Genomic DNA, 144,179 nt, shown 5'->3' on the forward strand with positions numbered 1-144,179 from the left:
GGGGTTCGTTCACGTTTTCCCGGCATTGTTTTGTTCACTAGAACGGAGTGTTTCCGCTCTATGGTACGGCCATATAGTGCTATAATAAACTGTAGATGTAGTTAGACCACGCTAGGAGTGTGTGCGCTCTGTATAGCGGTCGGTGTCTGTGCTACAAGAAGTACAATACTCTGCTGGGAGCTTGTTGAAGTAACACAGTAGTGGAGGGAATTAAAATTGTGGTTATATATATATATATATATATATATGTATACACTGAAATACTAAGTGTTTGTATATATATATATATATAAATATTATATATATTATTCTCTAGATATTCTGGTAACAAGGACGGCTGAGTCCAGCAACGGTCAGAGTGATTCCGCTCGTCCTACAAAAATAAATTGTTGTCAGAATGGAAACAATATCTCATACTTGTGCATTGTGCATGACCATGCTGCAAATGGATGATGGGCATGACTGCTGCCCTTCCTGTTTAGGCTTGGACCACTTGAGACAAGGCCTCACAGAGGATGCCTGCATGAACTGTAGTGTCATGTCTTGGGAGTGGAGAACTTCGAGGATAGCTTTGGTGGAAGGACTTTTGGGTGAGTCGCTACCACCACCTCCGCCGAGTAAGGCAACGCATAAGTGCAGAAATGTTGAATCAACCAGTGCTTCCGCTGGAAAGAGATGCAAGGAAGACCCCTTAGTCAAGAAAGTGGATGTGTTGACTGCTGAGTTTGCTCAGATTAAGTCTTTGCTTATGAAATTACAACCGGGTGAGAAACTAGTGTCTGTAGTCGAAGCCCCCACCACGGAGTCGCCCATTATGGAGGAAGATATTCTGTCAATGGCGGCTTCTCACAACCAATTTTATGATGTGGAAGAAGTGGAGGTTGTCTCTGATCACCAATCCCATCTCTCCCATGATGGCTCCCAGGGCACTGGTCATGGATCTGTAGGAAGTCCACAGTCGGAGCTAGAACTTGTGAAGCAAACTCTTCAGGCTGCGTTGGCTCGCCTAGGTCTTGACACAGCCCCGGTGGTGGCAACCACTTCCAGCGCTTTTTTCAGAGGTTCAGCGCAACCCTCTCCTCTTACTATTCCACCATCGAAAGATTATATTGAGGAGTTGCAAAGATGCTGGGCTAACCCTAGATCTCTTACGCACCCCACTAGTGCAAGCAGAGCATTGGCTGCGATGCAGGATGCAGACACTTATGGCTTGGGTCAAATGCCGAAAGTTGATCCAATTATTGCCTCTTTTGTTCTCTCCCCAGAGGAGGTCTTAAGGCCTAATGTTCGTTGCCCCCAGCCTCAATGCCGGATTACAGATGATCTTCTTATCCAGGCATATAACACAGCAGCACGAATGGGTCGCATTGGCAATTCTCTCTCACATCTCATGCTGGCCCTGTCTCAATCTCTTCAAACATCAGGAAGTGATCCTTTAAACTCAAACTTAAGTGATGCCTCGCTTCAGGCAATGGCATTCATGACAAGAGAGCTGGGCAGGCTGATGTCGACGCTCACACAGACACGCCGCCAAGTCTGGCTGGCACAATCACCTCTGTCTGAGGCATGTAGAAAGACACTAAGGGACCTTCCAGTAGTTCCAGGACAGCTCTTTGGACCAGCTGCACAGCAGACGCTGGAGCGCAGTGTCCAGGTGAATCAGACCAGGCAGCAATTTGCTGACCTGAGGAGAGTTCCTCAGTCTCAATTACATTATAGGCAGCCCTCTAGGGGGCATGATCTACCACGCCCTCAGTTTTCAACACGCCCAGGTGATACTCACAGAGACCAGCCTCAGCCACAGCGATCTCAGCGAGTGGAACATTCTACTCAGCGGCCCCGGGCTCGGGGACAGCAAGTATTTCAGGCCCCAAGGGGGAGAGCACCTGGCCAACGGCACTCCAGGGATTTTAGAGGCCAGGGACGCAGGACCTGAAGGTCTGCGGCCAGCCGTCGGACGTTTTACTCCTCAGCAGCTCAGTTATTGGGAGACAACAACCTCCGACCCATGGGTTATAGCAACACTAACTCAGGGGTACAAGCTGCAGTTCCGACGGCGGCCGCCCGCTTTCAACGGCGTCAGAATGACCATAGTCTCAGACCCCAACAGTTCATTTTCACTAAACAAGAAATAGCGCAACTTCTACAGAAGGGTGCCATCGAACCAGTAGAAGGGTCAGAACGGCTCGATGGGTTCTTTTCAATATACTTCTTAATTCCAAAGAAAGACAGGGGAGTAAGGCTCATACTCGACCTTCGCGGCCTAAACAAGTTCCTGAAGGTCTTACCATTTCACATGTTACGAATAACCGATGTTCTCCAGGCGGTCAGGCAGCAGCACTGGTTCACCACAGTAGACTTAAAGGATGCGTACTTCCATATTCCAACTGCTCCACAACACAGGCCATTCCTACGCTTTGCATTTCAGGAACAGGTCTATCAGTTCCGTGTCCTCCCATTCGGCCTCTCCCTATCTCCACGAGTCTTCACCAGGTGCATGGCTGCGGCACTGGCTCCAATCCAAGCTACAGGACTACAAGTGCTTCCGTACTTGGACGACTGGCTCCTTTGCTCTCACTCACAGGAGCAGGCAGTGCTGGAAATCACACAGCTACTGTCACACATTACCCGTCTGGGTCTTTCTGTGAATTTCAGCAAGAGCCAGCTAACTCCAAGTCAGTCTTTGGGGTTCATAGGTGTCATGCTAGATTCACGAGTAATGAAAGCCTCGCCATCAGCACAGCGGGTGGACAATATACAGCTCCTCCTACAACAGTTTCGAAGGCAGGCCAGACTTCCGTTCAGGTGCATCCTCAGGCTCATGGGTATGTTGGCGGCAGCAGCTGCTGTCATACCGCTAGGCCTCCTGTCACTCCCCAGATATTTCAGATATGGGTGAACAGTCTCCACTTGAATCCCATTTGGCACAGGAACAGGTGGATCAAGATTACAGAACGATGCCTTCTGGCCTTGAAGCCATGGAGGAGGAGGTCGTATCTGACCAAAGGGGTTGCTCTGGGCGTGATTCCCTCTTGGAGGGAGGTAGTCCAGACCGACGCGTCTCTTGCAGGCTGGGGGGCAGTCTGGCAACACAGAGCAGTCAGAGGACATTGGAACCCCCATGAGAAGAGCGAGAGTATAAATACCCTGAAACTTCGTGCAGTACAGTTGGCTCTAAAGCACTTTGCACCATTTTTGAAGGGCAGGCACATTCTTGTCAGGTCCGACAACACTTCAGTGGTTTATCACATCAACCATCAAGGGGGGACGAGGTCCAGCCAGTCCCTTCGGGTATCTCAGGAACTGTTGACTTGGGCCTTCCCACAGTTTGCAAGCATCAGAGCGACGCACATTCCGGGGGTGTCAAATGTGGTGGCAGATTATTTGTCGCGCCACAGACCTCCATCGGGGGAGTGGAGACTCAACCCAGAAGTGGTAGAGATGATATGGCAGCGGTTTGGCAGGGCGGAGGTGGACCTCTTCGCCTCTGCGACATCGACCCATTGCCGTCTCTGGTTCTCACTAGTGGAGGAATCCAGTCCTCTGGGGCAGGATGCTCTAGCAAAAGCTTGGCCAGATCAGTTACTTTATGCCTTTCCCCCGATACCATTGATCTTGGCAACTGTTCACAGGGTCCTTCAAGGACACCACAGACTGCTGTTGGTAGCGCCGAACTGGCCGGGGAGACCTTGGTTTCCAATGATGTACAATCTCCTAGAGCAGGATCCCTGGAGCCTTCCCAGGAGAAGGGATCTTCTCCACCAGTTGGAGAGTCAGATTTGGCACCCGAATCCAGACCGCCTGCAGCTCTGTGTATGGCTTCTGAAGGCCCGGAACCACTTTTCAGAGTCTGCGATCGTGAGGTGCAAAACACCATATTGAACTCCAGAGCACCTTCTACCAGGAGTGCTTATGCCTGGCGATGGAAGCTCTTCACTGATTGGTGCAGAAAGCATGCGATGGCCCCAGAGCAATGCCCTGTTCCCATGGTTTTACGTTTTCTGCAGTCTCTGTTAGAAAATAATAGGACAGTGTCTACCTTGAGAGTATATGTGGCTGCAATTTCAGCATATCATGTGCGAATAGATGGTCAGCCATTGGGGACTCATGCCTTGGTTACTCAGTTTCTTAGAGGTGCTCAACGGCTGCACCCTCCTCAGCCCACTCGGGTGCCCTCATGGGACCTGAGTCTAGTCTTAAAATCTCTTACATTGCACCCGTTTGAACCTCTGGAGCAGAGTGACCTGAAGTGGGTCTCACTGAAGACAGCGTTTCTCTTGGCCATTACTTCGGCTAAGCGTGTGAGTGAGCTCCACGCGTTATCAGTCAGCACATCCTGTATGCGCTGGAATGCAGATGGTTCAGTAGTGACATTATGGCCGAACACAGCATTTCTCCCCAAAAGGCTCTCTGACAATTTTAGAAACCAGGCTATTGAGTTGACAGTGTTTAATCCTACAGTATTGGGTACACAGGAGGATGGAAGCAGACTTTTGTGCCCAGTAAGAGCCCTCCAGGCCTATCTGAGGGCCACAGAAGCTTTCCGGCAATCAGACCAACTTTTTCTCTGTCACGGGGGGCCAAAAAGAGGTCAGCCCCTCTCAAAGCAGAGATTGTCGCACTGGGTAGTGGAGGTGATCACCCATGCGTACAAATCTAATAATTATTCAGTGCCATTGGGGGTGAGATATCATTCAACAAGGGGCATCTCAGCGTCTTGGGCTGCACTAAAAGGTGTTCCTCTTAGTGATATTTGTGCAGCAGCTACATGGTCATCAACAAGTACCTTTTCCAGATACTACAGGGTTAATGTGGCGGCTTCTGATACCATTGGGGCAGCGGTCCTTTCTGGGCCCTCAACTTCCTCTTAAGGGTAAGCAGGACCTCCTCGTGACCTTGTTGTTATAAGTCATCCAGTGTGAAGCACTGCCTCTGGCGGTCAGGAAGAACAAAATAGAATGAGAGTTACGTATGTAACTGCGGTTCTATGAGTTCTGGATGACCGCCAGAGCTTTCTGTCACTCGGAGTCGGTGCGAGAAGATTCCGTAGGGACAGTCTGCAGGAAGTCACGGGGTTAAATAGGGGAGCACCCCGAGTCATCCTGGTCACGAGGGACTTTGTTGGTATTAAACTCGACCTATGCAATTGCAACGAGAGATAATATCCAGTGTGAAGCACTGCCTCTGGCGGTCATCCAGAACTCATAGAACCGCAGTTACATACGTAACTTTCCCATCTATGTCAGATCTGGTTCTGTGTTTTGTGCTCTGTGGGACTTTTATGTTGATATTTTTCTTAGTTCCTATTGTTTCTCTCTTAATTCCTGTGTCCTGTTCCTGTGGCCATGGTTGTAGTTTGTAGTTTTCCCGGTTGATTAGTCTTCTCCTGGTGTGTCCCCTTGTTAAGATTGTTTACCCCTGTGTATAAATAGCTCTTGTGTTTCTCTGGTTCTCTGTCAGTTAAATGCGTATGCAGGTGTTTGCTATTCCTTGCGGTCCTTGTTTTCCTTGTTTTTGTTCCTGCTTTATGTTCATTTTTGTTTGTTTCATTACAACTCCTCTGCATTTGGATCCTCACCTCTGCCTGCCAACTTGGATTCCTCCGTTCCTGACAATGTGAATCACTGCATAGTATAATCATTAAGAGTGCAACAATGTAACATTATAACATCTTTATAACATGTAATATTGTGTCTTTTTCCACAGGTATTGAGTGTCAGGCATTCACTCAGTCACAGTCCTTTTGTGTTGGTAGAATAATGGTTTTGCTGTGATACACTATGTTCTGGTCTAGGCAATTATTTGACCTGCAGAGGCTCATAACTGCATTTTACTGAATCAAAATCACAGTGACATATAGGCTACTGTAAGCTTCCCTCTGTCATCAAAAAACAAACAAACAAAAAAAAAAAACACACTCATATAAATACTAACTAAACATATTACACAAGCAAGAGGGCTGTTGTTATCAGAACAGCTGTGATTAGTATTCACAGATGTGCTTTTTATTCAATAGATTGATAAACATTAAGTTAAATTGAGTAACTTATATTTTAGATACAAAATTGCCAGTTACTTTGCCTATTTTCGCTGTCTCAACAAAGATATTTCCAAACGAAGCCACAACAGAATTAACCACCGCACCTCAGAGCAACACACAATAGAGGTGTTTACTTCCTGAATGAATCAGTGTTTTTGAGCGAATAGGTTGAATGAATGACTGAATGATTCACTCATAAACACAGTCACTTGTCGCCACCTACTGGTGTAACGATTTACCCTGCAGAAAGAGTCACCGCTCTCCCCCACCACTAATGAAACTAGTCCATATGGATCGAGGAAATACATGACAAAACGGAAATCAAACAGTATATTTTCGTATAATTTGAATTAACATATAGTTCATTATTATCTCTATTTCTCTTCCAAAAACACGAAATAATTTCCACTGCTTTTAACAGATACAGAGGTCATTAGCTCTGATGACAGTTGAATCCATTTGTTCACTGTAATTGACAATTCACAGATGTGAAAAAATAACTTTTTGAATGAGTAAAATATAGAAAATCTGAACATAGTGACATCTGCAGAACTGTATGCAAATAATCTTTCTCCTCCTCTTTATTTGATGATTAAGAGGAAAAGAAACAGCTTGCTCTCACACTTCTCAAACCATGGTCTCCTCATCTCTCTGGTTGTTTCTACTGCTTGCAGCTGTCTCTCGTAAGTCTTCATAGTTTCTACAGAAACCCTTAAAATAAAAATATATTTCCATGTATCTAACATGTCAGTCCATATTTGTTTCTGCAGGTGTCCACTGTGTTGAACTGACCCAGACTGATTCTGTGGTCTTAAGGCCTGGTCAGGTTTTGACTCTGTCCTGTAAGATCTCTGGATATTCATTGACTGACAGCAACTACTGCACTCACTGGATACGACAGGCTGCAGGAAAAGCTCTGGAATGGATTGGAAGAATATGTGGTAGCGGTAACACATATTACAGTGATAAACTGAAAAGTAGATATCAAGTTAGCAGAGACACTTCCAGCAGCACAGTGACTCTACAAGGACAGAATATGCAGACTGAGGACACAGCTGTGTATTACTGCGCCAGAGAGTCACAGTGACACAAACCATAAGCAGCTTTGTTCGAAAACATCTTGAATTAAAGACCTTAATGACCTTGCGCAACGTTCCCTAAAAGTTCTCTAAAGGTGACGAAAATTCCGAACCTTTACAGAAGATTTGGGATGTTCCTAAAACGTCCTCTCTTGGTAATGAAAGTGCTGCAGTTTAAGGTTCCTTATATGACTTTAGGAGGATGTTCCATTTTGGTTATTTTATGGTCAAAAAAAGAACGTTACAAAGAGGACATTCGGGACATTAACAGAATGTTCCCACAGGGTCCTCTGTTGGTCATTTAATAACATTCCTGATATGAGTTTAGGGGGACATTCTAATTTGGTTATTTTATGGTTGCACAAGAACGTTACAAAGAGGACATTTGGGAAGTTATCAGAATGTCCTATAGTAATAGTCCCCTAAAAATACCCAGAACGACCTGAATGTTCCCTGAAGGTCCACCAAATAACGTTCCACAAACCTTAAAAAGAATTTCTAGCGGGGCAGGCATTTAAAGGTGCTAAAGAGGATCTTTTCGTCGACTGAGAAACCAAAGACTGTTACTGAGTTTTTGAAATGAGCGCATGCGTAAGAACAACCCCCCTCCTTCGAAGGAACGCCTCCCAAAACTCGTGCACGAGTATTGGAACACGAGTGTTTACCACCGGAATTCGCTGTGTCGTGTTAGTGGATTCATTATGTCGGACTCACCGCAGGTAACTCATAATCTGCAGTTGTTACTCCTGTCTCCTGACAAAAACATTGCATGCAGTGACTGTGGAGTGTGGAAAGTTACTGGAGCGCACAGCCGCGCTCGTCTCTCACAAGGAACGTCATGGCAGTGATTGACAAGCCAGTGAGCCAATCGTTTACGCGATGATCGGGTTTGGCTGATGTTTTTAAGGCCCTACCTCGTGCACAGATGATGTATATTAATATTATTCCTTTCAGTGCACCTAATAAATAGTCTTTTATTAGTTAGTAAAGACAGTTTCAAGTAATATTGCAAAAATATATAAAACAAAACATCCTCTTTAGCACCTTTAAGAGTGTAAATACAGGAGAATTATGGTAAAGTCATTTTGATGTGCCACACTTCCTGCTGCCAACAGGTGGCGCTTTGACTATTACTAAATATGTAGATGTCTTCAGGCCAGAACTACAGTGTGAAGTTTGGAGCAGATTGGACATTGTATGCCTGAGTTACAACAACTTCCTGTTTCGAGGCGTTAATCGCATATTTTAGCACTTAGCCAAGTGTTGCATGATTTAACGTGTTTCTAGCATGTTTGGTACTTCATGGCATTTTTAAATGTGTTCCTGGGGGTGAATTATAGTGTAAAGCATGACATTTCCTGTTGCCCGCAGGTGGCGTTTTGACTGTAATTGAATATTGGCATGTTGATGTGTTCAGGCCATGACTTTAATAAAACATGAAGTTTGGGGCAGATCGAACACTGCATCCCGAGTTACAACAACTTCCTGTTTCATGGCGAAACATCGAATTTTGTCAAGCCTCCACGGACACACCCTTCAGTGAAATTTAATTTTGTAAAGGCCTTTAGATTAGACTGAACAAATATGATGTTGATCTGATTAAATCTCTAGGAGGATTCTGGAAATGGCAAAAACTGTAAAATTTGCAGAGAAAATTCAAAATATCTCACTTACTGTTGGGTTTTCAGATTTCACACCCAGACTTTTTTGTAGGTATTGGGCTGTTACATGTGTCTACTGAATTTCATACTTTGCTGAGGACACTCAGCAATGTGTATTTTTATAATGTCAGGTATGTATCTTACTCTGTTAGTATTGTCAATTACCTCTGTCTAGTGACCAAGACTGGCGAGTTTGTGATCGTGGGCCCGCATAATTAATGAATGGCCAGTGCGAGGACCCTGTGCGACACTGAGAACCGAATGAACGAGTACAGAAAGAGTAAAGGGTTAAATAGAATATTCAAATGTAGATCTAAATTATTATACAAACGACCAATAATCAATTGACATTCTAAACTAAATTCGAGGTCATAATAACATGGAGTCAGATAAAACATTGTTTGGAATTAAACTACTTTGCCACGCTGAAAAGACCGAACACGCAAGAAACCTTCCCCGTCCTGTGGGAAACCACTGTTGGGCCAATTGGGCGGGCCTTACAACTGCTTAAGGTAATTATTACTATAAGGTTGAACCACTGTAGTCACATGAACTGTTTTAAATATGTCTTTAGTAGCTTTCTGGGCATCTGAAAGTGTAAACTGTCTTGCTGGCAATGGAGGCCTCACTGAGCCATCGGATTTCATCAAAAATATCTTAATTTGTGTTCTGAAGATGAACAAAGGTCTTATGGTTGTGGAACGACATGAGGTTGAGTAATTAATGACATAATTTTCATTTTTGGGAGAACTTGTCTAGTTCAAGTCTTTTTGCTCTAGTTCTGTCTACTCTTAAGTTTGATTTTGTCTTTTGATTTAGATTTTATTGCTTATTTCTTTTCTCTCTAGTACTCTACAAGGTAGCAGTCTTGTTTCTTTTGTTTCTTTTTATTTTTTACTTTGCTAGTTGCAGTATTAGTGTAGTTCTTTATTTGATCTATCTGGCCTAGTTACGTCCTCAGTAGTTCTTCGACCTGTTGACTTCCAGAGCTGGTTCCAGCAGTCAACATTAGCTGTCCTGTCATTGTTTATTGTTGGCTCTTCTGTTTGGACTGTTCCTGCCTCACCCTTTCTTGTGCCGTGCTTTAATAAACATCACCCCCACTCATTCTTCATCTGGGTCCTCCCTTTCAGAACCCTTAACAGAATACACATTATAGTACACCCATCATTACCTCCAACATTGTCTTCTGAATGAAATGTGAAAAAAGAGCCCATAATACAAACTGAAAATATGTAGATACTCTGGGTTACATATGCAGAGCTGTATGCAAATATTCATCTTCCTCCTTTTTCTTTGAGTATTAAGATGAAAAGAAACAGCTTGCTCTCACACTTCTCAAACCATGGTCTCCTCATCTCTCTGGTTGTTTCTGCTGCTAGCAGCTGTCTCTTGTAAGTCTCCATAGTTTTTACAGAAATAATTCATAATAAAAATGAATTTATGGTTATAGTAATTTTTTCCATGTATCTAACATGTCACATCATCGTTTTTTCCCTTAGGTGTCCACTGTGTTGAACTGACCCAGACTGATTCTGTGGTCTTAAGGCCTGGTCAGGTTTTGACTCTGTCCTGTAAGATCTCTGGATATTCATTGACTGACAGCAGCTACTGCACTGACTTCATACGACAGGCTGCAGGAAAAGCTCTGGAATGGGTTGTAGAGATATGTAGTAGCGGTAGCACATATTACAGTGAAAAACTGAAAAGTAGATATCAAGTTAGCAGAGACACTTCCAGCAGCACAGTGACTCTACAAGGACAGAATATGCAGACTGAGGACACAGCTGTGTATTACTGCGCCAGAGAGTCACAGTGACACAGAGCAGTTACTGCCTTGTTCAAAAACAACATTGTCACTCACAACACAAATAGTTTCAGTTCCAGATTACATTCAATCATCAAAAAATTACAGTACAACCTTTGAAATTTTTTAGTAAAAGTTTAAATAGAGATTATTATTTTTAAATGTGCAAATATTTCATTCATATTTCTGTCTTCTCTACTTGTCACTCAAAGCTCAGTTCACTGACATAATCCTGTCTTCTGATAATTGTGTTATGAGTGAATTCTTGACACATTTTACAAGAGGGCGCACTGTTCTCACATGTCCTTAAGTCATGGTAAATACAATATGAGTCTCAGTAGAAGGATTCTCTAGATAACACATTATTTCATGATAGTGAAGTCTCTTTTTATGAATTATAAATAGAACTCAATCTTCAGACATTCTAAAATAGATATAATTGCTGATACTGTCATCACTGAATTATTTATTTATTGATCCATTCTCATGATGTTTCTGAGAGCAGCTTTTCTACTTACTGAACACAGCACTGTTACAGATCCCTTGTTCCCCCTGGACTCCATTTCCCATGATCCTCCTGTTTCATCACCTGCACTCACTTCCCTCGTCAGCTCCCCATCATCACGGATCACCTGCACCTGGACTCTATTGTCAGCACTCCTATATATTGCACTCACTCCCTGCACTCCTTGTCTGTTCTCTGTTTGGTTTAGTGTATGTTTGGTGTTACCTTCCTTGATATATTAAAGTACAGTCTATTATTGTGGAAATCCGTATCTGCCTCATCTCTGCACCAGCAACACGTAACAGAAGAACGGACCAATACCGACCGGATTTTCCACAAAAAGGATGGAGACTTTGATCAGCTCCCTGGCTCCTGCTCCTCCAACACCTCTAACAGCTGGTGATCGGCTCATCGGGCTCCTACAGGTGGGTCGTTCGCTGGAGAGGTATGTGGAGGAGTTCGTAGAGCTCGCTTATTTGACAGATTGGTCAGATGCTCATTTGATCGCCCTGTTTTTGGATGGACTGGACGAGGACACCATCCGCTTTTCTGAACCTGACGATTATGTTTCCTTAGCTGATGCTATAAATTTAGTTTTGTATTTAAATTGCTCCAAATTCTTTATCCAAGAGGTTCAGGATGTTAAGTGTTCCTCTCGTCCAGTCCTTCCAAAAACACGGGCAGCCTGGCCAGTCTGCCAAGCTCCGTCCTCCTCCTCATACCTCTCCAGCAAACTCCCTGCCTGCCCCACACGGAACCCACACTCCTCAACTGGGTCCCGAAAGCGGAGGAGGAGGAAACAAGCCGCTCCAGTCTCTCCAGAGCCCGCTCCAGTCTCTCCAGAGCCCGCTCCAGTCTCTCCAGAGCCCGCTCCAGTCTCTCCAGAGCCCGCTCCAGTCTCTCCAGAGCCCGCTCCAGTCTCTCCAGAGCCCGCTCCAGTCTCTCCAGAGCCCGCTCCAGTCTCTCCAGAGCCCGCTCCAGTCTCTCCAGAGCCCGCTCCAGTCTCCCCAAAGCCCGCTCCAGTCTCTCCAGAGCCCGCTCCAGTCTCTCCAGAGCCCGCTCCAGTCTCTCCAGAGCCCGCTCCAGTCCCCACAGAGCCAGCTCCAGTGCCTGTGGGGATTTTAATTGTATTTGAGGGATGAACGAGCCCTCAGCTCCAGCCGCCGCCTACGAGCCCTCAGCTCCAGCCGCCGCCTACGAGCCCTCTGCTCCAGCCGCCGCCTACGAGCCCTCTGCTCCAGCCGCCGCCTACGAGCCCTCTGCTCCAGCCGCCGCCTACGAGCCCTCAGCTCCAGCCGCCGCCTACGAGCCCTCTGCTCCAGCCGCCGCCGCCGAGCCAGCCGCTCCAGCCGCCGCCGCCGAGCCAGCCGCTCCAGCCGCCGCCGCCGAGCCAGCCGCTCCAGCCGCCGCCGAGCCAGCCGCTCCAGCCGCCGCCGAGCCAGCCGCTCCAGCCGCCGCCGAGCCAGCCGCTCCAGCCGCCGCCGAGCCAGCCGCTCCAGCCGCCGCCGAGCCAGCCGCTCCAGCCGCCGCCGAGCCAGCCGCTCCAGCCGCCGCCGAGCCAGCCGCTCCAGCCGCCGCCGAGCCAGCCGCTCCAGCCGCCGCCGAGCCAACTGCTTCTATTATGAACTTTGCTAAGACTGTTTTCCCTCCCTGCCTCCCTCTCCCACCTCCTTCCACTATTGTCCACACTGCACCTCCACCTCAAGCCACCTCACCCAGGATTCCACCTCGGCCCGTTGGTCCAGATACTCCCCCTTGGCTCCAACCTCCCTCATCTCCACCATGGCCCATCAGTCCACCAGTTCCGCCAGGCTCCATCCTTCCCCCGGTTCCGCATCGGTCGCTCGTCGGCCTGCCCTCACATCAGGACTGCACTCCTCAGTTTTCACCTCGTCCCTCCGTCCCTCACGCTCCGTTGGCTTCCTCACTCCCTCCTGCGTCCCTTTGGTCGGCTGTCGCTCTGGCTTCTCTGCGGTCCTCTGGAGCCCCGCCTGCGCCTCGGTCGGCCGAGCCTGCGGCATCGCCCTGTCCCGCCGGATCCTCACCGCCACCTGAGCTCGTCGGCAATTCGGCTTCGGCCCCGGACCAAGCACGGCAGCCTGCTGCACCTGACCCACCATGGCCGGCTTCAGCTCCTGACCCTCCATGGCGGCCCGCTGCACCTGACCCTCCACGGCAGCCCGCTGCACCTGACCCTGCACGGCAGCCCGCTGCACCTGATCCTGCATTGCAGCCCGCTGCACCTGACCCACCATGGCCGGCTTCAGCTCCTGACCCACCATGGCCGGCTTCAGCTCCTGACCCTCCATGGCGGCCCGCTGCACCTGACCCGCCATGTCTGCCCGCTGCACCTGACTCGCCATGTCTGCCCGCTGCATGTCTGCCCGCTGCACCTGACCCGCCATGGCTGCTCGCTGCACCTGACTCGCCATGGCTGCCCACGGCTCCTGACCCGCCATGGCTGCCCACGGCTCCTGACCCGCCATGGCTGCCCACGGCTCCTGACCCGCCATGGCTGCCCACGGCTCCTGACCCGCCATGGCTGCCCACGGCTCCTGACCCGCCATGGCTGCCCACGGCTCCTGACCCGCCATGGCTGCCCACGGCTCCTGACCCGCCATGGCTGCCCACGGCTCCTGACCCGCCATGGCCGCCCTCGGCTCCTGACCCGCCATGGCTTTTGAGCCTGCCCTGGAGACCTCCACTCCAGTCTACTCCTCCCCCTGCACCGGCATGAGGTCTCCAGGGCGCCCGCACCCCTCCCGGTTGTTACATCTACGGCGCGAGGACGCGCCTACCGGGAGGGGGAGGTACTGTTACAGATCCCTTGTTCCCCTGGACTCCATTTCCCATGATCCTCCTGTTTCATCACCTGCACTCACTTCCCTCGTCAGCTCCCCATCATCACGGATCACCTGCACCTGGACTCTATTGTCAGCACTCCTATATATTGCACTCACTCCCTGCACTCCTTGTCCGTTCTCTGTTTGGTTTAGTGTATGTTTGGTGTTACCTTCCTTGATATATTAAAGTACAGTCTATTATTGTGGAAATCCGTATCTGCCTCATCTCTGCACCAGCAACACGTAACAAGCACGACTTAAGAAAATATTTATTGCCTGTACAGTGACTAAATTTAAGGCATTCAGTGTTTATTCCAGGATACCCCTAGAAGTAAACTGAATCTGAAAGGCCTTAGATATCAGAATAGAAAAAAGGCTACATTTACTAAATAAAAAAAAGGAAAATAAATGTGTGGTCATATCTATCTCTTAGCAAGGTAAGTTTGAGCAACATGTATCACTTTAAATAATGTTAATAATTACTAATATCGAAACAACAGAGACATGGAAAAAAAAAAAATCACATTTACTGATGTGTTGCCCCTCAGGAAACACCTGTGTTTGGTTATTCCCTCTAAGAAAATAAGTGAATTTGCATGTATAGTTTCATAAGACTAGTTTAACTATAAAGCATGTGAGAAACTACTAAAATACATTTTGTTAAAGTAGCTATCTATTAACATACTCAAACATAAATGGAAAACAGTACAATCAAGAAATGGTAATTTGAAGTCTTCTCAGCAAATGATATCAGAATCAAATTAAGTGACCCTGACGACTATAAAATAATTTTTGAAAAGATCCTACATTTTTAATTGAAATACCACTAATCAAACTAAAATGATTGTGATGTTTTAATAAAACTGAAGATGATTAATTGCACCTCATTTGTATTTCTGGCTTCAGTCTTTCCATCTCCCTCCACTGTAAGAGTTTCTCTGAGTTCTATTTATGTTGCCTTTAGGTTGATAAGAGTCGTATTCACTGCTTTCTGAGCCAGCCCGTTATATAGCCAGTAAAAATCTGAGAGAGCTGAATGAATAATTTACAGGTGTTTTAAACTTACACAGTACCAGTAGGCTACTTTAGATGAGGGAAATATCACGTTGTACACCCTCAATGTTGTGATTGTCAGTTTTCTTAGCCATTTGTTATATGTATACTGTATTTTTTGCAGCGCTGAGAAATGATTGCCTAGGTATATAATACACTGCTATAGTACTGTACTGTAATGAAATTTAGCTAAATGTGCAGAGGATGCTGAATTTACTTTTACTGCAATTGACAGTCTACTGTATTGTGGTGCATACCAAGTTCATACTTATTTTTCTCATGCTTTTCATCTACTGCAAGATCAATTTATAATAGTAAAATGAAAAAGAGGTATTTTTGTTACCGTGTTATATGAATTTATCTCACTAATGTTCACTGGGCAGTGCAGTAGTCTGTGTATTTGTTATGTTTTGTGTGTCATCTGATGCCAAAGTTTGATTTTGTCAGACAATAATAAGTTTTTGACTAGAACATTTTATTTTGACCTGGATGTTTGAGGTTTGTGCAAGTTGGTGTATAGTTTTGATATTGTGTTTAGCTGTGAGAAAATGTTGAATTGTTTCATGAATTGTGCATTAGCAATCACGAAAAACAATAGAGACTGAAAAGTTTGAAGGACAAATTTATGTTGGCTTGTCATAAACCCAACTTCAAGTCTTGTTTAAAAAATGTAAAAACTTTGGTCAGTTAGTCCAGAATATAGATGTTCTGGGTGATTGCTAAAGTGTTGCTAGGTGGTTGCTAGGAGATTCTGGGTGGTTGCTAGGCTCTTGCTATGCAGTTGCTGATGTGTTCCTAGAGCATGTGGTTGATAGGGTGTTCTGGGCAAACACACACATACATTCCCACCTCTGTTAATAACAGAAACTCAAAAACTGTTTAACTTGCTCTTTAACTTGCACTAAAATGTGGTTTATACCATTGAAGTAGCCTGTGTAATATTAATAAAACTGCTCATCTCCTTTAGTGATACAAGCTCAGACTCATTTAGAAGTTTTCATATAGTGTTTACTTGGTGCCATGATGGATTTTGAAATTTTGTTATTTATTAATTTCATACAGTATATAGATACTTTCTGGTAATGCAATGTTTGTGAACACAGTTGTGTATGTAAGGCTATAAATCTCCAAAAACTATACATGAGCGCTTGCTTTGGTGTTGCCACCCCTTTGCCACCCTATAAATAATTTTGTAGATTCACCCCTTTGGATAAATCACAATATAAGGGGGCACCAAAAAAAATCTTGCCTAGGGTGCCAAAGAGGCTAGGGTCGGCACTGCGTGTTCAAAATTAACGCTAGAGATTTCTTTGTTAGCCACCATTTCAGTCCGCGTGAAATACAGCTCACAGTCACCGAACGTGTGGGTTTATTGAAGTAAAAATCCGGACAAGTTTTCATGCGCGCTTCCGTTTTTTAACGCGTCTTGACTGTCGTACAGTCTGACATAAATGACGGCTGCGATCCCAGTGTGACATGAGGATCATGTTCGTACAGTCTGACCAAGCAACAATCATAAAGGTCTATTATAAATCGCACAGTGTGTACTCTGTATGGGCAGTATGGCCTCCATGATGCACCAACTAGGCATGGAATGATCAAATTGGCAACATTTTGCAACATCTGTCTTTTTCCATTCTTCAAGAATGACCTCTTTTAGAGACTGGATGCTGGATGGAGAGTGATGCTCGATATATATATTTACAAATTTCTGTTTTCAATACACAAAGGTAACAATCATTGACAGACTGGAGGAGGAGTTAATGCAAAACTGTGCTGTATATTTCTGTGTGTCTGTGTTCACTGACTGTATGTGGATCCTGTAGAATCAATCAGCAATGACAACAATGATCAGTTCACTCCTGCTATTACTATTACTACATGGTCTGTAACTCATTCCTAAATAATCATTTATGAACGAATGTGTAATTTTAGCAAGTTTACATCTTTCTGACTTTTTTTCTGACTTGAGTTTTTTACCTCTGTCTTCCACAGATATTCATTGTCAGACCTTCACTCAGTCTCAAGCTGTGGTAAAAAGACCTGGTGAATCTTTTCGGCTGGTCTGTACTGCCTCTGGATTTACTTTCAGCAGCTACTGGGCAGCTGTGGTGAGACAGGGTCACGGTAAAGGACTGGAATGGGTTGCATACATCAGCACATCCAGTTCTCCTATAAGCTATTCCCAGTCAGTCCAGGGAAGGTTCACAGTGTCCAGAGATGACTCCAGCAGTCAACTGTACCTGCAGATGAACAGCCTCAACAACATTACACACTAACTAAAGACTGAAGACACTGCTGTAGGTGGTGAATGAGTATCTATTACTTCATTCATTCATTCAGTGCTAGAGAGTCACTGTGAATGAGTTTGTGTTCTGCTGTGGCTTTCGTTTGAGGGTCAAAGCAATACAAAAACCTCTTCCTTTCCTGTTGACTTCACTTATGCTCCAGATGTACTTTTGTATTTACAAGCGACTTATTCTTACCATTAAAGTTACCATTAAATTTTCTTTGTCTTTTGTTCTTTAAATAACTGCAGACAGCAGCAGGAATATTGGACTGCTGTCAAGCAGTCTTAGTTGCCTGTTTTGAGCATCATAATTTTGTATGTTTTGTTTTTAAGCTTTTTTGTTTGCTTTACCAAGAGCGTGGCTTTTTCGCTCCAGAAGACTGCGGGAACCGGAGCAAATACAATTTTGAAAAGTATGTGTGTTTTTTATGTTTTATATGTGGATTTGTTTTGTTTTTTGTTTGGTAAAACTGTTATAAAAAGGGAGGCGCAGCAAAGCTATGGTATGTTAGCAGATTTCTATTGTTTTGTGGTGTGTATTTTGATCTTAACACCTTTAACCTAATTATTTATTATTCTCAGGTTAGGTAAAGTAAGTCGAGTCTGGCCTAAATTATAAGCATTTTAAATTACTTACAATTTGGTCAGAAGACTACTCTGTGGTACGTTCTTGTTCGAAGTCTTAAAACACTATAAATCAAGCCACAGTTGGCAGCTTTTGTAATCAATTAAATTTCTTTTAATTGGTTACTTTTCTTTTTATAGTAAACAAAAATTTAAAGGCAAATAAAACTTCATCATTAAGGTATAAAATACAATAATCACTCTTTTGAGTCAAAGGTGTAGTCAGCTCTGGGCTTCCCATCTTCAGTTTGGGGTTTCTTGTCTTCAGCTCTGGGCTTCTAGGCATCAGGGGTACTGATGTATCAGTATCCGAAGAGGCACTCAACTCATCAGTCTTTTATACTCGTGTTGTTTATCACAGACGTTAGGTTATCTTCTTGATTGTCATACGTTATAACTTTCCCAAAGTTTCCCAGATCTTTCTCAAGGCCTCACAAGTACAAGCTGTCTGGCTTTTGTGTCCTTGAACTCCAGTAAACTCAGCCAAGATGTCTGATGTCCTTATAAGGTTCTACAGTTCTCTGTGTCCTTGAGTTTTACTCCTCCATCTCATGGACAGGCACACACACACACACACACACACACACACACACACACACACACACACACACACACACACACACACACACACACACACACACACACTACACACACACACACACACACATATATCAATAACTGTACATCTCTGGCCATACAGTATAATACATTTCTTAGAAAGAAACAAAAATGCCTAATATTTAATACATTGGCCAAATGTGTAGCAACAGACATCCAAAACCTAAACAAGGAGGCAGGGTAATTGCATTTTCTTGATATAATACAACACTATGCAAAAGAAACCTCTTGAGGGTGATATAAGACCCCACTGTCAAATTACCCTGCTTATTATGCTTATACTTGTCACATAAGAACATAATGAAACAATATATTAATATTTTATTTTATTACCTCAAGATGATTCGCAGTACCCACTTGGGTTGTCTGTTATCAGTTGAATCAGTTGTTGTCTTGGAATAATAGGGTGCTAGATGGCATGAATTGAGTGTTGCAGGGAGCCCTGTAAAAATATAAATGAATGTCAGCGCCATGTAAATGTAAAGCAGACAATCTACTTCAAATGCCACCACTACCTTGAAAATATTTTTCTCTACAAAAGGGGGCCCAGCAGAAAAAAGTTTAAGAGCCACTGCTATAAATTATCGTCCTAGTGTGTTTTCTTCATTTGTTTATGTGGTCACAGATGTTGTCCTCTTTTTTGGAAAGCAATTATACCAAATAAATGAACAACTGCAACATCTTAGACTCGAAGGAAAGTTTAAAAGATTTTTATGGCTTTGTTTTGACCCTGTGTTTGAGTTTTTAGCCACTATTTCAACAGCACAGATCTGTGTCTGTCAATGAACTGAAGCACTTTAATCTGTGAGTCTTACAACAGTAACATCAATAGATGGCAGTAATGCATCACTAGAATTGATATTTTCTTATATTTTATTTTTCTACATTGTTTTTTTTTTTTTTTGTGGTTTTAAACTTTTTTTACATTCATTTAAAAAATGTAGACATACTTTTCTTGCTATTTCATTTTTTTTTTTTCATCTGAACTCTAGGAACAAAATCTGTCTTTCTGGTTTAAACCTTAAATACACCATGTTTAAAAAGTTTCTTATTTGTAATTCTGGCAGTTTTCCCATCTATGTCAGATCTGGTTCTGTGTTTTGTGCTCTGTGGGACTTTTATGTTGATGTTTTTCTTAGTTCCTATTGTTTCTCTCTTCATTCCTGTGTCCTGTTCCTGTGGCCATGGTTGTAGTTTGTAGTTTTCCCGGTTGATTAGTCTTCTCCTGGTGTGTCCCCTTGTTAAGATTGTTTACGCCTGTGTATAAATAGCTCTTGTGTTTCTCTGGTTCTCTGTCAGTTGTTGTAAATGCGTATGCAGGTGTTTGCTATTCCTTGTGGTCCTTGTTTTCCTGCTGTTATTTTGTTCCTGCTTTATGTTCATTTTTGTTTGTTTCATTACAACTCCTCTGCATTTGGATCCTCACCTCTGCCTGCCAACAATTTGTTTTGTTTTTGTTTGGTAAAACTGTTATAAAAAGGGAGGCGCAGCAAAGCTATGGTATGTTAGCAGATTTCTATTGTTTTGTGGTGTGTATTTTGATCTTAACACCTTTAACCTAATTATTTATTATTCTCAGGTTAGGTAAAGTAAGTCGAGTCTGGCCTAAATTATAAGCATTTTAAATTACTTACAATTTGGTCAGAAGACTACTCTGTGGTACGTTCTTGTTCAAAGTCTTAAAACACTATAAATCAAGCCACAGTTGGCAGCTTTTGTAATCAATTAAGTTTCTTTTAATTGGTTACTTTTCTTTTTATAGTAAACAAAAATTTAAAGGCAAATAAAACTTCATCATTAAGGTATAAAATACAATAATCACTCTTTTGAGTCAAAGGTGTAGTCAGCTCTGGGCTTCCCATCTTCAGTTTGGGGTTTCTTGTCTTCAGCTCTGGGCTTCTAGGCATCAGGGGTACTGATGTATCAGGCACTCAACTCATCAGTCTTTTATACTCGTGTTGTTTATCACAGACGTTAGGTTATCTTCTTGATTGTCATACGTTATAACTTTCCAAAGTTTCCCAGATCTTTCTCAAGGCCTCACAAGTACAAGCTGTCTGGCTTTTGTGTCCTTGAACTCCAGTAAACTCAGCCAAGATGTCTGATGTCCTTATAAGGTTCTACAGTTCTCTGTGTCCTTGAGTTTTACTCCTCCTTCTCATGGACAGGCACACACACACACACACACACACCTACACACACACACACACACACACACACACACACACACACACACACACACACACACACACACACACACACACACACACACACACACACACATATATCAATAACTGTACATCTCTGGCCATACAGTATAATACATTTCTTAGAAAGAAACAAAAATGCCTAATATTTAATACATTGGCCAAATGTGTAGCAACAGACATCCAAAACCTAAACAAGGAGGCAGGGTAATTGCATTTTCTTGATATAATACAACACTATGCAAAAGAAACCTCTTGAGGGTGATATAAGACCCCACTGTCAAATTATCCTGCTTATTATGCTTATACTTGTCACATAAGAACATAATGAAACAATATATTAATATTTTTTTTATTACCTCAAGATGATTCGCAGTACCCACTTGGGTTGTCTGTTATCAGTTGAATCAGTTGTTGTCTTGGAATAATAGGGTGCTAGATGGCATGAATTGAGTGTTGCAGGGAGCCCTGTAAAAATATAAATGAATGTCAGCGCCATGTAAATGTAAAGCAGACAATCTACTTCAAATGCCACCACTACCTTGAAAATATTTTTCTCTACAAAAGGGGGCCCAGCAGAAAAAGTTTAAGAGCCACTGCTATAAATTATCGTCCTAGTGTGTTTTCTTCATTTGTTTATGTGGTCACAGATGTTGTCCTCTTTTTTGGAAAGCAATTATACCAAATAAATGAACAACTGCAACATCTTAGACTCGAAGGAAAGTTTAAAAGATTTTTATGGCTTTGTTTTGACCCTGTGTTTGAGTTTTTAGCCACTATTTCAACAGCACAGATCTGTGTCTGTCAATGAACTGAAGCACTTTAATCTGTGAGTCTTACAACAGTAACATCAATAGATGGCAGTAATGCATCACTAGAATTGATATTTTCTTATATTTTATTTTTCTACATTGTTTTTTTTTTTTTTTTGTGGTTTTAAACTTTTTTTACATTCATTTAAAAAATGTAGACATACTTTTCTTGCTATTTCATTTTTTTTTTTCATCTGAACTCTAGGAACAAAATCTGTCTTTCTGGTTTAAACTTAAATACACCATGTTTAAAAAGTTTCTTATTTGTAATTCTGGCAGTTTTCCCATCTATGGCAGATCTGGTTCTGTGTTTTGTGCTCTGTGGGACTTTTATGTTGATGTTTTTCTTAGTTCCTATTGTTTCTCTCTTCATTCCTGTGTCCTGTTCCTGTGGCCATGGTTGTAGTTTGTAGTTTTCCCGGTTGATTAGTCTTCTCCAGGTGTGTCCCCTTGTTAAGATTGTTTACGCCTGTGTATAAATAGCTCTTGTGTTTCTCTGGTTCTCTGTCAGTTGTTGTAAATGCGTATGCAGGTGTTTGCTATTCCTTGTGGTCCTTGTTTTCCTTGTTTTTGTTCCTGCTTTATGTTCATTTTTGTTTGTTTCATTACAACTCCTCTGCATTTGGATCCTCACCTCTGCCTGCCAACTTGGATTCCTCCGTTCCTGACAATGTGAATCACTGCATAGTATAATCATTAAGAGTGCAACAATGTAACATTATAACATCTTTATAACATGTAATATTGTGTCTTTTTCCACAGGTATTGAGTGTCAGGCATTCACTCAGTCACAGTCCTTTTGTGTTGGTAGAAAAATGCTTATGCTGTGATACACTATGTTCTGGTCTAGGCCATTATTGGACCTGCAGAGGCTCATGACTGCATTTTACTGAATCAAAATCACAGTGACATATAGGCTACTGTAAGCTTCCCTCTGTCATCAAAAAACAAACAAACAAAAAAAAAAACACACTCATATAAATACTAACTAAACATATTACACAAGCAAGAGGGCTGTTGTTATCAGAACAGCTGTGATTAGTATTCACAGATGTGCTTTTTATTCAATAGTTTGATAAACATTAAGTTAAATTGAGTAACTTACATTTTAGATACAAAATTGCCAGTTACTTTGCCTATTTTCGCTGTATCAACAAAGATATTTCAAACGAAGCCACAACAGGATTAACCACCGCACCTCAGAGCAACACACAATAGAGGTGTTTACTTCCTGAATGAATCAGTGTTTTTGAACGAATAGGTTGAATGAACGACTCAATGATTCACTCATAAACACAGTCACTTGTCGCCACCTACTGGTGTAACGATTTACCCTGCAGAAAGAGTCACCGCTCTCCCCCACCACTAATGAAAACTAGTCCATCTGGATCGAGGAAATACATGACAAAACGGAAATCAAACAGCATATTTTCGCATAATTTGAATTAACATATAGTTCATTATTATCTCTATTTCTCTTCCAAAAACACGAAATAATTTCCACTGCTTTTAACAGATACAGAGGTCATTAGCTCTGATGACAGTTGAATCAGTTTGTTCACTGTAATTGACAATTCACAGACTTGAAAAAAAAACTTTTTGAATGAGTAAAATATAGAAAATTTGAACATACTGACATCTGCAGAACTGTATGCAAATATTCTTTCTCCTCCTCTTTATTTGATGATTAAGAGGAAAAGAAACAGCTTGCTCTCTCATTTCTCAAACCATGGTCTCCTCATCTTTCTGGTTGTTTCTGCTGCTTGCAGCTGTCTCTCGTAAGTCTCTATTGTTTCTAAACCCTTAAAATAGATATATGGTTACACAAAATATTTCCATGTATCTAACATGTCAGTCCATATTTGTTTCTGCAGGTGTCCACTGTGTTGAACTGACCCAGACTGATTCTGTGGTCTTAAGGCCTGGTCAGGGTTTGACTCTGTCCTGTAAGATCTCTGGATATTCATTGACTGACAGCAGCTATTGCACTCACTGGATACGACAGGCTGCAGGAAAAGCTCTGGAATGGGTTGGAATGATATGTAGTGATGGTAGCACATATTACAGTGATAAACTGAAAAGTAGATATCAAGTTAGCAGAGACACTTCCAGCAGCACAGTGACTCTACAAGGACAGAATATGCAGACTGAGGACACAGCTGTGTATTACTGCGCCAGAGAGTCACAGTGACACAGAGCAGTTACTGCCTTGTTCAAAAACAACATTGTCACTCACAACACAAATAGTTTCAGTTCCAGATTACATTTAATCATCAAAAAATTACAGTACATCCTTTGAAATTTGTTAGTAAATGTTTAATTAGAGATTTTTATTTTTAAATGCGCAAATATTTCATTCATATTTCTGTCTTCTCTACTTGCTACTCAAAGCTCAGTTCACTGACATAATCCTGTCTTCTGATAATTGTGTTATGAGTGAATTCTTGACATTTTACAAGAGGGCGCACTGTTCTCACATGTACTTAAGTCATGGTAAATACAATATGAGTCTCAGTAGAAGGATTCTCTAGATAACACATTATTTCATGATAGTGAAGTCTCTTTTTATGAATTATAAATAGAACTCAATCTTCAGACAGTCTAAAATAGATATAATTGCTGATACTGTCATCACTGAATTGTTATTTATTGATCCATTCTCATGATGTTTCTGAGAGCAGCTTTTCTACTTACTGAACACAGCACGACTTAAGAAAATATTTATTGCCTGTACAGTGACTAAATTTAAGGCATTCAGTGTTTATTCCAGGATACCCCTAGAAGTAAACTGAATCTGAAAGGCCTTAGATATCAGAATAGAAAAAAGGCTACATTTACTAAATAAAAAAAAGGAAAATAAATGTGTGGTCATATCTATCTCTTAGCAAAGTAATTTTGAGCAACATGTATCACTTTAAATAATGTTAATAATTACTAATATCGAAACAACAGTGTTTGGTTATTGCCTCTAAGAAAATAAGTGAATTTGCATGTATAGTTTCATAAGACTAGTTTAACTATAAAGCATATGAGAAACTACTATATGTTTCTCCTATAAAACACTACTATAGTAGTATAAACTACTATAAAAACACATTTTGTTAAATTAACTATCTATTAACATACTCAAACATAAATGAAAGGCAGTATAATCAAGAAATGGTCATTTGAAGTCTTCTCAGCAAATGATATCAGAATCAAATTAAGTGACCCTGATGACTATAAAATAATTTTAGAAAAGATCCTACATTTTTAATTGAAATACCACTAATCAAACTAAAATGATTGTGATGTTTCAATAAAACTGAAGATGATTAATTGCACCTCATTTGTATTTCTGCCTTCAGTCTTTCCATCTCCCTCCACTGTATGAGTTTCTCTGAGTTCTATTTATGTTGCCTTTAGGTTGATAAGAGTCGTATTCACTGCTTTCTGACCTACGATCATAAGAATTTTGTGGTTTTGATCTTTGCCATTCAATGTTGTCAAATGATATTTCAGAGGATAAAGAAGTGCCAAAATTATGAGAAACTGCTGAGGGATGCCCAGATAATTTATGGAAGACTCCAAGAACCCATGAAGACTAAAAAGATGGTTAGAGCAACGATCACGGCCGCTGTGTTGGTCCTACATGCACGCTGGCTGTACTTCTGAGCTTCCACACTGTCTCCCTCATTCATCTTGCTTCTCGCCTTAAAAATAGAGGAAAACTTAATCGAGTAAATCTGAGAATAGACTAACATGTTGTTCAAAACACGTGCTTGCACTTATCTTTAACGAACATATCAAAGCAGCGAGACTCAGACACAAGCAGTTACAAAACATGATGTTGAACACAGAGCAGCACATGTGGTCTTTTCCTTTTCCTAAATCTCACCCTCACAAAGACGACTTTAGGTGAAACGCCCCCATTATATGATTCTGAGAAGTTATTCATTTCAACTGGCTGGGATGTCTAGTGGTGGTAGCAGTAAAATTAAAGACTCAGTTTCACCCAGGACAAGTCCAAAAACACAGTTTCTACAGGGAAATAATTTTTTTAGACTGAAGACACAGCTCATCCATCCATCCATCCATCCATCCATTCAATAATGCTTTAAAGTGTAATATATATATATATTTACAAATGTCTGTTTTTCATACACATAGGTACAAACAAGCATTGTCAGACTGGAGGAGGAGTTTATGCAAAACTGTGCTGTATATTTCTGTGTGTCTGTGTTCACTGACTGTATGTGGATCCTGTAGAGGAGAATCAATCAGCAATGACAACAATGATCAGTTCACTCCTGCTATTACTATTTTTACATGGTCTGTAACTCATTCCTAAATAATAATTTATGCATATTATATAATGCGTATTTAATTTTAGCAAGTTTACATCTTTCTGACTTCTGAGTTTTTTTCCTCTCTCTTCCACAGATATTCATTGTCAGACCTTCACTCAGTCTCAAGCTGTGGTAAAAAGACCTGGTGAATCTTTTCGACTGGTCTGTACTGCCTCTGGATTCACATTCAGCAGCAGCTATGTTGCGGTGGTGAGACAGGCTCCCAGTAAAGGACTGGAATGGATTGCATATATTGGTACATCCAGTTCTCCTATAAGCTATTCCCAGTCAGTCCAGGGAAGGTTCACAGTGTCCAGAGATGACTCCAGCAGTCAACTGTACCTGCAGATGAACAGCCTCAAGACTGAAGACACTGCTGTCTATTACTGTGCTAGAGAGTCACTGTGAATGAATTCAGGGTCAAAGCAATACAAAAACCTCTTCCTTTCCTGTTGACTTCACTTATGCTCCAGATGTATTTTTGTATTTCCAAGCGGTGGTGCTCTTGTCAAGCAGTCTTAGTTGCCTGTTTTGAGCATCACTTTTGTTTCCTTTACCAAGTAGAAGATTGTACAATTTTGAAAAGTATGTGTGTTTTTTTATGTTTTATGTGTGGATTTGTTTGTTTGTTTTTGTTTGTTTTGTTTTTTGTTTGGTAAAACTGTTATAAAAAAGGGAGGCGCAGCAAAGCTATGGTATGTTAGCAGATTTCTATTGTTTTGTGGTGTGTATTTTGATCTTAACACCTTTAACCTAATTATTTATTATTCTCAGGTTAGGTAAAGTAAGTCGAGTCTGGCCTAAATTATAAGCATTTTAAATTACTTACAATTTGGTCAGAAGACTACTCTGTGGTACGTTCTTGTTCAAAGTCTTAAAACACTATAAATCAAGCCACAGTTGGCAGCTTTTGTAATCAATTAAGTTTCTTTTAATTGGTTACTTTTCTTTTTATAGTAAACAAAAATTTAAAGGCAAATAAAACTTCATCATTAAGGTATAAAATACAATAATCACTCTTTTGAGTAAAAGGTGTAGTCAGCTCTGGGCTTCCCATCTTCAGTTTGGGGTTTCTTGTCTTCAGCTCTGGGCTTCTAGGCATCAGGGGTACTGATGTATCAGGCACTCAACTCATCAGTCTTTTATACTCGTGTTGTTTATCACAGACGTTAGGTTATCTTCTTGATTGTCATACGTTGTAACTTTCCCAAAGTTTCCCAGTTTTCTCAAGGCCTCGCAAGTACAAGCTAACTGTAACTGTACATCTCTGGCCATACAGTATAATACATTTCTTAGAAAGAAACAAAAATAAATAACAATAATATTGTAAGCAATGCGTAATATTTAATACATTGGCCAAATGTGTAACAACAGACATCCAAAACTTAAACTAAGAGGCAGGGTAATTGCAATTTCTTGATATAATACAACACTATGCAAAAGAAACCTCTTGAGGGTGATATAAGACCCCACTGTCAAATTACCCTGCTTATTATGCTTATACTTGTCACAAGAACATAATGAAACAATATATTAATTTGGCATATTTTATTACCTCAAGATGATTCGCAGTACCCACTTGGGTTGTCTGTTATCAGTTGAATCAGTTGTTGTCTTGGAATAATAGGGTGCTAGATGGCATGAATTGAGTGTTGCAGGGAGCCCTGTAAAAATATAAATGAATGTCAGTGCCAGGTAAATATAAAGCAGACAATCTACTTCAAATGCCACCACTACCTTGAAAATATTTTTCTCTACAAAAGGGGGGCCCAGCAGAAAAAAGTTTAAGAGCCACTGCTATAAAGTATCGTCCTAGTGTGTTTTCTTCATTTGTTTATGTGGTCACAGATGTTGTACTCTTTTTTGGAAAGCAATTATACCAAATAAATGAACAATTGCAACATCTTAGACTCGAAGGAAAGTTTAAAAGATTTTTATGTCTTTGTTTTGACCCTGTGTTTGAGTTTTTAGTCACTGTTTCAACAGCACAGATCTGTGTCTGTCAATGAACTGAAGCACTTTAATCTGTGAGTCTTACAACAGTAACATCAATAGATGGCAGTAATGCATCGATATTTTCTTATATTTTATTTTTCTACATTGTTTTTTTTTTTTTTTTTTTTTTAGTGGTTTTAAACTTTTTTTACATTCATTTAAAAAAATGTAGACATACTTTTCTTGTTATTTCATTTTTTTTTTTTTTTAATCTGAATTTCATATTAGAATGTGTCAATCTTTATGACCTAAACAGACATCTGAACTCTAGGAACAAAGTCTGTCTTTCTGGTTTAACCTTAAATACACCATGTTTAAAAAGTTTCTTATTTGTAATTCTGGCAGTTTTACCATCTATGTCAGATCTGGTTCTGTGTTTTGTGCTCTGTGGGACTTTTATGTTGATGTTTTTCTTAGTTCCTATTGTTTCTCTCTTCATTCCTGTGTCCTGTTCCTGTGGCCATGGTTGTAGTTTGTAGTTTTCCCGGTTGATTAGTCTTCTCCAGGTGTGTCCCCTTGTTAAGATTGTTTACGCCTGTGTATAAATAGCTCTTGTGTTTCTCTGGTTCTCTGTCAGTTGTTGTAAATGCGTATGCAGGTGTTTGCTATTCCTTGTGGTCCTTGTTTTCCTTGTTTTTGTTCCTGCTTTATGTTCATTTTTGTTTGTTTCATTACAACTCCTCTGCATTTGGATCCTCACCTCTGCCTGCCAAGTTGGATTCCTCCGTTCCTGACAATGTGAATCACTGCATAGTATAATCATTAAGAGTGCAACAATGTAACATTATAACATCTTTATAACATGTAATATTGTGTCTTTTTCCACAGGTATTGAGTGTCAGGCATTCACTCAGTCACAGTCCTTTTGTGTTGGTAGAAAAATGCTTATGCTGTGATACACTATGTTCTGGTCGAGGCCATTATTTGACCTGCAGAGGCTCATGACTGCATTTTACTGAATCAAAATCACAGTGACATACAGGCTACTGTAAGCTTCCCTCTGTCATCAAAAAACAAACATGTTCATATAAATACTAACTAAACAATATTACACAAGCAGGAGGGCTGTTGCTATCAGCACAGCTGTGATTAGTATTCACAGATGTGCTTTTTATTCAATAGTTTGATAAAGATTATGTTAAATTGAGTAACTTACATTTTAGATACAAAATTGCCAGTTACTTTGCCTATTTTCGCTGTATCAACAAAGATATTTCAAACGAAGCCACAAGAGAATTAACCACCGCACCTCAGAGCAACACACAATAGTGGTGTTTATTTCCTGAATGAATCAGTGTTTTTGAACGAATAGGTTGAATGAATGACTCAATGATTCACTCATAAACACAGTCACTTGTCGCCACCTACTGGTGTAACGATTTACCCTGCAGAAAGAGTCACCGCTCTCCCCCACCACTAATGAAAACTAGTCCATCTGGATCGAGGAAATACACGATAAAACGGAAATCAAACAGCATATTTTCGTATAATTTGAATTAACATATAGTTCATTATTAACTCTATTTCTCTTCCAAAAACATGAAATAATTTCCACTGCTTTTAACAGATACAGAGGTCATTAGCTCTGATGACAGCTGAATCCATTTGTTCACTGTAATTGACAATTCACAGACTTGAAAAAAAAACTTTTTGAATGAGTAAAATATAGAACATCTGAACATACTGACATCTGCAGAACTGTATGCAAATATTCTTTCTCCTCCTCTTTATTTGATGATTAAGAGGAAAAGAAACAGCTTGCTCTCACACTTCTCAAACCATGGTCTCCTCATCTCTCTGGTTGTTTCTGCTGCTAGCAGCTGTCTCTCGTAAGTCTTTATTGTTTCTATAGAAACCATTAAAATAAATTTTTTTTTTTCCATGTATCTAACATGTCAGGCCATATTTGTTTCTCCAGGTGTCCACTGTGTTGAACTGACCCAGACTGATTCTGTGGTCTTAAGGCCTGGTCAGGTTTTGACTCTGTCCTGTAAGATCTCTGGATATTCATTGACTGACAGCAACTACTGCACTAACTGGATACGACAGGCTGCAGGAAAAGCTCTGGAATGGGTCGGAGTGATATGTGGTGATGGTAACACATATTACAGTGATAAACTGAAAAGTAGATATCAAGTTAGCAGAGACACTTCCAGCAGCACAGTGACTCTACAAGGACAGAATATGCAGACTGAGGACACAGCTGTGTATTACTGCGCCAGAGAGTCACAGTGACACAAACCATAAGCAGCTTTGTTCAAAAACATCTTGAATTAAAGCTGCAAGCAGCGATGAAAGGGCCCTCACACCTGAGGCCACTGCCACCCGGGTGCCTTAAAAAAACTGTGAACAGTGGGCAACACCCACGTTGAAGGTGACATTCTCGTGTCCTTGCGCAACGTTCCCTAAAAGTTCTCTAAAGGTGACGAAAATTCCGAACCTTTACAGAAGATTCGGGATGTTCCTAAAACGTCCTCTCTTGGTAATGAAAGTGCTGCAGTTTAAGGTTCCTTATATGACTTTAGGAGGATGTTCCATTTTGGTTATTTTATGGTCAAAAAAAGAACGTTACAAAGAGGACATTTGGGACATTAACAGAATGTCCCCCAAACCTTAAAAGAACTCCACATTGTGACCGTCTCTGAACCTTCTGGGAACATTACTAGACAACGTCCTTAACACCAGTGGACGTTCTGAGAATGTTCTGGGATCGTAAAATTTCTAGAGGGGCAGGCATTTAAGCGTATAAATACAGGAGAATTATGGTAAAGTCATTTTGACGTGCCACACTTCCTGCTGGCAACAGGTGGCGCTTTGACTATTACTAAATATGTAGATGTCTTCAGGCCAGAACTACAGTGTGAAGTTTGGAGCAGATTGGACATTGTATGCCTGAGTTACAACAACTTCCTGTTTCGTGGCGTTAATCGCATATTTTAGCACTTAGCCAAGTGTTGCATGACGAAACATTGAATTTTGTCAAGCCGCCACGGACACACCCTTCAGTGAAAACTTGAGATCTTCACAATTTAATTTCGTAAAGGCCTTTAGATTAGACTGAACAAATATGATGTTGATCTGATTAAAACTCTAGGAGGAGTCTGGAAATGGCAAAAACTGCTACATTTGCAGAGAAAATTCAAAATATCTCACTTACTGTTGGGTTTTCAGATTTCACACCCAGACTTTTTTTGTAGGTATTGGGCTGTTACATGTGTCTACTGAATTTCATACTTTGCTGAGGACACTCAGCAATGTGTATTTTTTATAATGTCAGGTATGTATCTTACTCTGTTTCTGAGCATTTGATGTTTTGTATTGATCATCTTTCAATTGATTATGTAACTGGCATGATACATTTACCTGACTAATAAATTGTCACAGTTGATTTTATTCTGACTTACTCTGAAATTATTGACTTCAGTAGATTACGATGTATCCATTGTTACTGCAAATCTGTGTCAGGTTAGTCCAGTTTTGAGTGGAGCATAGGGCACACCAACTGTGATTTTAGAGCTCCGACTAACGCTTGGCATTAGTTCAAGTGTACTTAGACTGTAAAGGCTAAAAAGGGAATTTCCATTTAGGACAACAAAATGTTGATCGACCAACCTAAATAGGGTGAGCCTTACCTCTGTTTAATGTAATGTTACTCTAGCTAAGTGTACATGGGAAACCATGGCATAACCAAACCAAAGCTACTATAAGAGAAGTAATATTGGTCGGCTTGCCTGTAGTAGTGGTTATGACCTCTGACTAGAGTTAGTGTTACTCTAATTCAAGTGTATACAGTTCTATGGGGGACTAAACAAATACTTTTAGACAGAGCAAGCATGAAAGCGGCCTTCTAAACAGTATAGTCAATTACCTCTGTCTAGTGACCAAGACTGGCGAGTTTGTGATCGTGGGCCCGCATAATTAATGAATGGCCAGTGCGAGGACCCTGTGCGACACTGAGAACCGAATGAACGAGTACAATAAGAGTAAAGAGTTAAATAGAATATTCAAATGTAGATCTAAATTATTATACAAATGACCAATAATCAATTGACATTCTAAACTAAATTCGAGGTCATAATAACATGGAGTCAGATAAAACATTGTTTGGAATTAAACTACTTTGCCACGCTGAAAAGACCGAACGCGCAAGAAACCTTCCCCATCCTGTGGGAAACCACTGTTGGGCCGATTGGGCGGGCCTTACAACTGCTTAAGGTAATGGACTACTTGCACAGCTACTTCCGCTTTCTACTTATTACGGCTCGAGCGTTTCCGGTCAGCGTTCAGCGCACTTATATACAGAGAGCTTCTTGTGAAAATGCAGATTATTACTACATTTTAGGGCTGCGAAATGTTTTTCAAACAATTAATCATATTCTCTGCATTAACATTAATTATCTTCAACCTGCTGAAATGTTTATTAATATATTTCCCTTCCAAATGCCCATTCTGAATAATAAATAAATATATTTCCCCACTAACCTTCCGCCGTCAAGTGCTCGTCTTCTCATTAGCAGTGTTTTTCTCTTAATCATCATATTTCATACCTGTTAAATTTACATTTAAATGAATTTGACTGATAAACACAGGAAGTGCATTGTTTTACTATGGTAAGTGTAGTAACGATGGGTGACAACGCATTATCACGATGGCAAGACAAACAAAAAAAAAAAAAGCTTTTATTCCAGTGTTTGAAATAGTTGAATGAATGTGATAACTGCTTTAACGGTGTTATTAATTAATCTTAAAGAATAACGCAATGACAGCGCAACTACCTTGACTATTAGGATTTTTGGCATAAATATTACATAAATAGTTGTCAGAAAAAATGGCACAGAATAGAGACTAAAATATTATGTTCATTCTGATCTTATTTATCACGTCTCACACTGCAGCGTCACAATCACTAGTAGAGCGCTGACACACCGTGGTGAAAGAATCACAGCTTATGTTGGATTAAAATTTAAAGTTCCGTTGAGTTTGGAAAGGTCTGTACACGGTAATCATCAGAATCTCTTCTCTTGTCTCTGAATATGTCTGGAATTTAAAATCATCCCGAGGACTCTCGTTTTAAGAGGGGTTTAGTTATCTATGTGATAACGGCGCATTGGAAATATATATAACCGGAAACAACTGAGCCGTAATATTTCAAACCGGATGTGCATCACGAGGCTCAGTGCAAGTAGTCCATTATTACTATAAGGTTGAACCACTGTAGTCACATGAACTGTTTAAATATGTCTTTAGTAGCTTTCTGGGCATCTGAAAGTGTCAATTGTCTTGCTGGCAATGGAGGCCTCACTGAGCCATCGGATTTCATCAAAAATATCTTAATTTGTGTTCTGAAGATGAACGAAGGTCTTATGGTTGTGGAACAACATGAGGTTGAGTAATTAATGACAGAATTTTCATTTTGGGGTGAACTTGTCTAGTTCAAGTCTTTTTGCTCTAGTTCTCTTAATTTTGATTTTGTCTTTTGATTTAGATTTTATTGCTTATTTCTTTTCTCTCTAGTTCTCTGCAAGGTAGCAGTCTTGTTTCTTTTGTTTCTTTTTATTTTTTACTTTGCTAGTTCCAGTATTAGTGTAGTTCTTTATTTGATCTATCTGGCCCAGTTACTTCCTCAGTAGTTCTTCGACCTGTTGACTTCCAGAGCTGGTTCCAGCAGTCAACATTAGCTGTCCTGTCATTGTTTATTGTTGGCTCTTCTGTTTGGACTGTTCCTGCCTCACCCTTTCTTGTGCCGTGCTTTAATAAACATCACCCCCACTCATTCTTCATCTGGGTCCTCCCTTTCAGAACCCTTAACAGAATACACATTATAGTACATCCATCATTACTGCCAACATTGTCTTCTGAATGAAATGTGAAAAAAAGAGCCCATAATACAAATTGAAAATATGTAGATACTCTGGGTTACATATGCAGAGCTGTATGCAAATATTCCTCTTCCTCCTTTTTCTTTGAGTATTAAGAGGAAAAGAAACAGCTTGCTCTCTCACTCCTCAAACCATGGTCTCCTCATCTCTCTGGTTGTTTCTGCTGCTTGCAGCTGTCTCTCGTAAGTCTCCATAGTTTTTACAGAAATAATTCATAATAAAAATGAATTTATGGTTATAGTAATTTTTTCCATGTATCTAACATGTCAGGCCATATTTGTTTCTCCAGGTGTCCACTGTGTTGAACTGACCCAGACTGATTCTGTGGTCTTAAGGCCTGGTCAGGTTTTGACTCTGTCCTGTAAGATCTCTGGATATTCATTGACTGACAGCTACTGCACTGGCTTCATACGACAGGCTGCAGGAAAAGCTCTGGAATGGGTTGGATACATATGTGGTAGCGGTAGCACATATTACAGTGATAAACTGAAAAGTAGATATCAAGTTAGCAGAGACACTTCCAGCAATACAGTGAGTCTACAAGGACAGAATATGCAGACTGAGGACACAGCTGTGTATTACTGCGCCAGAGAGTCACAGTGACACAGAGCAGTTACTGCCTTGTTCAAAAACAACATTGTCACTCACAACACAAATAGTTTCAGTTCCAGATTACATTCAATCATCAAAAAATGACAGTACAACCTTTGAAATTTGTTAGTAAAAGTTTAAATAGAGATTATTATTTTTAAATGCGCAAATATTTCATTCATATTTCTGTCTTCTCTACTTTCCACTCAAAGCTCAGTTCACTGACATAATCCTGTCTTCTGATAATTGTGTTATGAGTGAATTCTTGACACATTTTACAAGAGGGCGCACTGTTCTCACATGTACTTAAGTCATGGTAAATACAATATGAGTCTCAGTAGAAGGATTCTCTAGATAACACATTATTTCATGATAGTGAAGTCTCTTTTTATGAATTATAAATAGAACTCAATCTTCAGACAGTCTAAAATAGATATAATTGCTGATACTGTCATCACTGAATTATTTATTTATTGATCCATTCTCATGATGTTTCTGAGAGCAGCTTTTCTACTTACTGAGCACAGCACGACTTAAGAAAATATTTATTGTCTGTACAGTGACTAAATTTAAGGCATTCAGTGTTTATTCCAGGATACCTCTAGAAGTAAACTGAATCTGAAAGGCCTTAGATATCAGAATAGAAAAAAGGCTACATTTACTAAATAAAAAAAAGGAAAATAAATGTGTGGTCATATCTATCTCTTAGCAAGGTAAATTTGAGCAACATGTATCACTTTAAATAATGTTAATACTAATATTGAAACAACAGTGTTTGGTTATTGCCTCTAAGAAAATAAGTGAATTTGCATGTATAGTTTCATAAGACTAGTTTAACTATAAAGCATGTGCGAAACTACTCAAACACATTTTGTTAAAGTAGCTATCTATTAACATACTCAAACATAAATGAAAGACAGTATAATCAAGAAATGGTTATTTTAGGTCTTCTCAGCAAATGATATCAGAATCAAATTAAGTGACCCTGATTGCAAAATAATTTTTGAAAAGATCCTACATTTTTAATTGAAATACCACTAATCAAACTAAAATGATTGTGATGTTTTAATAAAACTGAAGATGATTAATTGCACCTCATTTGTATTTCTTCCTTCAGTCTTTCCATCTCCCTCCACTGTATGAGTTTCTCTGAGTTCTGTTTATGTTGCCTTTAGGTTGATAAAAGTCGTATTCACTGCTTTCTGACCTACGATCATAAGAATTTTGTGGTTTTGATTTTTGCCATTCAATGTTGTTAAAAGATATTTCAGAGGATAAAGAAGTGCCAAAATTATGAGAAACTGCTGAGGGATGCCCAGATAATTTATGGAAGACTCCAAGAACCCATGAAGACTAAAAAGATGGTTAGAGCAACGATCACGGCCGCTGTGTTGGTCCTACATGCACGCTGGCTGTACTTCTGAGCTTCCACACTGTCTCCCTCATTCATCTTGCTTCTCGCCTTAAAAATAGAGGAAAACTTAATTGAGTAAATCTGAGAATAGACTAACATGTTGTTCCAAACACGTGCTTGCACTTATCTTTAACGAACATATCAAAGCAGTGAGACTCAGACACAAGCAGTTACAAAACATGATGTTGAACACAGAGCAGCACATGTGGTCTTTTCCTTTAAATCTCACCCTCACAAAGACGACTTTAGGTGAAACGCCCCCATTATCTGACTCTGAGAAGTTATTAATTTCAACTGCCACAGTTTCTCTGTCAGAATCTTGTAAGGGAATCTGGTATATGTTTTGATGCTCCATCCTGTTCACAAAAATGAATCAAAGAGTCGTTCATAAACTTCTGCGTCCTTCTAATGCTTGCTTCTATTGATTGTGTGGTGGAATTAAAAAGAAAAAAAAGTAACTTGCAGAAAGTGTCTTTGAAAATCTTCATTACTAATGCACAGATAAGAGGAGTGATTCAAACAATGAAAAGTCCCAGTGCTGATGGGCTGTACAGCATCTGAGGACTGGAACTAACTGTTGTATAAATATATACAGTATATGATAATTAATACTTCAGTGACTTTAAAATGAGAACATTCTGTATACAGACTCAAACTGTCAGACTAAGTTCATTTGTAGTCTTAGTAAACATCCACAGCTTTCAAATATAGATTAAAACCAAAGTACAATGAATTGCCTATTAGAGGCCAGTTGTAAGTGCATGTACAATATCAGATCTAATCTAATCAAAATTTTCTGAGTAAGCAGGAAAAAAAGAAAAGAAAATATGTTCAGTGAATAGAAATGTCATCCAAATCTAATGACAAATATGATTAAATTAAATCAGTTTAATGATAAAAGCATTGTTGTTTAGCATTCTTCATCACCAAATCATGATCCTCTCATCAGCTCTTCTACGGCTGGCATCAGCTGCATCCTGTGAGCTTCACTGATGGATTACTTAAAGCACTAAATTAAAAATTAAAAAAAAACATGAAAAAATGTTTTGAAGCATAACTAATAATATCATATTCTTCCATTGTTGTTTTCAAGTAGCGTTTACTGTGTTGAGCTCACTCAACCTCCATCTATGGTTGTGAAACCTCAAGAATCATTTTCCATCTCCTGCAGGATTTCAGAATCAAGCTATTGCATTAACTGGATACGTCAACCCACTGGAAAAGCTCTGGAATGGCTGGGATGTCTAGTGGTGGTAGCAGTAAAATTAAAGACTCAGTTTCACCCAGGACAAGTCCAAAAACACAGTGTTTCTACAGGGAAAGAATTTTTTTAGACTGAAGACACAGCTCATCCATCCATCCATCCATCCATCCATTCAATAATGCTTTAAAGTATAATATATATATTTACAAATGTCTGTTTTTCATACACATAGGTACAAACAAGCATTGACAGACTGGAGGAGGAGTTTATGCAAAACCGTGCTGTATATTTCTGTGTGTCTGTGTTCACTGACTGTATGTGGATCCTGTAGAGGAGAATCAATCAGCAATGACAACAATGATCAGTTCACTCCTGCTATTACTATTTTTACAAGGTTTGTTAATTTCAACATTATAACAATAATATATGTAGAAATAATTTTAGAAAGCAAATTAGAACAGGTAATTTATATATATATATATATATATATATATATATATATATATACACATATATATATACATATATATATATATATATATATATATATATAAATTACCTGTTCTAATTTGCTTTCTAATATATATATATATATATATATATATATATATATATATATATTTTTTTACATCATTACATTTAGACTTTTATGTCTTTTTTCCCTCTGTCTTCTACAGATATTCATTGTCAGACCTTCACTCAGTCTCAAGCTGTGGTAAAAAGGCCTGGTGAATCTTTTCGGCTGGTCTGTACTGCCTCTGGATTTACTTTCAGCAGCTACGCAGCTGCTGTGGTGAGACAGGGTCACGGTAAAGGACTGGAATGGGTTGCATCTCTTGGTACATCCAGTACTCCGATCTACTATTCCCAGTCAGTCCAGGGAAGGTTCACAGTGTCCAGAGATGACTCCAGCAGTCAACTGTATCTGCAGATGAACAGCCTCAAGACTGAAGACACTGCTGTCTATTACTGTGCTAAAGAGTCACTGTGAATGAATTCAAGGGCAAAGCAATACAAAAACCCAACCCAGCCAGCCCTGTTTTGAGCATCACTCACTAAACTTTTGTTTTCCTTTGTTCATTGTAAATGTTTTTGATTTACGTGGATCATCATCATGAGACCCATAGAAAAAAAAAAAAAGTTTTGTAAATTTCAGTAATGCTTTGTAAATTATAAGAAACAAATGGTGAAAAAAAAAAAAAATCTATTTTTTATTATTATTTTATGATATGCCATATGTAAACATGTTTTTTAAAATTTTTATACCAGTCAATTTTTAGGTTCCAGGCTATTTTTTCTATAACTTGTCCTCTGTAAAACGGATATGAGAATAATGCTGGGAAAAGATGTTAAGTAAATTTTTAAGTTTTAACAACTATATTTTTAAGATGTTAAGTATTTTTTATGCATACTAGTGCCTGCATTCTGTTTAACTCAAATCAGGGTTTTCAGGACTTTAACAGCAAACTTCCACCTGAACCAAACTATGCACAAAGATTTGTACAAAGAATCTTGACTATGAAAGATATTAGAAATGTCACAGTGTCACTCAGTTTGGACTTTGTTTTCCTGTCTGCACTATTTCCCACCATTAGTTTGTTATCATAGACACTCAGTTTCAGCTGTGCACTAATCAATCATCTCGTTATCCCTCCCTATTTAAGTTCAGTTCTGTTTGTGTCTCATGGTTGGGTATTGTCTATGTTACGTGTGTGTTAAGATCTTGTTTGGATTTATTAAAGACTGCATTCTCTCTTCATCATCTTGTTTGTGTCTGATCATCTGCACAGTGTGTGACTAGAATAATTTGATATACTATTTTACTTTACACAATATCTGTGTAAACATAGCCAAAAATGGGTTTTCCCATATACAATGTATATTGCCTCTAATTTGCATATTAATGTGTTGAATTTTTGGGCAACATGAAAAAAGAAGTAGGTATAAATAATGAGAGTAACTTGGCAACAATTATCATCATAACATCATAATATCTAAAATTTTATAGAAATATTGACATATAATTTCTTCCCTATTCACTTATTATGTCTCCCTAAAATGCCTGATAAGAGTGCTGAATTTAGTAATTAAATGTCAGTCATTTAATGACAAAGGAGAGGGAGTTGTCATGGTGAAACCTCCAAACATTTGATATCACTGAAAAGCCCTGAATGTGCTCTTAATATCCAGATTTAAAACACAGTGGCTAATGGACTCAAAGAAATTTGCTAAAATATGTCCTCTACAGAGAAAAAAACTCCATTGATGGGTTTCAGGAGGATATTGTAGCTCCTGTGTTTTCCTATGTGTTTCTTTTGGATTTATTAAATTACCGCTCGGTTTCTCTTGTATTGTGCACTCATTACAGCCACTGATCCATTACAGTTTGTTTGTATATGTAATTATTTATTTGTAAAATATCAGTTAATTAACAGTTTTGTGTCTAAAAGTACATATATCTATAAAGTATCATATTTCTGTATTGCTGTGTTGAGATCTGTAAATTGTTCATGTGCTGAATAATGAAAGATGAGTCATGACATTTCTATAATTAGTCATCTTTATTATCATTTGAATAAAATGGGTGTAAAAACAAAAACAAACAGATGACATTTAATCTTTTAATGGCTTATTTATAATAAGCAAAATATATTGAAATGTTGTCATTTTTAATGAGGGGCATTTTAATTTGTCATTTTAATTTAATTTGTTCACTAAAAAGCATTGATGCAAATCTCCTTCCGTATGTAAACAGGAGGCATACAGACACAATAAAGAGGTGGAGAGAGTCACAGGTCAAATCTGAGAGACTACAGACAGAATCATGTACTTTATATTATTGGTGATGATTTTATCTACTGTGCTCAGTGAGTATCAGCATCAACACTACATAACACTGTTTATTAATGTGTTTTGTAACTGCTAGTCCTTTAAAATACAATCAGTCTATAATTTTGAGAGGTTTGGTGACAATGTGCGTAACTCATTTCAGTCAATGACAGTGTTTTTAAATGGATGTTCCCAGATGGTAATTGCATTGAGTTGAATCAGCCTGCTCTAATGGTGGTAAAACCTGGGGAATCATTTTCCATCGGCTGCAAGATTACGGGATATTCAGCATCAGGAGGTGGCTGTACCAACTGGATACGACAGGCAACTGGAAAAGCGCTGGAATGGATTGGCTGGTTCTGTAGTTCTGGTGATACAGGCACCAGCGACACAATGAAGAATAAGATCAGCTTCACAGCTGAAACTTCCAGCAACACAGTTTTCTTACAAGGTCAAAACTTTCAGACTGAGGACACAGCTGTATATTATTGTGCACGAAAGCACAGTGACACAAACTGTCTGGGGACCTGTACAATAATTCTTGTATTCTCTCCATGCAGACTGTTCGTAAATACACAAACTTAATGTAAGAAAAGTTTCTTGAATATCTCATTCATCCGTTATTTTCATTTTATAACATGACTTTCTTCAGGTGCTATGCGACTCCATGACTTTTATTTGCTTATTTGCTGTTGAATCTTGGTATATTAATTGTTTTTGTATAAGACATTTTGCACAATGTAATCAATCAAGCAATAAATTGGTATTTAGTAGCTGTCAATCGATTAAAAAATTAAATCGATTAATCACACTTTTTTTTTTCTGCGATTAATCGCAATTAAAAAAAAACACTTTTATGTTTTTAATATATTTTATAATGTAATAATTTCACAGTTAATCTCCAAATTAAAACAAAATAAAGACAGTATATTTTAAATACTTGTTTAATTGCATCTTTTTATGAACGAAGGCCAGTATCACTGATACTAATACAGCTACTGATGTCTCTGTGAAAATGATCCACCCCCCCAATTTTAAACATTAATTATAGCCATTCAACATTAGTGTAATTGAAAGCTTTTTTCCCCTGAAATGTTAAAAGACATAATATATATTATATAACAAATGCCTGCAGAGGGCGCCAAAAGCCTTGTGATTGTTGTTGTTACACAGCATGATCAAATCCTTGTTTTTGTGTTTTTGGCCAACCAGCAAAATAAAAAATATAATATTATATAAATAATAATAATAATAATAATAATAATCTGCCACTTCTTTATGATAGCAATGCTACAGCCACTGCAATTTCTTCAACAAGAATTTGTGGACATCAAAGCATGCACACTCAGAGCGAGGGTTTAAACTTTTATTGATGTATTCTCCCGTGTAAGTGTAGATTTAAGAATGACTGCATTATGCAATGATGTATATGATTTTTAAATGGTTTTAATAAATTGTGCATCTTCCAAAACTGTCTAATAATGGATTCATGGATTGTCCGTGGAATGCGCCTCTTCCGGTATCCCTACAGATATCTTTACCATAGTTAAAAACGCAAGGCATAGCACATTAAAATAATTGAAATTATAATATGACATAAATTGCATTAGTATCAAATCAGGCAGATGCGTTGCTGGTGGTCAAATTATTAACGCAGCGTTAAACGTATAAATAATCTCAAACTTAGTCAAAAATTTCACGTTTGTGAACATACATACCTGAAAGAGATGCACGGGATTCATCTATAGGGATTTTTTTCTTTTTCGCTTCTCATCGCCAGACAGATGTTGTCTTTTCCCGGGAATAGTTGTCACAAATTGTCAGCCAGCAGCAAACACGAGGTGGGTGCGCGCGTGCGTGCGGGAATGAATGGCATGCTGAACTATATATATATATTTCCCATTCAGTCGGTCACGTTCGACGTACGTCGGACAAACCGACGAATAGGAATCTGGCTAGAGAGGCCAATCTACTTGTGTAACTAAAAACGAGTGTAACTAAAATGAGCCAATGCACATTGGCATGCAATCATATGCATCAGCTGCTCGCCTCGCAGCGCGGGTATATAATGAGCAGCAGGTGCGTTGCATCTTCAGCTTTTCGCTTCGGAGCTGAACCTTTCATGGTGTCTACGAGCGAGTGTGTGACAACAACGAGTCAGCCCTTTTCAGAAGACTGCTCTTTGTTTGGTGCAGGTGGACAGCACTGCAGCGAGGTCGATCTCTCTCTTTTTGTTTTGGTTTCGTTTTGTTTGCCTTTTATTGAGGAACGTGTAAGTTTCCAGCTGAAAAGCCATTCTCACGTCTGGTATGGTTATAAGTGCATACCCCCTGTGGAACGGGCCGTTGCTATGCAACTGTGCCCTAACTCCACCGGGCAGGGGGTCTCTCCCTTCCCGGGCCTATAAGTACTCATCGGATCCTACCGGTAAGGCTTATCAGGCCTGTGGGGAAGCCGCCTCTGCCCTACACGCTATGGCGTTGTTGCAGGTCCATCAGGCCAAGGCACTGAAGGACCAACACGAGGGTGGTCATGACCCGCAAGTTCTCCAAGAACTTCGTGCTGCGACGGACCTCGCGCTTCGTGCGACAAAGGTCATGGTGCGGTCAGTGGGTCGTGCGATGTCCACGCTTGTGGTCCAGGAACGCCATCTCTGGCTGTGTCTCATGGACATGAGGGATACCGACAAAGTCAGGTTTCTTAATTCCCCCGTGTCCCAGACCGGCCTCTTCGGCAACGCGGTCGAGAACTTTACCCAGCAGTTCTTGGCTGTACAGAAGCAGTCTGAGGCCATCAGCCACATCCTGCCGAGGTGGTCAGCTGCTGCACTTCCACCGCCCGCAGCACCTCAGCCTGCTCGTCGCCGAGGGCACCCCCCTGCGGCTGCCCCCACTCCCATGGCCCAGCAGCAGCAGCCTCCATCGATGCGGCGCCAAGTCCAATAGGCCCTAGAACGGGCGACCCGGAGATGGATGGGACTGCTCTTCGGGAGTTGGTGACCGCACCACTTCTTCCCCCGGAGGAGGGCCGGTTGGAGAATCTTTTGTTTTCTTTTGTTTCTGTTCCGCCAAATTTTCCCCAAATTTTCGATAAAAGAGCAGTTTCCTTCATCTCCGGGTCCGAAGACAGCAGTGGGAGGGCAAGAACCTCACCACTCTCATCCCCCTCTTCTGTCGCCAGCGGACAGCAGTGAGCAGCGGGCACCCAAAGCCTCGACTGCTCCCTCTGTCCACCTGTGGAACCAGGCAAGTGAACCAGGCACAGCACACTGTGATGCCATTTCGGGCCGCCTCGCAAAGAGAAGCTGCCTCCCTGTGTTCCACCTCGCTGCCCCACTGCAGGTACGCCGGTGGTCCTACTGGCGAAGGACGCGATAGAGCCAGTCCCTCCAGCTGATATGAGGTCAGGGTTCTACAGTCCCTACTTCATTGTACCCAAGAAGAGCAGTGGGTTACGACCTATCCTGGATCTGTGAGTTTTGAATCAGCGCCTTCACAAGCTACTGTTCAAAATGCTCATGCAGAAACGCATTTTCGAGTGCATCCGTCCCCAGGATTGGTTTGCAGCGATCGACCTGAAGGACACGTACTTTCATGTCTCGATTCTTCCGCGACACAGGCCATTCCTGCGTTTCGCGTTCGAAGGATGAGCATATCAGTACAGAGTCCTACCCTTCGGGCTGGCCCTGTCTCCTTGTGTCTTCACGAAAGTCGTGGAGGGAGCCCTTGTTCCCATGAGAGAACAGGGCATTCGCATTCTCAACTGTCTCAACGACTGGCTCATTCTAGCACACTCTCGGGAGCAGTTGTGCGAACACAGGGATTTGGTGCTCAGACACCTCATCCAGTTGGGTCTTCCGGTCAACTGGGAAAAGAGCAAACTCTCCCCTGTGCAGAGGATCTCTTTTCTCGGTATGGAGTTGGATTCGGTCGAACAGATAGCACGCCTCACAGAGGAACGTGCTCAGTCAGTGTTGAACTGCCTGAATACGTTCAAACGGCAGGACAGTGGTCCCACTGAAATTCTTTCAGAGGCTCCTGGGGCATATGGCGGCCGCAGCGGCAGTAACCACGCTCGGTCTGCTTCATATGAGACCACTTCAACACTGGCTTCACAGCCGAGTCCCAAGATGGGCATGGCAACGCGGCACGTTCCGGGTGACAATCACTCAGGAGTGCCGCCAAGCCTTCAGTCCATGGTCAGACCCTTTGTTTCTCCGGGTAGGAGTGCCCTTAGAACAAGTGTCCCGGCATGCTTTGGTATTCACAGATGCTTCTGCCACCGGCTGGGGTGCCACGTACAACGGGCATGCAGTGTCAGGGGTTTGGATGGGACCCTAGATCTGCATTGGCACATCAACTGCCTCGAGTTGCTAGCAGTACACCTTGCTCTGAGCCGCCTCAAATGGCCGCTACGGGCAGAGCCGGATTAACGCAAAGGCAAACTAGGCACGTGCCTAGGGCCCGATTGGCGGGATGGGGCCCAGACAGAGGGACAAAAAAAAAAAAAAAAAAATGATAATAATAAAAAAAAAAATAAAAAAAAAATGTACAAATGACCTATCTACAATTTATTTCAATATTTATTAATTAACTAAAAATAGTGACGATGTTTATCTTAACCATAGTCAGAGTGGGTCCGATGGACTCGCCAAAACGAACACATCCTGTGGGTGTTGCGAAGCAAAATGCTAAATAAAGCTTGCCATAAAAAGCCTGCAAAAGTAATGATTATGAAAGTGACAAAAACAGCAAGGAGACATTTTAATTGTTTATTAATAAACTAATGTTTTCTGAATCAGTGTCGGCTGCGAAGATGAAGTTGACATTACTGACTCTCATCATCTCCGTGGACGCGCTTAGAGAGGGAATGCACATTTCATTCGGATGATCATCAGAGAGCCTATTTCTTTTCGTTTTGAATTATTTCGTTTAAAAGTAGACATTTCAAGCTTTCTATATATTTCTCATGTCTGTGAGGCAAGCAGCCGCTGAGTTTCGGTTCATTTATAAGACGCGCCAGTGATCGCGCCGGCACCTCCATGTCATTATTAATATTGCCTGCTATATTTGCTTCTTATTTATTAAATCCAGGCAATTGGTTGATGAAACATTGATTAAAATTAAGATACAATTTTTACAAAACGAAATTCACTTTAAATAAAGGGTTTCTACAAAACAAAACTTAATGAAGTGTTTAAAATCATGTCTGACCCATTCCATGTGTCCCGATATATTGCGCATGATGCTTCTTTCTCATGCTGTTCACTTTTCATAATCAAATAGATTAAATTTAAAAATAACATTATAATAGGCCTATTTAAACATAAATATTAAACTAAATACGTATTTAATGGCTACCAACACGTATACAGTACAGAGAAATTGCATGTCCATTTCATTTATTTTAAATATTCAATATTGGGGGCATTTTTTTTAAAGTAAAAAACAATAGTTACTTTCCCTGGTAATTAGTTCCTTTTATAACAATGTAACTCGGTTATTAACTCATTTACTATTTGTGAGAAGTAACTAATAACTATAACTAATTACTTTTTTAATAACGTGCACTGCATTTGACACACAAGATTCACAGAAAAGAAAAGACAGAAATGCGCAGCAATATCAAGTTCCCTTTCACTCTTGAACAAACAATAACACACAGAATTATGCCTGTTTTGTCAAGTATCCTCATTAGAGCAGTCTTAAAAGAGTTAAATAACGTCTTAAATGAACTTAAAGAGTTGTGAGAAAATGAGATGCGTGTCACATCAGCGGGAGCTCTTAAAGTGACAGCAGCCTAATAAACCAGTTACTGTGATGTCTGTCATTAATGTTCATCAAAGAACAAAGCCAACAGAGACAATTGCTTTAATAAGGCTTATGTTTAATTTATAATTTATGCAGAGAAGACTGCATAAAGTGTTTGATAAATTTATTCAATTACTATATATTTCCTACCTGTCTAAAAGGTAGGAAATATATGGATACATTTATTTGGGCCAGGCCACAGATACATTTTTTTTAAGCTGTTGCTTTAAGTTGTTTCTACATTAATTTGGAGAGTAACGGTAAAATTATTACAATATTAAAGAGGGAAGAAGAGTCAGGGGCCTCCAACATAAATTATGCCTAGGGCCTCCAAATGTCTAGAACCGGCCCTGGCTACGGGGCAAGCATGTACTGGTCCGTACAGACAACACTGCAACCGTTGCGTACATCAACCGTCAAGGTGGTCTACACTCCTGTTGCATGTCACAACTCACCCGCCATCTCCTCCTCTGGAGTCAGAAGCATCTGAGGTCGCTTCGTGCCATTCACGTCCCCGGTGTGCTCAACTGTGTGGCCGACGAGCTATCACGAGCTGCGATGCCAGGAGAGCGGTGACTCCACCCCCAGGTGGTCCAGTTGATCTGGAGAGAGTTCGGAGAGGCTCAGGTAGACCTGTTTGCCTCAACAGAAACCTCCCACTGCCAGCTGTTTTACTCCCTGTCCAAGGGAACACTCGGGACAGATGCACAGGCACACAGCTGGCCCGGGGCCTTCACAAATATGCGTTTCCCCAGCCAGAGCCCTGACTTAAACCCAATTGAGCATCTCTGGAGAGACCTAAAAATGGCTGTCCACCAACGTTTACCATCCAACCTGACAGAACTGGAGAGGATCTGCAAGGAGGAATGGCAGAGGATCCCCAAATCCAGGTGTGAAAAACTTGTTGCATCTTTCCCAAAAAGACTCATGGCTGTATTAGATCAAAAGGGTGCTTCTACTAAATACTGAGCAAAGGGTCTGAATACTTAGGACCATGTGATATTTCAGTTTTTCTTTTTTAATAAATCTGCAAAAATGTCAACAATTCTGTGTTTTTCTGTCAATATGGGGTGCTGTGTGTACATTAATTAGGAAAAAATGAACTTAAATGATTTTAGCAAATGGCTGCAATATAACAAGGGGGTCTGAATACTTTCCGTACCCACTGTATATATATATATATATATAATTCAGTAAATATATTATATATATATATAATTCAGTAAATATATTTGTTTGACAGGGAAGCTGTGCGGAAAAAAATAATATATAACAACATTAAAAATGAATTCAAACAAAAGTAATTTTAATTAAATTTTATGAACCACATAACATACTTTATCAGTAGAAAAAAAAATTATAATCTCCTTATATAGAACCTTTTTGGTTTAAATGGTTCTTTAAATTTGAGTCAAGACATTCTTTAAAGAACCGCACATTTTTCCTTTGAATGCAGCACATGGTTAACAGCCATGTATCACAGAGTCCTGAAGTTCAACTGTGCATTGAAAGGTATTGGAGGCAACTATATGGCAAGTAGTTCAATGTTTTGAATGAAGATAAAACACAGTTCTCACTATACAAAATACTAAATTTAGGACATGCAACTTCGTGTGATACGTTAAATTATTAAGGAACTTGAGGATTTTGCAGTTCTCCCTAAAATGTTTGATGAATCTTTCTAACTACGCTTATTTTACCAATACTTTCATTAGACACTGGAATCAGATGAACTCAACAGACAAGTTAAATTATATGTTTATTAAACATTCTTATATGTTAACAAAAAATGCCTTATAGTGCTTATAATGTGCCTATCCAGTGTGTTTTCTTCATCTATTTGATCACATATGTTGTCCTTTTATGTGCACGCTTAAAGAAATCCATAGAAATAGGGCAGAATGTTGTGTTAATTTCATGGATTTTTTTGTATTTATTTATTTGTTTTTACAGGTGTTTTACCTGTATTTTGAATTTTTGTATTAGCGAATTTTCAAAACAAAACACATGAAATATAGAAAGGCTTTATAAGACTTACAGGAAGCCCAGACTAAAAAAAATATGTTTTTAATTTAGATTTAAAACTATTAATGTTTTCAGCATGTTCTCTGGAAGGCTGATCCAGAGGCAAACGGCTAAAAGCAGCATCAGCAATTTTTTTTTTAGTTCTACTATGAGTACAGTTAGAAGAAAAGAATCAGAAGATGTAAGAGTCCTTCTAGGCTCATATACTGTAAGCGTGTTTGAAAGATCTGGAGTAAATCCATGCAATGCCTTATAAACTAATACAATTTTTAAAATCGATACGAAAACTAACAGGTAACCAGTGTAATGACTTTAATACTGGTGTAATGTAGTCTCTCTTTTTAGCTTTTGTCAATAGCAATTCGAGCAGCAGTATTTTGGATTAATTGTAGTTGGTTAATTGTATTTTTTGGTAGACCAGTAAGAAGGGCATAACAAGAGTCAAGCTGGCTAGTTATAAATGGATGCATTAATTTTTCTGTGTTGCTCAGAGAGAGAAATGGTCTGCACATATGTGGAAGGAGGAGTTCATGCAAAACTGATTGTTTTTTTTGGGGGGGGGGGTTTTGTTTTCTCTTCTTAAGCTGCAATTGTAAGATGTCTGTATTCGCTGACAGCACAGATCCAATTACTGAGGAGGAAAATTAATTGACAATGACAATATTAATTCACTCACTCTTGCTAATATTATTTTCAAATGGTCAGTAAATAATGCCATACATGGGATTACGTTTCATTTACTGTTGTCTGCTTTAGATTCTGGAAATGTTTTAGTGTCTTCATTTTGTTTCTGCTCCACAGATATTCATTGTCAGACCTTCACTCAGTCTCAGGCTGTGGTAAAAAGACGTGGTGAATCTTTTCGGTTGGTCTGTACCGCCTCTGATTTTTTTATTCATCTGCTGTGCTGCAGCTGTTGTGAGAGAAATCCCTGGAAAAGGACCGGAGTGGATTGCATTTATCCATGTATCCAGTTCTCAAATCTTCTATTCCCAGTCAGTCCAGGGAAGGTTCACAGTGTCCAGAGATGACTCCAGAGGTCAGCTGTACCTACAGATGGACAGCCTTAATAATGAAGACACTGCTGTGTATTATTGTGCTATAGCACAGTGACTGAGTTCAGGGTCAAAGCAATACAAAAACCACTTCCTCACTCCCGTATATTGCTGATGCTGGAAAACTCAAATCTAGTGTTTATGAAACAACCAGTTCTGGTTCTCGAAACTGATTGGTCAAGCAGACTGAAAGTGCTGATATACAGACCATGATCACTGAGGCTTTTCACCATTTGTATCACCCTGCTTGTTTGCGTGTGAGTCTGTGCATTAGTGCTGCAGATTTTTCTGACTCTTTCTGCAGTTTATATTATTACACCAGTAGGTGGCGACAAGTGACTGTCTTCATGAGTGAGTGACTAGTGATTCCCTCAGCATCAAAACAGCTGGTTTGAGATGTGCACACAATGGTTCTGCTATGGTGTTGACAGAGCAAAAACAAAGTAACTGGCAATATCTTGTCTAAACTGTAAGTTACTCAGTATTAACTTATTTATTGAACTGCTGTATACAAGTAAAAACAAACAAACAAACAAACAAAATTAAAGTAAAATATGTTTTTCCTATATATCAGCATGCCTATCTTTGGCCTTTTTAGAAATATACAGTTCTGCTTAAATATAATGTTGTACCTAATATTTTATTGTTCTATGTAATTCAGTTGAAAAACAGAGAAGACAATTTTCATGGAAAATTGTGCATTTTATTGCAAATGTGCATTTTATTCATTAAATACCAAGGATTACACTTAATTTGTTTGTTGAATCTATAAACAGGCCTTTACACCAAACGATTCAAAGGCTTATCTGTATTTTAAGAATACATTAATCACATCTAGCATCTAAATTATTAAATGGTAAAAGCATTGATGTTTTACATCCAAGACAACTGGATGTCTTTATGCAAATTCTCCATCTGCTCAATGTACTAAAGTGAAGCGTGCCTGGGGGTCAGAAGGAAAAATTCACATCATCTTAAATCATGATCCTCTCATCAGCTCTACTCCTGCTGGCAGCAGCTTCATCCTGTGAGCTTCAATGATGGCTTATTTAAACTTGAAAGCAATGAAATAAGACATATTTAATAACACATTATTTAATTTTTTTTTTTTTTTTTTTTTTTTTTTCTTTTCAGGTGGTGTTTACTGTGTTGAGCTCACTCAACCTCCATCTATGGTTGTGAAACCTCAAGAATCATTTTCCATCTCCTGCAGGATTTCAGAATCAAGCTATTGCATTAACTGGATACGTCAACCCACTGGAAAAGCTCTGGAATGGCTGGGATATCTTTGTGATGGTGGTGGCACTGGCACTACAGACTCAGTAAAAAACAAGATCAGTTTCACCCAGGACACGTCCAAAAACACAGTGTTTCTACAGGGAAATAATTTTCAGACTGAAGACACAGCTGTGTATTACTGTGCCAGATACACACTGTGACTAAACAAGACACATCTCTGTACAAAAACAAAATACACAGCAGTTTAACTGGTTAATTAAGTCAAAATATTATTTAACATGACTGAATACATGACTATACCAACAGAACTCATTTTTTATGGTTAAGATCATATACAAATAATTCTTTAACAAGTAACAACTGTATATATATATATATATATATATATATATATATATATATACATACATATATAAAGTGTACTATATACACTTTATATATATACGTATATAAAGTGTACTATATACACTGATCTTGCAAATTATGCAATAGATGTATGCAATACATAAATATGTTTACAGCTTACTGTCCTGCTGATACCTATCCTCATGACTCTTACAAAAGAGCCTTTGTTATACATGACTCACAAAACATCTCCTTAAATGTTCATGTTTCTCCATAACTTACTTCCTCTGGTCCTACAAACAATTCACATTAAAAAGTCAATATGTACATTAGATGTTTTCTTTGGATAAAATGTGTCAGTAGTAGCAAGATATTTACACTATAAATATGAATAAACGTGTATCTTGCTTCTCTTTGAGACATTATTTTATAAATCAAGAATATAATGTCAGACAACTAAATTTGCATCATTGTTAATAATTATCATACAAACTATTGACGGATACATTTTACGTCAATGCAAATCTTCACCCTTCTCTCATGTAAACAGGAGCACACAGACATAATAAAGGCTCTTAGTGTTTTACAGAGCCACAGTGCAGTGAAAATACAACCAGAATCATGGACTGCATTTCCATACTGCTGGTTTTGGCAACTGCACCCTGTGAGTATCTTCAGCTCAACACAAAAAACTAATAAACACAAAAAACTAATAAATCAAAGTTCAATTTGTATTACTAAAAATGCTTTAATGATTGTAGGTCTTTTCTGTATTGAGCTGAATCAGCCTCCTGTCATGGTAGTAAAACCAGGAGAAACATTTACCATCGCCTGTAAGATCACTGGATATTCAGCTTCAGGCGGTGGCTACAATACAAACTGGATCAGACATTCAAGTGGAAAACCAATGGAATGGATTGGCTGGTTCTACACTTCCAGTAGCAATGGTGTCAAAGATTCACTGAAAAATAAGATCAGTTTCTCATCTGAATCCTCCAGCAACGCAGTCATTTTAACAGGACAAAACTTTAACACTGAAGACACAGCTGTGTATTATTGTGCTCGCCATACACTGTGCCACAAACTGCCACAGGACCTGCACAAAAACCTCTCTCTTAATGAAGACATTTTCAATAAAAAGCTTTATTTGGTGACATAATATTAGACCCTTCAGACTTTTAGTATAGCTTATGAAAAAAACCAAAGTTTGTACACTCAAAAAAATTATACGTTGGATTTACTTAGTTACATAGTTATGTTGCATTTAATTAACATTATTTATTTCAGTTAACTTAAAGGGTTAGTTCTCCCAAAAATGAAAATTCAGTCATTAATTACTCACCCTCATGTCCTTCCACACCTGTAAGACCTTCGTTAATCTTCAGAACACAAATTATTTTTGATAAAATCCAATGGCTCAGTGTGGCCTGCATTGCCAGCAATAACACTCCCCTTTTCAATGCCCAGAAAGCTACTAAAGACATATTTAAAACAGTTCATGTGGCTCAACCTTAATATTATAAAGCGACAAGAATACTTTTTGTGCGCCAAAAATAACAAAATAGTAACTTTATTCCACATTATCTAGTGATGGCGATTTCAAACACTGCTTCATGAAGCTTTGAAGCTTTACGAATCTTTTGTTTCGAATCAGTGGTTCAGAGCACCAAATTCATGTGATTTCAGTAAACGAGGCTTTGTTACGTCACGTGACTTTGGCAGTTTGATACGCGCTCCGAACCAATGCATCGAAACAAAAGAATAGAAAAGCTTTGAAGCTTCATGAAGCAGTGTTTTGAAGTCACCCATCACTAGATATTGTTGAATAAAGTTGCTTTTTTTTTTTTTTTTTTTTTTCGAGAGAGAGTCGCTTTATAATAATAAGGTTGAACCACTGTTGTCACATGAACTGTTTTAAAAATGTCTTTACCTTTCTGGGCATCTCAAAGTGTTAATTATCTTGCTGGCAATGGAGACCTCACTGAGCCATCAGATTTTATTAAAAATAATTTGTGTTCTGAAGATGAATGAAGGTCTTACAGGTGTGGAATGACATGAGGGTGAGTAATAAATGACAGTAATGACAATTTTCACTTTTGGTGAACTAACCCTTTAAATTTCTTAATTGAACTAAGGCCTAATTCTGGCTTAGTCTAAGCCCTGTCTGTGAAACCAGGCATTAGTATTCCCTGTTCAGCACAAGCTTTTGTTTTCTTTTGATATATTTCTATTTTTCCCCTTTGTTCATGTTTTTTATTCTAGTTCAAGTGTTTTTGCTCTAGTTCTGTCTACTCTTAATTTTGGTTTTGTCTTTTGATTTAGATTTTATTGCTTATTTATTTTCTCTCTAGTTCTCTGCAAGGTAGCAGTCTTGTTATATATATATATATATATTGTTATATTGTTATATTGTTTATTTCTATTTTTTACTTTGCTAGATCCAGTATTAGTGTAGTTCTTTATTTTGTTTCTCATTTGCCTGATTTTTTTTGTTGTCTCTTGTTTTGCTTGTTTTGTCATGCCGTGTACGTCTCGTATTGGTTCCTGACTGCTCCTTCTGCCTGGCAGCTAGACCGGTTTATAGTCTGTGTGCAGCAAGTATCAGATCTCTGCATCATTGTGCCTTGCCCTGTCTTAACCACCATCTGGCCCAGTTACGTCCTCAGTAGTTCTTCGACCTGTTGACTTCCAGAGCTGGTTCCAGCAGTCAACATTAGCTGTCCTGTCATTGTTTATTGTTGGCTCTTCTGTTTGGACTGTTCCTGCCTCACCCTTTCTTGTGCCGTGCTTTAATAAACATCACCCCCACTCATTCTTCATCTGGGTCCTCCCTTTCAGAACCCTTAACAGAATACACATTATAGTACACCCATCATTACTGCCAACATTGTCTTCTGAATGAAATGTGAAAAAAAAGAGCCCATAATACAAATTGAAAATATGTAGATACTCTGGGTTGCATATGCAGAGCTGTATGCAAATATTCCTCTTCCTCCTTTTTCTTTGAGTATTAAGATGAAAAGAAACAGCTTGCTCTCTCACTCCTCAAACCATGGTCTCCTCATCTCTCTGGTTGTTTCTGCTGCTAGCAGCTGTCTCTCGTAAGTCTCCATAGTTTTTACAGAAATAATTCATAATAAAAATTACATATGATATTACATAAAAATTACATAATTCATAATAAAAAATTATATGGTTATAGTAATTTTTTCCATGTATCTAACATGTCAGATCATCGTTTTTTCCCTTAGGTGTCCACTGTGTTGAACTGACCCAGACTGATTTTGTGGGTCTTGAGGCCTGGTCAGGGTTTGACACTGTCCTGTAAGATCTCTGGATATTCAGTGACTGACAGCTACTGCACTGGCTTCATACGACAGGCTGCAGGAAAAGCTCTGGAATGGGTTGGAATGATATGTGGTGATGGTAGCACATATTACAGTGATAAACTGAAAAGTAGATATCAAGTTAGCAGAGACACTTCCAGCAGCACAGTGACTCTACAAGGACAGAATATGCAGACTGAGGACACAGCTGTGTATTACTGCGCCAGAGAGTCACAGTGACACAGAGCAGTTACTGCCTTGTTCAAAAACAACATTGTCACTCACAACACAAATAGTTTCAGTTCCAGATTACATTCAATCATCAAAAAATGACAGTACAACCTTTGAAATTTGTTAGTAAAAGTTTAAATAGAGATTTTTTATTTTTAAATGCGCAAATATTTCATTCATATTTCTGTCTTCTCTACTTGTCACTCAAAGCTCAGTTCACGGACATAATCCTGTCTTCTGATAATTGTGTTATGAGTGAATTCTTGACATTTTACAAGAGGGCGCACTGTTCTCACATGTACTTAAATCATGGTAAATACAATATGAGTCTCAGTAGAAGGATTCTCATTATTTCATGATAGTGAAGTCTCTTTTTATGAATTATAAATAGAACTCAATCTTCAGACAGTCTAAAATAGATATAATTGCTGATACTGTCATCACTGAATTATTTATTTATTGATCCATTCTCATGAAGCTCATGACTATGAAAGCTTGATTAACCATTAACTTCTTTTTCCAGAGTAATGCTAATAGTGCACGTTTGATGTTTGTATCTGTAACTAAAGTGTGTGTTGTATTTCTGTTTCTGAGAGCAGATTTTCTACTTACTGAACACAGCACAACTTAAGAAAATATTTATTGCCTGTACAGTGACTAAATTTAAGGCATTCAGTGTTTATTCCAGGATACTAGAAGTAAACTGAATCTGAAAGGCCTTAGATATCACTTGACATTTGACTTGACATTTGATATTCAACAGTGCTTTGATCTGCCTGCATTGACACTATTCTTTAAGAGCTGCTGTGCAGCCAAAATTATGTACCAGTTATCAATGTAAAGCTGCTTTGATACAATCTGCATTGTAAAAAGCGCTATATAAATAAAGGTGACTTGACTTGACTTGACTTAGATATCAGAATAGAATAAAGACCAGAAAAAGGGCTATATTTACTAAAAATAAATAAATAAATAAATAAAGGAAAAGAAATGTGTGGTCATATCTATCTCTTAGCAAGGTAATTTTAGCAACATGTTTCACTTTAAATAATATTAATAATTACTAATATCGAAACAGAGACATGGGGGGGGGGGGTTGCCCCTCAGGAAACACCTGTGTTTGGTTATTGCCTCTAAGAAAATAAGTGAATTTGCATGTATAGTTTCATAAGTCTTGTTTAAAAACTATAACTATAAAGCATATGGGAAACTACTAAAATACATTTTGTTATCTATTTAGCTATCTATTACCATACTCAAACATAAATGGAAATCAGTACAATCAAGAAATGGTAATTTGAAGTCTTCTCAGCAAATGATATCAGAATCAAATTAAGTGACCCTGATGACTATAAAATAATTTTAGAAAAGATCATACATTTTTAATTGAAATACCACTAATCAAACTAAAATGATTGTGATGTTTTAATAAAACTGAAGATGATTAATTGCACCTCATTTGTATTTCTGCCTTCAGTCTTTCCATCTCCCTCCACTGTATGAGTTTCTCTGAGTTCTATTTATGTTGACTTTAGGTTGATAAAAGTCGTATTCACTGCTTTCTGACCTACGATCATAAGAATTTTGGGGTTTTGATTTTTGCCATTCAATGTTGTCAAATGATATTTCAGAGGATAAAGAAGTGCCAAAATTATAAGAAACTGCTCAGGGATGCCCAGATAAATTATGGAAGACTCCAAGAACCCATGAAGACTAATAAGATGGTTAGAGCAATGAATGTTATGATCACGGCCGCTGTGTTGGTCCTACTGCACGTTGGCTGTACTTCTGAGCTTCCACACTGTCTCCCTCATTCATCTTGCTTCTCGCCTAAAAAAAATTGAGGAAAACCATATTGAGTAAATCTGAGAATAGACTAACATGTTGTTCCAAACACATGTCTGCACAAAAATATCAAAGTAGTGAGACCCAGAAACACGCAGTTACAAAACATGATGATGAACACAGCAGCATGTGGTCTTTTCCTTTAAATCTCACCCTCACAAAGAGGACTTTATGTGTTTGTGTGTTATAAAAACTTACATTAATGCTCAAATAATGTGATTTAGACCACAAATCATGAAGGACACAGAGTGAGATGTTGCAAGAAATTGTTCAATCCAAGTTGTCCTAAACATGAAACATGAGACATGCTTCAAAATAATTCATAAGGCTACAGCGTAAAGTGTCTTTCCCTCCTGTCAGATGCATGTTATTTAATGCATTTGAGACTGGTTTTCCTCAGTGCAACTACTGTACATCTTATGTTTGTGTCAAATTCACTGAGTAAATGATTTGAGTAATACAAGTAAATTTCGTACTCATTCTTGAGTAAATGACACTCATTAATATAGTCACTTATATGTCACCACCTACTGGTGTAAAAATGTAACTTGGAGAAAGTTCTTCAAACATATGTAGGTACAAACAAGCAGTGAGTCAGTGACAAGCTGGAGTTCATGCAAAACTGTTATGCACATTTCCTATAAGCTGCATTGTATGTTTTAAATGTTCTAAATGTTTGATGCTAGCTTCCAGAAACTCACCCATTTGTGGACTTTATGACCTATTTTCATTCTGTATGGTAAAACTTTGTCATTTTTTAAGCTACAGCCACAAAGCTATACACAAGTAGGGCTGGTAACACAATGACATGATTTTATATGTGCAAAAGTGTGCATTATAGCATAACAGGTTCATTCCACAAAGATACCTACACTATACTGCCAAAAGTATTGGGACACCCCTCCAAATCATTGAATTCAGGTGTTCCAATCACTTCCATGGCCACAGGTGTATAAAATCAAGCACCTAGGCATGCAGACTGCTTCTGTAAACATTTGTGAAAGAATGGGTCGCTCTCAGGAGCTCAGTGAATTCAAGTGTGGTGATAGGTTGCCACCTGTGCAATAAGTCCTTTCGTGAAATTTCCTCACTACTAAATATTCCATAGTCAACTGTGAGTGGTATCATAACAAAGTGGAAGCAATTGGGAACAACAGCAACTCAGCCACGTAAAATCACAGAGTGGGGTCAGTTGCCGACTTTCTGCAGAGTCAATAGTTACAGACCTCCAAACTTCGTGTGGCCTTCAGATTAGCTCAAGAACAGTGCGTAGAGAGCTTCATGGAATGGGTTTCCATGGCCGAGCAGCTGCATCCAAGCCTTACATCACCAAGTGCAATGCAAAGCATAGGATGCAGTGGTGTAAAGCACGCCGTCACTGGACTCTAGAGCAGTGGAGACGTATTTTCTGGAGTGATGAATCATGCTTCTCTGTCTGGCAATCCGATGGACGAGTCTGGGTTTGGTAGTTGCCAGGAGAATGGTACTTGCCTGACTGCATTGTGCCAAGTGTAAAGTTTGGTGGAGGGGGATTATGGTGTGGGGTTGTTTTTCAGGGGTTGGGCTTGGCCCCTTAGTTCCAGTGAAAGGAACTCTTAATACTTCAGCATACCAAGACATTTTGGACAATTCCATGCTCCCAACTTTGTGATGACACTTTGGGGATGGCCCCTTCCTGTTCTAATATAACTGCGCACCAGTGCACAAATCAAGGTCCATAAAGACATGGATGAGTGAGTTTGGTGTGGAGGAACTTGACTGGCCTGCACAGAGTCATGACCTCAACCCGATAGAACACCTTTGGGATGAATTAGAGTGGAGACTGTGAGCCAGGCCCTCTCGCCAACATCACTGCCTGACCTCAAAAATGCGCTTCTAGAAGAATGGTCAAAAATTCCCATAAACACACTCCTAAACCTTGTGGAAAACCTTCCCAGAAGAGTTGAAGCTGTTATAGCTGCAAAGAGTGGGCCAACTCCATATTAAACCCTACGGATTAAGAATGGGATGTCATTAAAGTTCATGTGCATTTAAAGGCAGGCATCCCAAAACTTCTGGCAATATAGTGTATGTCTTTGGTGGAATTTAAAAAAAAAAAAAAATAATTTGCAGAAAGTGTCTCTAAAAAATCTTATATTAATGCACAGACAAGAGGAGTGATTTGATCAATGAAAAGTCCCAGTGCTGCTGGGCTGTATGACATTCCTAGAAATGATCTGAGGACTGGAACTTACTGTTGTATAAATATAGACAGTATATGATAATTAATTCTTCAAAGACTTTAAAATGAGAACATTCTGTATACAGACTCAAATGGTCAGACTAAGTTCATTTTGAATCTTAATAAACATCCACAGCTTTCAAATATAGATTAAAACCAAATTACAATGAATTCCTGAAGAGGCCAGTAACCAGTTGTAAGTGCATGTACAATATCAGAAAACGTATCTATTCAAATTATCTGAGTAAGCAGAAAAAAAAGAAAACGTTCAGTGAATAGAAATGTTTCATCCAAATCTAATGACAAATATGATTGAATCAAGTCAGTTTAATGAGAAAAGCATTGTTGTTTACATCTTGCACAACTGAATGGCTGTATGCAAATCTTCCATCTGCTTTTTGTACAAAAGTGAAGTGTGTGTGTGTGTCTGTTGGTCTTTAGGAGGTCAAATTACATTCACTTCATCACCAAATCATGATCCTCTCATCAGCTCTTCTACTTCTGGCAGCAGCTGCATCCTGTGAGCTTCACTGATAAAGCACTAAAATGTTTTGAAGCATAACTAATAATATCATATTCGTCCATTGTTGTTTTCAAGTAGCGTTTACTGTGTTGATCTCACTCAACCTCCATCTATGGTTGTGAAACCTCAAGAATCATTTTCCATCTCCAGCAGGATTCAGAATCAAGCTATTGCATTCACTGGATACGTCAACCCACTGGAAAAGCTCTGGAATGGCTGAGATATCTTTGTAATGGTGGTAGCAATAATATAAAAAAACTCAGTCACAAAACACAAGATCAGTTTCACCCAGGACACGTCCAAAAACGTCTCGGTTACGTATGTAACCCTCGTTCCCTGAAGGAGGGAACGGAGACGTACGTCAGTAGTGACCGACGAATTGGGATATCGCTTAGAGAGCCCTATCATCTTCGTGTAAACTAAAACAAGCCAATGGAATTGGCGTGCGATATTTGCATAATGCGCACCGCCCCCGACAGGTGTATATAAATAGGAAGCGGATGCAATCGCACTCTGTTTTTCGCTGAGGAGACAACTGGTGTCCGCACTACAGCGAGGGTTACAGAAACTGTGGCGACGGGACGTACGTCTCCGTTCCCTCCTTCAGGGAACGAGGGTTACATACGTAACCGAGACGTTCCCTTTCAGTCGGTCACGTTCGACGTACGTCAGTAGTGACCGACGAATTGGGATCCCAACTAAAGCGCCACAGTTACGAAACCCCTTCCAGTGCCCAGCGCAAGCTCAGCCGCCCATAGCACCGGCTGACGGTGAAGGGGGCGCGCTTACACCGAGAGAGTCTACTGCTGTCTAACCAATACCCACTAAGTAAACTAGACTACACTGGGGAAGCGAACCCGTAAGGGACGCTGCGGAGACCACTACCTACCCAATGGGGGAGGAGTTTACGTGGGGATACACACATGGACTGGCCCGGGGGCAGTACGCATATGGAGTCCCTGGGATGGCTCCACCTGGTAGGGGGAGACTCATCTGACAGGTGACAGCAGAGCTGGCTCTGCTAAGGGAAAGACACGGACTCGGCCCGTAGGGAGTTTTAAACCGTGGAAAATACACATATGGGACCGCTCACGTAGAGGGGTCACGACATATGGGCCCCAGCCAACAGACAGCGTCAGCGACGGATGTAGGCCTGGCATCAGACACTCCGCAATGTCCGAGCCGAAGGGGGAGGCGGAGGAACTCGACAGGGTTCGCCAAGCGGGGAACTCGACTGGAGTGAAGTATGCACGTATCCGGCCAGTGGCGGGAATGGCATTGCAAGCCGACACTTAGAGCAGGTACAACACGTCTACCGACTAGTGGATGCGAGTACACGTGAAGATACTGGCTCTACACGTAGGCTATAAAACCTAGCGAACGTGTTAGGTGTCGCCCAGCCCGCAGCTCTACAAATATCTGTCAGCGAGGCGCCATGAGCCAGCGCCCAGGAAGAGGCCACCCCTCTGGTGGAGTGGGCTCTCAACCCGAGCGGGCAAGGCACGCCCTGGGATTCATACGCCAAGGCGATGGCATCCACTATCCAGTGGGCCATCCTCTGCTTGGAGACAGCCTTCCCTTCTGCTGGCCTCCGTAACAGATGAAGAGCTGATCTGAGGTCCTGAAGCTTTGCGTTCTGTCTACGTAACACGCAGAGCGCGGACGGGACAGAGCAAAGCTAGGGCTGGGTCTGCCTCCTCCGAGGGCAGCGCTTGCAGGTTCACTACCTGATCTCTGAAGGGAGTGGTAGGAACCTTGGGCACGTATCCAGGCCGGGGTCTCAGGATGACGTGAGAATCACCGGGCCCGAATTCTAGGCACGTTCGTCGACCGAAAACGCATGCAGGTCCCCTACCCTCTTCAGGGAAGCCAATGCACCAGAAGACAGTCTTAGAGACATACTTTCAGGTCGACTGATCGCAAGGCTCAAAGGGATGACCCCGGAGAGCTGAGAGAACCAGGGTCAATCCCAAGAGGGTACGGAGGAAGGGTGAGGAGGATTCAGTCTCCTTGCCCCCTCAGGAACTGACATCAGATCGTGTTTCCCCAGGGACTTACCCTCAACTGCGTGGTGATGTGCAGCGATAGCGGCAACATACACCTTCAGGGTGGAGGGAGACAGCCTTCGCTCCAACCCTTCTTGCAGGAAGGAAAGCACAGATCTGACCGAGCATGATCGGGGGTCCTCTCGGCGAGAGGCGCACCATTCGACGAACAGGTTCCACTTCAGCGCGTAGAGACTCCTAGTGGAAGGAGCTCTAGCGGAAGTGATGGTGTCTACGACCGCTTGCGGAGATCACTCAGAACCTCCGCATCCCGTCCAGGGACCACACGTGGAGGTTCCACAGATCGGGACGCGGGTGCCACAGGGTGCCCCGTCTCTGAGTCAGGAGGTCCTTCCTCAGAGGAATCGGCCAGGGAGGGGCTGTCGCGAGGAGGATGAGGTCCGAGAACCAGGTCCGAGTGGGCCAGTACGGAGCCACTAACAAGACCTGCTCCCCGTCCTCCCTGACCTTGCACAGGAGTTGTGCGAGAAGGCTCACTGGGGGAAACGCATATTTGCGTAGACCCTGGGGCCAGCTGTGTGCCAGGGCATCCGTGCCGAGCGTGCCGCCGGTCAGGGAATAGAACCACTGGCAGTGGGCAGTTTCTGGGGAGGCAAACAGGTCTACCTGGGCCTCGCCGAAATGCTGCCAAATCAGCTGAACCGCCTGGGGGTGGAGCCGCCACTCGCCGGCAAGTGGAGGCTGCCGTGACAGCTCGTCGGCCGCACGGTTGAGCACACCTGGGACATGAGTGGCCCGAAGGGACCTCAGATGCTTCTGACTCCACAACAAGAGATGGCGGGCGAGTTGCGACATGCGACGGGAGCGTAGACCACCTTGATGGTTGATGTACGCAACGGCCGCAGTGCTGTGAACGGACCAGTACGTGCTTGTCTGACAGCAGCTCCTTGAAGCGGGCCAGAGCAAGACGTACTGCTAGCAACTCGAGGCAATTGATATGCCAATGCAGGTGAGGCCCCGTCCAAAGACCCGACACTGCATGCCCGTTGTACGTGGCCCCCCATCCCGTGGCAGAGGCATCTGTGGAGACCACAGCATGCCTGGACACTTGTTCCAGGGGTACTCCGGCCCGCAGGAACGAAGGGTCCGACCACCGGACAAGGGTGCGACGGCAGCTCGGTGTCACAGGAACACGGAGCGTGCCGCGCTGCCACGCCCATCTCGGGACCCGGCCGCGGAGCCAGTGTTGAAGCGGTCTCATATGGAGCAATCCGAGCGGCGTGACTGCGGCTGCAGATGCCATATGCCCCAGGAGCCTCTGAAAATCTTTCAGTGGAGCCGCTGTCCTGCGCTTGAGCGAGCTCAGGCAGTTCAACACCGACTGGACGCGCGCCTCGGTGAGACGCGCAGTCCGTGCGACCGAGTCTAGCTCGAGACCGAGATAAGAGATCCTCTGCCCGGGGGCGAGTTTGCTCTTGTCCCAGTTGACCCGAAGACCCAACCGGCTGAGGTGAGCTAAAACCAACAACTGCTCTCGCGAGCTGGCCAGGATCAGCCAGTCGTCGAGATAGTTGAGAATACGAACGCCCTGTTCCTTGTGGCCGCCTCCGCAACCTTCGTAAAGACGCGGGGGGACAGGGCCAGCCCGAAGGGTAGGACTTTGTACTGATATGCCCGACCCTCGTACTCAAACCGCAGGAAGGGTCTGTGTCGAGGCAGAATCGAGACATGAAAGTACGCGTCCTTCAGGTCGATTGCTGCAAACCAATCCTTCGGCGGCGTGAGCATCTTGAACGGCATCCTGTGAAGATACCGGTTCAGGACGCGCAGATCCAGGATTGGCCGTAGCCCACCGCCCTTTTTCGGTACAATGAAGTAGGGGCTGTAGAACCCCGACTTCATATCGGCTGGAGGGACCGGCTCGATTGCATCCTTCGCCAGTAGGACAGCAATCTCCGCCCGGAGAACAGGTGCACTGTCCAACGACACTTGAGTGAAGTGGACACCCCTGAAAACCGGGGGACGCCGGGCGAACTGAATCGCATAGCCGAGTCTGATAGTGCGAATGAGCCAGCGGGACGGGCTGGGAAGCGTGATCCACGCCTCCAGACTCCGAGCCAGCGGGACCAAAGGCACCACAGACGCACCGGGGTGGGGCAGCAAGGCAGAGTGGGACCCGACTCGGACGGCATGGGAGCGGCCCGGAGTGAGGTCGGACTCTGCGAGGCAGCAGTGCGTGGGAGACGGCGCACGGGACGCGGCTGCACCATCACACTGCCACCTGCTGGCGGAATGGGAGGGGGCTGCGAGCGGCGAGGCGGGGCCTGGCACACTGGCAGACGCACCCTGTTGTGACCTGGAGTTTGAGGAACTGCTCTTTTTGTGAAAAGGTGGGTACCGCTGGACTCCGGGAGCCAGCGGCGGTAGATGACAGACATCACAAATTCCCCCGGCCCTCCTCCGGGGTGGGAGAGAAGGTGGAAAACTCTCCCGAAGAGCAAGAACCTTCCCCTCCAGGTTGCCCGTCTCAGGGCCGTGACTTCTTCTTCGTTTGCCACCTGGCTTGGCTGAGACGGGCTGGGCACCGCGCCCGCGACCGGCACCCTGCTGTCTGGCTGGTGTAGGCTGCTGCTTTGCCGACTTAGCAGGGGCGGAGGACGACGCAGGCGGGCGCCCTCGGCGACGAGCAGGCTGAGGCTGAGCCACGGGTGGCTGGGTGGAGGCAGCAGCGGACCGCCGTGGCATGACATGTTTGATGGCCTCGGCCTGCTTCTGTGCAGCGGAGAACTGTTGGGCGAAGCTCTCCACTGCGTCGCCGAAAAGGCCGACCGGGACACGGGGGAATTCAGGAACCGTTGTTTGTCGGCCTCCCGCATGTCCGCCAGGGTCAGCCAGAGATGGCGTTGCTGGACTACCAGGGTAGACATCGCGTGACCAACAGCGCGTGCTGTCACCTTCGTCGCCCGGAGGGCGAGGTCAGTGGCAGCGCGCAGCTCCCCAAGCAGTTGTTGGTCAGGCCCTTCCTGGGGCATCTCCGACAGCGCTTTTGCCTGGTAAACCTGCAAAAGGGCCATCACGTGCAGGGCGGAGGCAGCCTGCCCACAGGAGCTGTAAGCCTTCTCAGTCAGACCGGCTGAGAACTTACAGGCCCGGGACGGGAGGCGCGGCTTACCACGCCAGCCAGTGGCCGTTGGACACAGCTGCATCGCAACGGACCGCTCGACTGGCGGGATCCTCGCGTACCCCATGGCTTCCCCGCCGTCCAGGGAGGAGAAGGCGGACGAGGGACCGGGCCTCGCACGAACACTATGGTGTTGCCAAGACCTGGTCACCTCATCGTGCACTTCCGGGAAGAAAGGCATTGGGGCGGACGCTGGACCTGACCAGCGCGACCCCCCCCCCAAGTACCAATCATCCAACCGAGATGGGCCGGGGCAGGGTGGAGGGTTCCACTCGAGCCCGACACACAAGGCGGCCCGGGAAAGCACAGCCGTCAACTCGGGATCCGACTCGGGAACGCTACCGTCCCGGAGGGCGGCAGCGCGTCCGGATCTTCCTCCCCCGAGGACTCTGGCTCACCTTCCGATGCAGAGATCGACATCTGCTCCGCCGCGGCGCACCAAAGGTAACGGCTGGACAGTCCGTAGAGGGCCCAGCGGAAACCAATGGTGGCACAATGGGTTGCGGTGCTGATGAGGCGGCAGGGGCAAGGAAGCCCTGACCGTAATCCTCAGGTCGCCCTTCCTATACACCGCCGAACCGTCATTCCGCCCGGGGCCGGAAAAAACGGTCGAAAAAAGGCCTGGTGAATCTTTTCGGCTGGTCTGTACTGCCTCTGGATTTACTTTCAGCAGCTACTATGCTGCTGTGGTGAGACAGGGTCACGGTAGGACTGGAATGGGTTGCAACTATTGGACATCCAGTACTTATATCTACTATTCCCAGTCAGTCCAGGGAAGGTTCACAGTGTCCAGAGATGACTCCAGCAGTCAACTGTACCTGCAGATGAACAGCCTCAAGACTGAAGACACTGCTGTCTATTACTGTGCTAGAGAGTCACTGTGAATGAGTTCAGGGTCAAAGCAATACAAAAACCTCTTCCTTTCCTGTTGACTTCACTTATTCTCCAGATGTACTTTTGTATTTACAAGAGGTGGCGCTCTTGTCAAGCTGTCCTAATTGCCTCTTTTGAGCATCACTCAATTAAATCTTGCCTGTCAGGAATGTGATGAAAGTATTGATTAAATAATTCTCCTGTTGGCTACAGGATTAGCTAAATATAATTTTTAACTACAGTAGATTTATTTTACCAACACTTTCATCAGACACTGACAGACAAGTTTAGACCTTAACACAACTTTAAAACAAACAGGCCTAGGCATTAAAAAATGTCTTGAAGTGCTAAATTGCAACTTCATCTTCTTATGTGGTCACAGATGTTGTCCTATTTTGTGGAAAGCAATTATTACGTCAACCCACTGGAAAAGCTCTGGAATGGCTGGGATATCTATGCAGTGGTGGTAGCAGTAATATAAAAGACTCCATAAAAAACAAGATCAGTTTCACCCAGGACACGTCCAAAAACACAGTGTTTCTACAGGGAAATAATTTTCAGACTGAAGACACAGCTGTGTATTACTGTGCAAGAGACACAGTGACTAAACAAGACACAGCTCTGTACAAAAACCTGAACACATTAAAACATACCATCCATCCATCGTCCAAAAAAAAAAAAATGGACTGTTTGCTTTGTCCCCACTCCTGTAGGCAATCATAGACAGGTATTTCTATACAAAAACCTGAACACATCCATCCATCCTGATATAAAAATCAGATAGCATAGTCATTTAACAATTATGAGGACATGTTCTGAAACATTTATGCAACAATTTTTTATTTTTATTTTTTTTTTTTTTGCTTACTTTATCTAGTACCATTATGCTCTTTCATTATGCATTATGGTCTTTTTTTATTTGTTTGTACATATTTCTGTTTTTCATACACATAGGTACAACAAGCATTGACAGACTGGAGGAGGAGTTTATGCAAAACTGTGCTGTATATTTCTGTGTGTCTGTGTTCACTGACTGTATGTGGATCCTGTAGAGGAGAATCAATCAGCAATGACAACAATGATCAGTTCACTCCTGCTATTACTATTTTTATATGGTTTGTTCATTTCTAACTAATAATAATATATGTAGAACATTTTTTAGAAATTATTATTATTTTTTTTTATAGTTTTACATCTGGTATTTTTTTCCTCTCTCTTCCACAGATATTCATTGTCAGACCTTCACTCAGTCTCAAGCTGTGGTAAAAAGACCTGGTGAATCTTTTCGGCTGGTCTGTACTGCCTCTGGATTTACTTTCAGCAGCTACAGGGCTGCTGTGGTTGAGACAGGGTCACGGTAAAGGACTGGAATGGGTTGCATACATCAGCACATCCAGTTCTCCTATAAGCTATTCCCAGTCAGTCCAGGGAAGGTTCACAGTGTCCAGAGATGACTCCAGCAGTCAGCTGTACCTGCAGATGAACCAGCCTCAAGACTGAAGACACTGCTGTCTATTTACTGTTGCTAGAGCGTCACTGTGAATGAGTTCAGGGGCAAAGCAATACAAAAACCTCTTCCTTTCCTGTTGACTCACTTATGCTCCAGATGTACTTTTGTATTTACAAGAGGTGGCGCTCTTGTCAAGCTGTCTTAGTTGCCTGTTTTGAGCATCATTCAATGAAATTTTGTTTTATGTGTGGATTTTATTAGGGGCCAAGCCCCGAAGGGGCTGTAGCCCTATTGTAATTGTACGTTTTCCTTAGGGGCCAAGCCCCGAGGGCTGTAGCCCCTATTGTAATTGTACGTTTTCCCTTTTATTATTATTCTTCCGAATGGGAGTCTATGGCAGCCCTATCAACGGAACATGAGAAAATGATGAAATTTGGCACACTTGTAGTGATGGTCATGTCTAGAAATCTGACCAATTTTGGAGTCTCTAGGACCAACTTTATAGCGCCACCACCAGTTCAAAAATTCAACATTCTAAAGGTTATAACTTTTGAACCATTTGCTCTAGAAAAATACAATTTAGTACATCTGATTTGTCTCTTCATGCTGATTCTATTCAAATTCTTACATTAAGTCTCCGCCCATTACAGTAGCGGCCATTTTGAAAAGTACAGTATTCCGTTTTTTCGCTACTCCTCCTTCAAAATTTGTCCAATTTTGTCCAGACTTTGATCAGGTGATCTTTGGTCTGAGCCGCACAGAAATGACTGAACAGATTTTTTTTATTCATCTTTGTTCAAAAGTTATGATGTCACGAAGTTAACAAGGTTGACCCAAAATTGCTATAGAGGCTGTATCTCAGCCAAACTTTGAGCAATCAAAACAAAAATTGGTACCCTTGATCAAGACCATGATCTAAGGTTCCATGCCGAATTTGGGAACAGCGCCACCTACAGGTCATGAGATCTGAAAAATGGCTATTTTGGCCAAAAACTTTTGAACACTTTATTAGAAAATCAAGATGTCTATGGATTCCTTGGGCCATGCCGAATCCGGGGATATTGAATTTGTCAACATCGGATGAAAAGCATGTCCGCCATTTTGAATTTTGTCATAAATTGCAATAACTTTTAAACAATTTGACATATCATCACAAAATTTGGTACATATGACCATCAGAGTGTCCTGAAGGTACATGAGAAGTTTCAGCACAGCGCCACCTAGTGTTCCACAGATATAATGATTTTTGCAAAATTGCTTATAACTTTTGAAAACATTATCCATTATCTGCTTTATGTCATTTTATTCCCTGGCTAATGCCAATTCCAACGATGTGTCATTTGTCATTTTCCTTAAATGTCCCTGTCTGCCATATTGAAATAAATGAAAAACAGTTTTTTCGCTACTCCTCCCACAAATTTTGTCTAATTTTGTCCACAATCAGCTCAGATGATCTTTGGACCGAGCCGCATAGAAATGACTGAACGGAATTTTGATATTCGCTACCGTTCCCGAGATATTTGTCTCTGAATGTGACCTTGCTTGTGTTTGTTGTCTTATGCTAGTTAGCTTAGCATGCTAATTGCTTAGTATGCTAACCAGTTGTCATTCTTTTTAATGTGGCTCTTCAGCTATCAAGTTAACCATGAGCTTCATTAGCATTAAGTTAGCTTAGCATGCTAATATGGTTAACATGCTAAGTAATGCTTTTTTTGTAAATTCTTTCTTACACTAAAAGTTCTCTTCCACAGCATGTTGCACATGTGTCATGATGTAGCTCAATGTGTAAAGCCAGGTACCCGAAGAGCCCTGTACCCAAAGATAGTGGGTTCGAATCCCGGGTGGAGTGGTTTTATGAAAGAGTATGTTTTGTTTTCTTTATTGCCTCTTGGATTAGAAATAAATGCTTTTTGTTTCATGCTGTGTTCATTTTCATCTAAGCTTCTGTACATTCTGAGATCATTCTCGCCCATAATTCTGAACCAGCTGTTTCATGTTTGTTCATTTTCTGCTGTTTTTCCTCTTCCTGCTCCGTATTGCGCCACAGCATGATAAGCTGCAGAATGATCTAAAGTAAAGTTATTAAATATAACATTCAGTGCAGTTTTATTAAAATTCTTCATTTTGAGTTTATTTTCACATGAACTAATGAACTTCGGCAGTTGTGCCAACAATCACCTGCACAGTGGTGCAATGAGATGCGCAATGGACACTGGACCTGGAGGTTGTGGGTTTGAATCCTGTGTTGGGTGGTCATTATGCAATTGTGTGTAATGAGTCATTTTGATTCCTTTTTTATCCAAATAAGCATTGTACTAATCTTTATTCCTCTTGAATTAGATACAAGTGTTTTTAGTTCATTCTGTGTTCGTTCTCATCTGAACTTCTATTGATTTTCATTTCATTTCCACCTGTCCTTCTGAACCAGCTGTTTTGCATGTACATTCAATTTCTGCTGTTTTTGCTCTACCTGCTCCGTATTGCGCTACTGCCCCTTCTGGGGCTTGGCCCCGAATTGCTGCTTGCAGCTATATTTTATTTATTTATTATCTTATTTTATTTATTTTTTTGGGGGGGGTCTTTGTTATAAAAAGAGAGGTGTAGCAAGTCTAAGGTGTGTTAGCAGATTCTCAGACAATCTACTTCAAACGCCACGACTACCAAAACAACATGTTTACACCAGACGTGAGCAGTGAAACGCAACAAAAGCCAACAGAGGCCATTACAATCAGTGATGCTGTCTACACTGGATGCCGTGCAGAGCGACATGACAACAAATTCATGACAGTAAACTGATGACTCATTCTATTTCTGATGTACTTCAAGCTCAAGCTACTTCTGACCCAAAAGACAAATGGATTTGCAAAGTTTTCTTTGATGTGTCCATTGACAGCCTGAATCACGCTGCTTATTGCATCAACCAATGTGTCCGGTGTTTTAAAGACAAGAAAATATGACGAGGCATAGGCTTATCTTGGCTTTGGATTCACCAGTACAACGGTGGGACAGTATAAAGCCAAAGATGTCTTTATATGGGTGCATGTAGGTGTGTGTGTTTATGTGGTCACAGATGTTGTTCTCTTGTTTGGAAAGCAATTAAACCAAATAAATGACCAGTCGCAACATCTTGGACAACCGAAGAGCTGTATGCAAATTCTCCACTAGCTCTCTATACAAAAGAGGAGTATGTGCTTTGTGGATCAGTAGGAGTAATAAAACTGCGTTGACTTCAAATCATGATCCTCTCATCAGCTCTACTCCTGCTGGCAGCAGCTTCATCCTGTGAGCTTCACTGATGTTTATTTAAACTCTAAGGGAATGAAATAAGCTTCATAACTGTTAACAGAAGTTTTGAGGCATAATTAATAACACATTCTTCCAACATAATTAATAACACATTCTTCCAACAGCTGTGCATTACTGTGCAAGAGACACAGTGACTAAACAAGACACATCTCTGTACAAAAGCCTGAACTGATATTTAATAGATACTTAATCTGATTAGATGATTAGTTAATTGCATTTGATAGTGCATTTGACTTCTAACAGTGTTTGTAAATTAATTGCATAAATTATTACATTATTTGCTAACTGAATTCTTTAAATTGTAATGTTGACATGCATTCTCTGTAAAGCTGCTTTGAAATGATATGTATCGTGAAAAGCGCTATACAAATAAATGTGAATTGAACTTTTTACTTTCAAAAAAATCATTTGCAATGAGTTTGTAAAAGGTGTTTTTAATGCAGGGGTCAGCAGCATGTGGCGTTTTGAAAGTTCGAAACAGTGAATCGTTTTGTGAAGAAATCGGTTCAATTAATTCAAAGATTTGAAAAGCTTAGTTTTTCCCATCACTAGCCATCCATCCATCTATCTATCCATGTAACGTGTGAGCAGGGTCGAGGCAGAGAGAGAGAATCCAGATGCAAGCACAAGTTTATTAGAGAAAAAAAACAATCCAAGAACAAGAGTATAATCCACACAGAGAAGGCAGGAAAGCAACAATAGAAACACATAAAGGATCAATGACCAACAAACAACAACTGAAGCACAGAGGTTTCAATAGACAGGTTAACAAGGGACTGACTAGGGACAGGTGTTGGTGATTAGTAGTCATGGGAATCCATGCTGGTAACTATGGCAACAAACAAGGCAGGCAAGACAACAAGGGAAACAGGAACCAAACAAAGGAAGGGAGCACCAGAGATGTTCACGAGTCTTTTATCTGGAGTCCGAGTCAAGTCTGAAGTCTTTATCACTGGAGTCCGAGTCGAGTATTGAGTCATAATCAAATAAAACATATTCTCATAATCAAATCCGATTTTTTATCCTAGTTGTATTATATAGACAAAATATATAAGATCGTTATGTCTGTAGCGTGATCCATTAAAACATACAATATAGCCTATTTCAATTCAGACCTAGATATTATTATTATCACTCCACTAGGTCTGAAATATTGTTCGCTGCAAACATGATTATTTTAAATTTATTAATTATTAATTTACTATTAATAAATGTGTAAAGTTGGAAAAATGGAAATACTCAATAAAGTAGGCTAACTACGTTACCTCAGATAGATGAATGGTTGGATTCCACAACTGGTAATAAAACATATATAAGACAATACAACATTTACTGTAGGAGCCATACAATTTACTGGTGACTTAATTTAAAAACTGTTCTATTGCGCTTCTGATTTGGCAGTGAAATTCGCCAATTTTGGGTGCATAAGATGTGAAGGATTCTATGGTCCAGTTAGTATTTTCACCCCATAATGGTGGCCGCGCCATCTAGTGGCTGTTACCCAAAAAGTATCAAAGTGTCGCGTCTTGGGTTATATACTCTTTGAAGTGAGTCACAGTTTGTTATACAGCAGTTTGTTATACAGCTTCGTTGTTATTGACGACAGTCATTATCAGAAAATATCAAATCTCTGAATGTTTAAGAATGTCACTTGAAAACTCTACACATGCTGATTGTGATACGTTAAAATATGAGCTTTAAGTAATAAATGGATTAACATCTCTTTCTATCTCTCTTATGGACACACATTAAGAAAGAGAAAAGCTGCATATAATACGAAAAGATTGATAAAACATAGTGCTAGGTTTAAAGTCTAGATTTTTTTTTCTTTTTTTTTTTTTTCCATATTTTAACAGACTGGCAATCAAAATGAGCCATGCAGCTACACCACAGTATAACAGCTGTGTGAGTTAATGTGACTAACCTTTGTGGATGCAATGTAAATTTTATTATGTTGTTCCGGTGTCTTTAATTGTTTTCCCACATTCTGTACATCTAGCCGATCTGACATGATAATAAACCCAAACGAAAGAACATATGGCACAGTGGCTCCCATCATGTTTCATGGGATTCTTATGACATTTCGGAGTTTACAGACATACGTAATCAAATTCTATGACAAGAGTCTGATCTACCACGACACGTACACAACACAAATTCTTTATTTATTATATCAGTAGTTAAAGGATTAGTTCACTTTCATTTTCAATTTTCCTGATAATTTACTCACCCCCATGTCATCCAAGATGTTCATGTCTTTCTTTCTCCAGTCGAAAAACAAATTAAGGTTTTTGATGAAAACATTCCAGGATTATTCTCCTTATGGACTTCAATGGCCTCCAAATGGTTGAAGGTCAAAATTATAGTTTCAGTGCAGCTTCAAAGGGCTTTAAACAATACCATACGAGGAAAAAGGGTCTTATCTAGAGAAACCATCTGTCATTTTCGAAAAAAAATTTAAATGTATATGCTTTATATAAACAAATGATCGCCTTCCAAGTGCTTCCACCAAAACCGTACTTTTGTATTCTTCAAAACGCTCACTGTTGAGTCGGAGTCAAGTCTGAAGTCTATTAAAATGCGACTCGAGTCCGAGTCACTAACTTGAGTGCCCATCTCTGGGGAGCACGAAACAATGGGAACTAAGAATACATTTCAAACATAAAAGTCCTTACAAAACACAAGAGACAAATCCAGGATTGCGACAACCCACCCATCCATCCATCCATCCATCCATCAATCCAAAAAATGCTTTAAAATTTAATTTGGCTAGAATCATTTAACATTTATGAAATATGTTATATAAAACATTTATGCAACAAATCTGTTTTTACTTTATCTAGTACCATTATTCTTTTCATGATACATTATGGACGTATTTTATTTGTTTGTTTTTACAAATTTCTGTTTTTTTATACACATACAAACAAGCATTGACAGACTGGAGGAGGAGTTTATGCAAAACTGTGCTGTATATTTTTGTGTGTCTGTGTTCACTGACTGTATGTGGATCCTGTAGAGGAGAATCAATCAGCAATGACAGCAATGATCAGTTCACTCCTGCTATTACTATTTTTACATGGTCTGTAACTCATTCCTAAATAATTCATAAATGCATATAATTTCAGCAAGTTTACATCTTTCTGACTTTTTAGTATTTTTTTCTGGCTCTTCCACAGATATTCATTGTCAGACCTTCACTCAGTCTCAAGCTGTGGTAAAAAGGCCTGGTGAATCTTTTCGGCTGGTCTGTACTGCCTCTGGATATTCATTCAGCAGCTACTGGGCAGCTGTGGTGAGACAGGGTCACGGTAAAGGACTGGAATGGGTTGCAACTATTGGCACATCCAGTTCTCAGAAGTACTATTCCCAGTCAGTCCAGGGAAGGTTCACAGTGTCCAGAGATGACTCCAGCAGTCAACTGTACCTGCAGATGAACAGCCTCAAGACTGAAGACACTGCTGTCTATTACTGTGCTAGAGAGTCACTGTGAATGAGTTCAGGGTCAAAGCAATACAAAAACCTTTTCCTTTCCTGTTGACTTCACTTATGCTCCAGATGTACTTTTGTACTTACAAGAGGTGGCGCTCGTGTCAAGCAGTCTTAGTTGCCTGTTTTGAGCATCACTTAGTAAACTTTTGTTTCATGGTTAAACGACTCTGAGACTGCTGATTTAATGTATTAAGCAATGTAAGAATATATAATGTACTTCATACATTATTCAAATATTACTTTATTTAACTTGCCTGTCAGGAATGTGATGAAAGTATTGATTAAATAATTCTCCTGTTGGCTACAGGATTAGCTAAATATAATCTTTAACTACAGTAGATTTATTTTACCAACACTTTCATCAGACACCTGACAGACAAGTTTAGACCTTAACACAACTTTAAAACAAATAGGCCTAGGCATTAAAAAATGTCTTGAAGTGCTAAATTGCAACTTCATCTTCTTATGTGGTCACAGATGTTGTCCTATTTTGTGGAAAGCAATTATTATCTACCGAAAATAATGACCAACCACAATATATTAGAAATCCAAAGAGCTGTATGCAAATTCTCCACTAGCTCTCTATACAAAAGAGGAGTATCTACTTTGTGGATCAGTAGGAGTAAAAAAGCTGCGTTGACTTCAAATCATGATCCTCTCATCAGCTCTACTCCTGCTGGCAGCAGCTTCATCCTGTGAGCTTCACTGTTTATTTAAACTCTAAGGGAATGAAATAAGCTTCATAACTGTTAACAGAAGTTTTGAGGCATAATTAATAACACATTCTTCCATTGTTGTTTTCAGGTGGTGTTTACGGTGTTGATCTCACTCAACCTCCATCTATGGTTGTGAAACCTCAAGAATCATTTTCCATCTCCTGCAGGATTTCAGTATCAAGCTATTGCATTCACTGGATACGTCAACCCACTGGAAAAGCTCTGGAATGGCTGGGATATCTATGCAGTGGTGGTAGCAGTAATATAAAAGACTCCATAAAAAACAAGATCAGTTTCACCCAGGACACGTCCAAAAACACAGTGTTTCTACAGGGAAATAATTTTCAGACTGAAGACACAGCTGTGTATTACTGTGCAAGACAGACACAGTGACTAAACAAGACACAGCTCTGTACAAAAACCTGAACACATTAAAACATACCATCCATCCATCGTCCAAAAAAAAAAAAAAAAAAAAAAATGGACTGTTTGCTTTGTCCCCACTCCTTTGTCTATACAAAAACCTGAACACATCCATCCATCCTGATATAAAAATATCAGATAGCCATAGTCATTTAACAATTATGAGTTATGTTCTGAAACATTTATGCAACAAATATTTTTTTATTTTCTTTTTGCTTACTTTATCTAGTACCATTATGCTCTTTCATTATGCATTATGGTCTTCTTTTATTTGTTTGTACATATTGTCTGTTTTTCATACACATAGGTACAAACAACCATTGACAGACTGGAGGAGGAGTTTATGCAAAACTGTGCTGTATATTTCTGTGTGTCTGTGTTCACTGACTGTATGTGGATCCTGTAGAGGAGAATCAATCAGCAATGACAAGCAATGATCAGTTCACTCCTGCTATTACTATTTTTATAAGGTTTGTTAATTTCTAAATAATAATAATATATCATATAGCGCTTTTTACAATGCAGATTGTGTCAAAGATATATATTATTAATATATATATATATATATAAATAATTTTAGAAAGCCCATTACAACAAGTGATATTCTCTCTTCCACAGATATTCATTGTCAGACCTTCACTCAGTCTCAAGCTGTGGTAAAAAGGACCTGGTGAATCTTTTCGGCTGGTCTGTACCGCCTCTGGATTTACTTTCAGCAGCTCCAGGGCAGGCTGTGGTGAGACAGGGTCACGGTAAAGGACTGGAATGGGTTGCAACTATCAGCACATCCAGTACTTATATCTACTATTCCCAGTCAGTCCAGGGAAGGTTCACAGTGTCCAGAGATGACTCCAGCAGTCAAGCTGTACCTGCAGATGAACAGCCTCAAGACTGAAGACACTGCTGTCTATTACTGTGCTAGAGAGTCACTGTGAATGAGTTTCAGGGTCAAAGCAATACAAAAACCTACTTCCTTTCCTGTTGACTTCACTTATTGCTCCAGATGTACTTTTGTATTTACAAGAGGTGGCGCTCTTGTCAAGCAGTCTTAGTTGCCTCTTTTGAGCATCACTTTTGAGTAAATTTTTGTTTTCTTGACCAAGAAAGAGACTGTACAATTTTTAAAGTCTGAAGAAACACAAATAATTTTTCATACAGCAACAGTATGCTCTGTATGACACCGTTTTCACCTAAAACCAGAATTTTTTAATGCCTTTTTGCTGTACATTTACATGACAACAGCGTTTTAAGGGCCTGAAAAGGCAAACTTTTGAAAATGCGTTTGAAAGTGCAAGTTTTTGAAAACGATACAGTAGTTGTCTCCATGTAAACTACAGAAACGTGAACTTGTGAAAGTGGTGACGTCATGTGCATGCATATTACGTGTTCAGTCTAAAGATGCGTGTTTTTTTCTTTACAAAGGGACATCGCCAACTACTGGCCTGGCATACAGCTTTTTAGCCATTTTTGTGGATCCATGAGAACGGCGACGTCGTCTGTACGTAAAAATGCAAAGGAAAAATGTTCTGTTTCCATAGTTGTTGTGTAAATGTACCCTTAGTTTCCTAGTCAGTCTCCTAGGTTGTTTATTGGTTCATCACACCTGTTTCTGTTCTCCCTGATTATTCCACATGGATATAAGTGTTTTTGACATGATTGTGGATTATTGTAGCTCCTATGTTTTCTTATGTGTTTCTGTTGGATTTATTAAATTGACTTTTCTGATTCTCCTGCATCGTGCACTCATTACAGTCACTGATCCATTACAGTGCGTTTGTAAACAGTATATGTAATTATTTATGTGTAAAATATCAGTTAATTAACAGCTTTGATCAATGCAACAGGTGCCATATATGTTTGCCCTTTTAAGAAGGAAAAACGTATAAAAGTACACCTATATCATATTTATGTAGTGTTGCATTGAGATCTGTAAATTATTCATGTGCTGAATAATGAAATATGAAATTTCTATAATTAGATTGATCATCTTTATTATTATTTTTAATAAAATAGGTGTCAAAAAGAAACAATATATTTTAGAAGATATTTAATTATTTTAATGGCTCATTTATAATAAGCAAAATAGACTGTTGTCATTGGCAATGTTGTAATTTTTATTTAGGGACATTTTCATTTTCATTGTTGTCATTTTAATTTAATTTATTCACTAAAAAGCATTGATGCAAGATATCCTTCCTTGTGTAAACAGGAGCATACAGACACAATAAAGAGGTGGAGAGAGTCACAGGTCCCATCTGAGAGACTACAGACAGACAGAATCATGTACTTTAAATTATTGGTGATGATTTTATGTACTGTGCTCAGTGAGTATCAGCATCAACACTACATAACACTGTTAATGTGTTTTGTAGCTGCTAGTCCTTTAAAATACAGTCAGTCCAGGTTAATTTTGAGAGGTTTGGTAACAATGTGCGTAACTCATTTCAGAGAATAAGATCAGCTTCACAGCTGAAACTTCATCACAGAAAACTGTCTGCATTTTTTGAATAATAATAAAAAAAATCCTCCATTTACTGTTTTTTAAGCCATTTGGTTTATGAAGACACATGAAGTGTCCTCATAAACCATGTTTACGTTGTAATTCCCATGTCATTATACACATTTGTGTCCTCATAAACCATGTATACAAGAACACACACACACACAGACACAATGCATATATACCAGATAAATGACCAACCACAACAACTTGCTCTTTATACAAGTATTTAATTATACAAGTACAATAAAACTGCTTTGACTTCAAATCATGTTCTGGAAGCAGCTTCATCCATGTGAGCTTCACTGATGTTTATTTAAATTCTAAAGCAATAAAATGGGCTTCATAACTGTTACCAGAAGTTTGCAGACATAATTAATTACATTCTTTCCATGTTGCTTTCAGGTGGTGTTTACTGTGTTGAGCTCACTCAACCACTGGAATGGCTGGGATATCTTTGCAGTGATGGGGCAAAACAAGATCAGTTTCACCCAAAAACACAGTGGGCCCTATACACCCGGCGCAATGCAACGCAAGGCGCAGCGCAAGTGTGTTTGCTAGTTTGCGTCCGGCGCCGTTCGCGTTTTCCCGTTCAGCACCACGTCCTTAAATTAGTAAATGCATTTGCGCCAGTTAGTGCGCCCATGGGCGTGCTGGTCTAAAAAAAGAGGTGTGTTCAGGCGCATTGCCGGCGCATTGCTATTTTAAGGAGCTGAAAATAGACTGCGCCATAGACCAACTCAAACCTGGTCTAAAGTCTAAAGTCAATGGCGCAATATTTTTTTGTTAGAGCGCGTTGGTAGAAACTGCGCCTCTGGGCGCGTCCACAGTGCGCGTTGACTTTGCTTATTACACACAGGGATGCGCATCACACAAACATGCCAAATATTAAAAACAAAAGGATTACAGTGTAAAAGAATATTATTGTGTAGGCTACATAAATATAAAAATGTAACTTCGTTTAACTTCTAACTAAACCTTTAACTTCACGCACGAGCAGATCGGTTTCTTCGCTTGAAAAGCGTTCAGCTTTTACACCAACAAATTCCGCCATGTAAATAGCAATCCGCCATGGCGCGAGCGCATCTCGCTCTTAAAGGGAATGGGAGATGACACTCTGATTGGTTTATTGAACGTTACGCCCATTACTCATTAAGAGAACAGGGACAACCCATTTCAAAAATGCGCCCTCGCGCACGGACCGTTTTTCCGTCGTTAAAATAGCAAAAGTGGATTTGGACACGCCCTGAGTGCGCCTGCGCCGTGCGCTTTACACTTTGCGTTTAGATCGTTAAAATAGGGCCCAGTGTTTGAGAACAGGGAAAAAAATTTCAGACTGAAGACACAGCTGTATATGACTATGCCAGATACACAGATTAAACAAGACACCGCTAAAATGTTCTCAGGTTAAAACCACCTTTTTGCATCCATATATAAATATTTACAGTTTTTTTTCAACTACTTACACACTGTAAGGGTGGTCCGCCTACAGGGGTTCAGGCTGTAGGGTTGAAGAGCGACTAAAGAAAAGTTATCAGCAAGATGGTAGAAAACTGTACATTTCTTGTCTATTACCACCCACTGGAAATTATAACAACGATGGAAATAAGCGCAGTTATAATAGCAAAATATGTGGGAGAGCGTTAGTGTGACAATATTGTATTGCAATATGGAGCACATTAATGTTAATACTAAATCAAAAGCAGAGAGTGCCCAAGAAAAGCCAAGAATCCAAGAGCCAGAGCAACAGTTACAATCTTCTTTTATCCCTTCCTTGACCATGTGACTGAAACCCAAATGTGAGACATTCAAACTGACCAATCAGAAGATTAAAACTTAACCCACTGTACTAAAGGTGTGACAATTTGTAGACCCCCAATGTACACACATTTTGGCCTATAGGGCTTGATCACTATCAACACATCTGTGCCTTCCAAATGGCCCTTGTAGCAAGATAGAGGGGGTTGAAACAGCAAATAGCAAATATCTTTGTTCATTGAAAATATTTAGATATTTTCAGTCTTACTCTCAAAATCGTTACTTGTCACACAGTTTCTAAAACCTGACACTCAAATACCAGAACCACACACCAAATCTGCAAAATCATAGCCTACACTAATACTCAGCCTTTGGACTCAGTTTTCAATTTCATAAACACTTTTTGCAAAACACAACACATAATTATCTACGTAACACACAAAACAACTAACAGGAAGTATCTTTATTTCCTTTTTTCAAACACAACCATTGTTTCTGTCCAGCTACACATGGTTGATGTATTTATTTTCTCTTTCGTACTGTGTAATACTGTACTCACAACCACAAATGCTTACAGTAAAAAAAAAAAAAAGAAAAGAAAAATCTTGCTTTAGTGTTTACTGTGAATTTTTCAACATCTCTCGGCCAATTACTTTCAGTCTTAAACATAAATGTACGTAGGAGCTCATGAAAGAAGAGCTTTAGGTTTTGAATAACTGTGTGTATATATGATATATCCAAAAATCTATTATTATGGCAAAGGTGTTTGCAACGTAAGACAAATGTTTGCTTTCGAGATGTGTTTGTGACATTTTGAATGCAGTGCTTCATTTTGATGGATTCTTGGATTTGTGTGTAAAAGTTTTGAAAATGCGTGTAGGCTAAGCAGTTGAAAAAACTGTAAACCCTGTAAATAGCTATTTTTTTTTTTTTTTTTTTTGTTCCTGTCAGAATTGCGATTCGCTGTAATAAAGGTAATTGTGTTATCCACTTTTGATATGCTTGAGAGTACTTGTACCACTAACTCTATAACATTTTTGGTAACACTTTAGTATAGGGAACACATATAAACTATTAACCATGACTTTTCCCTCAATAAAATCCTAATTTACTGCTTATTAATAGTTAGTAAGGTAGTTGTTAAGTTTAGGTATTGGGCAGGATTAAGAATAAAGAATTAGGTCATGTAGAATAAGTCATATTTATATTTTATTAATATATATCATATCATTAATATGTGCTGAATAATTACTAATAAATAGCCAATATTCTATTAATATTTATGCTACTAATCAACTAGTTAAAAGACCCTAAAATAAAGTGTTACCACATTTTTAATCTATCTTTATAAATTCATCTGCACTTGTTTATTAAGCAAGATAATTTGCACATGTAAGTGGAGGGAGGAGTTCATGCAAAACTGATGTTTTTTTTTTCCTTCTTAAGCTGCAATTGTAAGATGTCTGTATTCGCTGACAGCACAGATCCAATTACTGAGGAGGAAAATCAATTGACAATGACAATATTAATTCACTCATCTTGCTAATATTATTTTCAAATGGTCAGTAAATAATGCCATACATGGGATTACGTTTCATTTACTGTTGTCTGCTTTAGATTCTGGAAATGTTTTAGTGTCTTCATTTTGTTTCTGCTCCACAGATATTCATTGTCAGACCTTCACTCAGTCTCAGGCTGAGGTAAAAAGACCTGGTGAATCTTTTCGGTTGGTCTGTACTGCCTCTGATTTTTCATTTAGCCGCGGCGCTGCAGCTGTTGTGAGAGAAATCCCTGGAAAAGGACTGGAGTGGATTGCATTCATCCATGTATCCAGTTCTCAAATCTTCTATTCCCAGTCAGTCCAGGGAAGGTTCACAGTGTCCAGAGATGACTCCAGAGGTCAGCTGTACCTACAGATGGACAGCCTTAATAATGAAGACACTGCTGTGTATTATTGTGCTATAGCACAGTGACTGAGTTCAGGGTCAAAGCAATACAAAAACCACTTCCTCACTCCAGTATACTGCTGATGCTGGACAACTCAAATCTAGTGTTTATGAAACAACTAGTTCTGGTTCTCGAAACTGATTGGTCAAACAGACTGAAAGTGCTGATATACAGACCATGATCACTGAGGCTTTTCACCATTTGTATCACCCTGCTTGTTTGCGTGTGAGTCTGTGCATTAGTGCTGCAGATTTTTCTGACTCTTTCTGCAGGTTATATTATTACACCAGTAGGTGGCGACAAGTGACTGTCTTCATGAGTGAGTGACTGATTCATTCAAAAACTGATTCCCTCAGCAACAAAACAGCTAGTTTGAGACATGCACACAATGGTTCTGCTATGGTGCTAACTATATTTGGTAACACTTTAGAATACTGATCCTTCATTAATGAATAACTACACAGGAACAAACGACTAATGCATTATTAACACTATAGTAACTACTATTATAAAACTCTGATTAATGAATTAGTAAGTAATAGTGCTCAGTTGAAGGAGGTAGTTCACTATTAGCTAATCAGTAACTACTGTTTTTTATCATACCTCCCAGAGAACTACTAAGAACTACTATATACAGTTTCATAATTAACATGAATGATGCATAATGTATAATTAATTCTAAAGTGAAGATCATGGTAATGCACTATTAATGAATGAAGTATTACAAAAAAACGAATTATTTGGATCAGTATTCTAAAGTGAAAAACATGATAACTCTCTAGTAACTACTGAAGTCATTGTAAACATTTTTATTTTTTTGTACATTTTTGTACCGCTTTGTACAGTATAATTCCTTCTGATATATTTGGTAACACTTAAGTAATTACTAGTGGGTTACCATGATCTTCACTTTAGAATACTGATCCAAATAATTAGTAGTTCCTTTAGAAGGATGTAGTAGCTCTTGAGTTATTACTATCCAGTACTTTACAAAAACCTCAAAAGTTTACAATGACTCCAGTAGTTACTAGAGACTTATCATGTTTTTCACTTTAGAATGATCCAAATACGAATTACTAATTCCTTCTGAAGGATTTGGTAATTCCTGAGTCATTGCTAGTGCGTTACCATGACCTTCCATGAACTTTAGAATTAATTATACATTATGCATCATTTATGTTAATTATATAGTAGTTTTTAGTAGTTCTCTGTATAAATAAACAGTAGTTACTCATTAGCTAATAGTGAACTACTTCCTTCAACGGAGCACTATTACTTACTAATTCATTAATCAGAGTTTTGTTAGTTAATAGTAGTCACTAGAGTGTTAATAATGCATTATTAATTTGTTCCTGTGTAGTTATTTATTAATGCAGGATCAGTATTCTAAAGTGCTACCCTATATTTTCTCTAATCTGTAAGTTATTAACTTGTTTATTAAACTTTTGTGTACAAGTAAAAACAAACAAACAAAAAATGAAAGTTAAATATGTTTTTTCCTATATATCAGCATGGAGATTAGGCCCAATATATGTACATTAGATGTTTTCTTTGGATAAAATGTGTCAGTAGCAAGATATTTACACTATAAATATGAATAAACTTGTATCTTGCTTCTCTTTGAGACATTATTTTATAAATCAAGAATACAATGTCAGACAACTAAATTTGCATTATTGACGGATACATTTTACATCAATGCAAATCTCCACCCTTCTCTCATGTAAACAGGAGCACAGAGACATAATAAAGGCTCTTAGTGTTTTACAGAGCCACAGTTCAGTGAAAATACAACCAGAATCATGGACTACATTTCCATACTGCTGGTTTTGGCAACTGCACCCTGTGAGTATCTTCAGCTCAACACAAAAAACTAATAAAAAAAAGTTCAATTTGTATTACTAAAAATGCTTTAATGATTGTAGGTCTTTTCTGTATTGAGCTGAATCAGCCTCCTGTCATGGTAGTAAAACCAGGAGAAACATTTACCATCGCCTGTAAGATCACTGGATATTCAGCTTCAGGCGGTGGCTACACAAACTGGATCAGACATTCAAGTGGAAAACCGATGGAATGGATTGGCTGGTTCTACACTTCCAGTAGCAATGGTGTCAAAGATTCACTGAAAAATAAGATCAGTTTCTCATCTGAATCCTCCAGCAATGCAGTCATTTTAACAGGACAAAACTTCAACACTGAAGACACAGCTGTGTATTATTGTGCTCGCTATACACTGTGCCACAAACTGCCACAGGACCTGCACAAAAACCTCTCTCTTCAATGAAGACATTTTCAATAAAAAGGTTTATTTGTTGACATAATATTAGACCCTTCAGACTTTTAGTATAGCTTATGAAAAAAAACAAAGTTTGTATAACCAAAGATGGATAGATAAACTGACAGACAGACAAATATTTTGCACATGTAGGTCAGGTGATGTATTAGCGTGTGTAAATCAGTTATCTTTAAAAGGATAGTTCACCCAAAAATGAAAATTTGATGTTTATCTGCTTACCCCCAGAGCATCCAAGATGTAGGTGACTTTGTTTCTTCAGTAGAACACAAATGATGATTTTTAACTGCAACCGTTGCCGTCTGTCAGTCGTATAATGCATGTCAATGGTAACAAAATCTATGAGAGTAAAAAAACATGCACAGCAAATACAAATTAAACCCTGCAGTTCGTGATGACACATTGATGTCCTAAAACACAAAACGATTGGTTTGTGCGAGAAACCAGACAGTTTTTATATAATTTTTTACCTCATGCCACTATGTCCAACTGCCTTGAGCGCATGCACGGCATCCGGTGCGTGAGGTGTGTACGTGCTCTGCTGTAGTTTAAACATGGTGCCTGTAGTACAACAGTTGTTATACAAATGGAAGAAAACATGGTTTTATTACATCAAAACTTTATTTTGTTACTTTTCATAAGGGCAGCTTTACAAATAAAAAGGACACATACATCAGTTGGATATGGAAAAACCATAGGCACAGCTGATGGTTTAAGTCATACGTGATCCTCTCCTGAATATGTAAAAATGATCGCTCCAGACCCTCAACAACTTAGTACCTTAATGGTTGTGTTGATATCCAGCCGAAGAGCAATCAACCATAACTCAGAAGTTGGGAATACGTGGAAAGTCACCACTCCCGAATGAGTTCACGCAAGAGAGTGTAATCTTTTAGTTTTAAGACGGTTTGAACAATCCGGATAAGCGCAAGTAAGTACCATTTTGATTAGCCGTCGTACCAACAATGTTTGTGCACTGTGTAAACAATGAGTGACGTTTACGCGCAAGAGATCACTTCCAGCGCTTGCATAAACTACGGCAGAGCACATACACACCTCACGCACCGGATGCCGTGCATGTGCTCAAGGCAGTTGGACATAGTGGTGTATTAGAAGTAAAAAATTATATAAATACTGTCTGGTTTCTCGCACAAACCGATCGTTTCGTGTCTTAAGACATCAATGTGTCATCACGAACTTGCAGGGTTTAATTTGGATTTGTCTGTGCATGTTTTTTTTACTCTCATAGATTTGTTACCATTGACATGCATTATAAGACTGACAGACGGCAACGGTTGGAGTTAAAAATCATCATTTGTGTTCTACTGAAGAAACAAAGTCACCTACATCTTGGATGCCCTGGGGGTAAGCAGATAAACATCAAATTTTCATTTTTGGGTGAACTATACTTATAAGTGTTCTAAATGGCATATAATCTAAGCAAACAAGCTAATATGCAATAAGCAACATTTTAAGAATCATTCAGAGGACAGAAGAGGGCACCCTTCCTCATTATACAAAAAAAAAAAAAAAAAAAAGTAATTGGCAGTTTTGTTTGAGCACACTTACTCTGTTAGTCCACACATCATAGATGAGAAGACAGGCTCAGTTCAGTCAGTTCAGGGCAGGTTCACAGCATCTAAGGACAGCTCTAATTTCTATCTGCACATGAACCAGCTGAAGACTGAAAACACTGCGGCGTATTACTGTGCAATATTTACTTTGTTTTCATTCAGCTTTCAAAAACCTGGGAGGGGAGGGTGAAGAATGGAGATGACAGGCCAGACTGTATTTTAATTTATTGTTTTTATGTATTTTATTTTATCTGTTCATTTGTACAGTGACTTAATGATTTATTTTCAAATTAATAAATTACTCTGATACCATCTTTCTCTCTAACTCTCTCTCTTATCCTTAAAAAGTGTTGAAGTCAGTTTAAAAGCAGCAGTCTTAAGACACATTTAAGGAATAATTCATCAAAACTATAACCAAAAAGCAAAACATTGTATCATTAGTTTTAACTTAATAAAACAATAAGATGCAGTCTCTTTTCAAAACTATATATATATATATATATATATATATATACATTAATGATAAATTTAAAGCTATTTATTTTGCCATTTTGGAGATGTAGTATTTTTATTTTCTTTGTATGGAAAAAGCAGCCACTTTTCTCTTCAACAGAAGACAGTAAGTCATATCGGACGACATGAGAGTGAGTAAATGATGACAAAATGTTCATTTTTTGGTGAACTATCCCTATAATATCCAATACTCAATGCAAATTCTCCAGTATTTATACACTCAGCCCATTCTTGGCTGTGTATATTTCTTATGCTCCCACAAAGTAGAGAAGAAGAACCACTCATAAAATTAACATTTCAATAAAGCTTGTTATTCTGTTGCTTGCTGATGTTTTTAATATTAAAAAAAGCTAGGTCTCTAGAGTCTCTCTTAACAAAATAACATTGCAGAGGCTAAAGACACAGCTGTAGTAAAAGGACTCTGTCATTACTAAAACACAGTCCTGTACCCACTCTCACCAGAACACATCACTGTTGATCTGTTTGAAGAAACTCAGAAGTTACACGCACCTGCCAACTGTAACAAAATAAAAAAAAGTTACATCAGGAGGTGGTACTATTGTCCATGAAATGAAACTCAATGGACTCAAGCTCCACAGACTTTCCACAGTTTTTGCTAATTCAGGGTTTCAATGCAAATGATCTGATGTTCCGTTCCATATTTAAACAACTACACTGTTGAGTGAAGGAGTTCAGCCTTGACATAAATCATGTTCACTTCATATCTCTTGCTGTTGCTGGCCTGCAGTGTCTGGTAAATATATTTATAGGACAAAATAAACACTTTTCTTAGTGTAAATAAATACATGATCCTGATTATTTGTACATTTTATGTTTATCCACAGGTATTGACTCTCAGGTTGTGCTCACACAGTCTGAACAGTCAGTAGTTGTGACTCCAGGTGGTTCCCGCAAACTGACCTGTGCCTGCAGTGGGATTCACTCTTAGTAGTGCACTTACATGCATTGGATCCGTCAGGCACCTGGAAAAGGACTTGAATGGATTATTTATTATTATTCAGATTCTGATAAGAGCTCAGCTCAGTCAGTGCAGGGCAGGTTCACAGCATCTAAAGGACAGCTCTAATTTCTATCTGCACATGAATCAGCTGAAGACTGAAGACACTGCGGTGTATTACTGTGCAAGAGAGACACTGTGGAAACACTAATACAGAAAGCTGTTCAAAAACTCAGGTTGAGTTACACAAGCTGAAAAAGGGGAAGAGCCTCTGAAGTGACATAAGCCAATCTACAGTGTTTTGAATGTACATACATTAAATACAAAACCTGTTATTAAAATGATTCCTTATTTCGAATCATATTTGCTCAACTCAGTAAATCTAAAGTAAAGTCAGTTTCCCACAGTATGTCTCAGTATGTAGCAGATCTGTTCAATCTAAAACATACATTTTCTTATATTAATAATGGACTGGATTCTTTTTTCTAATAATCCTTCTGCCACAAAACTTCACTACCTCTGCTAATAAATGCATTGTCAAGATGGGGCTTCATTTTAACAAACAACAAAACAAAACAAAAACAAACAAACAAACAAACAAACAAGTAATTATTAAAATAAGTTCAAATATTAAACTTAACATGCACCATGATGCAACAAGTGCACATGTAATGCAGCATCCATTTAAATACATCCTGATAAGCTGCAGATCCAGAAGGCAGATACATGTGGAACCACAACCAGCTCTTGAAACTCCTTGTGCCCACAACTGACACACTAATATCTGTTATACTAATCCAGAAAGGAAACAACAACAATATACTAAAAACAAATATTCACTCTAAACTGGAAATTAGTTTAGAGATTAGACATCTAAAAATATGAACCATCAATGAGGTGCTGGTGAATTTCCAAAAACAACTGTTTTTGCAGATTGGTAACCACAGACCAGACTCTGTGATCTGGATGCACCTCAGAAACACTAAATCAATAGCAAATAACACACCATGAATAAATTACAGAACAAAGGTGTACACTGATAAAGTAATGTATCTTTTATCACTCTTTCTTATCCTTAAGCAAGTTTTGAAGTCAGGCTAAAAACAGCAGTCTCTAAATTTCAGCAGTTGTCTGGAATTCGTCTGATGGAGCTCTCAAGAGATGAACACTAATAACCCCCATAAGACACATTAAAATCAGATCGTTTCACATTAAAGAAATAATTCACCAAAAATTGAGTAATTTTGAGAGTGAGTAAATGATGACAAAATGTTCAATTTAATATTCACACTATACACAGGTGGTATGTACACATGTACCAATATGCAAATTCTCCAGTATTTATATACCCGGCTCATTCTTGGCTCTGTATATTTCTTGTGTTCCCACGAAGTAGAGAAGAAGAACCACTCATAAAATCATGTTTTATCCATCTGTACTCGTAATGATGTCTGTCATGCCTTGTGAGTCCAATTCTTCAAGGTTTCTTGAGCAGTATTAAACTTTTCACCATTGATACAATAATAACCAAAAGTTCCTTTTCAAAATTAACATATTTTTGTGCTTAATTTGCAGATGTGTGCAGCACTGTTGAACACAGCCAACCAAGCTCACTTTCAGTAAAACCTGGAGAATCTTTGACCATTTCCTGTAAAGTATCAGGTTATGATCTCAGTGATGGCTCCAAGGGACCTTCCTGGATTAGACAAGCTCAGGGGAAGATCCTTGAGTTCATTGGCATGATCCATGCTGGTGGTAGCACAGACTACAAGGATTCACTGAAAAATAAGTTCACCATCTCCAGAGACACATCTACAAGCACAGTATATCTTAAAGGACAAAATCTGCAACTTGAGGACACGGCTGTGTATTATTGTGTTCGGTATACAGGCACTGTGATGAATTCCAGTTTAAAGCTCGTGCAAAAAAACATGTGCACAAACACTGAACATGCATGACTAGTTTTGACGTTGAATGCCAGGATACGACCTTAATCATTAAACACTCTAATGAATCTCTATATTTACTGTTGAAAACAAACTGTGGAAAGAATTGTTTTAATTATTTAAGTAAAAACATTTATTTATAATTATAAATTATAAATTATAAATAGTACACATCAGATACACATCAAACAACTAAATAAATAAATATTAGAGTTCAATATACAAAGATTTGACTTCATTACTTAAATACCTTGTATGGATCCATAAAATCTAATAAAAAAAAAATCTAAATAAAAAATAAAAAATCTAATTCAGTAATATGATGCCCATATTTAAATACAATACTACCCTAACTGAATATTTAAGTGGATTATGCAAATTCATCTTCCTCTTGAACCTTCATAATCAGTTCTCTATCAGTGTGCAGCTCAATAATTCATACAACAATATGGATCGTAAAGTTTTGGGATTTACAGTACTGTTACTGGCTTCTCAATGTATGATTCCAGTTTTTACTGCTCAGAATATAATGGTTTGTTTTATCTGAATTTACACATATTTATCATGTTTTATTTTGCAGATTGTTGGTGTCAGACACTGACTGAGTCTGAAGCTGTAGTCATCAAACCTGGAGAATCCCATAAACTGACATGTACTGCCTCTGGTTTGGACTTTGATAATAAATGGATGGCTTGGATCAGACAGAAGTCTGGAAACGAGCTGGAATGGCTGGCATGGATCAAACATGATAGCAAGGAAATGTATTACTCCCAGTCTGTCCAAGGACGGTTCACCATCTCCAGAGACAACAGTAGGAAGCAGGTGTATCTGCAGATGAACAGCCTGAAGAATGAAGACACTGCTGTATATTATTGTGCCCGAGAGACACAGTGACTGAAATGACTGCAGCGCTGTGCACAAAAACTGCCATTTCAATAAAGCTTGTTATTCTGTTGCTTGATGTTTTCAACATTAAACTAATAGGTCTCTAGAGTCTGTCTTAACAAAATAACACTGCAGAGGTTAAAGACACAGCTGTAGTAATAGGACTCTGTCATTACTAAAACACAGTCCTGTACCCACTCTCACCAGAACACATCACTGTTTATCTGTTTGATGAAACTCAGAAGTTACACGCACCTGCCAACTGTAAAAGAATAAAAACTGTTACATCAAGAGGTGGTACTATTGTCCCTGAAATGAACCTCGAAGGCCTCAAGCTCCACAGACTCCACAGTTTTTGCTAATTCAGGGTTTCAATGCAAATGATCTGATGTCCGTTCCATATTTAAACAACTACACTGTTGAGTGGAGGACTCATCACCAGTTCAGCCTTGACATAAATCATGTTCACTTCATATCTCTTGCTGTTGCTGGCCGCAGCGTCTGGTAAATATATTTACAGGACAAAATAAACACTTTTCTTAGTATAAATAAATACATGATCCTGATTATTTGTACATTTTATGTTTATCCACAGGTATTGACTCTCAGGTTGTGCTCACACAGTCTGAACAGTCAGTGGTTGTGACTCCAGGTGGTTCCCACAAACTGACCTGTGCCTGCAGTGGATTCACTCTTAGTGACTATAGGATGCACTGGATCCGTCAGGCACCTGGAAAAGGACTTGAATGGATCTTGCACTATTATTACAGACTCTGACAAAGAGCTCAGCTCAGTCAGTTGCAGGGCAGGTTCACAGCATCTAAGGACAGCTCTAATTTCTATCTGCACATGAATCAGCTGAAGACTGAAGACACTGCGGTGTATTACTGTGCAAGACAGACACTGTGGAAACATTAATACAGACAGCTGTTCAAAAACTCAGGTGGGCATGGTTGAGTTACACAAACTGAAAAAGGGGAAGAGCCTCTGAAGTGACATGAGGACAGTCTACAGTGTTTTGCATGTACATACCTTAAATACAAAAATCTGTTGATATTAAAATGATTCCTTATTTAGAATCATACATGCTGTCTGTTCAATCTGAAACATACATTTTCTTATATTAATAGTGAACTGGATTCTTTTTTTAAATAATCCTTCTGCCACAAAACTTCACTACCTCTAGTAATATGGATATTGTGAAGATGACAGACAAACAAACAAACAAAAAACAGAAGAAATGATTAAAATAATTCAAATATTAAACTTAATGGGGCAGTTTCCCGGACAGGGTTTAAATTAATGCCAGGATAGGCCTCAATCTAGAATAGTTAATCGTGGCTTAAAAAGTGGCTTTCTGAAACACAGATTAAGTACAGATTACTAAAATCTGGACTATGGAGTCCAGACTTAAAATAAACTAGATTAATTTAAAACTAACTATGCTAATATGAATTAGGCATGAGAGAGGTTGCCTGTAAAACATGGAATGAACCAAGTAAAGCTTAAAATTGCATGGAACTGAGAAGCAAATCCAAGGAAAACAATGGCAGCAGAAAAAGACTGCAATCCAAAAAAAAAAAATAAAATAAAAAAATAATAATAAAAAACAAAAAACTTTACTAAACAAGAATCAGTTATTTTAAAGCAAGCAAAGTATATCAGCTGTGAAAAAAAAAAGAAAAAAGAAAAAAGAAAAAAGAAATGCCTGGAAATCTGTTTGTAAGGAATTTTATTTAAACAGATTAATTCTATATATATATAATCCTATGATTATTAATGCTTTTGTTTTGTCCTTTACACAGAAACAAACTAAACGTAACTATTTACACATGTGATGATCAGTGTTGGCAGTCTAGAAATGATACTGGTTTGATCCAAAGCACTATCATTGTGGTTGCTTCATTATATAAAAAAGGCAAATCTTGTTAGCAGGTCCTCGACCCAAGCACAAGCTCAACACTTCACCACAACGGTAATCTCCAAAAAAACACTAAAATAACAAAAACTTTTACATAATAGAACATTAAACAGTAAGACGTCTCTCCATATTCTCATCTTTCTAAAAAAATGCATAAAATAACACTTTTTCAACATTTACTCTCCCAATTCAGCCCGGTGCAAAGCATGATGGGAAGTGAAAGTCCTGTTTGATTGGGTTACTATACTTGACTGAAACAGGTAACCATTTCAAGTCAATTTAACATGATGCAATCACATTTGAACCAGAAACAATGGTGTTAAATCAAAATAAATTGTTTAAATAAAGTGAACAGCATCAAAAAAGCATATATATATATATATATATATATATATATATATATATATATATATATATATATATTACACATATATATAATAAAGTGTATATCAATATCGATATATATATCCAAGTACTACATGTGTCTTCTTTGAAACACAACGTTAATCTGAAGTTAATCTGCCTCCTGGTAGGTTTAATTTAAGCCTCAATTTAGTCCTGGAGTAGCTCTAGTCTTCCTCCAGGAAATCAAATATTAAACTCTGGACTAGTATAGGACTATTTTAAACCATGACAGAGAAAGCAGATTTCTGTTAATCTGGTTTAACCCTTTGATGCACAACATGGGTCAAAAATGACCCGGCTGAGTTTTTATTTTCTATATCTTTGCAAGAAATTAATTTCATCTTTCAGTATTCCAGGTATTCCTCAATTAACTTGTTTTTGAGCATCACAAATCCTCATTTTCATTTTTTCTTTCTTACTTTTTTAATAAAAATATTTTTTTGTATCACTACCCTTCTAATGCGCAACATGGGTCAAAAATGACCCGTATTCATTTCCTATGTAATTTTAATAACGGTTGAGTGTTTCTTTGCTGAATCTTTAAAAGAAATGTATTTTATCATTCATTTATTCCAGGTATTCCTTAAATATCTTGTTTTTGATTTTCTACAAATAATTGTGTTTATTTTTTCTTTCTTGCTTTATAAACAAACACAGTTTCTACATCAATTTTACACACGTGGGTCAAAAATGACCCATATAGAAATCTTTAATATTTGCAACTTTTGCAAGTAGGAACATATTTACTGCAGACAACTGTTCATCTGCCACACATTTCACATCTTAACAAGGCTATTTTTGTATATTTGATGGATGTAAGTCTTATTATGTTTAATATATTAGGCTATATATTTCATAATTTTTAATTTTTTGTCATAAATCAATGCAATTGGTCATCCTTTATGTCTGTCAGCGTTCCTGAAAAGTAACAGTTTTGGACATATACAACATGGGTCTAAAGTGACCTGAATGAGTTATTTTCTATATTGCATATATTACAATAAATTAATATCATCATTCATTATTCCATCTATTACTCAATAACCAAATCCTTATTTTAATTTTTCCTTTCTTTTTGAACGATTTTTTTTTTTTTGTGTGTGTGTCATTACCATTTTAAAGGCCAAAGTATACTTCACTTTTTATGCGTACATGAGGGTCAGCATACAGATTTTTGTAACTTTTTATAATTCACGCCGGATTTCTGTAACTGTGTATGTGCAACCTGCACATACACATTTAAATTGCGTTTGACTGTGCGCAAAGTAATACTTTCAGCTTTTTTACAGTGATGTCATCATCCACCTCAGTTCTGTTGAGGACCAGCCATACTAACACTCTAGATAAAGACAATCAACAGCACAAGAATATTCAAATATTCAAATTCAAATACACTTATTATATATTTTCACTGTTGGACAGAAACCTTGTTCAAAATGTTACTTTTCAGGAACACTGATAGATGTAAAAGGTGACCAGTAGCATTGGTTTATGACAAAAAATACAAATTATGAAATATAATATATAGCCTATTATATGAAATATGACTTTCATCCATCAAATATACAAAAGCAGCCATGTTGAGAGGTGAAATGTGTGGTGGATGAATAGTTGTCTGCAGTAAATATGTTCAAACCTTGTGAAAATTTGCAAAGGTTTCTATATGGGTCATTTTTGACCCATGTGTGTAAAATTGATGTAGAAAAACCAAAAGCTGTGTTTGTTTATGAAGAAAAAGAAAGAAAAAATAAACACAATGATTTGTTAAAATCAAAAACAAGATATTTAAGGAATACCTGGAATAAATAAATGATAAAATAAATTTCTTTCAAAGATTCAGCGAAGAAACACTCAGTCATGACTGAAATTCCATAGGAAATGAATACGGGTCATTTTTGACCCATGTGTGTAAAATTGATGTAGACAAACAAAAACTGTGTTTGTTTATAAAGTGAGAAAGAAAAAATGAACATAATGATTTTTGTCAATCAAAAACAAGATATTTAAGGAATACCTGGAATAAATGAATGATAAAATACATTTCTTTCAAAGATTCAGCAAAGAAACACTCAACCGTTATTAAAATTACATAGGAAATGAATACGGGTCATTTTTGACCCATGTGTGTAAAATTGATGTAGACAAACAAAAACTGTGTTTGTTTATAAAGTGAGAAAGAAAAAATGAACATAATGATTTTTGTCAGTCAAAAACAAGATATTTAAGGAATACCTGGAATAAACGAATGATAAAATACATTTCTTTTAAAGATTCAGCAAAGAACACTCAACCGTTATTGAAATTACATAGGAAATGAATACGGGTAATTTTTGACCCATGTTGCACATTAGAAGGGGTTTTCATAGCTTGTGCATCAAAGTTAAAGGGCCATTTTATTCTTGGACTAGGACTTAATCTCTGTCCGGGAAACCACCCCAATATGTACCATGATGCGATAAGTGCACCTGTAACTCCAGCAACCTTTATCCTGATAAGATGTGAATCCTATAAGGCAGATACATGTGGAACCACAACCAGCTAAATATACTAAAAACAAATATTCACTCTAAACTGGAAATTAGTTTAGAAATTAGACATCTAAAAAAATGAACCATCAACGAGTTGCTGGTGAATTTCCAAAAAAACAACTGATCTTTCCACCGTAGATTGTTACCACCAACCACAGGCTAGACTCGGTGATCTGGATGAACAAAGGTGTACACAGAACAAAGGTGTACACTGATAAAGTAATATATCTTTTATCACTCTTTCTTATCCTAAAACAATGTTTTGAAGTCAGGCTAAAAACAGCAGTCTCTAAATTTCAGCAGTTGTCTGGAATTCATCTGATGGAGCTCTCAAGAGATGAACACTAATAACCCCCATAAGACACATTAAAATCAGATCGTTTCACATTAAAGAAATAATTCACCAAAAATATAACCAAAAAGCAAAACATTGTATCATTAGTTTTAACTTCATAGAACAATAACATGCAGTCTCTTTCCAAACCTTTTTTTTTTTTTTTCATAATGACCACATTAATAATAAATTTAATGCTATTTATTTTTGTCATTTTGGAGACATAGTCTTTTTATTTTCTTTGTATGGAAAAAGCAGCCACCTTTTCTGTTCCACAGAAGACAGTAAGTCATACAGGTCGACATGAGAGTGAGTAAACGATGACAAAATTCATTTTTTGATTGAACTATCCCTTTAATATTCACGCTATACACATGCGGTGGAACTGTACCAATACTCAATGCAAATTCTCCAGTATTTATATACCCAGCTCATCCTTGGCTGTGTATATTTCTTGTGCTCCCACAAAGTAGAGAAGAAGAACCACTCATAAAATCATGTTTTATCTGTCTGTACTCCTAATGATGTCTGTCATGCCTTGTGAGTACAATTCTTCAAGGTGTTTTGAGCAGAATTTTAGATGTTTAAAGCTTGTTCAAAAAAAAACATGCACAAACACTGAACATGCATGACTAGATTGGATGTTGAATGCCATGATACGACCTTAATCATTAAACACTCCAATGAATCTCTATATATCTCTATATATACTGTTGAAAACAAACTGTGGAAAGAATTGTTTTAATTATTTAAGTAAAAACATTTATTTATAATTATATATTATATTTTTAAAAATACACATCAGATACACATCAAACAACTAAATAAATAAATATCAGAGTTCAATATACAAAGATTTGAGTTCATTACTTTCTAAGCCTTGTGTAGATCTATAAAATGCATATATCTGATTCAGTAATATGATGCCCATATTTAAATACAATACTACCTCTAACTGAATATTTAAGTGAATATTTAAGATTATGCAAATTCATCTTCCTCTTGAACCTTCATAATCAGTTCTCTATCAGTGTGCAGCTCAATAATTCATACAACAATATGGAGCGTAAAGTTTTGGGATTTACAGTACTGTTTCTGGCTTCTCAATGTATGATTTAAGTTTTTACTGCTCAGAATATAATGGTTTGTTTTATCTGAATTTACACATATGTATCATGTTTTATTTTGCAGATTGTTGGTGTCAGACACTGACTGAGTCTGAAGCTGTAGTCATCAAACCTGGAGAATCCCATAAACTGACATGTACTGCCTCTGGTTTGGACTTTGATAATAAATGGATGGCTTGGATCAGACAGAAGTCTGGAAAAGAGCTGGAATGGCTGGCATTGATCAAATATGATAGCAAGGAAATGTATTACTCCCAGTCTGTCCAAGGACGGTTCACCATCTCCAGAGACAACAGTAGGAAGCAGGTGTATCTGCAGATGAACAGCCTGAAGAATGAAGACACTGCTGTATATTATTGTGCCCGAGAGACACAGTGACTGAAATGACTGCAGCGCTGTGCACAAAAACTGCCATTTCAATAAAGTTAATAAACATTTCAATAAAGTTGGTTATTCTGTTGCTTGGTGATGTTTTTAACATTAAAAAAAGATAATAGGGTCTCTAGAGTCTGTCTTAAAATAACACTGCAGAGTCTAAAGACACAGCTGTAGTAATAGGACTCTGTTATTACTAAAACACAGTCCTGTACCCACTCTCACCAGAACACATCACTGTTTATCTGTTTGATGAAAATCAGAAGTTACACGCACCTGCCAACTGTAACAACAACAAAAAAATTAAAAATGATATCAAGAGGTGGTACTATTGTTCCTGAAATGAACTTCAATCGACTCAAGATCTAGTTTTTGCTAATTCAGGATTTCAATGCAAATGATCTGATGTCCGTTCCATATTTAAACAACTACACTGTTGAGTGGAGGACTCATCACCAGTTCAGCCTTGACATAAATCATGTTCACTTCATATCTCTTGCTGTTGCTGGCCGCAGTGTCTTGTAAGTATATTAGGACAAAATAAACTATTTTCTTAGTGTAAATACACAATCCTGATTATTTGTACATTTCATGTTTATCCACAGGTATTGACTCTCAGGTTGTGCTCACACAGTCTGAACAGTCAGTAGTTGTGACTCCAGGTGGTTCCCACAAACTGACCTGTGCCTGCAGTGGGTTTTCTGTTAGTGGTACTAGCATGTATTGGATCCGTCAGGCACCTGGAAAAGGACTTGAATGGATTATTTATTATTATTCAGATTCTTCTAAGAGCTCAGCTCAGTCAGTTCAGGGCAGGTTCACAGCATCTAAGGACAGCTCTAATTTCTATCTGCACATGAATCAGCTGAAGACTGAAGACACTGCGGTGTATTACTGTGCAAGACAGACACTGTGGAAACATTAATACAGACAGCTGTTCAAAAACTCAGGTGGGCATGGTTGAGTTACAAAAACTGAAAAAGGGGAAGAGACTCTGAAGTGACATAAGGCCAGTCTACAGTGTTTTGCATGTACATACCTTAAATACAAAAATCTGTTGATATTAAAATGATTCCTTATTTAGAATCATACATGCTGTCTGTTCAATCTGAAACATACATTTTCTTATATTAATAGTGGACTGGATTCTTTTTTTAATAATCCTTCTGCCACAAAACTTCACTACCTCTAGTAATATGGATATTGTGAAGATGACAGACAAACAAACAAACAAAAAACAGAAGAAATGATTAAAATAATTCAAATATTAAACTTAATGGGGCAGTTTGGGGCAGTAAAGCCACCTGAATCGCCTTGCCTGCGGACGGTGGGACAGGGCTGACACACAGAGAGGGTCGATCACTGTTGTTCCCAAACCCATTCAGTGAGACTATTGGATAACGCTGGGAAAGCGTAACCTTTCGTTTGAAAGGAACGCTGCGGAAGCCACATCCTTCCCCGAAGGAGTTATGTGGAGACAGGGTTTAAATTATGCCAGGATAGCCCTCAATCTAGAATAGTTAATCGTGGCTTAAAAAGTGGATTTCTGAAACACAGATTAAGTACAGATTACTAAAATCTGGACTATGGAGTCCTGACTTAAAATAAACTAGATTAATTTAAAACCAACTGTGCTAATCTGAATTAGCATGAGAGAGGTTGCCTAGAAAACATGGAATGAACCAAGAAAAGTTTAAAATTGCATGGAACTGAGAAGCAAATCCAAGGAAAACAATGGCAGCAGAAAAAGACTGCAATCCAAAAAAAAAAAAACTTTACTAAACAAGAACGTCTCGGTTACAAAGGTAACCCTCGTTCCCTGAAGGAGGGAACGGAGACGTACGTTGGACAGACCGACGAATAGGAATCTCGCCAGAGAGGCCAATCTACTTCGAGTCTAACTAAAACGAGCCAATGCACATTGGCATGCAATCATATGCATCAGCTGCTCGCCTCGCAGCGCGGGTATATAATGAGCAGCAGGTGCGTTGCATCTTCAGGTTTTCGCTGAGGAGCCAAACTAAGCAGGCGGCAGCACAGCAGGACAATGACTGTGGCGACGGGACGTACGTCTCCCTTCCCTCCTTCAGGGAATGAGGGTTACCTTTGTAACTGAGACGTTCCCATTCAGTCGGTCACGTTCGACGTACGTCGGACAGACCGACGAATAGGAATCCCTACCAAAGCGCCACAGGAGCTGCCCTTCTCCAGCGCTCTGTTGTAAGCCACCTGAATCGCCTTGCCTGCGGACGGTGGGACAGGGCTGACACACAGAGAGGGTCGATCACTGTTGTTCCCAAACCCATTCAGTGAGACTATTGGATAACGCTGGGAAAGCGTAACCTTTCGTTTGAAAGGAACGCTGCGGAAGCCACATCCTTCCCCGAAGGAGTTATGTGGAGAAGTACATATGGACTAACCCTGTAGGGCTGTGCTACATATGGAAGAACTGGGGTGACTCCAACTCGGTTAGAGATGGGTTCTCCCAGAGGGAAAGACACGGGCTTCGTTTAGGAGCAGCCGTGGAAAAAGCCATATGGGATCCCCGTAGGGTCACACATATGGAACCCAGCCTAAATCCGGTTCTCAGGATGCAACAGAGTATAGGCCTGGCGCCGGACGCTCCGCCACGTCAGCTGCCGAAGGGTAACCGGAGGACTCAACAGGGTCTGCCCGTAGGGACTCTCTGGAGCAAGGAAGCGCATGCAGCACAGCAAGCCGACACTAAGCCGGTGCCTCTCCATGCCTCTGACCTGAGGCGAGAACACGGGAGGAGACCGGCTCGACACGAAGGCTATAATATCTAGCGAACGTGTTAGGTGTCACCCAGCCCACAGCTCTACAAATGTCTGTTAGCGAGGCGCCACGAGCCAGCGCCCAGGAGGATGCTACACCTCTCGTGGAGTGAGCATGCAACCTGAGCGGGCAGGGCACGCCCTGAGCTTGGTAAGCCAGGGCGATGGCATCCACTATCCAGTGGGCCATCCTCTGCTTGGAGACAGCCTTTCCTTTCTGCTGGCCTCCGTAACAGACAAAGAGCTGGTCTGAGGTCCTGAAGCTTCGAGTTCTGTCTATGTACAGTCGCAAGGCGCGGACTGGACAGAGCAAAGCCAGGGCTGGGTCTGCCTCCTCCGAGGGCAGCGCTTGCAGGCTCACCACCTGGTCCCTGAAGGGAGTGGTAGGAACCTTGGGCACATAGCCAGGCCAGGGTCTCAGTACCACGTGGCTCTCCCCCGGCCCGAACTCCAGGCACGATTCGTCAACCGAAAATGACTGCAGGTCCCCTACCCTCTTGATGGAGGCCAATGCAACCAGCAGCAAAGTCTTCATAGACAGAATCTTTAGGTCTGCCGATTGCAAAGGCTCAAAGGGAGCAATCTGAAGTGCTCTTAGCACCAGAGTGAGGTCCCAAGAGGGTATGGAGGGGGGACGAGGAGGATTTAACCGTCTCGCCCCCCTAAAGAACCTGACGACCAGGTCGTGCTGACCAACAGATTTGCCATCTATGTGGTCGTGGTAAGCGGAGATAGCAGCAGTATGGACTTTGAGGGTGGAGGGGGACAGCCTACGCTCCAACCCTTGCTGCAAGAAGGAAAGCACGACTCCGATCACTCCGACTCTTCTCGGCGAGAAGAGCACCACTCGACGAACAGGTTCCACTTCGAGGCGTAAGCATGTCTCGTAGACAGTGCACGAGCCGAAGTGATGGTGTTAAGTACCTCGGGGGGTAAGTCACCTAGAACCTCCGCGTCCCGTCCAGGGACCAGACATGGAGTTTCCAGAGGTCTGGACGCAGGTGCCAAAGAGTGCCCCGTCTCTGAGAAAGAAGGTCTTTCCTCAGAGGAATGGGCCAGGGAGGGGCTGTCGCGAGGAGTGAGAGTTCTGGGAACCAGGTCCGGTTGGGCCAGTAAGGCGCAACTAGCAAGACCTGCTCCTCGTCCTCCCTGACTTTTCACAGAGTCTGTGCAAGTAGGCTCACTGGGGGAAACGCATATTTGCGCAGGGCCCGGGGCCAGCTGTGTGCCAGTGCGTCTGTCCCGAGTGTTCCCCCGGTCAGAGAGTAAAACAACTGGCAGTGGGAGGTTTCTGGTGAGGCAAACAGGTCTACCTGAGCCTCTCCGAACTCTCTCCAGATCAGCTGAACCACCTGGGGGTGGAGTCGCCACTCTCCTGGCAGCGCAGCTCGTGATAGCTTGTCGGCCACACGGTTGAGCACACCAGGAACATGAATGGCGTGAAGCGACCTCAGATGCTTCCGACTCCACAGGAGGAGATGGCGGGCGAGTTGCGACATGCGACGGGAGCGTAGACCACCTTGACGGTTGATGTACGCAATGGTCGCAGTGTTGTCCGTACGGACCAGTACATGCTTGCCACGTAGCGGGCCTTTGAGGCGGCTCAGACCAAGACGTACTGCCAGCAACTCGAGGCAATTGATGTGCCAATGCAGATGGGGTCCCGTCCAAACCCCTGACACTGCATGCCCATTGTACGTGGCACCCCAGCCGGTGGCAGAAGCATCTGTGAATACCACAGCATGCCGGGACACTTGTTCTAGGGGGACTCCTGCCCGGAGAAACAAAGGGTCCAACCACGGACTGAAGGTTTGGCGGCACTCCTGAGTGATTGGCACCCGGAACGTGCCGCGTTGCCACGCCCATCTCGGGACTCGGCCTGTGAAGCCAGTGTTGAAGCGGTCTCATATGAAGCAGACCGAGCGGTGTTACAGCCGCAGCAGCCGCCATATGCCCCAGGAGCCTCTGAAAGAATTTCAGTGGGACCGCTGTCCTGCCAGTTGAACGTATTCAGGCAGTTCAACACCGACCGAGCACGTTCCTCTGTAAGGTGTGCTATCTGTTCGACCGAATCCAACTCCATACCGAGAAAAGAGATCCTCTGCACGGGGTGAGTTTGCTCTTTTCCCAGTTGACCTGAAGCCCCAACTGGCTGAGGTGTCTGAGCACCAAATCCCTGTGTTCGCACAACTGATCCCGAGACTGTGCTAGAATGAGCCAGTCGTCGAGATAGTTGAGAATGCGAACACCCTGTTCTCTCATGGGAACGAGGGCTCCCTCCACGACCTTCGTAAAGACGCGGGGAGACAGGGCCAGCCTGAAGGGTAGGACTCTGTACTGATATGCTTGACCTTCGAACGCGAACCGCAGGAATGGCCTGTGTCGCGGAAGGATCGAGACATGAAAGTACGCGTCCTTCAGGTCGATCGCTGCAAACCAATCCCAGGGACGGATGCATTCGAAGATGCGTTTTTGTGTGAGCATCTTGAACGGTAGCTTGTGAAGGCTCCGATTCAAGACTCGCAGATCCAGGATCGGTCGTAACCCGCCGCTTTTCTTGGGTACAATGAAGTAGGGACTGTAGAACCCTGACCTCATATCGGCTGGAGGGACCGGCTCTATCGCATCCTTCGCCAGTAGGACTGCGATCTCCGCACGCAAGACAGGGGCATCGACATCTTTCACTACAGTGAAGTGGACACCCCTGAACCTGGGGGGACGCCGGGCGAACTGAATCGCGTAGCCGAGCCTGATGGTCCGAACGAGCCAGCGGGACGGACTGGTGAGTGCTAACCAGGCTCCCAGAGACCGTACCAGCGGGACCAGAGGGACCACAGGCGCACCCGCAGCGGGGCAGCGAGGTGGAACGCAGGGACGCGGCCCGGGAGGCTCTCTCTGCGAGGCGGCCCGAAGCGGCGTCACAGTGTGCTGTGCAACACTTACCTGCTTCCACGGGTGGACAGAGGGAGCAGTCGAGGCTTTGACTGCCTGCTGCTCGCTGCTGTCCGCTGGCGACAGAAGAGGGGGATGAGAGTGGTGAGGTTCTTGCCCTCCCACTGCTCTCCGAGCCCTCTTCGGACCTGGAGATAGAGGAAACTGCTCTTTTATTGAGAATTTGGGAAAAAGGGTGGCAAGGCCAAGTCCAAGTGGCCCTAGGCGGAACAAAAACAGAAGGAAACATAAGATTCTCCACCCGGCCCTCCTCCGGGGAAGGAGCGGTGAGGTCACCACCTCCTGTAGAGCAGTCCCATCCATCTCCAGGTCGCCCGTCCTAGGGCCGCTTGGACTTGGCCTTGCCACCCTTCTTCTTGGGGGTGGCGGGACGGGCTGGGCGCCCCGACCGCGACCGGCTCCATGGCGCCGCTTAGCTGGAGGCTGCTGCTGCTGGGGCGCGGGAGCGGGGGCGGCCGCAGGGGGGCGCCCTCGGCGACGGGCAGTCTGAGGTGCTGCGGGCGGTGGTGGAGCAGCAGCTGACCGCCTCGGCAAGATGTGGCTGATGGCCTCAGACTGCTTCTGTACAGCCGAGAACTGTTGGGCGAAGTTCTCGACCGCGTCGCCGAAGAGGCCGGTCTGGGACACGGGGGAATTAAGAACCTGACTTTGTCGGTATCCCTCATGTCCGCAAGACACAGCCAGAGATGGCGCTCCTGGACCACAAGTGTGGACATCGCACACCCACTGACCGCGCCGTGACCTTCGTCGCACGAAGCGCGAGGTCCGTCGCGGCACGAAGTTCCTGAAGAACTGTGGGTCATGGCCACCCTCGTGCAGATCCTTCAGTGCCTTGGCCTGATGGACCTGCAACAACGCCATAGCGTGTAGGGCAGAGGCGGCTTCCCCACAGGCCTGGTAAGCCTTGCCGGTAAGATCCGACGAGTACTTACAGGCCCGGGAAGGGAGAGACGGGCTCCCCCCGCCAGGTGGAGTTAGGGCACAGTTGCATAGCAACGGCCCGTTCCACAGGGGGTATGCGCATATAAACCTTAGCCGCCCCACCGTCAAGGGTGGTGAGGGAGGAGGACCCACCGACACGGTTTCGGGCAGTAAAAGGTGCCGTCCACGTGCCAGTGAGCTCTTCAATCACCTCCGGGAAGAAAGGCACTGGGGTGGGGGGCTGAGAACCAGCCCTTGCCACCCCGAGATACCAATCGTCCAACCTCGAGGGTTCGGGACACGGTGGAGGATTCCACACGAGCCCGACCCTGTTGGCGGCCCGGGAAAGCATAGCCATCATTTCCGGGTCTGAATCGGGCACAGTTGTCACTCCCGAAGGAGGCAGCTGCGCCGAATCGTCATCCCCAGAAGCGTCAGGCTCACCCTCTGATGCAGCGATCGACATCCGGTCGTCTTGGGGAGCTCCGAAGGATACGGATGGTACACACCTCTGGGGCGGTCCACCGCGCTCCCCCGGCAGCTCTACTGGCTGCGGAGTGCAGGAGGGGTGAGGGTTCCTAGGGGGTTGGTTCCCCGAAGGAAACGCGCTCACCGTAATCCTCAGGTCACCAGTGCCGCCGCCCAACGCAACCCTCTGGGGAGGATTGGAACGAGGCAGCGGCACCGGGACTCCGCCCCTTTGCAGGAACTGGAGTCTAGACCGCAACTCCGCGACGGTCATCTTCCCATAATGGGTACATGACTCGTCCACAAACGCCGCCTCAGCGTGCCTTAAGCCCAAGCACGCGATACAGCGTTGGTGACCATCCCGAGGCGCCAGGCAACGACCGCATCCAGCAGCACACAAGTAGAACGACATCTTTAAAAAGACGCGAACTACTCGTGTAAGCTCTTTCAGGGACTAACTCTCTCAGTGCCGAAGCACGCAGGGGAAAGCCGCTGCAACACAGACAGGGAATGTGCAGCCTGTCGTGTGCACTCTCTTTGCAGGCGCTGCTCTTACCAGCTGTCAGAACAGCCTTTTAGCGCTCTAAAGCGCACCGTTACCAGCCGTCAAAGCGGCTTTCACAGCTGAGACACAGCTTTTGCTCAAATAAAAGGCAAAAATGAAAAAAGCAAAGAAGAGAAAAACGAAATCGGCCCCGCTGCTGTGCTGTTCCTCCTGCACCGGATGAGAAGAGCAGTCAGAGAGAGAGCTGGCTCGTTGAAGTCCGTCTTCAAAACACTCGCTCGTAGATACTACCGTGTTTGCAGTAGTTCGGCTCCGAAGCGAAAAGCTGAAGATGCAACGCACCTGCTGCTCATTATATACCCGCGCTGCGAGGCGAGTAGCTGATGCATATGATTGCATGCCAATGTGCATTGGCTCGTTTTAGTTACACTCAAAGTAGATTGGCCTCTCTGGTAAGATTCCTATTCGTCGGTCTGTCCGACGTACGTCGAACGTCGAACGTGACTGACTGAATGGGAATCAGTTATTTTAAAGCAAGAAAAATACATCAGCTGTGAAAAAAAAGAAATACCTGGAAATCTGTTTGTAAGGAATTTTATTTAAACAGATTAATTCTATATATATAATCTTATGATTATTAATGCTTTTGTTTTGTCCTTTACACAGAAACAAACTAAACGTAACTATTTACACATGTGATGATCAGTGTTGGCAGTCTAGAAATGATACTGGTTTGATCCAAAGCACTATCAGAGTGGTTGCTCCATTATATAAAAAAGGTAATTCTTGTTAGCAGGTCCTCAACCCAAGCACAAGCTCAACACTTCACCACAATGGTAATCTCCAAAAAAACACTAAAATAACAAAAACTTTTACATAATAGAACATTAAACAGTAAGACGTCTCTCCGTATTCTCATCTTTCTAAAAAAATGCATAAAATAACACTTTTTCAACATTTACTAATTCAGCCCGGTGCAAAGCATGATGGGAAGTGAAAGTCCTGTTTGATTGGGTTACTATACTTGACTGAAACATGTTATTTCAAAATGAAAACATCAGGTGAGTTCTAGTAACCATTTCAAGTCAATTTAACATGATGCAATCACATTTGAACCAGAAACAATGGTGTTAAATCTAAATAAGCAACAATAGGAACACATAAAGGATCATTGACCAACAAACAACAACTGAAGCACAGAGGTTTCAATAGACAGGTTAACAAGGGACTGACTAGGGACAGGTGTTGGTGATTAGTAGTCATGGGAATCCATGCTGGTAACTATGGCAACAAACAAGGCAGGCAAGACAACAAGGGAAACAGGAACCAAACAAAGGAAGGGAGCACCAGAGATTGGAGTCCGAGTCGAGTATTGAGTCATAATCAAATAAAACATATTCTCATAATCAAATCCGATTTTTTATCCTAGTTGTATTATATAGACAAAATATATAAGATCATTATGTCTGTAGCGTGCTCCATTAAAACATACAATATAGCCTATTTCAATTCAGACCTAGATATTATTACTATTACTCCACTAGGTCTGAAATATATTGTTCGCTGCAAACATGATTATTTTAAATTTATTAATTATTAATTTACTATTAATAAATGTGTAAAGTTGCATACAATGGAAATACTCAATAAAGTAGGCTAACTACGTTACCTCAGATAGATGAATGGTTGGATTCCACAACTGGTAATAAAACATATATAAGACAATACAACATTTACTGTAGGAGCCATACAATTTACTGGTGACTTAATTTTAAAAACTGTACTATTGCAGTTCTGATTTGGCAGTGAAATTCGCCGATTTTGGGTGTGTAAGATGTATAGGATTCTATGGTCCAGTTAGTATTTTCACCCCATAATGGCGGCCGCGCCATCTAGTGGCTGTTACCCAAAAAGTATCAAAGTGTCGCCTCTTGGGTTATATACTCTTTGAAGTGAGTCACGGTTTGTTATACAGCAGTTTGTTATACAGCTTCGTTGTTACTGACGACAGTCATTATCAGAAAATATCAAATCTCGGAATGTTTAAGAATGTCAATTGAAAACTCTACACATGCTGATTGTGATACGTTAAAATATGAGCTTTAAGTAATAAATGGATTAACATCTCTTTCTATCTCTCTTATGGACACACATTAAGAAAGAGAAAAGCTGCATATAATATGAAAAGATTGATAAAACATAGTGCTAGGTTTAAAGTTTAGATTTTTATTTTTATTTTTTTTTCATATTTTAACAGACTGGCAATCAAAATGAGCCATGCAGCTACACCACAGTATAATAGCTAGCTGTGTGAGTTAATGTGACTAACCTTTGTGGATGCGATGTTAATTTTATGATGTTGTTCAGGTGTCTTTAATTGTTTTCCCACATTCTGGGCATCTAGCCGATCTGACATGATAATAAACCCAAACGAAAGAACATATGGCACAGTGGCTCCTGTCATGTTTCATGGGATTCTTATGACATTTCGGAGTTTACAGACATAATCAAATTCTATGACAAGAGTCTGATCTACCAGGACACGTACACAACACAAATTCTTTATTTATTATATCAGTAATTAAAAGATTAGTTCACTTTAATTTTCAATTTTCCTGATAATTTACTCACCCCCATGTCATCCAAGATGTCCATGTCTTTCTTTCTTCAGTCGAAAAACAAATTAAGGTTTTTGATGAAAATATTCCAGGATTATTCTCCTTATAGTGGACTTCAATGACCTCCAAACGGTTGAAGGTAAAAATTATAGTTTCAGTGCAGCTTCAAAGGGCTTTAAACGATACCAAACGAGAAATAAGGGTCTTATCTAGCGAAACAATCTGTAATTTTCGAAAAAAAAATTTAAATGTATACTTTATATAAACAAATGATCGCCTTTCAAGTGCTTTCCTTAAAATGCGACTCGAGTCCGAGTCACTAACTTGAGTGCCCATCTCTGGGGAGCACGAAACAATGGGAACTAAGAATACATTTCAAACATAAAAGTCCTTACAAAACACAAGAGACAAATCCAGGATTCCGACAACCCATCCATCCATCCATCCATCCATCCATCCATCCAAAAATGCTTTAAAATTTAATATGGCTAGAATCATTTAACATTTATGAAATATGTTATAAAACATTTATGCAACAAATCTGTTTTTACTTTATCTAGTACCATTATTCTTTTCATGATGCATTATGGACATATTTTATTTGTTTGTTTTTACAAATTTCTGTTTTTTATACACATAGGTACAAACAAGCATTGACAGACTGGAGGAGGAGTTTATGAAAAACTGTGCTGTATATTTCTGTGTGTCTGTGTTCACTGACTGTATGTGGATCCTGTAGAGGAGAATCAATCAGCAATGACAACAATGATCGGTTCACTCCTGCTATTACTATTTTTACATGGTCTGTAACTCATTCCTAAATAATTCATAAATGCATATATAATTTCAGCAAGTTTACATCTTTCTGACTTTAGTATTTTTTCCTGGCTCTTCCACAGATATTCATTGTCAGACCTTCACTCAGTCTCAAGCTGTGGTAAAAAGACCTGGTGAATCTTTTCGGCTGGTCTGTACTGCCTCTGGATTTACTTTCAGCAGCTACTGGGCAGGTGTGGTGAGACAGGGTCACGGTAAAGGACTGGAATGGGTTGCAACTATCAGCACATCCAGTACTTATGTCTACTATTCCCAGTCAGTCCAGGGAAGGTTCACAGTGTCCAGAGATGACTCCAGCAGTCAACTATACCTGCAGATGAACAGCCTCAAGACTGAAGACACTGCTGTCTATTACTGTGCTAGAGAGTCACTGTGAATGAGTTCAGGGTCAAAGCAATACAAAAACCTCTTCCTTTCCTGTTGACTTCACTTATGCTCCAGATGTACTTTTGTATTTACAAGAGGTGGCACTCTTGTCAAGCAGTCTTAGTTGCCTCTTTTGAGCATCACTTTTGAGTAAATTTTTGTTTTCTTGACCAAGAAAGAGACTGTACAATTTTTAAAGTCTGAAGAAACACAAATAATTTTTCATACAGCAACAGTATGCTCTGTATGACACCGTTTTCACCTAAAAACTGAATTTTTTTATGCTTTTTGGCTGTACATTTACCCGACAACAGCGTTTTAAGGGCCTGAAAAGGCAAACTTTTGAAAATGTGTTTGAAAGTGCAAGTTTTTGAAAACGATACAGTAGTTGTCTCCATGTAAACTACAGAAACGTGAACTTGTGAAAGTGGTGACGTCATGTGCATGCATATTACGTGTTCAGTCTAAAGATGCGTGTTTTTTTCTTTACAAAGGGACATCGCCAACTACTGGCCTGGCATACAGCTTTTTAGCCATTTTTGTGGATCCATGAGAACGGCGACGTCGTCTTTACGTAAAAATGCAAAGGAAACATGTTCTGTTTCCATAGTTGTTGTGTAAATGTACCCTTAGTTTCCTAGTCAGGCTCCTAGGTTGTTTATTGGTTCATCACACCTGTTTCTGTTCTCCCTGATTATTCCACATGGATATAAGTGTTTTTGACATGATTGTGGATTATTGTAGCTCCTGTGTTTTCTTATGTGTTTCTGTTGGATTTATTAAATTACTTTTCTGATTCTCCTGCATCGTGCACTCATTGATCATCTTTATTATCATTTTTAATAAAATAGGTGTCAAAAAGAAACAATATATTTTAGAAGATATTTAATTATTTTAATGGTTCATTTATAATAAGCAAAATAGACTGTTGTCATTGGCAATGTTGTAATTTTTATTTAGGGACATTTTCATTGTTGTCATTTTAATTTAATTTATTCACTAAAAAACATTGATGCAAATCTCCTTCTGTGTGTAAACAGGAGCATACAGACACAATAAAGAGGTGGAGAGAGTCACAGGTCCCATCTGAGAGACTACAGACAGACAGAATCATGTACTTTAAATTATTGGTGATGATTTTATCTACTGTGCTCAGTGAGTATCAGCATCAACACTACATAACACTGTTTATTAATGTGTTTTGTAGCTGCTAGTAATTTAAAATACAATCAGTCCAGGTTAATTTTGAGAGGTTTGGTGACAATGTGCGTAACTCATTTCAGAGAATAAGATCAGCTTCACAGCTGAAACTTCATCACAGAAAACTGTCTGCATTTTTTGAAAAATAATAAAAAAACCTCCATTTACTGTTTTTTAAGCCATTTGGTTTACGAAGACATATGAAGTGTCCTCATAAACCATGTTTACGTTGTAATTCCCATGTCATTATACACATTTGTGTCCTCATAAACCATGTACACAAGAACACACACACACAGACACAATGCATATATACCAGATAAATGACCAACCACAACAACTTGCTCTTTATACAAGTATTTAATTATACAAGTACAATAAAACTGCTTTGACTTCAAATCATGTTCTGGAAGCAGCTTCATCCTGTGAGCTTCACTGATGTTTATTTAAATTCTAAAGCAATAAAATGGGCTTCATAACTGTTACCAGAAGTTTGCAGACATAATTAGTTACATTCTTTCCATGTTGCTTTCAGGTGGTGTTTACTGTGTTGAGCTCACTCAACCACTGGAATGGTTAAGATATCTTTGCAGTGACAAGATCAGTTTCACCCAAAAAACACAGTGTTTGAGAACAGGGGAAAAAAATTCAGACTGAAGACACAGCTGTATATGACTATGCCAGATACACAGATTAAACAAGACACAGCTAAAATGTTCTCAGGTTAAAACCACCTTTTTGCATTGTTACATCCCCGTTTTGTCTAGGGGTGGCGGGAGAGCAACATATAGAAATAAAAAGTAATAAAAGATATGTCCCTTCAAAAACACAGGGTAAAAATGAGAGAGAGTTGGTTCAGTCTGCACTCCCAGAACTCACACGAACACAAAAAAACTCTTCAAAAGGTTTATTTAACATAAAGTCTCTTATAACAATCAGGGATAAGGCAAAATAATAAGGATAACTAACAAGACGGGAGGGGGTTAAAGCCAAAGTAACAAACAAAAGGAGTAAGCTAACTGGAGTAAGGGAGTCTAAATAACCTATCAAAACGAAACATCAAATAAACAACAAATCTCTTACCTGACTTCCTCACTAACCGAAAACAGGGGTTAGTAAAAAACAAAAAGGCACCCACCTCCCTACTGCGTCTGCAACATTAATAATGGGGCAATTAGCACACTGCCACAACAGCACATACAACAGGTTTCTCTTAAAGAAGCTTTCACAACAGCCAAGACAACAAAAGTTCTGGGAGGGAAGACAGGCCACACTCTCTCTGGGGAACAGCCAGCTCCTGCGGTGTAAATGCAAGCTCCTCTCCATACTCTAATGAGGAACAGGTGGCATCAATTGGGCTCCTGCAAGAGGACAGGGAGGAACAGAGGAAATAGGGAAAAAAACCACACTTCCCAGCAGGCTGTTGGGCATCAGAGAGACAGTGTCACCTACACAGTCACAGAACAACAAAACAATAAACAATATACGTCCTGGGACGTAACAGCATCCATATATAAATATTTACAGTTTTTTTTCAACTACTTACACACTGTAAGGGTGGACTGCCTACAGGGGTTCAGGCTGTAGGGTTGACGAGCGACTAAAGAAACATTATCAGCAAGATGGTAGAAAACTGTACATTTCTTGTCTATTACCACCCACTGGAAATTATAACAATGATGGAAATAAGCGCAGTTATAATAGCAAAATATGTGGGAGAGCGTTGTTATAGTGTGACAATATTGTATTGCAATATGGAGCACATTAATGTTAATACTAAATCAAAAGCAGAGAGTGCCCAAGAAAAGCCAAGAATCCAAGAGCCAGAGCAACAGTTACAATCTTCTTTTATCCCTTCCTTGACCATGTGACTGAAACCCAAATGTGAGACATTCAAACTGACCAATCAGAAGATTAAAACGTAACCCACTGTACTAAAGGTGTGACAATTTGTAGACCCCCAATGTACACACATTTTGGCCTATAGGGCTTGATCACTATCAACACATCTGTGCCTTCCAAATGGCCCTTGTATCAAGAGAGAGGGGGTTGAAACAGCAAAGCAAATATCTTTGTTCATTGAAAATATCTAGATAGTTTCAGTCTTACTCTCAAAATCGTTACTTGTCACACAGTTTCTAAAACCTGACACTCAAACACCAGAACAACACCAAATCTGCAAAACCATAGCCTACACTAATACTCAGCCTTTGGACTCAGTTTTCAATTTCATAAACACTTTTTGCAAAACACAACACACAATTATCTATGTAACACACAAAACAACTAACATGAAGTATCTTTATTTCCTTTTTTCAAACACAATCATTGTTTCTGTCCAGCTACACATGGTTGATGTATTTATTTTCTTTCGTACTGTGTAATACTGTACTCACAACCACAAATGCTTACAGTAAAAAAAAAAAAAAGAAAAGAAAAATCTTGCTTTAGTGTTTACTGTGAATTTTTCAACAACTCTCGGGCAATTACTTTCAGTCTTAAACATAAATGTACGTAGGAGCTCATGAAAGAAGAGCTTTAGGTTTTGAATAACTGTGTGTATATGATATATCCAAAAATCTATTATTATGGCAAAGGTGTTTGCAACGTAAGACAAATGTTTGCTTTCGAGATGTGTTTGTGACATTTTGAATGCAGTGCTTCATTTTGATGGATTCTTGGATTTGTGTGTAAAAGTTTTGAAAATGCGTGTAGGCTAAGCAGTTGAAAAAACTGTAAACCCTGTAAATAGCAATTTTTTTTTTTTTTTTGTTCCTGTCAGAATTGCGATTCGCTGTAATAAAGGTAATTGTGTGATCCACTTTTGATATGCTTGAGAGTACTTGTACCACTAACTCTATAACATTTTTGGTAACACTTTAGTATAGGTAACACATATAAACTATTAACCATGACTTTTCCCTCAATAAAATCCTAATTTACTGCTTATTAATAGTTAGTAAGGTAGTTGTTAAGTTTAGGTATTGGGCAGGATTAAGAATAAAGAATTAGGTCATGTAGAATAAGTCATATTTATATTTTATTAATATATATCATATCATTAATATGTGCTGAATAATTACTAATAAATAGTATAATAAATAATAATAAATATTCTATTAATATTTATGCTACTAATCAACTAGTTAAAAGACCCTAAAATAAAGTGTTACCACATTTTTAATCTATCTTTATAAATTCATCTGCACTTGTTTATTAGCAAGATAATTTGTACATGTAAGTGGAAGGAGGAGTTCATGCAAAACTGATGTTTTTTTCCCCTTCTTAAGCTGCAATTGTAAGATGTCTGTATTCGCTGACAGCACAGATCCAGTTACTGAGGAGGAAAATCAATTGACAATGACAATATTAATTCACTCACTCTTGCTAATATTATTTTCACATGGTCAGTAAATAATGCCATACATGGGATTACATTTCATTTACTGTTGTCTGCTTTAGATTCTGGAAATGTTTTAGTGTCTTCATTTTGTTTCTGCTCCACAGATATTCATTGTCAGACCTTCACTCAGTCTCAGGCTGAGGTAAAAAGACCTGGTGAATCTTTTCGGTTGGTCTGTACCGCCTCTGATTTTTCATTTAGTCATGGCGCTGCAGCTGTTGTGAGAGAAATCCCTGGAAAAGGACTGGAGTGCATTGCATTCATCCATGTATCCAGTTCTCAAATCTTCTATTCCCAGTCAGTCCAGGGAAGGTTCACAGTGTCCAGAGATGACTCCAGAGGTCAGCTGTACCTACAGATGGACAGCCTTAATAATGAAGACACTGCTGTGTATTATTGTGCTATAGCACAGTGACTGAGTTCAGGGTCAAAGCAATACAAAAAACACTTCCTCACTCCAGTATACTGCTGATGCTGGAAAACTCAAATCTAGTGTTTATGAAACAACCAGTTCTGGTTCTCGAAACTGATTGGTCAAGCAGACTGAAAGTGCTGATATACAGACCATGATCACTCAGGCTTTTCACCATTTGTATCACCCTGCTTGTTTGCGTGTGAGTCTGTGCATTAGTGCTGCAGATTTTTCTGACTCTTTCTGCAGGTTATATTATTACACCAGTAGGTGGCGACAAGTGACTGTCTTCATGAGTGAGTGACTGATTCATTCAAAAACTGATTCCCTCAGCAACAAAACAGCTAGTTTGAGACATGCACACAATGGTTCTGCTATGGTGCTAACTATATTTGGTAACACTTTAGAATACTGATCCTTCATTAATGAATAACTACACAGGAACAAACGACTAATGCATTATTAACACTATAGTAACTACTATTATAAAACTCTGATTAATGAATTAGTAAGTAATAGTGCTCAGTTGAAGGAGGTAGTTCACTATTAGCTTATCAGTAACTACTGTTTTTTATCATACCTCCCAGAGAACTACTAAGAACTACTATATACAGTTTCATAATTAACATGAATAATGCATAATGTATAATTAATTCTAAACTGAAGATCATGGTAATGCACTAGTAATGACTGAAGTATTACAAAAAAACAAATTATTTGGATCAGTATTCTAAAGTGAAAAACATGATAACTCTCTAGTAACTACTGAAGTCATTGTAAACATTTTTATTTTTTTGTACATTTTTGTACCGTTTTGTACAGTATAATTCCTTCTGATATATTTGGTAACACTTAAGTAATTACTAGTGGGTTACCATGATCTTCACTTTAGAATACTGATCCAAATAAGTAGTAGTTCCTTTAGAAGGATGTAGTAGCTCTTGAGTTATTACTATCAGTACTTTACAAAAACCTCAAAAATTTACAATGACTCCAGTAGTTACTAGAGACTTATCATGTTTTTCACTTTAGAATACTGATCCAAATACGAATGACTAATTCCTTCTGAAGGATTTGGTAATTCCTGAGTCATTGCTAGTGCGTTACCATGACCTTCCATGAACTTTAGAATTAATTATACATTATGCATAATTTCTGTTAATTAAATAGTAGTTTTTAGTAGTTCTCTGTATAAATAAACAGTAGTTACTGATTAGCTAATAGTGAACTACTTTCTTCAACTGAGCACTATTACTTACTAATTCATTAATCAGAGTTTTGTTAGTTAATAGTAGTCACTAGAGTGTTAATAATGCATTATTCATTTGTTCCTGTGTAGTTATTTATTAATGCAGGATCAGTATTCTAAAGTGCTACCCTATATTTTCTCTAATCTGTAAGTTATTAACTTGTTTATTAAACTTTTGTGTACAAGTAAAAACAAACAAACAAAAAATGAAAGTAAAATATGTTTTTTTCCTATATATCAGCATGGCTGAGATTAGGCCTAATATGTACATTAGATGTTTTCTTTGGATAAAATGTGTCAGTAGCAAGATATTTACACTATAAATATGAATAAACTTGTATCTTGCTTCTCTTTGAGACATTATTTTATAAATCAAGAATACAATGTCAGACAACTAAATTTGCATCATTATCATACAAACTACGGATACATTTTACATCAATGCAAATCTCCACCCTTCTCTCATGTAAACAGGAGCACACAGACATAATAAAGGCTCTTAGTGTTTTACAGAGCCACAGTGCAGTGAAAATACAACCAGAATCATGGACTGCATTTCCATACTGCTGGTTTTGGCAACTGCACCCTGTGAGTATATCTTCAGCTCAACACAAAAAAAAAACAAACAAATAAATCAAGTTCAATTTGTATTACTAAAAATGCTTTAATGTTTGTAGGTCTTTTCTGTATTGAGCTGAATCAGCCTCCTGTCATGGTAGTAAAACCAGGAGAAACATTTACCATCGCCTGTAAGATCACTGGATATTCAGCTTCAGGCGGTGACTATACAAACTGGATCAGACATTCAAGTGGAAAACCGATGGAATGGATTGGCTGGTTCTACACTTCCAGTAGCAATGGTGTCAAAGATTCACTGAAAAATAAGATCAGTTTCTCATCTGAATCCTCCAGCAACGCAGTCATTTTAACAGGACAAAACTTCAACACTGAAGACACAGCTGTGTATTATTGTGCTCGCCATACACTGTGCCACAAACTGCCACAGGACCTGCACAAAAACCTCTCTCTTCAATGAAGACATTTTCAATAAAAAGGTTTATTTGTTGACATAATATTAGACCCTTCAGACTTTTAGTATAGCTTATGAAAAAAACCAAAGTTTGTATACCAAAGATGGATAGATAGACTGACAGACAGACAAATATTTTGTACATGTAGGTCAGGTGATGTATTAGCGTGTGTAAATCAGTTATCTTTAAAAGGATAGTTCAACCAAAAATGAAAATTTGATGTTTATCTGCTTACCCCCAGGGCATCCAAGATGTAGGTGACTTTGTTTCTTCAGTAGAATACAAATGATGATGTTTAACTGCAACCGTTGCCGTCTGTCAGTCGTATAATGCATGTCAATGGTAACAAAATCTATGAGAGTAAAAAAAAAACATGCACAGACAAATCCAAATTAAACCCTGCAGTTCGTGATGACACGTTGATTTCCTAAGACACAAAACGATTGGTTTGTGCGAGAAACCAGACAGTATTTATATAATTTTTTTACCTCTAATATGCCACTATGTCCAACTGCCTTGAGCGCATGCACGGCATCCGGTGCGTGAGGTGTGTACGTGCTCTGCTGTAGTTTAAACATGGTGCCTGTTACATCAGTTGTTATACAAATGGAAGAAAACCACTAAAAAAATCATGGTTTTATTACATCAAAACTTCATTTTATTTTGTTACTTTTCATAAGGGCAGCTTTACAAATAAAAAGGACACATACATCAGTTGGATGTGGAAAAACCATAGGCACAGCTGATGGTTTAAGTCATACGTGATCCTCTCCTGAATATGTAAAAATGATCGCTCCAGACCCTCAACAACTTAGTACCTTAATGGTTGTGTTGATATCCAGTCGAAGAGCAATCAACCATAACTCAGAAGTTGGGAATACGTGGAAAGTCACCACTCCCGAATGAGTTCACACAAGAGAGTGTAATCTTTTAGTTTTAAGACGGTTTGAACAATCCGGATAAGCGCAAGTAAGTACCATTTTGATTAGCCGTCGTACCAACGATGTTTGTACAAGAGATCACTTCCAGCGCTTGCATAAACTACGGCAGAGCACATACACACCTCACGCATCGGATGCCGTGCATGCGCTCAAGGCAGTTGGACATAGTGGTGTATTAGAAGTAAAAAATTATATAAATACTGTTCGGTTTCTCGCATAAACTGATTGTTTCATGTCTTAGGACATTAATGTGTCGTCACGAACTGCAGGGTTTAATTTGGATTTGTCTGTGCATGGTTTTTTTTACTCTCATAGATTTGTTACCATTGACATGCATTATACCACTGACAGACTGCAACGGTTGGAGTTAAAAATCATGATTTGTGTTCTACTGAAGAAACAAAGTCACCTACATCTTGGATGCGCTGGGGGTAAGCAGATAAACATCAAATTTTCATTTTTGGGTGAGCTATCCCTATAAGTGTTCTAAATGGCATGTAATAATCTTGTGTACAATAAGCAAACAAGCTAATATGCAATAAGCAAAATTTTAAGAATCATTCAGAGGACAGAAGAGGGCACCCTTCCTCATTATACAAAAAAAAAGGAAAAAAAAAAAAAAGTAATTGGCAGTTTTGCTTGAGCACACTTACTCTGTTAGTCCACACATCATAGATGAGAAGACAGGCTCAGTTCAGTCAGTTCAGGGCAGGTTCACAGCATCTAAGGACAGCTCTAATTTCTCTCTGTACATGAACCAGCTGAAGACTGAAAACACTGCGGTGTATTACTGTGCAACATTTACTTTGTTTTCATTCAGCTTTCAAAAACCTGGGAGGGGAGGGTGAAGAATGGAGATGACAGGCCAGACTGTATTTTAATTTATTGTTTTTATGTATTTTATTTTATCTGTTCATTTGTACAGTGACTTAATGATTTATTTTCAAATTAATAAATTACTCTGATACCATCTTTCTCTCTAACTCTCTCTCTTATCCTTAAAAAGTGTTGAAGTCAGTTTAAAAGCAGCAGTCTTAAGACACATTTAAAATCAGATTGTTTCACATTTAAGGAATAATTCATCAAAACTATAACCAAAAAGCAAAACATTATATCATTAGTTTTAACTTAATAAAACAATAAAATGCAGTCTCTTTCCAAACCTATATATATATATATATATATATACGTCACGTCCTGTTTGTTGCTGCCGCGTTGTTTGAGCTAGAGCTCCGTCGAGCTGATTCCTAATTGTTTGTTTTTGCCTCGTAAAATCTAATTTATAATCTATCACTCTTTCTTTTTCGGTGGGGGAACACATCCCCAACATTATTTTATATATAAAAACATTTGGATTACCTTGATATCGCTAGTTTTATCCGACTTTCCGAACTTTCGCTACTAGCTTTAGCCCGTTAGCATTAGCGGCGTGCCACGCCCACGCTACGCTAGCGTTTGTACTCTTCTCTCTCAGAATATTATTGTTTCATCTACTCTAATGGCGAGTGTATTGGATGTTTCTCTACCTTTGTGTGCAGGTGAGGACACGTTTGAGCTGCATGCAGTGCAGTTGGAACTGGAGGCCGTGGAGCGGCAGATCCGGATCCTTCTCGAGAAGCAGGCCGAGCTACGCGAGCGGCAGACAGCGCTGGAAACTTCTCGCGCAGACGCTCACCAACCCTCGGTAAGTTTGCAGCGTGATATTAACACTCCTGCTTCCTCTACGCCGTGTGTTTCTCTGCACAGGGCCCGAGCACCAAGAACGCGTTCATCCCAGCCCTCGTTCACTCCGGCGCCGTCACACCAGGGACCTTGGGTGCTTCAGCAGCGGAAGACGCGAGCCAGGCCTCGGACCAGGACCTCTCCTCCGCCGCCCCCGGTCTTCGACGTCTCGACACGGAACCGCTTCTCCCCTCTTCGCGAGGCAGAACGCGACGCCGTGGTCATCGGAGACTCCATCATCCGCCACGTCCACGCTACCACAGCCAAAGGTAAGGTGCGCAGTCACTGTTTTCCTGGTGCTCGTGTTCTCGATGTCTCTGCGCAGATTCCCGCGATCCTCAACGGTGCTGAGACCATCGGAGCTGTAGTGCTGCACGCGGGGGTGAACGACACCAGGCTGCGGCAGACGGAGGTGCTGAAGCAGGACTTCAGAAGCCTGATCGAGACGGTACGAGCCACATCGCCCGCGACGAAGATCATCGTGTCCGGACCGCTTCCGACGTACCGACGAGGACATGAAAGGTTCAGTAGATTATTTGCTTTAAATGAATGGTTGATGTCTTGGTGTAATGAACAGAAGCTGCTCTTTGTAAATAATTGGAATCTTTTCTGGGAGCGTCCTAGGCTCTTCCGTGCTGATGGCCTGCACCCCAGCAGCATCGGAGCTGATCTTCTGTCAGAGAACATCTCCAAGATGCTTCGCACCGTATGACTAGTAAGTCAAACCTCAAATCACAGCCTGTGTTCTGCCCACTTCATTGATAGAAATGTGAGTGTAGTACAGTCTATAGAAACTGTGTCTATTCCCCGAATAGTGAGGTTTAACAATAAAAATAAAGGATCTAGAAAAAACCTAATCGTGATCAAACCAGATTTTTGTAAAATTACTGAACAAAAACAATCTCTAAAACTAGGGCTACTAAACATTAGATCGCTGACACCTAAGGCAGTTATCATAAATGAAATTATCACGGATAATAGTCTTGATGTAATTTGCCTTACTGAAACATGGCTTAAAGCAAATGATTATTTTGGTCTTAATGAGTCTTGTCCACCTGGCTACCGTTATAAAAATAAATGCCGCCTGATTGGCCGTGGCGGTGGTGTTGCAACAATCTATAGAGAGATACTTAATGTTACTCAGAGAACAAACTACAGGTTTAATTCATTTGAAATCCTTATGCTAAATGTTACACTCTCAGATATAAGTAAAAAGTCGCTACTATCTCTTGCTTTGGCTACCGTTTATAGACCTCCAGGGCCTTATGCTGATTTCCTAAAAGAGTTTGCAGACTTTCTCTCAGACCTATTGGTCAACGTTGATAAAGCGCTGATTGTTGGAGATTTTAACATTCATGTAGACAATACAAATGATACGTTAGGGGCTGCGTTTACAGATTTACTAAACTCATTTGGGGTCGAACAAAACGTCACTGGACCCACTCACCGTCTTAATCATACTCTAGATTTAATTATATCACATGGAATAAATCCTACTGATATAGAAATTCTACCGCAAAGTGATGACGTCTCTGATCACTACCTTGTAACATGCGTACTGCATACTGATGATATTTGTCAAATTGCGCCACGATATCGACTAGGCAGAACAATTCTCCCGACAACTATAGATAAATTCACAAATAACCTGCCTGATCTGTCTCAGCTGCTCATCGTACCCAAACACGCAAATGATCTTGAGGAAATGACTAGCAGTATGTGCACCATTTTTACTAGTACATTAGATACTGTTGCACCGATGAGATTAAAAAAGGTTAGAGAGAAAAATACTGTTCCATGGTACAACAGTATTACTCGCGCTATGAAAAGAGAAACTCGTAATCTAGAACGCAAATGGAGACAAACTCGTTTAGAGGTCTTCAGAATCGCATGGAAAGACAGTTCGTCCCGCTATAGAAAGACTCTAAAAACAGCCAGGGCCGAGCATCTCCGCAAACTCATAGAAAATAACCAAAATAATCCACGGTTCTTATTTAGTACAGTGGCTAGATTAACAAATAAACAGATATCACCAGAACAAAATGTTTCATTACAGTTTAGTAGTGATGACTTTATGAATTTCTTTAATGAAAAAATCGAAAGTATCAGAAATAAAATTGTAAATGTACAACCTTTGACAGAGTTTAATGATTCAGCTTTAATTATCGCCCCTCAAGAACAGTTGCAGTGCTTTACAACTATAGGACAGGAAGAGCTACATAAACTTATCACTGCGTCTAAACCAACAACATGTTTATTAGATCCAATACCCACTAAACTACTGAAAGAGCTGTTACCTGTAGCAGAAGAACCTCTTCTCAATATTATCAACTCATCTTTATCTCTAGGTCACGTCCCACGACCGTTCAAGCTAGCAGTTATTAAGCCTCTCATTAAGAAACCACAATTAGATCCAAACGTATTAACAAATTACAGACCCATTTCAAATCTTCCATTTATGTCTAAAATACTAGAAAAAGTGGTGTCGGTCCAATTGTGCTCCTTCTTGCAAAAAAACTCTATCTATGAAAAATTCCAGTCAGGATTCAGATCCTATCATAGCACAGAAACTGCGCTCGTTAAAATTACAAACGACTTGCTTCTAGCTTCTGACCAAGGCTGTGTCTCAATACTAGTGTTACTTGATCTCAGTGCTGCGTTCGACACTATAGATCATATAATACTCTTAGATCGACTACAAAATTACACTGGTATTCAGGGACAGGCATTACGGTGGTTTAAGTCGTACCTATCAGACCGTCACAATTTTGTTTATATAAACGGGGAAAAATCTAAGATCACGATAGTAAACTATGGAGTGCCGCAAGGATCGGTGTTAGGCCCTCTGCTATTTTCAATCTACATGCTGCCACTCGGCAATATTATAAGAAAACATGGAATTAGTTTTCACTGCTATGCCGATGATACTCAGTTATATATCTCATCACGACCAGATGAAATCTCTAAATTATCCAAACTGACAGAGTGTGTTAAAGAAGTAAAACATTGGATGACTAGTAATTTTCTTCTATTAAATTCAGATAAGACTGAAGTATTACTTATTGGGCCAAAAACCTGTACACAGAATCTCTCAGACTACAATCTGCATTTAGAAGGATGTACTGTTACTCCATCCTCGACAGTTAAAGACCTGGGTGTTATATTAGACAGCAACTTGTCCTTTGAAAATCATATTTCATATGTTACAAAAACAGCCTTCTTCCACCTCAGAAACATTGCTAAGATTCGGAATATGTTATCTATTTCTGATGCAGAAAAGTTAGTTCATGCTTTCATGACATCTCGACTAGATTACTGTAATGCATTATTAGCTGGTTGTCCTGCTTCATCAATAAACAAGCTACAATTAGTACAAAATGCAGCTGCTAGAGTTCTTACCAGGTCAAGAAAATATGATCATATAACACCAATGTTATCATCTCTACACTGGTTACCTATTAAGTTCCGTATCGATTATAAAGTATTGCTAATGACCTGTAAGGCTCTAAATGGTTTAGCTCCTGTGTATTTAACTGATCTTCTATCGCCCTACAATCCTTCACGCTCTCTAAGGTCACAAAACTCTGGATTTCTGGTTGTACCTAGGATAGCTAAGTCCACTAAAGGAGGGAGAGCGTTTTCACATTTGGCTCCGAAACTCTGGAATAGCCTTCCTGATAATGTTAGGAGCTCAGACTCGCTCACCCAGTTTAAATCTAGATTAAAGACACATCTCTTTAGCCAAGCATTCACATAATGCATCTCATACCAGATCAACTGCACATGACTATCTTTGCTTAAAGTTATGAACAGCAGCTACGCTAATTATTCTCCTTTTGCTTTTCTGTTTTACCTCGGGACACCCGCCCTGAGGTAACTAGAGAGGACTTCAGTTTCAGTTTGGATCCAGCCTCTTAAGAAGACCTCAGACGACCATCACCTGTGAAGAGACGGCGCCAGCTCCTGCGAGGACTTCAGAAGACGCAATCATCTGGATCAACATTCACATTGCATAATCTCTATATCCTAATTTATTGTTAATGTAATTCATTTTCCAGGAGCTCTTTGCTTCTACCTTCAGTTAAACTGCTAACAGTGATTGTAATTAATTACCTAAAGTATATTATTTGCTAACTACATTCTTTAAATTGTAATGTTGACATCCATTTTCTGTAAAGCTGCTTTGAAATGATATGTATCGTGAAAAGCGCTATACAAATAAATTTGAATTGAATTGAATTGAATATATATATATATATACATTAATGATAAATTTAAAGCTATTTCTTTTGCCATTTTGGAGATGTAGTATATTTATTTTCTTTGTATGGAAAAAGCAGTCACCTTTTCTGTTCAACAGAAGACAGTAAGTCATATCGGACGACATGAGAGTAAGTAAATGATGACAAAATGTTCATTTTTTGGTGAACTATCCCTATAATATTCAATACTCAATGCAAATTCTTCAGTATTTATACACCCAGCCCTTTCTTGGCTGTGTATATTTCTTGTGCTCCAACAAAGTAGAGAAGAAGAACCACTCATAAAATTAACATTTCAATAAAGCTTGTTATTCTGTTGCTTGCTGATGTTTTTAATATTAAAAAAAGCTAGGTCTCTAGAGTCTCTCTTAACAAAATAATACTGCAGAGGCTAAAGACACAGCTGTAGTAATAGGACTCTGTCATTACTAAAACACAGTCCTGTACCCACTCTCACCAGAACACATCACTGTTGATCTGTTTGAAGAAACTCAGAAGTTACACGTATGTGCCAACTGTAAAAAAGTTATATCAGGAGGTGATACTATTGTCCATGAAATGAACCTCGATGGCCTCAAGCTCCACAGACTCCACAGTTTTTGCTAATTCAGGGTTTCAATGCAAATGATCTGATGTTCGTTCCATATTTGAACAACTACACTGTTGAGTGGAGGACTCATCACCAGTTCAGCCTTGACATAAATCATGTTCACTTCATATCTCTTGCTGTTGCTGGCCGCAGTGTCTGGTAAATATATTTACAGGACAAAATAAACACTTTTCTTAGTGTAAATAAATACATGATCCTGATTATTTGTACATTTCATGTTTATCCACAGGTATTGACTCTCAGGTTGTGCTCACACAGTCTGAACAGTCAGTAGTTGTGACTCCAGGTGGTTCCCACAAACTGACCTGTGCCTGCAGTGGATTCACTCTTAGTAGCGCTTACATGCATTGGATCCGTCAGGCACCTGGAAAAGGACTTGAATGGATTATTTATTATTATTCAGATTCTGATAAGAGCTCAGCTCAGTCAGTGCAGGGCAGGTTCACAGCATCTAAGGACAGCTCTAATTTCTATCTGCACATGAATCAGCTGAAGACTGAAGACACTGCGGTGTATTACTGTGCAAGAGAGACACTGTGGAAACACTAATACAGAACAGCTGTTCAAAAACTCAGGTGGACATGGTTGAGTTACACAAGCTGAAAAAGGGGAAGAGCCTCTGAAGTGACATAATGGACAGTCTACAGTGTTTTGAATGTACATTAGATACAAAAACCTGTAAATATGAAAATGATTCCTTATTTCGAATCATATTTGCTCAACTCAGTAAATCTAAAGTAAAGTCAGTTTCCCACAGTATGTCTCAGTATGTAGCAGATCTGTTCAGTCTAAAGCATACATTTTCTTTATATTAATAATGGACTGGATTCTTTTTTTCTAATAATCCTTCTGCCACAAAATCTTCACTACCTCTGCTAATAACATGGATATTGTCAAGATGGAAGCTTATTTTAACAAACAACAAAACAAAACAAAAACAAACAAACAAACAAACAAACAAGTAATTATTAAAATAAGTTCAAATATTAAACTTAACATGCACCATGATGCAAGCAAGTGCACCATGTAACTGCAGCAATCCTTTAAATACATCCTGATAAGATGCAGATCCAGAAGGCACTCCTTGTGCCCACAACTTATACTAATCCAGAAAGGAGAGGAAACAACAACGATATACTAAAAACAAATATTCACTCTAAACTGGAAATTAGTTTAGAAATTAGACATCTAAAAAAATGAACCATCAACGAGGTGCTGGTGAATTTCCAAAAAAACAACTGATCTTTCACAGTAGATTGTTACCACCAACCACAAGCTAGACTCGGTGATCTGGATGCATCTCAGAAACACTAAATCAATAGCAAATAACACACCATGAATAAATTACAGAACAAAGGCATACACTGATAAAGTAATATATCTTTTATCACTCTTTCTTATCCTTAAACAAGTTTTGAAGTCAGGCTAAAAACAGCAGTCTCTAAATTTCAGCAGTTGTCTGGAATTCGTCTGATGGAGCTCTCAAGAGATGAACACTAATAACCCCCATAAGACACATTAAAATCAGGGTAACGTTTCCCAAAAGCATCGTAAGCCTAAGTTGATCGTAGCGCCATTGGTTTCAATGGAGCTACGATCAACTTAAGCTTACGATGCTTTTGGGAAACGCTGCCCAGATCATTTCACATTAAAGGAATAATTCACCCAAAAATATAACCAAAAAGCAAAACATTGTGTCATTAGTTTTCATTAGAACAATAAAATGCAGTCTCTTTTCCAAACCTATATGATTTTTTTTTTTTTTTGTAATTACTACATTAATGATAAATTTAATGCTATTTATTTTGTCATTTTGGAGACATAGTCTTTTTATTTTCTTTGAATGGAAAAAGCAGCCACCTTTTCTGTTCCACAGAAGACAGTAAGTCATACAGGGCGACATGAGAGTGAGTAAATGATGACAAAATTGTTCAATTCCTTTAATATTCATGCTATACACATGCGTTATGTACACATGTACCAATACTCAGTGCAAATTCTCCAGTATTTATATACCCAGCTCATCCTTGGCTCTGTATATTTCTTGTATTCCCACGAAGTAGAGAAGAAGAACCACTCATAAAATCATGTTTTATCCTGTCTGTACTCATAATGATGTCTGTCATGCCTTGTGAGTACAATTCTTCAAGGTTTTTTGAGCAGTATTAAACTTTTCACCATTGATACAATCATAACCAAAAGTACCTTTTCAAAATTAACATATTTTTGTGCTTAATTTGCAGATGTGTGCAGCACTGTTGAACACAGCCAACCAAGCTCACTTTCAGTAAAACCTGGAGAATCTTTGACCATTTCCTGTAAAGTATCAGGTTATGATCTCAGTGATGGCTCCAAGGCACCTTCCTGGATTAGACAAGCTCAGGGGAAGATCCTTGAGTTCATTGGCATGATCCATGCTGGTGGTAGAACAGACTACAAGGATTCACTGAAAAATAAGTTCACCATCTCCAGAGACACATCTACAAGCACAGTATTTCTACCAGAAAGACTCAGGAAGCAAAGAAACATTTGAATAGATTTATTCAACAGTATGAATGTAAATACAATGATAAATGATAAAGTTCTTTGGCGTAGGCCCTGTCCATAGTACAATCCGGAGGGTAGCAGACTTTTGCAATCCTGCCTTAAGTTGAAGGCAGGGGCGGAGCCTACCCCCGTTGTTGGACAGGGACCAACCTGGTGGTGGTGGGGAGGATGGGGTGAACGCCAGCGATGGTATCTGCGAACACAATAGTGGATGGGAACAGAACTTATATACTCAGGTGACGTGTAATGACTGGTTAGATAATGAGCAATGACGTGCATTAAGTCTTCCGGGTAGAACTTCCGCTAAAGTCCCATATCTTAAAGGACAAAATCTGCAATTTGAGGACACGGCTGTGTATTATTGTGTTCGGTATACAGGCACTGTGATGAATTCCAGTTTAAAGCTTGTGCAAAAAAACATGTGCACAAACACTGAACATGCATGATTAAATAATTATTAAGTAAAATCATTTATTTATAATTATAAATTCATATATTATAAATAATACACATCAGATACACATAAAAAAACAACTAAATAAATAAATATTAGAGTTCAATATACAAAGATTTGAGTTCATTATTTTCTATGCCTTATGTGGATCTATGTGGATCCATACATACATCTGATTCAGTAATATGATGCCCATATTTAAATACAATACTACCCTAACTGAATATTTAAGTGGATTATGCAAATTCATCTTCCTCTTGAACCTTCATAATCAGTTCTCTATCAGTGTGCAGCTCAATAATTCAGGTACAACAATATGGAGCGTAAAGTTTTGGGATTTACAGTACTGTTACTGGCTTCTCATTGTATGATTCCGGTTTTTACTGCTCAGAATATAATAGTTTGTTTTATCTGAATTTACACATATTTATAATGTTTTATTTTGCAGATTGTTGGTGTCAGACACTGACCGAGTCTGAAGCTGTAGTCATCAAACCTGGAGAATCCCATAAACTGACATGTACTGCCTCTGGTTTGGACTTTGATAATAAATGGATGGCTTGGATCAGACAGAAGTCTGGAAAAGAGCTGGAATGGCTGGCATGGATCAAATATGATAGCAAGGAAATGTATTACTCCCAGTCTGTCCAAGGACGGTTCACCATCTCCAGAGACAACAGTAGGAAGCAGGTGTATCTGCAGATGAACAGCCTGAAGAATGAAGACACTGCTGTATATTATTGTGCCCGAGAGACACAGTGACTGAAATGACTGCAGCGCTGTGCACAAAAACTGCCATTTCAATAAAGCTTATGAACATTTCAATAGGGTTTGTTATTCTGTTGCTTGGTGATGTTTTTAACATTAAAAAAGCTAATAAGGTCTCTAGAGTCTCTCTTAACAAAATAACACTACAGAGGCTAAAGACACAGCTGTAGTAATAGGACTCTGTCATTACTAAAACACAGTCCTGTACCCACTCTCACCAGAACACATCACTGTTTGATCTGTTTGAAGAAACTCAGAAGTTACACGCATGTGCCAACTGTAAAAAAAAAAATAAAAACTGTCACATCAAGAGGTGGTACTTTTGTCCCTGAAATTGAACCTCAATGGCCTCAAGCTCCACAGACTCCACAGTTTTTGCTAATTCAGGGTTTCAATGCAAATGATCTGATGTCCGTTCCATATTTAAACAACTACACTGTTGAGTGGAAGGACTCATCACCAGTTCAGCCTTGACATAAATCATGTTCACTTCATATCTCTTGCTGTTGCTGGCCGCAGTGTCTGGTAAATATATTTATAGGACAAAATAAACTCTTTTCTTAGTGTAAATAAATACATTATACTGATTATTTGTACATTTTATGTTTATCCACAGGTATTGACTCTCAGGTTGTGCTCACACAGTCTGAATTAGTCAGTAGTTGTGACTCCAGGTGGTTCCCGCAAACAGTTACTGCCTTGTTCAAAAACAACATTGTCACTCACCACACAAATAGTTTAAGCTCCAGATTACATTCCATCATCAAAAAATTATGGTATGTTTTAACCTTTGAAATTTGTTAGTAAAAGTTAAAACAGAGATATATTTATTTTTAAATGCGCAAATATTTAATTCATATTTTTGTCCTCTCTACTTGCAACCCAAAGGGGGGGAGGGACTTTTACAGAACATTCAGGACCTTCTCTGAACATTTAGGGAAACATATTTTATTTGGAAATGTGATATTCTCAGAACGTCCCTGCTGCCTTTGTTAAAAAAATAAATAAATAAATAAAAATTAGAGCTAAATTGACACAAAAAACAGTGGCTGTTCAAACAAAAAAATATTTTTTCTTAAATTCCTATGAAAACTTTTCTTTAAAATGCAAATCTCTTGCAGTACGTCATTAGCTGACAACAGCACATCCTGGGCTCATCATTGACTGAAGCACAGGTTCTAACCTTCAGCACAATGGTAACCTCACAAAACTCACAAGAGAAACAGAACATTAAACGCTAACAGGGCCCATATTTATGGAAACGTTATGGAGGTAAAGCGCTTGCTTTAGTTGGGCTCCTGACCCTTGACATTTTAACTTTAGTTTTTCTCTAAAAGACACTGCTCAAAACATTGTCTTTATAATGAATTTTAAAATCTCAACATTTGATTGTCATAAAAAATAGACAAAACTAACAGCTAACAAACTCAGAGTTTAAACTCTGGAGAGAATCAATGAATCAGCATCAAATAACCAAATTCATCTGATCAGAATTTCTCTTGCAATTTTTTGTTGTAACAAACATGCTTTGAAAACACAATTAAAGCAGCCAGAGAAAATCTAATGTTAAAATATCAAGAGCCCATTTTTTTTTTTTTTTTTTCACACTTGAGTATATAGTTTATTCACAAATACCACTACCAGCACAATCTGTAATACAGCGGGGGTACAGAAATACAACATTGGTACAGTGAAATGGGTCCCCAAAGAAGCAAAAAAAGCTTATAGGTGGGGGCCCATAGTTTATGAAAAAAAATAAATTTAAAAAAATTAAATAAATATATATATATATATAAGTGGAACAGACAAGGTACACAGTTTCCACCTATAACCAGACGATGGTAAATGAACTGAAAACACGCAAAAGCACACCAATACTGACATAAAATACATACACATACAAATCATACACATACTGTACATCCCAGGAGACCATGAAAAGAACAATTATATGTTAAATATAGGTTGATAGATAATATTTTTTTAATTGTCTTTTAAAGTTGGAGATAGAGGGCAACACCTCGAGACCATCATCAATCCCGTTCCAAATCTGTGGCCCCCTACAGACAACACTCATACTGGTGCGAACATGTCGGCGATATTTTCCAGATATGAGTGATTTGGTTCTCGTTTGATATGTGTGCTGGGGGCTGGAGATAGGAACGAGGTTACACAATCTAGAGTTCAAATTGATTAACTATTTGAAACATAAAGCAGGCATTATGATATTTATTCAGCTCAGTGAGTCTTAGTAATTCGAAACGATAAAATAGAGGGTGAGTAGGAGAATTTATATCTGACCAGGTCAGAGCCCGTATGGTTTTCCTTTGTAATGATGCAAGGTTTTTAAGATGACTTGTAAAGGTGTTGCACCATAGCACATTACAGTAATTCAAATGTGGTTCAAAGAGAGTTTTATACAACAAAAGTAGGGCAGACAATGGAAGAACGTATCTGATCTTATAAAACAAGCCATCATACTTTGACAGTTTGTTTACAAGATGATCAATATGACATTTAAAGGTAAGAGATTCATCAATGAGGACCCCCAGGAATTTAGTGGAATACACTCTTTTTATCAATTGGTCATTAATTTTAATCAAACAGTGATCAGTGTTTTTAAGTAATTTTTTCTTGGTCAAATTGAATATAATAAAATTTGTTTTGCTTACATTTAATGACATTTTGTTACATTTAAACCAAGAGTCAACTTTGATTAACTCTGAATTGACTATATCTTGTAAAATAATTAGATTACTATGTGATTAAAAACAAATTTGTATCGTCTGCAAAGATGATTTTATAGAATAATGTCGATGAATTTACAAAATCGTTTATATATAAAATAAATAAGAGTGGCCCTAAAATAGAGCCCTGGGGGACCCCCAAGATTATGGGCTTACAAGTAGAGTTATGATCACTGACATGGACATACTGTTCACTCTCATATAGATAACTTCTGAACCATTCAAGTGCTAGACCTCTGATACCATAGTGTTGTAATTTGTGCAATAAAATATCAAAATCAATGGTATCAAAGGCTTTTGATAGGTCCAAAAAAATACCAATACCACATTTCTCCTCTTCAATACAGTCATTAATTTGTTCAATTAGGTCTAATATTGCCATACAGGTTGTGCTCTTTTTTTCTAAAACCGTATTGAGAGGGAACAAGAATATCCAATTTATCAAGATAGCCACTAAGTCTATTGTATACTACCTTCTCCATTACTTTAGAAAAAGTGGGTAGAATTGATTTGGGCCGATAATTATTCAAATCATTTCTATCGCCCGATTTAAAAATTGGAATTATCTTAGCAATTTTTGCCATTTTAGGTACAATACCAGTAAATAAAGAAAGGTTAATACAATGAGCCAGTGGCTCCACAATGACGTTCGCAATGACCTTCATGATCTTACAAGATATTCCATCTACACCAGCGGTGTATGAGCTCCTCAAGTTTAAAATAATCTTGAGGAGTTCGGTACGGTCTGTTGGTGTCATGAAGAATGAATGAATATAACTACCAGTAAGAAAATGCTTAAAAGTGACATCCTTGGGTTGACTTATATTTTTTGACAGATTTACACCGATTGAGGCGAAATGATTATTAAAACTCTGTGCAAGATCAGCTTTGACATCACCAAGAACAGGTAGAGCAGTCGGTTTATGTCTCCTATTGAGAACTTCATTTAACACATTCCATGACCTCCTACAGTCCCCCTGTGAAGCTTTTAGTAATTCTGTATAATGATTTCTTTTGCTCTTTCTTATAATCTGCGTTAATTTATTTTTATAAGAAATATGTTTCTCTTTATTTAAACTAGAAGGATTTTTCATGTATAATTTGTAAAGCCTACTTTTATATTTAATAGATTTCAAAATTCCCTTTGTGATCCAAGGGTTCTGGAGAGAGTAGTGCTGCATTTGACAGTCTTCTCAGGAATTGTGTCCTTAATGGACTCTTGAATGATCTTTATCAGATTGTCATATGCGGCATCAGGAGTCGCACTGTCATAGATAGAAGTCCAGCTTGATGTTTTGAATATTAGTAATGATATTGTCAATAATAGACTTGGATGTAGGTGTTACTCTAGTAAATCTATCGATGGTGGGGAAAAAAGCGGAGGAATGCAATATGTTCATGAAGTCACGTTTTGCCCCATCTTCCCTAGAAATATCAATATTGTAGTCACCAAGAAGCATACAGTCTTTTTTTTTTGATTATTCAATTTATGCCCATCTAAAGCAAACGCTCACCTCCATAACGGTGACTTCAAAATGTATTATTTTCTATTAAACATCAACATATAACCTGTCACCTGTTAACGTTCCCAGTACGTTCAGAGACGGTCACGATGTAGAGTTCTTTTAAAGTTTGGGGAACGTTATTTGGTGGACCCTCAGGGAACATTCAGGACATTCTGGGAATGTTTAGGGGACTATTACTAAAGGACGTTCTCTTAACTTCCCACGTCCTCTTTGTAACGTTCTTGTGCAACCAAAAAATAAACAAAAGAGAACGTCCCCCTAAACTCATATCGGAACCTTGAACTGCAGCACTTTCATTACCAAAAGATGACATTTTAGGAACGTCCCGAATGTTCTGTAAAGGTTCAGAATTTTCGTCACCTTTAGAGAACTTTTAGGGAACGTTATGCAAGGTCACGAGAACGTCACCTTCTACGTGGGAAGATATTCAAGAGGAAAAAAGGAAATCTGCACTCTAAAAATCTTTAATTGAGATACACAGGAGATAAGATGACAAATGTCTCGGCTCTTTGCCTTCATCAGTGTCGAGCTGAAAAGTTTGTCATCTTATTTCCTGTGTATCTTAAATAAAGTTTTTTAGAGTGCAGATTTCTTTTTTTTTTAAATTCAGATTTCAGATTTTTTAAATAGTTTTACATCTTTACATTTAGACTTTAAAGTCTTTTTTTCCTCGCTCTTCCACAGATATTCATTGTCAGACCTTCACTCAGTCTCAAGCTGTGGTAAAAAGACCTGGTGAATATTTTTGGCTGGTCTGTACTGCCTCTGGATTTACTTTCAGCAGCTCCTGGGCAGGTGTGGTGAGACAGGGTCACGGTAAAGGACTGGAATGGATTGCATACATCAGCACATCCAGTTCTCCTATAAGCTATTCCCAGTCAGTCCAGGGAAGGTTCAGAGTGTCCAGAGATGACTCCAGCAGTCAACTGTACCTGCAGATGAACAGCCTCAAGACTGAAGACACTTTTTCTTTTTTTTTTTTTCTTTTTTTTTTAATGCGTTTTGGCTGTTCATTTACTTGACAACAGCGTTTTAATGGCCTGAAAAAGCAAACTTTTGAAAACGTGTTTGAAAGTGCACATTTTTAAAAAACGATACAGTTACCATCTCTGTGTAAAGTACAAAAACGCAAATTTGTGAAAACGGTGACATCAATGTGGATCAATATAACTTGTTCAGTCTACAGACTCATGGTTTTTCTTTACAAAGTGATATCGCCAACTACTGGCCTGGCATACAGCTTTTTAGTCATTTTTGTGGATCCATGGGATCCAAAGGAAAAATTTTCTGTTTTTAGTACATAGTTGTTGTGTAAATGTACCAGTCTCCTAGGTTGTTTATTGGTTCATCAGACCTGTTTCTGTTCTCCCTGATTATTCCACATGGATATAAGCCCTGAGTTTTCCTCAGTTCATTGTCTGCTATTGTAAATGTTTTTGATTAACATGATTGTGGATTATTGTAGCTCCTGTGTTTTCCTATGTGTTTCTGTTGGATTTATTAAATGACTTTTCCGATTCTCCTGCATCGTGCACTCATTACAATCACCGATCCATTACAGTGTATTTGTAAACAGTATATGTAATTATTTATAGCTTTGATCAATGCAACAGGTACCACGGGATATGTTTGCCCTTTATATAATTAGATTGATCATCAAATCGGTGTACAAATGAAATAGAAGATATTTAATTACTTTAAAGGCTCATTTATAATAAGCAAAATAGACTGTTGTCATTGGCAATGTTGTAGTTTTTATTTAGGGTCATTTTCATTTTCATTTGTCATTTTAATTTAATTTATTCACTAGAAAGCTTTGATGCAAATCTCCTTCCTTATGTAAACAGGAGCATACAGACACAATAAAGAGGTGGAGAGAGTCACAAGTCAAATCTGAGAGACTACAGACAGACAGAATCATGTACTTTAAATTATTGGTGATGATTTTATCTACTGTGCTCAGTGAGTATCAGCATCAACACTACATAACACTGTTTATTAATGTGTTTTGTAGCTGCTAGTAATTTAAAATACAATCAGTCTAAGTTAATTTTAAGAGGTTTGGTGACAATGTGCGTAACTCATTTCAGTCAATGACAGTGTTTTTAAATGGATGTTCCCAGGTGGTAATTGCATTGAGTTGAATCAGCCTGCTCTAATGGTGGTAAAACCTGGGGAATCATTTTCCATCGGCTGCAAGATTACAGGATATTCAGCATCAGGAGGTGGCTGTACCAACTGGATACGACAGGTAACTGGAAAAGCGCTGGAATGGATTGGCTGGTTCTGTAGTTCTGGTGATACAGGCACCAGCGACACAATGAAGAATAAGATCAGCTTCACAGCTGAAACTTCCAGCAACACAGTTTTCTTACAAGGTCAAAACTTTCAGACTGAGGATACAGCTGTATATTATTGTGCACGAAAGCACAGTGCCACAAATTGTCTGAGGACCTGTGCAATAATTCTTGTTTTCTCTCCATGCAGATTGTTCATAAATACACAAACTTAATGCAAGAAAAGTTTCTTGAATATTTTATGAATTAAACACCTCATAAACATATTTTATCACTAGAAAAATTTGAAATCTCCTTATATATGTCAGAGACACAGACGGAGGCAGGCAGCTAAGTCTTAAACAGGTATTTTTATTAAGACTGAGGCACGGACACTGGCAGAAGGAGAATGCAGGTGAGTGAATGGATAAGCACTTTGGAACAGTCACTTAGCTGGAGTGTAACAGATGATGTCTTGTAGGTGAAGGATCCACAGAGAACGGAGAGCAGACGATGGAAGATGATAAGGGAATCTCAGGTGAGTAACAGGTAAGGAGTCCAGGGGTGCTTCTCAATATCCCTCTTCATTTCCTCGCTCCTCTGTCCTCTATCCTATGATCCGGAAACCAATCAAGTTCAGCCATCTTGAAGGATATCTCAATTCTCTAATTCCACTGCGAGGAGGTGAGGATCGAGGAGTGAGGAAGCTTCCTGAGGAGTCATGAGCAAGGATACACAGGTGCATCCTTTGCGGAAGTCTTTCCGCAAAGGACGTGACGCACGCATAAATTCTCCTCCCACTTCATATCTGTCACAATAATTTAAATATATGCTTTAATTCTGCAGTTTAAATACACTTTACAAAAGCAGCTATGTGTTTCTGCAGCAATCGCACTCGGGTGCGCACCAAAAGCGGACCAAACAAGCGTACCGAGACCTGCTTGAAGAGGTCGTCTCGGTACGCTTTCAAACGAACTTTAGAGCGGTTCGCTTGAGATGTGAAAGCAATCCGACCCAGTTAATGGACCAATGAACCAAATGATATAATTTTAATAACGGAATGTGATATAAAAAGCAGTAATGTCTCATTCTGTGAGTGAGCACATTATTTACCATATCTGAAAACCAACGAGCGCCTATGTTGTGTAATTACACTTCTCCGTGCGAGAATGCTGTCCCGACGAAGTCTCAATTCTCTCAGTTATTTGCTTCATTATAAAATTCAAATGGTCTCTCTCGACAGACACACTGACAACAGGAGAGAGAGAAAGAGCTCGCGTTTGAATTTGCCGCAGCAAATATGAATGGAGTATATAATTTAACAGCGGGAGAGACGGCTACATTTATAAAGTGTTTGTGTGTGTCTGGACAGTTACAAATAAAGCCACAATAAGCTCATGGAGCTAGCTTGTCAATCATTATTTTGATGGATGACGCAGCGAAAACTCTGACCAATGAGAGGACCAGTTGTACTCGCATGTGACTTGCCTGAACGCATTTTGGTACGCTTTGAAATGTTGTCATGTGAAAGCGAACCGAACCAAGAAGAAAATGCAACATTGTAACAAATTTAGTCACTGTTTCGGAACAAAACAAGCGATCCATAGGTGTGAAAACACCCTAATCTTTCTAACTACACTTATTTTACCAATACTTTCATTAGACATTGGAATCTGAACCCAAAATACAAGTTAAATTATGTTTATTACAATCTAAGATGTTAACAAAATACCTTAAAGTGCATGTGCCTATCCAGTGGGTTTTCTTCATCTATTTATTTGGTCACATTTGTTGTCCTTTTATGGAAGCAAATCTCTCTCTCTCTCTCTTTCCACACACACACACACACACACACACACACACAGAGAGAGAGAGATAATGCATATATACCAAATAAATGACCAACGACAACAACTTGCTCTTTATACAAGTATTCAAGTATACAAGTACAATAAACCTGTGTTGACTTCAAATCATGATCCTTTCATCAGCTCTACTGCTCCTGGAAGCAGCTTCATCCTGTGAGCTTCACTGATGTTTATTTAAATTCTATTTTATCTATTCATTTGTACAGTCAAGCCCATATTATCTTACTAGTAACCATAATGACAGTGATCAACGTAATATTAAAGATGGCAAAGTCCATAAAAACTGAAAAGTATTATCACTTTTGACATGACAAGAGACCAATTGAACCACGAGTTCATCAATGAAAACTTCATTAACTAACAGCAGCATGTAAACATGAGCTAGCCGGAGTCTATAACCATTGCACATGTGTGCCACGTCCTTTGCAACATCTTGCGCATGACACGACATTTGAATTTGGAAAAGAAACACAAAACTGATGGGAGCCGCTGCGGTGAAGAACAGTGACTGGATCTAACACCTTACACTTTTTCTCAGTCGCTTTGGCACATTTCTCAGATCAGAACTGAAATTTTCAAAACTACTTGTTCAACATCCATATCATCTAGTCACTTGTACACATCATAAAAGCAGTTTCTCATTCTTTTGAACAAATTGCAAATGCTTTGGTACATTCATGCAACTGATTATGTACAACTGTCTGCCATTTCCTACATTATCAATTGCTAATGTCATGTTGCTCAAAATGTATTATATGGCTCTCTGTTGAATAGTCATTAGTTCATCGCACAAGTCATTAAATGCAAAATGGTTGATCTAGTTATCACAATCTGTCAAGTATATTATTAGACTTTGGTAAATGTGTCCTGAATTAATTAATTTTGCAGGTGAATCCTGAATTTCACTAATGTATTTAAGGGAATGTAAAGCATTAGATCAACCAATGACCCAACCAGTTCTCTAAAACAGCTCAAAGAATGCATGTCATGAATTTTCAATTGGAAAGCATATATAGACAGAGCACAACGCAAGAGTTACAATTTCAGATTAAAGCTGCAAGCAGCGATGAAAGGGCCCTCGCACCCGGGCTAACCGCCACCCGTTAGCATCAGGAAAACAGTGAACAGTGGGCGACATGCATGTAATCAAGTAAATATAGGAGAATTATAGCAAAATCACTTACAGTTTTTCTCAGTCGCTTTGGTGCATTTCTCACATCAATATTTACATTTGCACAACAGTTAATGCAGTTCTCAAAACAATTAGTACAAACTGCAAAACCTAGTTGATAACCTGCAAAAGCGTGTCACTTGCTCAAAATGGATAAGTCATTCCTCAAAAGCAAGTATTTATGTCAATGAAAGTGTCAGTGTCATCAAGATGAAAAGTCCTGACACCATTGTTTATGAACAAGATAGTCAAATGGCTTTGTCATGTTTTCATTATGACAGTTTACTCTGTCAATGTTTTCCAATGCAAAAAAGTCAGATCTTGGTGACACTACCTGAAAATGCTCAAGACAGCACTATATACTATTTGCAGAGCCATTTGAAAAATACAGTAAAGTTACACATTACTGTATTTAGTGAGGTAACAGTACAAGACACTGAATATGTATGTTTCACATTTTTACTGCATATGCTCTTTGCAATTCTAATTTGTTCACAGCATTGTGCAAAAGAAAAAATACACCCTTATTTGCAACAAACATAAACTCCCTTTGGGTAGAGCTGTGCACAACTGTAAACAATATTGCAGTACATATGGCAAATCTTTACTGTAACACTACTGTACACTACAATACACTAAATGTGTGATGCAGTAAAGCTGTACGTCTAAATGTAAATTGTACAGTGACAAGTTCTTGTCCCACTGCAAGCTTCATGTATGACACGATGACAGTAGTGTAGTGCAGATTGTTTAGTGCTGAATTACTGTCCATTTATACACACATGTTCTTCCAACGAAATGTTTGAATAATTGAATTTACAGTGGTTCTCCCAACATTTGGCTGCACCCTTCGACCAGCCTCAGCCATTGTGAGGCTGATTGACAACATGATCCACAATTGTAGCCCTGATTTCATCAGGGATCTGCCTATGTACTTGGCCTCTTCTTCCTCTTCCCCTGTTTTGTCCCCTTCCCCTTCTTCCCCGCACCCTTACCACTCTTCCATGAGGCTGACCTTCCATTTCTGTGTCACAGTATTGTAGAAATGGTACACACTATGTCCTGCTTGGTTCGTATATGCTTGTGGGAGTTTATGGGATTCAGCTCTGACAGTGATTGTAGAGAAGTGGCTTATCATTGGTTGCAACTAATGCTTCACACACCCCTTCTCATCAGTAAAAGTTGAGATTCACTTGAGAGAAATTGTTCAATTTAGGAGACATTTTCAGGAAAAAAAGATTTTACAAAAATGTGTAAAATTTGCTTGACAGATTTTGACAACTAGTTCAACATTTTTGTATGTAATGACTCAAGCAATGAAATGAGGACTATTAGTTTTATATGGAATGACTATTCAGCATTCACAAGTATAGTTAATTTTGACTGACATCACATAAGCAAATGATAATGTTGTAAATAGCAGAGAGTTGTATGAAAGCAATTGATGCATGTCCAAAAGCATTTGCAATTTGTTCGAAGGAATGAGAAACTGCTACTATGATGTGCACAAATGACTAAATGTTGTGGAGATTGAACTAACTGTTGTGCAAATGTAAAGAGTGATGTGAGAAATGCACCAAAGCGACTGAGAAAAACTGTAAAAGTGCCACACTTCCTGCTGCCAACAGGTGGCGCTTTGACCGTAACCGAATATTGCCATGTAGATGTCCTCAGGCCAGGACTATTATCAAACATGTGAAGTTTGGAGCAGATCGGACATTGTATGCCTGAGTTACTAGAACTTCCTGTTTCTTGGCTTTAATCGCATAGATTAGCACTTAGCCAAGTGTTTCATGATGTAACATATTTCTAGTATGTTTGGTACATCATGGCATATTAAAATGTTTTTCTGAGAGTGAACTAAAGTGTAAAGCATACCATTTCCTGTTGCCAGCAGGTGGCGCTATGACTAACTGAATATTGGCATATAGATGTCTTTAGGCCAGGACTCTTATCATACATGTGAAGTTTGGGGCAGATCGGACACTGTATGCTTGAGTTACAACAGCTTCAACATTCATGGTGAAACATCAGAATTTGTCAGGCTGCCATGGACACGCCCTTCAACGAAAACTCAAGATCTTTGCAATTAAATGTCGCTAAGGCCTTAAGATTAGACTGACCATATATGATGTTGTTATTATTAAATGTCTTTGAGGAGTTAATCACAGTGTAAAACATGTCATTTCCTGTTGCTGGCAGGTGGCGCTATGACTGCAACTGAACATTGGCATATAGATATCTTCAGGTCAGGACTCTAATAAAACTTGTGAAGTTTGGGGCAGATCCAACATCGTATGCCTGAGTTACAACAACTTCCTGTTTCATGGCAAAACATCGAAATTTGGCAGGCCGCTACGGCCACACCCTTCAGCGAAAACTCTAGATCTTCGCAATTTAACGTCTCAAAGGCCTTTAGATTAGACTGACCAAATATGATGTTGATCTGATTAAATCTCTAGGAGGAGTTCGTTAAAGTACAACATGTGGAAATGGCAAAAACTGCCAAAATTTTGTAGAGAAAATTCAAAATATCTCACTTCCTGTTGGGTTTACAAACTTTGCACCCAGGGGCTTTTGTGTAAAAACACAGCCGTGAGTCTGTTCAACACTTTGGGAGACAGAGGGTTATAGCAAGAGCCTTCCGCCGAGAAAACCCCCGCGGATCTCCCGCTCCTCAGTGTGTCGTGTGCCGGTGAGCTGCCTGCTGACAGCCTGCTGACCCCAGCGTGTCATTTGGTGCTCCGGATGAGGATCAGATATCAATAGCTGCATCTGTGAGAGGGCTGTCGTTCTCTGGAGAGGAAGATGAAGCTGAGCTTCCCACTTCAGCGGTGTTTGCTTGTGCTAAATCGGATTCAGAGTTGACAGCCATGCTTTCCTGGGCCGCCGCACACTCAGACTCATTCTGAACGATTGTGGCTGGATGATTGGTTCTGGGCTTGGAGCGCGACGCGAAAGATCGCCTCGCCCAACCCCCATGCCTTTCTTCCTAGAAGTGCATGAAGAGCTTTGGCAGTATGGAGGCACATTAGTGCCAAAATCTGTTAAAAGTTTTTCCTCTCTCACTACCCTCGTCTCTGGGGCAGTCAGGGGGTTCATGGGGGGTTCCTCAGGTGAACTGTGCAACTACGGTGCTTTATGCCCGCAGAATGCTGCCACCTGGTGGAATCACCCATGTCTCCCATCCAGTGCCTGTGAGGTGATGGCAGCTCTAGCTGTTAAGCTTCACAGTGCTAAGGGACAGACCGCCTTCTTCTTGCGTGCTATGGTCATCCTGCTGGCCAAGGCAACGCACGAGGGTAGTTCTGAGCCGGGGTTGATGCAGGACCCGCGCGTACTGACTGACCTTGCCCTCTGGGCGAGAGAAATCGCAGCTCGGGCCCTCAAACAGATGATGTCTACCTTGGTGGTCCAGGAATGCCATCTCTGGCTAAACCTTGCTGAGACGCGAGATGTCAACAAAATGCGCTTTCTTGACGCTCCCGTCTCACGAGGTGATCTCTTTGGTGACACTAGCAGGGATTGCACAGCAGTTCCTGACAGTGCAGAAGCAGACTTCTCCACTGTGGTCCAGTCTGCTTCTCGCCAAGAACATCCCCCTGCGAGCAGTGCTCCGCCCCGGCTCTACCGTGAGGCCAAGCCCTCTGCAGGAAGGTGATGCAGCCCGTCCCCAGGTCACCACTAAACCTGATGGTTAGCGAGGCGCCCTGGGATGGGTGACCAGGAGTTTCAGGGAATGGCTCTTTCTCAGGGGCTGGTGTACGCACCACTCCTTTCCCCAGAGGAGGGCCAGGTGGAGAATTTTTATACTGTTCCGCCATTGGCTCAATGGCCAGTGGTCCCAAATTCTCAAGAAAAAGTGGTTACCTAACTCTCAGGTCATACAGGGTGTGCTTGGGCAGTGAGTGATGCTCTAGCTGATCCAGCTGATCTGGAGCTGATTCAGGGACGCACAGGTAGACCTGTTTGCCTCCCAGGAATCCACTCACTGCCAGTTGTTTTACTCCCTGACTGAGGGGACCCTCGGCACGGATGCACTGGCACACAGCTGGCCCCGGGGTCTACGCAAATATGCATTTCCCCCATTGAGCCTTCTCGCACAGACACTGTGCAAGGTCAGGGAGGACGAGGAGCAGGTCTTGCTAGTTGCACCGTACTGGCCCAACCGGACCTGGTTCCCAGAGCTGGTGCTCCTCGCGATAGCCCCTCCCTGGCGCATGCCCCTGAGGAAGGACCTGCTTTCTCAGGGACAGGGCACCATATGGCACCCACGTCCTGACCTCTGGAACCTCCACTTGTGGTCTCTGGATGGGACGCGGAGGACTTAAGTGGCCTACCGCCCGCGGTAGTTGACACTATCACTCCGGCTAGAGCCCCCTCTATGAGGCGCGCTTATGCCATTAACTGGAGTCTGTTCACTGAATGGTGTTCGAGTGGTGACCCCCTGGAGTCTGTTCACTGAGTGGTGTTCGAGTGGTGACCCCCGAAAATGCCCGGTCAGCTCTGTGCTTTCCTTCCTTCAAGATGGCTTGGAGCGGATGCTGTCCCCCTCCACCTTGAGGAGTTATTACTAGTTATGGTTACTAGTAAGAGAATATGGGCTTGACTCTCATTGTATGTTCATACGGACAGTGTTCCAGACGCTACTGTAAGTTGCTGTGTAAACGGAACATTTCGAGACCCACACCTGTAAGTAAATGTGGTTGTCAATCCCAAAAACTGACAGTGTGCACGTGGCCAGAGAGTGTTCCAGACGCTACTGTAAGTTGCTGTGTGAACAAGACATTTCGAGACTCACACCTGTTAAGTAAATGCGGTTGTCAATCCCAAAAACTGACTGTGTGAACTTGGCCTGACTCTCTCTCTCTTATCCTTAAAAAAGTGTTGAAGTCAGTTTAAAAATACCAGTCTCTAAATTTCGGCAGTTCAATTCAATTCAATTCACATTTATTTGCATAGCGCTTTTCACGATACATATCATTTCAAAGCAGCTTTACAGAGAATGCATGTCAACATCACAATTTAAAGAATGCAGTTAGCAAATAATGTAATAATTTAGGCAATTAATTTACAATCACTGTTAGCAGTTTAACTGAACGTAGAAGCAATGAGTTCTTGGAAAAAAGAATCATATATTAACAATAATTAGGATGTGCATGTTGATCCAGATGATTGCGTCTTCTGAAATCCTCGCAGGAGTTGGCGCCGCCTCTTCATAGGTGTTGGTCATCTGAGGTCTTCTTAAGAGGCTGGATCCAAACTGAAGTTGAAGTCCTCTCTAGTCACCTCGGGACGGGTGTCCCGAGGTAAAACAGAAAAGCAAATGGAGAATAGTTCCAGTTGTCTGGAATTCTTCTTAATAATGGAGCTCTCAGCAGATGAATAAAAACTAAAAACTAACAACTCCTATAAGACACATTTAAAATCAGATTGTTTCACATTAAAGGAATAATTCACCAAAAATATGACTAAAAAGCAAAACATTGTATTATTAGTTTTAACTTTATAGAACAGTAAAATGCAGCCTTTTTCCAAACCTATAAGATTTTTTTTTTTTTCATAGTGACTACATTAATGATAAACTTAATGCTATTTTGGAGACGTAGTCTTTTTATTTGCTTTGTATGGAAAAAGCAGCCATCTTTTCAGTTCCACAGAAGACAGTAAGTCATGTGGGTCGAGATGAGAGTGAGTAAATGATGACAAAATTCATTTTTCAGTATTGTTCACTCAAGTCAGCATAGCTTGAGCTCAATTAGCACACAGTTACCCACATGGAAACACTAAGAGTCAAAATTTATCACACACCAATCAGAACCTTCAACAGAGAGATGAAAGAGCCCGAGTCAGTTCATTCAGTTTTGGAACAATGGATCCAGAGAGACGTGATTGAAAAGGTTGAGGACACCAGAGAGGAGGAGGAGGAAGAAGAGGATGAGCAAGAGCAGTAAGGAGTGGAGGAAGAGGTGAAGGAAGAGGAAGAGGAAGAGGAGGAGGAGGATGAGGAGGAGGAGGAGGAGGAGGAGGAGGAGGATGAGGATGAGGAAGAGGATGAGGTGCACTAGTTGACCTGTAACTTTTGAGTGCTGTACTTTGTTACAGCATGCATCAAATTGCATTACATACAGATAGAGTTTCTGTCTGCTTCCATTTTGTAAAAAGGATGTGTTACAGTTACAATAATCTGTACTTCTATTTTTGTAGGACACAGAGACGATGGAATGGAAGAAGCCTGACTAGACATTTCAGTTGATGCGTGCCAGGCGTAGGTTAGGCATCCCCCTGCTGCCTGGAAAGGGCCAGTGCAGCCTGTCATGAGATATTGACGAGATTCTCTGGTCTGTCCCAGACCAAAGATGTGATGCTGGGGCAGAATATTGGTCCCACTTTATATTAAGTGGCCTTAACTACTATGTACTTACTTTTAAATTAATCATTTGATACAATGCACTCATTGTGTACATACATGTTTTTACATTGTACTTATATTTTAAAAACACCTGCATGTAATTACATCTGTGAATAATTTCTGTAATTACATTTATAATTACACTGTTGACCCATCCCTTACATCTTACCCCTACCCTTAAACCTAACCATACCACCAAAGCTTTCCCTATCCTTACCCGTATCCCACCTCAATAGCAGCAAAAGTGTTTTGCAATTCAATATGAACCCAATAAGTACATTGTACTTATTTTTTTGTTTTAAGTACATAGTAGTTAAGGCCACTTAATATAAAGTGGGACCAGAATATCTTTTGTTGTTGTTTGGTGTAATGTACTGCACAGTACATTAAGGAATAAAAAATATGCAAATGTATACATGTGTTCATCATGTGAAAAGTTCCGTGAGGGGGAGAACCACAAGCAACACAACTTATTACTGGTTTTTGTTTTTGTAGTATTGTTTTGAATTTATCTCACCGGTGTGTAAGACTATGTTGTAGTGTGTGTGTTTTTGAGGGCTTGTGTGTGATGTCTGAGGGCAAAGTTTGTTTTTTCAGCAAGAGTGAATGGTTTTTAGTGTAGAGCTTCATTTTGACCTGAAAATAGGATGTTTGGGGAATTGGGTGAGATGTTATGGATTTGTGTTTACTGCTTTGAGAATATGAGGCATAGCTTTGAGAAATGTATTTAAGCAATCGAGAAAAACTGTAATATTCACCCTGTACGCATGCGGTGGAACTGTACCAATACTCAATGCAAATTCTCCAGTATTTATATACCCAGCCCATCCTTGGCTGTGTATATTTCTTGTGTTCCCACGAAGCAGAGAAGAAGAACCACTCATAAAATCATGTTTTATCCGTCTGTAAAAAAATAATTTCAAAATTAACCTATTTTTGTGCTTAATTTGCAGATGTGCAGCACTGTAGAACACAGCCAACCAAGCTCACTTTCAGTAAAACCTGGAGAATCTTTGACCATTTCCTGTAAAGTATCAGGTTATGATCTCAGTGATAGTTCCAAGGCACCTTCCTGGATTAGACAAGTTCAGGGGAAGATCCTTGAGTTCATTGGCATGATCCATGCTGGTGGTAGCACAGACTACAAGGATTCACTGAAAAATAAGTTCACCATCTCCAGAGACACATCTACAAGCACAGTATATATTAAAAGAAAAATCTGCAATTTGAGGACACGGCTGTGTATTATTGTGTTCGGTATACAGGCACTGTGATGAATACAAGTTTAAAGCTTGTGCAAAATACATGTGCACAAACACTGAACATGCATGATTAAATAATTATTAAGTAAAATCATTTATTTATAATTATAAATTATATATTTAAAAAATACACATCAGATACACATCAAACAACTAACTAAATAAATATCAGAGTTCAAAATACAAAGATTTGAATTCATTACTTTCTATGCCTTATGTGGATCCATACATACATCTGATTCATTAATATGATGCCCATATTTAAATACAATACTACCCTAACTGAATATTTAAATGGATTATGCAAATTCATCTTCCTCTTGAACCTTCATAATCAGTTCTCTATCAGTGTGCAGCTCAATAATTCAGTACAACAATATGGAGCGTAAAGTTTTGGGATTTACAGTACTGTTACTGGCTTCTCAATGTATGATTCCAGTTTTTACTGCTCAGAATATAATGGTTTGTTTTATCTGAATTTACACATATTTATCATGTTTTATTTTGCAGATTGTTTGCCTCTGGTTTTGACTTTGATGACTACTGGATGGCTTGGATCAGACAGAAGTCTGGAAAAGAGCTGGAATGGCTGGCATCGATATATGATAGCGAGAATATTTATTACTCCCAATCTGTCCAAGGACGGTTCACCATCTCCAAAGACAACAGTAGGAAGCAGGTGTATCTGCAGATGAACAGCCTGAAGAATGAAGACACTGCTGTATATTATTGTGCCCGAGAGACACAGTGACTGAAATGACTGCAGCGCTGTGCACAAAAACTGCCATTTCAATAAAGCTTATGAACATTTCAATAAAGCTTGTTATTCTGTTGCTTGATGTTTTTAACATTAAAAAACGAATAGGTCTCTAGAGTCTGTCTTAACAAAATAACACTGCAGAGTCTAAAGACACAGCTGTAGTAATAGGACTAAACACATCATTACTAAAACACAGTCCTGTATCCACTCTCACCAGAACACATCACTGTTGATCTGTTTGAAGAAACTCAGAAGTTACACGCACCTGCCAAATGTAACAAAATAAAAACTGTTACATCAAGAGGTGGTACTATTGTCCCTGAAATGAACCTCAATGGCCTCCCCTTACGGAACAAAAATATATGGAAATATACTGCAAAATATAATGCGATGTATTACATAATACATTTCCATATATGGGAAACTAGTGCTTATATTTTTCAATATGCTGCAATATATGCATTGACCATGTATGGCTATATATTGATACATATAAAATATGTATAAATGAAGACAAAAATAGCATTACATTCATCAAGTTTTATCCTTTATTGTGTATATATATTGCACACACATGTTCCCATATAAATGTGAATGTATTGTACACACATATATATCCACACATTCATGGAATGAGTAACAATCAGTGGTTACAACAGACTTCTAATTCCCAGCATGCTTTGCTTCTGACTGTTAAAGGAAAGTAAATGTTAAAATTAAGTGCTATTTCATGTGTTTTGCTCAATATTGATATAGGAGGAGATCTGTTAGTGTTTAAAGTTGTATTATTTAGGAATTTAAAAGGTTTTCTGGTATGTGTGAGTTTTTGGGGTTACCATTGTGCTGAAGAGTAGAGTCTGTGGTTAGGTTTATGATTGGCTGAACACTGTTAAGACTATAATAACTTTATTTAAAAAGTAATGGCTGTGCACGCTTTAGCACAGTGATAGTCTCTTTGGTAGAAATGTTAGTACATGCAGGTGTGCTTTTGTTAACTAACTTGAAAATATAAAACATTTAAAATGTAAATTATTATAAAATATAATAAATGTGTTAAATAATATATTTTAACATATGTGTTCATACTGCATGAGTAAATCTATCTGCAATATATTATGCATGCACCATATCTGATCACATATAAATCTATATATTATGAAGTATGTTACTGAATATAAAATTACAT

At 39.8% G+C, this 144,179-nt stretch overlaps 1 protein-coding gene, 2 pseudogenes and 18 gene segments (V, D, J or C); all 21 read left to right on the forward strand.

Moving 5' to 3' along the window:
* Window positions 1-6,659: 6,659 nt before the first annotated feature.
* Window positions 6,660-7,147, forward strand: LOC125263402. The segment is given in 2 exon segments: window positions 6,660-6,723; window positions 6,811-7,147. Coding segments are annotated over 2 exon segments (366 nt in total).
* A 2,933-nt stretch (window positions 7,148-10,080) lies between these two features.
* On the forward strand, window positions 10,081-11,160 carry LOC125263403. The segment is given in 2 exon segments: window positions 10,081-10,174; window positions 10,283-11,160. Coding segments are annotated over 2 exon segments (366 nt in total).
* Window positions 11,161-23,264: 12,104 nt separating this feature from the next.
* On the forward strand, window positions 23,265-23,792 carry LOC125263401. The segment is given in 2 exon segments: window positions 23,265-23,317; window positions 23,414-23,792. Coding segments are annotated over 2 exon segments (366 nt in total).
* A 1,917-nt stretch (window positions 23,793-25,709) lies between these two features.
* LOC125263412 lies at window positions 25,710-26,309 on the forward strand. The segment is given in 2 exon segments: window positions 25,710-25,850; window positions 25,962-26,309. Coding segments are annotated over 2 exon segments (360 nt in total).
* Window positions 26,310-29,143: 2,834 nt separating this feature from the next.
* LOC125263399 lies at window positions 29,144-30,099 on the forward strand. The segment is given in 2 exon segments: window positions 29,144-29,691; window positions 29,781-30,099. Coding segments are annotated over 2 exon segments (366 nt in total).
* Window positions 30,100-33,863: 3,764 nt separating this feature from the next.
* Window positions 33,864-34,852, forward strand: LOC125263408. The segment is given in 2 exon segments: window positions 33,864-33,923; window positions 34,031-34,852. Coding segments are annotated over 2 exon segments (363 nt in total).
* Window positions 34,853-36,679: 1,827 nt separating this feature from the next.
* On the forward strand, window positions 36,680-37,941 carry LOC125262609. The segment is given in 2 exon segments: window positions 36,680-36,725; window positions 37,628-37,941. Coding segments are annotated over 2 exon segments (360 nt in total).
* An 11,690-nt stretch (window positions 37,942-49,631) lies between these two features.
* LOC125263421 lies at window positions 49,632-50,190 on the forward strand. The segment is given in 2 exon segments: window positions 49,632-49,696; window positions 49,804-50,190. Coding segments are annotated over 2 exon segments (351 nt in total).
* Window positions 50,191-50,788: 598 nt separating this feature from the next.
* LOC125262611 lies at window positions 50,789-51,412 on the forward strand. The segment is given in 2 exon segments: window positions 50,789-50,917; window positions 51,015-51,412. Coding segments are annotated over 2 exon segments (441 nt in total).
* A 1,797-nt stretch (window positions 51,413-53,209) lies between these two features.
* LOC125263410 lies at window positions 53,210-54,112 on the forward strand (annotated as a pseudogene).
* An 11,330-nt stretch (window positions 54,113-65,442) lies between these two features.
* On the forward strand, window positions 65,443-66,005 carry LOC125262612 (annotated as a pseudogene).
* A 6,206-nt stretch (window positions 66,006-72,211) lies between these two features.
* LOC125263411 lies at window positions 72,212-72,790 on the forward strand. The segment is given in 2 exon segments: window positions 72,212-72,297; window positions 72,395-72,790. Coding segments are annotated over 2 exon segments (360 nt in total).
* Window positions 72,791-81,824: 9,034 nt separating this feature from the next.
* Window positions 81,825-82,335, forward strand: LOC125262613. The segment is given in 2 exon segments: window positions 81,825-81,896; window positions 81,977-82,335. Coding segments are annotated over 2 exon segments (402 nt in total).
* A 4,439-nt stretch (window positions 82,336-86,774) lies between these two features.
* LOC125263397 lies at window positions 86,775-87,416 on the forward strand. The segment is given in 2 exon segments: window positions 86,775-86,852; window positions 86,965-87,416. Coding segments are annotated over 2 exon segments (426 nt in total).
* A 351-nt stretch (window positions 87,417-87,767) lies between these two features.
* Window positions 87,768-88,338, forward strand: LOC125263405. The segment is given in 2 exon segments: window positions 87,768-87,832; window positions 87,916-88,338. Coding segments are annotated over 2 exon segments (363 nt in total).
* Window positions 88,339-94,452: 6,114 nt separating this feature from the next.
* On the forward strand, window positions 94,453-94,964 carry LOC125263407. The segment is given in 2 exon segments: window positions 94,453-94,516; window positions 94,600-94,964. Coding segments are annotated over 2 exon segments (363 nt in total).
* An 18,131-nt stretch (window positions 94,965-113,095) lies between these two features.
* LOC125262614 lies at window positions 113,096-113,672 on the forward strand. The segment is given in 2 exon segments: window positions 113,096-113,224; window positions 113,314-113,672. Coding segments are annotated over 2 exon segments (402 nt in total).
* Window positions 113,673-115,807: 2,135 nt separating this feature from the next.
* LOC125263381 lies at window positions 115,808-120,910 on the forward strand. Of its 2 annotated transcripts, XM_048182400.1 has the most exons (3): window positions 115,808-116,852; window positions 116,955-117,045; window positions 120,204-120,910. In XM_048182400.1, the coding sequence occupies exons 1-2, from the start codon at window positions 116,107-116,109 to the stop codon at window positions 117,040-117,042; spliced, it is 834 nt and encodes a 277-aa protein (XP_048038357.1). In that variant the 5' UTR covers window positions 115,808-116,106; the 3' UTR covers window positions 117,043-117,045; window positions 120,204-120,910. The 2 variants fall into 2 exon arrangements, with proteins under 2 accessions (XP_048038357.1, XP_048038356.1); XM_048182399.1 differs by having other exon boundaries at window positions 115,808-117,045.
* Window positions 120,911-121,250: 340 nt separating this feature from the next.
* LOC125263413 lies at window positions 121,251-121,751 on the forward strand. The segment is given in 2 exon segments: window positions 121,251-121,340; window positions 121,432-121,751. Coding segments are annotated over 2 exon segments (363 nt in total).
* A 2,764-nt stretch (window positions 121,752-124,515) lies between these two features.
* Window positions 124,516-125,022, forward strand: LOC125262806. The segment is given in 2 exon segments: window positions 124,516-124,568; window positions 124,652-125,022. Coding segments are annotated over 2 exon segments (363 nt in total).
* Window positions 125,023-140,336: 15,314 nt separating this feature from the next.
* The window catches only part of LOC125262615, a 7,748-nt gene continuing 3,905 nt past the window's right edge, over window positions 140,337-144,179 (forward strand). The window contains 2 exon segments of the V gene segment in view: window positions 140,337-140,509; window positions 142,572-142,660. Of these exon segments, the coding sequence occupies window positions 140,337-140,509; window positions 142,572-142,660 (262 nt within the window).

Source organism: Megalobrama amblycephala, linkage group LG2, assembly GCF_018812025.1.
Source record: "Megalobrama amblycephala isolate DHTTF-2021 linkage group LG2, ASM1881202v1, whole genome shotgun sequence".
In the NCBI taxonomy this organism is placed as follows: Eukaryota; Metazoa; Chordata; class Actinopteri; order Cypriniformes; family Xenocyprididae; genus Megalobrama; species Megalobrama amblycephala.

What these genes read in the sequence shown, in the direction of transcription:
- LOC125263381 (XM_048182399.1), top strand. Translation starts at nt 116,107, where the DNA reads ATGGCGAGTGTATTGGATGTTTCTCTACCTTTGTGTGCAGGTGAGGAC.